This window comes from Symphalangus syndactylus, chromosome 14 (genome assembly GCF_028878055.3).
Source record: "Symphalangus syndactylus isolate Jambi chromosome 14, NHGRI_mSymSyn1-v2.1_pri, whole genome shotgun sequence".
NCBI lineage: Eukaryota > Metazoa > Chordata > Mammalia > Primates > Hylobatidae > Symphalangus > Symphalangus syndactylus.
Genome location: NC_072436.2, coordinates 75,579,839 through 75,716,363, shown reverse-complemented (window position 1 = coordinate 75,716,363; position 136,525 = coordinate 75,579,839). Strand labels below are relative to the sequence as shown.

The 136,525-nt window shown below is 43.8% G+C and overlaps 1 protein-coding gene, 1 long non-coding RNA gene and 1 pseudogene across 4 annotated transcripts; 2 read left to right on the top strand and 1 right to left on the bottom strand.

The window, feature by feature from the left end:
• Positions 1-6,113: 6,113 nt before the first annotated feature.
• On the bottom strand, positions 6,114-6,480 carry LOC134732477 (short transmembrane mitochondrial protein 1-like; annotated as a pseudogene).
• A 21,512-nt stretch (positions 6,481-27,992) lies between these two features.
• Positions 27,993-94,616, top strand: LOC129462195 (protein Jade-3-like). 3 transcript variants are annotated; one of them, XR_008650784.2, is made up of 5 exons: positions 27,993-28,163; positions 58,686-58,742; positions 59,510-59,589; positions 83,619-83,792; positions 83,934-94,616. XR_008650784.2 is itself a non-coding variant. In XM_055241975.2 (4 exons), the coding sequence occupies exons 1-4, from the start codon at positions 49,058-49,060 to the stop codon at positions 80,716-80,718; spliced, it is 282 nt and encodes a 93-aa protein (XP_055097950.2). In that variant the 5' UTR covers positions 48,431-49,057; the 3' UTR covers positions 80,719-81,720. The 3 variants fall into 3 exon arrangements, 1 of the variants encoding a protein (XP_055097950.2); XM_055241975.2 differs by lacking the exons at positions 27,993-28,163; positions 83,619-83,792; positions 83,934-94,616 and adding exons at positions 48,431-49,067; positions 80,584-81,720; XR_010115682.1 differs by lacking the exons at positions 27,993-28,163; positions 58,686-58,742; positions 59,510-59,589 and adding an exon at positions 81,872-82,232.
• Positions 94,617-106,964: 12,348 nt separating this feature from the next.
• On the top strand, positions 106,965-114,326 carry LOC134732479 (uncharacterized). The gene is made up of 2 exons (XR_010115699.1): positions 106,965-111,727; positions 113,697-114,326. It is a non-coding gene; the product is annotated as an uncharacterized lncRNA (long non-coding RNA).
• Positions 114,327-136,525: the final 22,199 nt, after the last annotated feature.

Here is a 136,525-nt window from a genome sequence, read left to right as displayed (position 1 = left end):
GTAATTAGGGTATGATCACTCCTTCGAAACTCATTCTAGAAAATATTTTATCCTTTAAAACTATAACACGAAGAAAGCTAAACTTCATTTGAATTTTCATAATAGAAATCTTCATAATAGAAATTTTCATAATAGAAATGGAGTCATTCACTGTTGACTTCTTTTTTGGTAGATGGGGTAGGGTAATAAGCCTTTAAAATACTTCACCTCTTTCCTTATATATTTTGGTTCTTAGTGGCAAGCTCCAGCAAGATGTTCAGAAATGGCAATTTCTTCCTTTTCTAGTGTTTTAGTGCTTTCCTGGTGAGGGCTGTTTCTCACCTATAAAAACTGTGAGCATAAGTCACACAAATACAGACTATGAGTGCATTTTTATGGGTAAATGTTACTTTCTTCCCCAGCTCAAGTATATGTAAAGAGGTTCTTCTCACTGTATCTGAAGGGACATAAATCATTTAAGTATAGTTGGGTTTGAGTTTTTAAATGCTGTTAAGATATAGCAGTTACTTATCTATCAGGCTCTGTGTTTCTGTGTTAAGTACTTTACATATAGAATCTCATTTAATTTTCTCAGCAACCCTAAGAGAGGTACTATTACTATTGCTTTTTTATTATTCTTATTGAGGAAATTGAAGCTTAGAGAGCTAATTTCCCTTGGTCAAACAGGTGCTAAGCCCAGAGTCTGGATCCAAGGCCAGAGAGGGCAGTTTAACTCCAAAAGCCATGCTCTTAGCCACTACACTATACTGCTTAGCAATAAAAATATTAGCAACCATTTACTGAGCACCTGCTATAAGAGCCAGGCACTGTGCTCACTATTTTGCATATATTAAGTCATTTAACTTTCACATCAAGTGTATGAAGACTACATTACTGGTCCCAATTTGCCAGATGAAGAAATTTACACTTAGGTCAAGTACCTCATTTGTTCAGGGTCACATGTTTGAAAATTGGGAAGAGGGGACCTATTAAAGGATGAGATCAATATGGTTAAGGATGACCTGACAAAAACAAGAAATGGGGAAAGGATTCCCTATTTAATAAATGGTGCTGGGAAAACTGGCTAGCCATATGTAGAAAACTGAAACTGGATCCCTTCCTTACAGCTTATACAAAAATTAATTTAAGACGGATTAAAGACTTACATGTTAGACCTAAAATCATAAAAACCCTAGAAGAAAACCTAGGCATTACCATTCAGGACATAGGCATGGGCAAGGACTTCATGTCTAAAACACCAAAAGCAATGGCAACAAAAGCCAAAATTGACAAGTGGATCTAATTAAACTAAAGAGCTTCTGCACAGCAAAAGAAACTACCATCAGAGTGAACAGGCAACCTACAAAATGGGAGAAAATTTTTGCAACCTACTCATCTGACAAAGGGCTAATATCCAGAATCTACAATGAACTCAAACAAATTTACAAGAAAAAAACAACCCCATCAAAAAGTGGGCAAAGGACATGAACAGACACTTCTCAAAAGAAGACATTTATGCAGCCAAAAAACACATGAAAAAATGTTCATCAATCACTGGCCATCAGAGAAATGCAAATCAAAACCACAATGAGATACCATCTCACACCAGTTAGAATGGCCATCATTAAAAAGTCAGGAAACAACAGGTGCTGGAGAGGATGTGGAGAAATATGAACACTTTTACACTGTTGGTGGGACTGTAAACTAGTTCAACCATTGTGGAAGTCAGTGTGGCAATTCCTCAGGGATCTAGAACTAGAAATACCATTTGACCCAGCCATCCCATTATTGGGTATATACCCAAAGGACTATAAATCCTGCTGCTATAAAGACACATGCACACGTATGTTTATTGCAGCACTATTCACAATAGCAAAGACTTGGAACCAACCCAAATGTCCAACAACGATAGACTAGATTAAGAAAATGTGGCACATACACACCATGGAATACTATGCAGCCATAAAAAATGATGAGTTCATGTCCTTCATAGGGACACGGATGAAACTGGAAATCATCATTCTCAGTAAACTATCGCAAGGACAAAAAACCAAACACCGCATGTTCTCACTCATAGGTGGGAATTGAACAACGAGAACACATGGACACAGGAAGGGGAACATCACACTCTGGGGACTGTTGTGGGGTGGGGGAAGGGGGAAGGGACAGCATTAGGAGATACACCTAATGCTAAATGATGAGTTAATGGGTGCAGCACACCAACATGGCACATGGATACATATGTAACAAACCTGCACATTGTGCACATGTACCCTAAAACTTAAAGTACAATTAAAAAAAAAAAACTTCAAAAAAAAATATATGGTTAAGGATGTATTTGGCCAAAATAGAGTAAAACCCGAACAGAACCTGAATCTTGCCCCAACTACCTGTTTCCAGGCGATCTCAGGGAAATCGATGCCTAGAGTAGGAAATAAAGCAAAGATTCTTCATTATTAGCTGGGGCTTTGGCCCTGACCGCCAGTGTAGAACTGTAAGGACTCATGCTGGCCCATAGCAGTTTTCCTGTGCTAGATTGGCCTGTGGCCTGCAGAGCACACATTCTAGGCTCTGCTCTTCCTCCACTGATGGGACAAGGCCCTGCCTATGAGTGCTAGAGGAGGAGAAAACTGAAAGAAAGATGGTTGTATTGATGCTTGGGAGCCTCTATCTCTAGGCCTGGCTGCTGCAAAGGGAGAGAAAGGGAGAATGAGCAACAGGGCACTTCCAGGCAGAAGATGGAGACAACCACTTACCTCTTTAGTCTTCTTAAAGTTCCTCTTTCTGTGACTGTGGTACAGCCTAGTGCCATGGAATCTTCCCAATCCAGATTAACATTCCTTCTGGGTGGGGGGGTTGGGGGAGAAAAAGAGAAGAGAAACCTGAGCTTCCTTTACCCTAAAGACCAGCATTACCACAGCAAGTAAGTGTCTGAACTGGGATCTAAACCAGTATCTGTGCTCTTAACCACTATTCCAGTGGGAGGGGCATATCAAAATTACATATAACCCTCCAGGCAGTTATAAAGCCTAAACATGGTATTGTGCAAAGCATTAAAGATGGGAGAAAAGATTGAAGATGGGCAAAGAAACAACGTGCAAATAAACATGAAGTCAAAAACAAAAACAGGCCAGGCGTGGTGGCTCACGCCTGTAATCCCAACACTTTGGGAGGCTGAGGCAGGCGGATCACTTCAGGACAGGAGTTCGAGACCTGGCCAACATGGTGAAACCCCATCTCTACTAAAAATAGAAAAATTAGCCAAGCGTGGTGGCACACACCTGTAATCCCAGCTACTGGGGAGGCTAAGGCAGGAGAATCGCTTGAACCTGGGAGGTGGAGGTTGCAGTGAGCTGAGATTGTGCCACTGCCCTCCAGCCTGGGTGGCAGAGCAAGACTCTGTCTCAAAAACAAAAACAAAGCAAAAACCCAAAGATCTATCTCTCTAAGTACTGATCAGGAGAAATCTTACTGTTAGATGACAAAACCAAGATCTGGAACAGTGTACTCACTATGCTACCTTATGTCTTAAGAAAGGGGAGATGTGTGTGTGTGTGTGTGTGTGTGTGTGTGTGTGTGTGTATGCTTAATTTTACATCAAGAACCACTGAAAGGGCTGGGCACAGTGGCTTATGCCTGTAATCCCAGCACTTTCGAAGGCCAAGGCAAATTCCTGAGGTGAGGAGTTCGAGGCCAGCCTGGGCAACATGGTGAAATCCCATCTCTACTAAAAATATAAAAATTAGCCACGTGTGGTGGCAGGCGCCTGTAATTCCAGCTACTCAAGAAGCTGAGGCAGGAGAATTGCTTGAACCCGGGAGGCGGAAGTTGCAGTGAGCTGAGATCATGCCACTGCACTCCAGCCTAGGTGATACAATGTGACTGTCTCAAAACAAACAAACAAACAAACAAACAAACAAAAACCCAAAAAGAACCACTGAAAGGGCAAATAAGAAACGAATACAAGTTGCCTGTAGAAGACAGGGGGGAACAAGGGGAGTGGGGTCAAAAGTGAGAATTAGACTCTTTTTGTTGTACAGACAGGGTCTCACTATGTTGCCCATGGGCTCAAGCAATCCTCCTGCCTCAGCCTCCCAAAGTGCTGAGATTACAGGTGTGAGCCAGTGTGCCCAGCCAAGGAAATGAGACTTTTAAAATGTATACCTTTTACAGTTTTGATTTTTGAACTTCGTAAATATACTATCTGTTTTAAAATAAAAGTTAGGGGTAAAAAACAAAGAATGTGGTAGAGTGAAGGAGAAAAGAATAACTGGAAAAAATCACGGGAATACTTTTCCAAAGATTAGTTGGGTGGTCTTTTTTTACTTGTAGTGGAATGCAGGGAAAGCAAAAAAATTAGTGCTCAGAGATGGCTGGAAAGAGATGGCTTTTGGCTGGATATCATAGACTGGACCTGGAGCCCAGAATAAAAGATGTTTGCTCAGCAACTAAAGTAGCTGATGAAGAACTGCAACTCAATTAAGAGACTGAGATTAATTAAGAGTCACCAAGTCAGTTGGCACAACTTTTATTGTTGTTCATGTGCATTACTCCTTTTTACCTCCTAAGAATGCTATCAGGCCAGATGTGGGGGCTCACGCCTGTAAACCCAGCACTTTGGGAGGCCGAGGCAGGAAGATCGCTTGAGCCCAGAAGTTCTAGATCAGCCTGTGCAACATAGTAGGGCCTTGTCTCTACAAAAACTATGAAAAAATTAGCCAGGTATAGTGGCATGTGCCTACAATCCCAGCTACTGGGAGGCTGACGCAAGAAGACTGCTTGAGCCCAGGAGTTCAAGGCCAGCCTGGGCAACATGGCAAGAGCCTATCTCTACAAAAAATCTAAAAATTAAGCTGGGCGTGGTGGTGTATGTCTCTAGTCCCAGTTACTTGGGATGCTGAAGTGGGAGGATTGCTTGAGCCCAGGAGGTCAAGGCTGTAGTGAGCCATGATCATGCCACTGCACTCCAGCCTGGGTGATAGAACAAGACCTTGTCTCAAAAAAAAAAAAAAAGTTACCAGTGTTAATATCACTTATACTCCAGAAGGGTGCTTCTAAATCTTGTCAGGATCTATAGGTGTGTTTTAAAAATCACATTTTGTTCCCTATAGCTTTTTTTTTTCTTTGAGATGGAGTCTTGCTCTGTCGCCAAGGCTGGAGTGCAGTGGCGAGGTCTCGGTTCACTGCAACCTCCGCCTCCCAGGTTCAAGCAATTCTCCTGCCTCAGCCTCCTAAGTAGCTGGGACTACAGGTGCCCGCCACTACACCCAGCTAATTTTTGTATTTTTAGTAGAGATGGGGTTTCACCATGTTGGCCAGGCTGGTCTCAAACTCCTGACCTCAGGTGATCCACCCGCCTCAGCCTCCCAAAGTGCTGGGATTACAGGTGTGAGCTACTGCTCCCGGCCCCTGTAGCATTTTTTACATCAGTGAAAATCACTCCATTTTTCTTCAAAATTTCTTCCCATTTTGGTTCCTGGGATATTGAATGCAGTTGTCCCCCATCTATGAATTCACTGAGCACTGCTTCTTGGGCCAGGAACTGTGCCAGACTCAGTGTTTTCTACTTCTCTGAGACTTAGTCTTTTTGGCTAGCTTCTCATTTCTTTTTTCCTCTACCCTCCTCCACCTCAGCTGTCATCACAGTACAAGACTCAGTCTTGAGTCCTCTGCTTTTATCCTTATGTTTTTTTTTTGCTTCTAAATATTAATTTTAATTACTTTGAAGTAACCTAACTTAGTATCAAATGTTTAACCATTATAATTGCTAAACTGGAAAATCAGCATTATTTGTATCTGACCAATTATATAATACTCATCAACTTTCTTTTGACAAAAAATACAGGTTGCGTATCCTTTATCTGAAATGCTTGGGACCAGAAGTGTTTTGGATTTTTTTATTTTTTCAGACTGGAATATTTGTATTATACTTCCCAGTTGGGCATCCCTAATCCAAAAATCTGAAATCCAAAATGCTCCAGTGAGCATTTCCTTTGAGCATGACCACTCAAGTTTCAGATCTTGGAACATTTTAGATTTCATATTTTTGGACCAGGGATGTTCAACCTATAGTAGAAATCCTGAAGAGTATGGGAGAGTCTACTAGTTTACTAATTTAGCACCATAATTCCAGTCTTAGAATCTCCCAAGCAGCTGAAAGGAGGATGGGAAGACGCAAAGATGTTGGAAAGTAAGGATAGTTTTTAGCTCCATTTTTGTTCTAAGGCAATGCAGGGTCTAGCAAAGAAGAAAAATCACTGAGGCTGAAGACAAAGCAAAAGTTTTTGGTTCAGGTGGTAAAGGAGGGCCTGAAGAGCAGTGGAATCGGTGTATCCAGAAGGCAGTGCTGGAGTCGACCTCATGAACTAGGGGGTGTCTTCTTGGCACCCAATTCCGTTTTAATTTCTTCAAATGTTTTAGCTAGATTTGGTATGTCATAGTTCTGAGCCACATAATTCCAACCACATTGCCAAAAGTAAGTGCAAGCAGGAATTGGAACATGACGTCGACAACAAGGGCAAGGAGGACAAAGAGGTTTCAACGGGTGGCTGCAGCCCTGTATATTCTTTCCTTCAAGTACATGAACCCTTCTCACCACAGCTTCAACTGTCACTACAGAGCACAGCCATTCATCTGACTGCCATTCCTCAATCTGCCAACTCTCTACCAAATATGCTCACTTGAATAGTTAAATAATCGTTCTCCTCATCTCACCATGTACTAAATTCAACTCATTACATTTCTCTTTCCCAGATGGTTTCCCTGTCCTGGCATTTCCATTTCCATCAATGACATGCAGTTATCTTAGTTATACCATTGACATTTTGGGGTCATTTAACTTGTTCTTTTTTCCACTCTGCTAAGCAGCTGTTAACTAGCCTTGTTGTTGAAATGTTTTTCTTCTCCATCCTCTCCTTTTCATGCCCATCATTATCAACCTAATGACCCCACGGTTACTTACATCAGCCTCCTGATTGGGGTCCTCACTTGGGATCTTTTCATCCTGTACATCCTATACACTGCAGGGTAAAAGAGCATAGTAGTTAAGAGCATAGCCCCTGGGGCTGTTATCACCAGTCTTGTATCATCTTGTGACACTTTCTATTTTGGAACTCTTAAATAATTTAAAAATCTCCCTAGCTAGATTGTCAGCTTTCTGAGTAATCCAAATGATGAGTACCTTCACTTCGAGAAAGGAGAGCACTTTCTTTTTTTTTTTTTCTTTTTGAGATGGAGTTTTGCTCTTGTTGCCCAGGTTGGAGTGCAATGGCGTGATCTCGGCTCACTGCAACCTCTGCCTCCCGGATTCAAGCGATTCTCTTGCCTCGGCCTCCCGAGTAGCTGGGATTACAGGTGCCTGCTACCACGCCTGGCTAATTTTTTTGTATTTTTAGTGGAGATGGGGTTTCACCATGTTGGCCAGGCTGGTCTTGAACTCCAGACCTCAGATAATCCACCTACCTCGGCCTCCCAAAGTGCTGGGATTGCAGGCATGAGCCACTGTGCCCAGCCAGCACTTTCTTAAAGGACAAAAAAATGGCCAGGTACAGTGGCTCACACCTGTACTTGTAATCCCAGCACTTTGGGAGGCCAAGGTGGGAGGATCGCTTGAGCCCAGGAGTTTGAGACCAGCCTGGGCAACATGGCAAGACCCTGTCTCTACATCATGCTACTGCACTCCAGCCTGGGTGACAGAGTGAGGCTCTGTCTCAAAAAACAAAACAAAACAAAAACAAACAAAAAAAACCAGGCAGCAACTACATGCCAGGTACTTTCACAAAATTAACCTTGGCATATCTCACAGTAACTATCACAGGATATCACAGAAGATAAGTCAATAGATATTATGTGTTTAAAGAACTGAGTCCTCTGCTTTAGCCATTTCATCTCCTGACTATTGAATGGGGCATGATCAATGAAAGCTGGTCTTTGCTTATGTTCCTTTCCATACCTGCAATCCCTTTTTCTACTCCCTACCTCGAAGCTTCAAATTTTGCCCATCCTTCAGGACTAGTCCAAGTTCTGTCTCCTCCAGGAAGCCACTGACCCATGATCATTTGGGCTAGTTGTGTCAGAATTGCAAAGAACAAGTGTGGATTTGAGAACCATCAGACCTGAGTTTGACTTATATTCTGCTACATACTACCTGCCTAGATCTTCATCAGCTATGTAATGTCTTTAGTTTCCTCTTCTGCAAAAAGAGAGTGATGCATGCTTTGCAGTTATTTTGAGCATTCTATAAGTAAAAGTACCAGCCCTAGTGTTAGTTCTCTTTCCACTTAATCATATAAAACATTGAAGTATTACTTCTCTTATGTTTTATTTTTTCCAAAATGACACAAAACCCTCTGTGGACAACACCAAGACTTCTATATCTGCCCCATCTTGGCCTTAGGCAGCCAAATACTGCCTGAGGCAGAAACTGGTTGGATGAATGCAAATATGAATATGTTCGAGGAGGTTCTAGTACATTAATGCCACTAAATCAGTAACTTATTGAAATGAGCTGAAACTGTAGGATGGGGGTAGGAGAAAGAAGAGAACCGTTAGCAGGTTGCCAAAAAAGGAATAACATGCTGGCTGTCATGTAACACAAAGGCTTGAGGGAGGCAACCCACAGTGGGTTAGAAAGTGGGTTAGTGAGATAGAAAGGTCCTGGGCTCTTTCTGTCTTCCTTCCTGGCCATCCTAATCATGTAGTTTTTTCTATTTGCTGGTAAGATAGCTCTCATACCTCTTAAGTATTGTGACTGCATTCTAGGCAGAAAGAATAAAGAAAGTGAGTGGCAAAAGGCCAGCTAAGTCTGTCCCCTTTCATCAGGAAAACAATAACTTTCCCAGAAGCCTCATGCAGTAGACTTCTGCTTAGATCTCATTTGGCAGAGCTGGATCACATGTCCATTCTGGCTTCAAGGGAGTCTGAGGAAGTATTTTTACTAGGCACATTGTTTGGTGAAAAATTGAGGTTCTGACAGTAAAGGTGAAAAGAGTGGCTATTGGGTAAGCAACTATCAGTATTTGCCACATGAAGCTTGCAATCTGTTTAGTTTCAAATACACCATAGGGTCCTTTCCGCTCGGAGACCTCTCTTTCTATAGACACGAGAGCTGTTTCTCTTTCTCTTGTCTTCTGTCTATTAAACCTCCACTCCTAAACTCCTCGTGTGTGTCCATGTCCTAAATTTTCCTGTCGCGTGACAACGAACCCCAGGGTATATACCCCAGACAACGTAGTCACTTCATAATGGGGACCTCATCTGAGATACCAAGGTGCAACATTCATCAAAATGATGAATAGACGAGTGGACTCCAACTCTGTCCTTTCATTTCGAGGCTCTTGGCTTCCATTTTAGAACCAAATCAAACCAAATACTGGGCCCCCTTCAGCCATTTAAAAACGATTAGTGTGGCTGCCAGCCTTACAAGACTTGGGGGACAGGCTTACTAGGGAGAACATGGAGAATCTCCCAGCACCCATGGGTTGCTGAGCATATTGGCCATGTTTGAACCAGCTTCCTTTCACGGAAGACTTAGCCATCATGTGGGGCTGGAAGAAGTCCTGAGGCAGCTGAGGATTTCTGACCAGGGCTAGCCCCCAGTGTTATCCAAAGGCTTCTGGACTGGCCCCAGCCTCCAATTGCCTCGATGGGGTGTCGGCAACAGGATCTCCAACTTTCCTATCGTAATTTCCTCCTTTCCTGTCTGTGACTGCCATATCTCTTATCCTCTCGGTATGCAATGTATGGGAAGCTTTACAGTTCAGGGAAGTAATCTTGTTTGGCAAGACCAGGGAATGTCATAGTCCATGTAAACGTCATACCTGATCAAACCAATCTGTGAGCCCTATGTAAATCAGACACCCCTCCTCAAACCTGACTATAAAATCTGGCACATGGGCCGCCTGCTGGTCCTTTCTATTCGGAGACCCCTCTCTCTATATAGAGAGAACTGTTTCTCTTTCTCTTCTCTTCTGCCTATTAAACCTCTGCTCCTAAACAAAACAAAACAAAACAAAAACAAAAACAAAGAAACACCATAAATAGGTGAGAGGAACTCTTCACCTGGCTCAAACTCCAATGCCCCAGGCTGGGGAGCATCCCCTTCCACCACCACCACCATGTGTGGATACCCCCTTACCCTGTTTGAGCTTTGATGCCCACACAAGGTCACTTTAGGAGGATTCTCTCTAAATACTCCTTGGTCTCTGATACCCCATACCTGGCTATCTCCACTGGACAAACTAGGTTCTTGAGTCAAGCACTAAGTAAGGAATATGAAGATTTCATAATTTGTGTGCAGTTTCAGATAAATTCTTTCCAAAGTTAGGAGAAGAAAGAATAAAATATGTAATTGGAATCAGTTGCTACCTAAAAATGTCTTTTTTTAAACCTCACCATGGTACCTGGGGTTAGAAGCAATGCTTTGTTTACTGCTTTTAAAAAGCAACAGAATGGGAATATTGTAGTAAATCTCTGGGGGAATTCCTGTCTTCACACCAAAAATAGTTGTTATTCTCTTAGTTGGTTTGGTTTTATCTCATGGACATTTTGAAGTATATATTTTTTCTTATTTTTTTCCAACTTTTGAGCCGCATACATTTTATAGACTACTATTCATTTTTAATCTCAGTTTCCTTTTTTCTTTTTCACTTTCTCCTTTTCTCTCCTACTCTTTTTTATTTCCCTTCTCTTTTTTCCTACCAATTTTAGTTTTTATCTTTGTGCTGTATTTAATTGCATCATCATAGGCCACATTAAATCATTTCTGGAAGTTCAGTTTTAAATAAATAGATGAATAAAAAATAGCAGTTAAAAAAAGGGAGAGAAAAGATTTAAGAACATTTCCAAAAGTAACCCCAAAATTTCTTCAGGGGGATAAAAAGTGGGATGATTTGGGAGGTCGAGGTGAGAGGATTAGCTGAGACCAGGAGTTTGAGACCAGCTTGGACAAGATGGCGAGATCCTGTCTCTACAAAAAAAAAAAAAAAAAAAATTTAATGAGCTGGGCATAATGGCATGTACCTATAGTCCTAGCTACTTGGGAGGCTGAGGCAGGAGGATCACTTGAGCTCAGGAGTTCAGTAAGCTATGATCACACCACTGCACTCCAGCCTAGGCGACCCTGTCTCAAAAACAAAAACAAAACAGTGGAATGAAATCATTTGGGTAATGTCTCCCAGAAAAGTAAAGTATTCCCAAGAAATTTCTGGAGGATTTAAGGAAAATTATTGATGTTATGATTAAAAAAACAAACAAACTGGTTCTACTATAGAATAATAGACACTGGCAACTCAGAAGGATGGGAGGGTGGTGAGGAATAAGAAATTACTTAATGGGTAGAATGTATATTATTCAGGTGACGGTTATGCTAAAAGCCTGGACGTTACAGCTATGTATTATATCCACGTAACAAAACTGCACTTTTACCCCTTAAATGTACACAAATTTTTTGAAAACTGGCTCTTGCACCTCAACAGACACACAGGATTTATGAATGGACTTGGATAGAGCATAGAAGAAGGCCTGGAGCAGTTTTCATGGGCTTTTGTCTCCTATGGCCCTGGTGCGTCTATCTTCAGGAAGCTAAATAGAGAGGCTTCTGAGAACTCACTTCGATGATGGTTCCCAAGAGGAACAACTCTCTCCTAAGCCACAAATGGGGCAGTTTACTTCTAATATGGAAAATTATGGGTTGGGCATGGTGGCTTATGCTTGTAATCCCAGTACTTTGGGAGGCCAAGGCGGGCAGATCACTTGAGGTCAGGAGTTCAAGACCAGCCTGGCCAACATGGCAAAACCCTGTCTCTACAAAAATTACAAAACTTAGCCAGGCATGGTGGCGTGCACCTGGGAGGTTGAGGCAGGAGAATTGCTTGAACCCAGGAGGCAGAGGTTGCAGTGAGCTGAGATCACACCACCGCACTCTAGTCTGGGCAACAGAGCAAGACTCCATCTAAAAAAAAGAAAGAAAAGAAAGAAAGAAAATTATGGATAGTCTCTGAAGCTAAGTATTCTCTGGAGTCAGACACTTTCTTCATCCCTTTTGAAATTTCTGATGGAGAAAAATCCAATCCAAAGAAAGAATATGAAATCCATGGAAAATTAGTTTTTTTTCTTAAGTGCATATAAGTTATGGATTTATATATAAAAGTAAAGATAGTGATTGTATCAGTCAGGATTCTAACAGAGAAACAGAACCATTAGGAGACACACGTAGATATAGATACAAATATAGATATAGATATAGATATAGATATATAGATACAGATGAACTGGCATCTGTGATTGTGGTGGCTAGCTAGGCAAGCCTGAAATCTGAAATCCTTAGAGCAGGACATCAGAAAGGATAGGCAGGAGTTCTCGAGCACTTGCCAATGCTGCTGTCTACGGGCAGAATTTCTTCTTCAGGAAAGCCTCCATTCTGCTATTAAGGCCTTCAACTGATTGAATCAGGTCTACCAGATTATCTAGGATAATCTTGTTTACATAAAGTCAACTGATTATAGACTTGATTCACATCTACAAAATACCTCTCAGCACCACCTAGATTAGATTTTAATGGAATACCTGGCTTATGTTAGCCAGTTATAAACTAGGGACTATAGCCTAGCTATGTTAACACATAAAACTGACCATTACAGGCCAGGTGCACAGTGGCCATGCCTATAACCCCAGCACTTTGGGAGGCTGAGGTGGGCGGGTCACTTGAGACCAGGAGTTCGAGACCAGCCTGGCCTCAAGGCTGGTGAAACCTCGTCTCTACTAATAATACAAAAATTAGCCAGACATGGTGGTGAGTGCATGTAATCCCAGCTACTCGAGAGGCTGAGGCAGGAGAATCGCTTGAATCCAGCAAGTGGAGGTTGCAGTGGGCAGAGATCACACCACCATACTCCAGCCTAGGAAATAAAGACATTCTCAGATGACAGAAAATTTATAAAATTTTCACTAGCAGACTTACTATTAATGAATAGCTAAAGGAAGTTCTCCAAATGAAAAGGAAATGATAGCAGGAGGAGGGCTGAAACTTCAGAAAGGAAGGAAAACAATGAAATGTGTAAAAAATAAGGATAAATATAAATAGACTATCTTTTTCCTAATGAATTTCTTTCAATTATGTTAAATTGTTGAAGCAAAAATTTTAACACCATCTGATGTGGGCTTAATGTATGTACAAGAAATAGAAATTATATTTTTTAAAGTGGGAGGACAGGCCGGGTGCAGTGGCTCACACCTGTAATCCCAGCCCTTTGGGAGGCCAAGGCAGGCAGATCACTTGAGGCCAGGAGTTTGAGAGCAGCCTGAACAACATGGAGAAACCTCAGCTCTATTAAAAATACAAAAATTAGCCAGGCGTGGTGGTACATGTCTGTAGTCCCAGCTACTTGGGAGGCTGAGGCATGAGAATCGTTTGAATCCAGGAGGCAGAGGTTGCAGTGAGCTCAGGTTGCACCATGCCCTCCAGCCTGGGTGACAGAGCAAGACTATGTCTAAAAAAAAAAAAAAAAAAAGTGGGAGGGTAAGGGATAAAGGAACCTAAAGGAAAATAAAGTTTCTACCCCTTACTAAAAGTGGTAAAATGTTGCTAACAATACACTATAAGTTATATGTGTATATTTTAACACCTAAAAAACAGTAAGAAAACTATACACACTGATATACTCAAAAACATTATAATAAAGTCAAACGGAGTTCTAAAACATATTAAGTAACCCACAATAAGGCCAGAAACAGCAAACAGAGGAATGAGAAATGGAACAGACGAAAAGCAAATAACAAAACATTAGACTTAAGCCCTAAGATACCAATAATTATCTTCTAATTAAATGGTCTAAATACATGAACTAAAAGGCAGACAATCACAAAATGGATTTTTAAAAAATAACCCTCTATATGCTGTCTATATGAAACTACTTCAAATATGATAACATAGGTAGAAAGTGAAAAGAAAAAGATACACTACACAGACATGAATTTATAAAAACAGATAATGGCTATATGTTAATATCAGAAAAGTAGACTTTGGAGCAAATAAAATTACCAAGGACAAAGAGAGATATTACACAATGATAAATGAGTCAATCCACCAAGAAGACAAAGAAATCCTAAACATGTATGTACCAATAAGTAGGGCTTCAAAATACATGAAGTAAAATCTGATAGAACTGAAAGAAGAACAGGTAAATCCATGATTATAGTTGGAGACTTCAATACCCTCCTCTCAGCAATAGAAATACTAGACAGGAAATCAGCAGGATTATAGAACTCAACAATACCATAAAGCAACAGGACTTAATTTATAGGACATTCTACCCAAGAGCATAACTCACATTCTTTTCAAATACCCATGAAACATTCACCAAGATAACCCGTATTCTGCATCATACAAATTTTCAACAAATGTAAAAGAATTGAAACCATGCAGAGTATTGAGAGGTGACAGCATGCTGGCAGTCCTCACAGCCCTCGCTTGCTCTCGGTGCCTCCTCTGCATGGGCTCCCACTTTGGCGGCACTTGAGGAGCGCTCCAGCCCACCGCTGCACTGTGGGAGCCCCTTTCTGGGCTGGCCAAGGCGGGAGCTGGCTCCCTCAGCTTGCAGGGAGGTGTGGAGGGAGAGGCACCAGCGGGAACCGGGACTGCGTGCGGCACTTGCGGGCCAGCTGGAGTTCCCAGTGGGTGTGGGCTTGGTGGGCCCCTCACTCAGAGCAGCGGGCAATGAGGGACTTAGCACCCAGGCCAGCGGCTGTGGAGGGTGTAATGGGTTCCCCAGCAGTGCCAGCCCACTGGCGCTGTGCTCAATTTCTCGCCAGGCCTTAGCTGCCTTCCCGTGGGGCAGGCCTGGGGACTGCAGCCCGCCATGCCTGAGCCTTCCTGTGCCTCTGTGGGCTCCTGTGCAGCCCGAGACTCCCTGACGAGCGCCACCCCCTGCTCCACGGCACCCAGTCCCATCGATCACCCAAGGGCTGAGGAGTGCAAGCGCGTGGCGCAGGACTGGCAGGCAGCTCCACCTGCAGCCCCGGTGCAGGATCCACTGGGTGAAGCCAGCTGGGCTCCTGAGTCTGGTAGAGATGTGGAGAACCTTTATGTCTAGCTCAGGGATTGTAAATACACCAATCGGCACTCTGTATCTAGCTCAAAGTTTGTAAACACACCAATCAGCACCCTGTGTCTAGCTCAGGGTTTGTGAGTGCACCAATCGACACTCTGTATCTAGCTGCTCTGGTGGGGCCTTGGATAACCTTTGTGTCAATACTCTGTATCTAACTGATCTTATGGGGACGTGCAGAACCTTTATGTCTAGCTCAGGGATTGTAAACGCACCAATCAGCGCCCTGTCAAAACAGACCACTCGGCTCTACCAATCAGCAGGATGTGGGTGGGGCCAGATAAGAGAATAAAAGCAGGCTGCCCGAGCCAGCAGTGGCAACCTGCTCGGGTCCCCTTCCACACTGTGGAAGCTTTGTTCTTTCGCTCTTTGCAATAAATCTTGCTACTGCTCACTCTTTGGGTCCACACTGCTTTTACGAGCTGTAACACTCACCGCGAAGGTCTGCAGCTTCACTCCTGAGGCCAGTGAGACCACGAGCCCACTGGGAGGAACAAACAACTCCAGACACGCCACCTTAAGAGCTGTAACACTGCGAAGGTCTGCAGCTTCACTCCTGAGCCAGCGAGACCACGAACCCACCAGAAGGAAAAAACTTGAGTGGCTACGAGAGGCCTTAAGAAAATATACTCCCCTGTCACCCGAATCCCTCGAGGGTCAATTGATTCTAAAAGAAAAGTTTATTACCCAATCAGCCACAGACATAGGAGAAAGCTCCAAAAGCAAGCCCTGGGCCCTGAACAAAATCTAAAGGCATTATTAAACCTGGCAACCTAAGTTTTCTATAATAGGGACCTAGAGGAACAGGCCCAAAAGGAAAAGCAAGATCAGAGAAAGGCCACAGCCTTAGTCATGGCCCTCAGACAAACAAACCTTGGTGGTTCAGAGAGGACAGAAAATGGAGCAGGCCAGTCACCTGGTAGGGCTTGTTATCAGTGTGGTTTACTAGGACACTTTAAAAAAGATTGTCCAATGAGAAACAAGCTGCCCCCTCGTCCATGTCCACTATGCTGAGGCAATCACTGGAAGGTGCACTGCCCCAGAGGACGAAGGTTCCCTGGGTCAGAAGCCCCCAACCAGATGATCCTACAACAGGACTGAGGGTGCCCGGGGCAAGCACCAGCTCATGTCATCACCCTCACTGAGCCCCGGGTATGTTTAACTATTGAGGGCCAGGAAATTGACTTCCTCCTGGACACTGGTGCGGGCTTCTCAGTGTTAACCTCCTGTCCTGGATGACTGTCCTCAAGGTCCGTTACCATCCGAGGAATCGTGGGACAGCCTGTAACCAGGTATTTCTCTCACTTCCTCAGCTGTAATTGGGAGACTTTGCTCTTTTCACATGCCTTTCTTGTTATGCCTGAAAGTCCCACACCCTTATTAGGGAGGGATATATTAGCCAAGGCTGGAGCTATTATCTACATGCATATGGAGAACAAGTTACCCATTTGTTGTCCCCTACTTGAGGAGGGACTCAACCCTGAAGTCTGGGCACTGGAAGGACAATTTGGAGGGGCAAAAAAATGCCCGCCCAGTCCAAATCAGGTTAAAAGATCCCACCACTTTTCCTTATCAAAGGCAATATCCCTTAAGGCCTGAAGCTCATAAAGGATTACAGAATGTTGTTAAACATTTGAAAGCTCAAGGCTTAGTGAGGAAATGCAGCAGTCCCTGCAACACCCCAATTCTAGGAGTACAAAAACCAAACGGTCAGTGGAGACTACTGCAAGATCTCAGACTCATCAATGAGGCAGTAATTCCGTTATATCCAGTTGTACCCAACCCCTATACCGTGCTCTCTCAAATACCAGAGGAAGCAGAGTGGTTCATGGTTCTGGACCTCAAGGATGCCTTCTTCTGTATTCCCCTGCACTCTGATTCCCAGTTCCTCTTTGCTTTTGAGGATCCCACAGACCACACATCCCCACTTACATGGACGGTCTTGCCCCAAGGGTTTAGGGAATAGCCCTCATCTGTTTGGTCAGGCCCTAGCCCAAGATCTAGGCCACTTCTCAAGTCCAGGCACTCTGGTCCTTCAATATGTGGATGATTTACTTTTGGCTACCAGTTTGGAAGCCTCGTGACAGCAGGCTACTCTAGATCTCTTGAACTTTCTAGCTAATCAAGGGTACAAGGTGTCTAGGTCGAAGGCCCAGCTTTGCCTACAGCAGGTTAAATATCTAGGCCTAATCTTAGCTAAAGGGACCAGGGCCCTCAGCAAGGAACGAATACAGCCTATACTGGCTTATCCTCACCCGAAGACATTAAAACAGTTGCGGTGGTTCCTTGGAATTACTGGCTTTTGCTGACGATGGATCCCTGGATACAGCAAGATAGCCAGGCCCCTCTATACTCTAATCAAGGAAACCCAGAGGGCAAATACTCATCTAGTCGAATGGGAACCAGAGGCAGAAACAGCCTTCAAAACCTTAAAGCAGGCCCTAGTACAAGCTCCAGCTTTAAGCCTTCCCACAGGACAGAACTTCTCCTTATACATCACAGAGAGAGCCGGGATAGCTCTTGGAGTCCTTACTCAGACTCGTGGGAGTACCCCACAACCAGTGGCATATCTAAGTAAGGAAACTGATGTAGTAGCAAAAGGTTGACCTCACTGTTTACGGGTAGTTGTGGCAGTGGCCCTCTTAGTGTCAGAGGCTATCAAAATAATACAAGGAAAGGATCTCACTGTCTGGACTACTCATGATGTAAATGGCATACTAGGTGCCAAAGGAAGTTTCTGGCTATCAGACAACCACCTACTTAGATAGCAGGCGCTACTCCTTGAGGGACCGGTGCTTCAAATACGCACATGCGTGGCCCTCAACCCTGCCACTTTTCTCCCAGAAGATGGGGAACCAATCGAGCATGACTGCCAACAAATTATAGTCCAGACTTATGCTGCCCAAGATGATCTCTTAGAAGTCCCCTTAACCAATCCTGACCTTAACCTATATACTGATGGAAGTTCAGTTGTGGAGAATGGGGTATGAAGGGCAGGTTATGCCATAGTTAGTGATGTAACCATACTTGAAAGTAAGCCTCTTCCCCCAGGGACCAGTGCCCAGTTAGCAGAACTAGTGGCACTTACCCGAGCCTTAGAACTGGGAAAGGGAAAAAGAATAAATGTGTATACAGATAGCAAGTATGCTTATCTAATCCTGCATGCCCATGCTACAATATGGAAAGAGAGGGAGTTCCTAACCTCTGGGGGAACCCCCATTAAATACCACAGGGAAGTTATGGAGTTATTGCACATGGTGCAGGAACCCAAAGAGGTGGGAATCTTACACTGAAAAAGCCATCAAAATGGGAAGGAGAGGGGAGAACAGCAGCATAAGCAGCTGGCAGAGGCAGCAGAAAGGAAAGAAAGAGACAGAGAGGAAGAGACAAAGAAGAAGTCAGAGAGAAAGAGGGACAGACACAGAAAGTCAAAGAGAGAGTTAAAAAGAGAGGAAGAGACAAAGAAGAAGTCGAAGAGAGAAAGAGAGAGATGGAAGTAGTAAAGAAAAAAACAGTGTACCCTATTCCTTCAAAAGCCAGGGTAAATTTCTATCTACCCAGCCAAGGCATATTCTACTTCTGTGGATCTTCAACCCATATCTGCTTCTCAAACAGTTTGCAAGAAATGACGAAATCTATCCTTACTTTACAATCCCAAATAGACTCTTTGGCAGCAGTGCCTCTCCAAAACCACCGAGGCCTAGACCTCCTCACTGCTGAGAAAGGAGGACTCTGCACCTTCTTAGGGGAAGAGTGTTGTTTTTACACTAACCAGTTGGAGATAGTACGAGATGCCGCCCAGCGTTTACAGGAAAAGGCTTGTGAAATCAGATGCCTTTCAAATTCTTATACCAACCTCTGGAGTTAGGCAACATGGCTTCTCCCCTTTCTAGGTCCCGTGGCAGCCATCTTGCTGTTACTTGCCTTTAGGCCCTGTATTTTTAACCTTCTTGTCAAATGTGTTTCCTCTAGAATCGAGGCCATCAAGCTACAGATGGTCTTACAAATGGAACTCCAAATGAGTTCAACTAACAACTTCTACTGAGGACCCCTGGACCAACCCGCTGGCACTTCCGCTGGCCTAGAGAGTTCCCCTCTGAAGGACACTATAACTGCAGGGCTCCTTCTTTGCGCCTATCCAGCAGGAAGTAGCTAGAGCAGTCATTGGCCAAATTGCCAACAGCAGTTGGGGTGTCCTGTTTAGAGGGGGGATTGAGAGGTGACAGTGTGCTGGCAGTCCTCACAGCCCTCGCTCGCTCTCAGCGCCTCCTCTGCCTGGGCTCCCACTTTGGCGGCACTTGAGGAGCCCTTCAGCCCACCACTGCACTGTGGGAGCCCCTTTCTGGGCTGGCCAAGGCAGGAGCTGGCTCCCTCAGCTTGCAGGGAGGTGTGGAGGGAGAGGCACAAGCGAGAACCGGGGCTGCGTGAGGTGCTTACGGGCCAGCTGGAGTTCCAGGTGGGCGTGGGCTTGGCAGGCCCCGCACTCAGAGCAGCCGGCCGGCCCTGCCGGCTCCGGGCAATGAGGGACTTAGCACCGGGCCAGCGGCTACGGAGGGTGTAATGGGTCCCCCAGCAGTGCCAGCCCACCGGCGCTGTGCTCAATTTCTCGCTGGGCCTTAGCTGCCTTCCCACGGGGCAGGCCTCGGGACTGCAGCCTGCCATGCCTGAGCCTTCCTGCATCTCCGTGGGCTCCTGTGCAGCCCGAGACTCCCTGACGAGCGCCACCCCCTGCTCCACGGCACCCAGTCCCATCGATCACCCAAGGGCTGAGGAGGGCGAGCGCATGGCGCAGGACTGGCAGGCAGCTCCACCTGCAGCCCAGGTGCGGGGTCCACTGGGTGAAGCCAGCTGGGCTCCTGAGTCTGGTGGAGACGTGGAGAACCTTTATATCTAGCTCAGGGATTGTAAATACACCAATCGGCACTCTGTATCTAGCTCAAGGTTTGTAAACACACCAATCAGCACCCTGCATCTAGCTCAGGGTTTGTGAGTGCACCAATTGACACTCTGTATCTAGCTGCTCTGGTGGGGCCTTGGAGAACCTTTGTGTCAATACTCTGTATCTAACTGATCTTATGGGGACGTGCAGAACCTTTATGTCTAGCTCAGGGATTGTAAATGCACCAATCAGTGCCCTGTCAAAACAGACCACTTGGCTCTACTAATCAGCAGGACGTGGGTGGGGCCAGATAAGAGAATAAAAGCAGGCTGCCCGAGCCAGCAGTGGCAACCCGCTCGGGTCCCCTTCCACAGTGTGGAAGCTTTGTTCTTTCGCTCTTTGCAATAAATCTTGCTACTGCTCACTCTTTGGGTCCACACTGCTTTTATGAGCTGTAACACTCACCGCGAAGGTCTGCAGCTTCACTCCTGAAGCCAGCGAGACCACGAGCCCACCGGGAGGAACGAACAACTCCAGACGCACCGCCTTAAGAGCTGTAACACTCACTGCAAAGGTCTGCAGCTTCACTCCTGAGCCAGCGAGACCACGAACCCACCAGAAGGAAGAAACTCCGAACACATCTGAACATCAGAAGGAACAAACTCCAGACACGCCGCCTTTAAGAACTGTAACACTCACTGCGAGCACCCGCGGCTTCATTCTTTAAGTCAGTGAGACCAAGAACCCACCAATTCTGGACACAGTATGTTCTCTTGAACTCCTAGCTTCAAGCAATCCTCCTGCCTCAGCCTCCCAAAGTGCTGGGATTACAGGCATGAACCACTGTGTTATGGTCTCTGACCATAATGGAGTCAAACTAGAAATCAATAACAAAGTCAGCAGGAAAATCTCCAAATATTTGAAAACTAGACAACACACTTCTCATTAATACATAGGTCAAAAAGGGAGTCTCAAGGGAAATTTTTAAAAAATACAATGAACTGAATGAAAATGAAAATGAAAATATAACATATTACAACTTGTGGAATGGAGCTAAAGCAGTGCTGACAAGAGAATTTATGGCACTAAATCCTTACATTAGAAAAGAGGCTGCCTGTCACTTGCCACTAAAAGAAAAATTTGTAATATATTTTTTAAAAATTTTTAAAAAAGAAGAGGTAAGGTCTTAAATCAATCGGGTAAGCTCCCATCTCAAGAGACTATAAAAAGAAGAGCAAAATTAAAACTTCAAAGCAAGCAGAAGGAAAGAGGCAACAGCAGAAATCAATGAAATTGAAAATAGGAAAACAATAGATAAAATCAATTAAGCAAAACGCTGTTCCTCTGAAAAGATCAGTACACTTGATAAACCTATAGCAAGATTGACTAAGATAAAAAGAGAGAAGGCGTAAGTCAGTATAATCACAAATGAGACAGGGGATCTTACTACAGATCCTGCAGGCATTGAAAGGAAAATAGAGAAATTCTATCAAGAACCCTACATATATAAATTCAACAACTTAGAGGAAATGGACCAATTCCTTGAAACTACAAACTACCAAAACTCAACCAATATGAAATTTATCATCTGAATAGTCTAATAACTATTTTAAAATAGGATTTATAATGTAAAAATTATTGAAAAAAGGCGGCTCCAGGTCCACATGGTTTCACTAGAATATTTTACCCAACATTTAAAGAACACCGATTTTACACAATAGATTCTATAATACCAAAGAGGAGGGAACACTTCTGTGCTAGGGGTCCCCCAAACCATTCCCAGGCTTGATGATTCACTATGAGGACTCAGAATGCAGCAGACAGTCACATTCATGGTGAGAGCACACAGAACAAAATCTTCAAAGGCAAAAGGCACATGGAAGTATAGAAGAAACGAGGTACAAGCTTCCAAGAGTCCTCTCCCAGTGGAGTCATGCAGGATGTACTAATTCCTCCAGCAACAAGTTGTGACAACACATGTGAAATGTTGTCTATCAGGGAAGTTCATTAAAAACTCAGCTCTCAGGACATTTACTGGGGGTGGGTCATATAGGCACCCTCTGCCTAGCGCTTACCAAAACTCCAGACTCCTATAAGGAAAACAAGTGTTCAGCATAAACCACATTGTTCGTACGAACAGTTTAGGCCCAGTGAACAGTCTCATCAGCCCTGGGAATGGTGAGAGCCCTCTTCAAATCTAAGTTCCAAATGCCACCCATGGACCGACCTTGCATGCAGGGCTTTCAAAGGATAGCACTGAGGCCTTTCATGTTAACTCTTTTCTGCACAGCTTGAGAATCGGGAGACTTGAGTTCTAGTCCCAGCACAAATAACATTTGTACAAACAGCTTAGATATAGTTAGCCATTCTTATCAGTTCTGGGAACAATGAGAGCTCTCCTGAAATCCAAGTTCACAGATGCCTGCCAAGGGCCTGTTATGTTAACTCTTTTCTGCACAACTTCCTCAACTCATTTTATGAGGCCAGTATTATCCTAATACCAAAACCAGACAAGGACTGTAGCAAAAATCTCCCCCAAACTACAAACTTTTTTTTTTTTTTGAGGCGGAGTCTCGCTCTGTCACCCAGGCTGGAGTGCAGTGGCGCAATCTCGGCTCACTGCAAGCTCCGCCTCCCGGATTCACGCCATTCTCCTGCCTCAGCCTCTCCGACTAGCTGGGACTACAGGCGCCCGCCACCACGCCCGGCTAATTTTTTGTATTTTTAGTAGAGACGGGGTTTCACCGTGGTCTTGATCTCCTGACCTTGTGATCCACCCGCCTCGGCTCCCAAAGTGCTGGGATTACAAGCGTGAGCCACCGCGCCCGGCCCCAAACTACAGACTTTTATCTCTTATGGGCTTTAACACAAAAATCTGCAACAAAACATTAGCAATATAGAATCCAGCAAGGTATAAAAATAATTATATTATGGCCAAATGGGGTTTATTCCAGCTATGCATGGTTGGTTCAAAAATCAATATTCTATCGATGTAATCTACCATATCCACAGGCTAAAGAAGAAAAATCACATGATCATATAACTTGATGCAGAAAAAGCATTTGACAAAATTCAGCATTCACTCATAATAAAAACTCTCAGCAAACTGTGAATAGAGAGGTACTTTCTCAACTCAATAAAGAGCATCTACAAAAAACTTGCAACTATCATATTTAATGGCGAAAGACAGAATGTTTCCCCTTAAGATAAGGAACAAGGGGAGTATGTCCACTCTCTCCACTCTTATTCAACATTGTACTGAATGTTCTAGCTAGAACAAGACAGCAAGAAAAGGAAATAAAAGGCATACAGTTTGGAAAGGAAGAAATAAAACTGTCCCTATTCACAGATAATATGATTGTCTACATGGAAAATCCCAAACAATCTGCTGAAAAATTCCTAGAACTAGTAAGTGAGTTTAGTAAGGTCAGAGGAAACAAGATCAACACACAAAAATTAATTGCATTTCTATATATTAACAATGACCAATGAATGTGAAGACAAATTAAAAACACAATACCGCTTACAATCGTGACAAAGAAAATGAAATACTTAGGTATATATTTAACAAAATATGCATAGGTTCTGTATGCTGGAAATTCAAAAATGCTGACGAAAGAAGTCAAGGAAGATCTAAATAAATGGAGAGATAGACATATCGTGTTCATGGATTGGAAGATTCAATATACAATAGTAAAGATGTCGATTCTCCTTAAACTGATCTACAGGCTTAACACAATTCCTTTCAAAATCCCAGCAAGGTTTTCGTAGATACAGAATACACTCATTCCAAAATTTATATGGAAAGGCAAATGACCTTGAATGGCTAAAACAATTCTGAAAAAAAAAAATCAGGAAACAACAGGTGCTGGAGAGGATGTGGAGAAATAGGAACACTTTTACACTGTTGGTGGGACTGTAAACTAGTTCAACCATTGTGGAAGTCAGTGTGGCGATTCCTCAGGGATCTAGAACTAGAAATACCATTTGACCCAGCCATCCCATTACTGGGTATATACCCAAAGGACTATAAATCATGCTGCTATAAAGACACACGCACACGTATGTTTATTGCGGCACTATTCACAATAGCAAAGAGTTGGAACCAACCCAAATGTCCAACAACGATAGACTGGATTAAGAAAATGTGGCACATATACACCATGGAATACTATGCAGCCATAAAAAATGATGAGTTCGTGTCCTTTGTAGGGACATGGATGAAACTGGAAAACATCATTCTCAGTAAACTATCGCAAGGACAAAAAACCAAACATCGCATGTTCTCACTCATAGGTGGGAATTGAACAATGAGAACTCATGCACACAGGAAGGGGAACATCACGCTCCGGGGACTGTTGTGGGGTGGGGGGAGGGGGGAGGGACAGCATTAGGAGATACACCTAATGCTAAATGACGAGTTAATGGGTGCAGGAAATCAACATGGCACATGGATACATATGTAACAAACCTGCACATTGTGCACATGTACCCTAAAACCCTAAAGTATAATAAAAAAAAAAAAAAAAAGAACAATAAAGTGGGAGGAAGTGCTCTGCCCAGTGTTAAGGCTTATTATATAGCTATAGTAATCAAGACTGGTATTCACAGAGGTATAGGCACATAGATCGATAGAACACAATAGCGAACCCAGAAACAGCCCCACACAAATATGCCCAATCGATTTTTTCAAAAGTGCAGAAGCAATTCAGTGGAGGAAAAGTAGTCATTTTATTTGAGCCATCAGACAACCATAGACAAAAATATGAACCTCAACCTTAGGTTTAGATCCTATATAAAAAGTAAATGAATCATGCACTTAAATGTAAAATATAAAACTATAACACTTATAGAAGGAAAGATAAGAGAAAATCTTCAGGACCTGGAGCTAGATGAAGATGTCTTAGACATGACACAAAAACATGATACATAAATGCAAAAATTGATAAATTGGACATCATCAAAATTTAAAATTTGGTCTGCAAAATCTCTTAGGATGAAAAGACCAGCTGCAAACTGGGAAAAATATTTGCAGATCACATATCTGACAGAGGACTTGTATCTAGAATATAGTATACAGAATTCTCAAAATTTAACAGTAGGAAACAATCAGATTAGAAAATAGGCAAAAGACTTGAACGGACATTTCGCCAAAGAGGTTTTACAGATGGCAAATAAGCACATGAAAAGATGCTCAACATCATTAGCCATTAAGGAAATGCAATTTAAAACAGCAATGAGATATCACTACACACCTATTAGAATGGCTAAAAGAAAAAGATAGTGACAATACCAAATGCTGACAAAAATGTGGAGAAACTAGATCTCTCATACATTGCTGGTGGTAATATAAAATGGTATAGTCTGGAAAAGTTTGGCATTTTCTTGTAACACTAAATATACACTTACCACCTGACCCAGGAATTGCGCTCCTGAGCATCTGCCACAGAGAAATGAAAACTTATGTTTACACAAAAACTTCTACATTAATGCTCATAGCAGTTCTATTCTTAATGGGCAAACATTGGAAACAACTCAAATGACTTTCAATGCATGAATAAACAAACTGTGGGACATCCATACTACAGAATACTACTAAGTAATAAAAAGCAACAAATCATTGAGACATGCAACAAACTTGGATACATCTCAAGAAAATCATGCTGAGTAAAGAAAAGCTGATTTCAAAAGGTATGATTCCATTTATGCAATATTCTTGAAATGACAAATTTATAGAGATGGAGAACATGTTAGGGGTTGCCAGAAATTAGAGGAGAAAGCAGTGACTGTGACTACAAAGTGTAGCAGGAGGAATCTTTGTGGTGGAGAAAAAGTTGATTGTGGTGATTACACAAATTTTAATGTGTTAAAATTGCACAGAACTATATACACAGACTCAGAATACCAGTGCATGAAAATTGATGAAACCTGGATAAGGTCTGTGGATTGTATTAATGTTAATATCTATATTGTATTATAGTTATCTATTACCATTGGGGGAAACTGGGCGAAGGGTACATGGGACCACTCTACATTTTTTTTTTACAACTTCTGGTGAATCTATAATTATTTTTAAATAAGCATAATAAAGTGAGATAAGTCTGAAGGACTACGAATATTTTAGAACTCACACATTTCCATATTATGGAATATAACTAGATCTTTAACATGGAAAACAGACAAAATATAAAAGAGCCTACATTATTGTTCATCCTAGAAATGTAAACGAAAATAGCCCAGGACAGTAGCTCATGCCTGTAATCCTAGCACTTTGGGAGGCCCAGGCAGGCAGATAGCTTGAACTTAGGAGTTCAAGACCAGCCTGAGCAACATGGTGAAACTCTGTCTCTACCAAATAAATAAATAAATAAGTCGGGCCCTGGTGGCGTGTGCCTGTAGTCCCAGCTACTTGGGAGGCTGAGGTGGGAGAATCACTTCAGCCCTGGAGGTGGAGGTTGCAGTGAGCCAAGAGATCTCGCCACTGCATTCTAGCCTGGGTGACAGGGAGCCAAGAGGTTGCAGTGAGCTGAGATCGAGCCACTGCATTCCAGCTTGGCGACAGAGCGAGACCCTGACTCAAAAAAAAAAAAAGGAAAAGAAAAAAGAATGAGTATGAGTTCATCATAGTTGCATATAGTACATTTCCAAACCCAAAAGAGGTAACCCAAAAAGGTTTGTTGCTTAAACATCTATATTAGAATTCAACGAAAGGATCAGAACCAGTAGGAAATTTTATACACACACACACACACACACACACACACACACACACACGGTGCCCAGCCCGCCAGAAGAACGCGTGGTGGGAATATACGTATATACACTCCCTGTTCATTCATTTCTTCGAAGCTATTGTCTTAGACGATTGTGGTGGTGGCTAAGTAAATCCAAAATCTGTAGGGCATACAGTCAGGAAGGGAAGATCAGGAGCAGGCTGGAACCAATGGGCACCGGCCAAAGGTGTCATCCATAGGGGAAATTCTCTTTCTCTGACGTACTCAGCACCCTCAGCCCTGATTGAAAGGCTCTCCAACTGATTCCGTCAGGCCCACCTAGATTATCCAGGATTATCTCCCTAACTTTAAGCCAACTGATTAGGAGCTTTAATTACATCAGCAAAATACCTCCAGAGCAACACCTGGATTGGCATTCGATCAAATAACTGTAGGCGATAGCCTAACCAGTGGACACATCAAAAAAGCCACACAACATCACAAACCACCTGTGCTGGCAACTGAATAAATGAATTATGTTAATAGCCACCTTGGCTTTATTATTACAGGTAATTCAAGCACAAGCGACATAAATCAATAGCGGCCGCCGAGTTGATGTATGACAGTCCCACTTTGGAACTTCAGAGTTGGAAGGGGCCGTGAAAACCTTATCTGTATTTCAACACAGCCGAGGCATCTGCACCTCGTCCTCTCTAGCGCTCGGCGGGGCTGGGGCGTCTCGGACAGTGGCGTACCCAGCTGGACCGAAGGGGAGCCCACCTCCAACGTGGCGCCGCGGGTGCGGGAGCGGCGAGTGGGCGTCGAGGCGGCGGGTGGCGACGGCGCCCAGCCGGCCAGAAGAACGTGCGGCGGGCAGACGGCTGGGAGCCGCTCCGGTAGGGCGAGTGCGGCCGGCGGTGGGTGGGAGGAGAGGTTGGGGGAGGAAGGAAAGGGAAGAGGCGGAGCGTGGGAGCGCACAGTGTCAGGAATACAATAGTGCTCCGCGCCGCCTCAGCCGCCGCCGCCGCCCAACCGCCTGCCCAGCGCTGAGGCCTGACGGGCCGGGCGGACAAGGGCCAAGGGCGGGAGCTGAGGCGCGGGGGGCGGCCCCGGAGGGGGGCGGGGGCGAGGAGTGGATTAAGGGGCAGGTGCGAGGGAGGGAAGAAAAGAAAGCGAGCGGTTAGGGGGGTGGTTACCACTCCGACCAGACTCACCTGGCACATTGCCGGGCCGCGGCGTGGAGCCGGGCAGGAGCCGCGAGCCAGCTGCGCGAAGGTAGGCGCCGCGGAGGCCGGACCCGGCGCGGGCGAGGTTGGGGGCGTCGCGCCGGCTGGGCGGCGGGAGCGGCGGCCTCTGGGAGTGGAAGCGGGCGGCGCGAAGCGCACAGTCCCGGCCCGGCCTCGCCGCGCTCCGGGTCGCTCCGGTTCCACATCTTGGTCGCCTCCGGCGTCACCAGCGCCTTGGGGCCGAGAGCGTGTGTGGGCTGAGGTAAAGTGCCTGGTGGCCCCTCTGCCCGCCCGGGCAGTGCCTGGTGGCCCGGGCGGGGGGCGGGGGCGGACGCGCCAGCTCCGCTGCAGCTCCCGGCTACACCGGGCAGGAATTGAGCGCCATAACTGTTGCGGCTCTTTCCTCCGGTGCCCCCGCCTGGCTCCCCCTCCTCCGTTCCTGCCCTTTGCCTGGCTTCGGGGCTGACGGAGCCAGACCCGTGGCGGGAGGACCTGCTCTGTCGGCCGCCGGGGGTCGGATGCTCCAGGGATCGAGGGCGCGCCCTGGTTGTTTAGATATTGGGGGGCGGAAAGAACCGAGTGCCTGGAGAGGGGAGAACGGGTGATGCTGGGTGCGGCGAGGCACCCCGGGAAGCCCGGGTGCCCACCCGGCGGGAGCGGGAGCGCGGGCGCCCGGCGGGCCGGCGAACTTTCCCTCCCGCTGGCGGCATTGTTCGAACTGCGGGTCCGTGGCCGTCGAGCGTCGGGCGGTCCCGGGGTGGGAAAATCGTGAGGGCTTTGCTAGTCTTTCAGGGAAATTTTCCCACCGCAAAGTTAACTTTTCTCCAGCTTTCGAGTTCGTCTTATTCCCTCCGCCCCGGGGGCCGTAGTTTGTTTTTTTTGTTTTGTTTTGTTTTTTGTTTGTTTGTTGTTTTTTTAATAACCTTCAATCTTTTTCTCCCGCTTTTCAGAGCAGAGCCAGTGCTTCGGTGGAGTCTAGCTTTAAATTGCACAGGGCAGCCTGCGTTTGTTATTTGTGAGGGGGGGGGGTGGCGGGATCTGGAGTGAGTGACCACAATGGTGGTATGTGGAGTCATGTTTCAAAGTTTTTATCGCTGTGCAGCCCTGGGACATATGTAGCTACTAGGGATTTGGCAAGAAACTTGTTTGGCCGCTTCTCCGACTTTGAGTTGGAAGGAAATCCGTGGCCTCAGATGTGCGCGAGTTGTTTGTGTGTGTGTGCCGTGAGGTGCGTTTATCTATGAAGCTGAGGATGAGATTCCCCCCTCCCGCCGTCTGATTGTGTAAGAAGTCAAAAACGTGTTGAAGGTGATTCCAGTGGTGGCCTGGAGGGAAAGGCGACCTCATTCCCTGTGTTCAGTCTGATAAACTGAAGTGCTGCTCTCTAAACTTGGGAAGTAATGAAAAATAATTTAGGTAAAAACTGGTCGCACAACGTCTTTGCTTAGTTTAAGCAACCCACAATCCACTTTCCCAGACCAGTTCTCCTGTTAAATACTTTCCCTTTAGCCACTTCTTGTCATCCTAGGCTGGGAAGGAGAAAGAGTAGGGCTGAGAGAGGAGTCGGTCTGAACAAAGCATTGTGTTTTTATTTAGTTTAATACTTCCAAAACATCTGTAGACAATGGGAATATGGGTCCCGGCCTTCGTACCCTTTAAGTAGTGTGGTTCTCATGCTTTTGTAGCATCATGTGATTACTCTTCGGCTAAGTGAAAATAGATTTTTTTCTTTTTTGTTTAACCTAGGAGTATTCTACCTCCATAACATATCATTTTCTCTTTCATTTAAAGTGAGCTCTGAGCTTAAATACTTGAACTGTAAAAGGATAATACCCTCTCTTCAAGGATTACCTGAGATCGTTGAGAAGTGTTTCAGTGCCCAGCGTGTATTCAACTCTCAATCGATGTTAGCCACCATCATTGCCACCTTTTCTCCAGTTGCGCTCTTCTTTATGCTTTTGTTTGCTACAGAATGGCTTTTAACCCAACATTGTTGCCTTGCTTTCTGTCCAGTCAATTCTGGAATAGTCAGGGGTGCAAGTCTGACTCTAGAATTCACACTTTCTCTCTCCCCTCTTTGAGTCATGTTGCTTGACCTCGGCAATGCGATGTGAATCTGGTCATAGGTAGAAAAAAGTAGAGAAAGGCTTCCCACTCCTCCCTGAAGTGTTGTGACCCACCTTCAGGCCCGTAGAGGAGATTCCCAGGAGCAGGACAGGTGATGGTGCAGGGCTGGCATCATAGCTAAGAAGTATGGATTGGTGAAAGTTAAAATAAAGAAGAAAGGGCGTTGAAGACTTGTAGGTTTAGTATGGTCCTCTCCTTTAATAATGCTTGTCTTTTCCCTCTCTTGTGTTCCACCAACCATAACAACCCATTTTTCCCCCTAACCTACACAAAGCCATATCTTCTTTCTGCCCACTACTTTGAGGTCTGGCTGGAACTAGGCAAGTATTTTGGAAGAGGTGGGGGAGGTAGGAGGCATCAGGTGTTGGTGAAGACATGGCATTAGGGAGGGCTCTTAGAAGCCTTGATCAGAGTTACAGAGAGCCACTCCAAAAATGAAGTTGAACATTATCATGGGACATAATGCACCTACCTCCTTGTGGAGCTTACACAAAATAGGAGCTGAGAAGACAGGTAATATGCTGTCTTACATTAAGAAAATCTCTCACGGAGGTATGATTTACTACGATCTTGATTTGCCCCACAATATAGGTGAGAAGTGAGTGTTAGGTGACACCTGTCTGGCACTCTCCTAACATGGGGACACTTTAATGGCTCACAAGTTTCTGTTGTTCCAGTTACAGTGGCTGGGAAAGCTGAAGCATTCTGGTTTGTATGGTGGGGAGGATCTAGGATGAATGGGTAGAAGTGATGACAGAATAAACGGGTACTAGCAAGTAAGTGGTCATTACAGACCAAATAACTACCACTTTGAGTCTTCTGTTTTCTGGAATCTTCGTGACTCCCCCATGGTTATTTTTGCCTTTTGCCTTGTTCCTGTAGGTCTTTCCATAGACAATAGCAGCAAAGTTCTTACCATTAGAACTGCCTCTGTGCTTTTCTTGGGAGAAAGTTAAAAAAAAAAAAAAAAAAGAAGAAAAGGGTCCTGGGAAAAACTTGCCCGATTTCATAGCTAGGCTTGTGAAAAGGAAGGTAATAACTCTGAAGGCAGCCGACTGAATAAAGGACCTGTTGTGGGGAAATAGTACTGGGGCTTTGACCAATAGGAAACACCTATGAGTTCATCAATACTTTTCAAGCAGCAAATAATTTAATCTTTGCCAAAACCCAGGAACCATGGCTGTGCCCTGCTACCCAAGGAGCTCCTTTTCCCTTGGTATTGGCTGATGGGCAAGGAAACCCGAGCCTAGAATGTGTTTGTTTTGTTTTGTTTTGAGACACATGACAAGAAAATATGATACCAGCATGGCCAATACACTAGACTTTGTGTGTTGGAATCTTCTGGGACACATTCTTTTTTAGATTTTAAAAACTTATTTTGATAATTACAAACTGTTAGAAGAATAGTACAAAGAACTCACTATATTCCCAATTATTAACGGTTTGCTCTCATTTGCTTTATCACTTGCTCTTTTAGTTTCTCTTTCCAAACCATTTGTTAGTCATCACTGAAATTTATTATTTGTTGTTTCTTTCAAGCCATTTGTTAGTAATCACTGAGAGACTGGTACTTATCAAGGGCATCCTGTCCTGAACAGTGGCTCAGTTGCAGCCACTGGGTATAGCAGAACAGTCGTGGTGAGGCAGGGTCCAGAGGTAGAGCAAAGTCTACCTACAGTTATGAAGCACACAGTTTGTAAACCGTTTAGAATCTCTAGGGCTAGATACAGAAATCATTATCAATTGTAACAGTGGTTAAGATAAACTCCACTTTTCTCGCCATTCTTGTCAAGTTTGTTCTTAACTATTCCAAACTTTAATATTGTTAATGAAAATTCAGTCCACTCCCCAACTTTGCAGCAATAATATATTCTCCAAGATTTTCATTTAATTCATTCAGCAAACATGTATTGAATACCTTCTGTTTGCTAGGGGTATAAGAGGTGAAAGATACCCCCTTAACAGCTGAATTTCCAGTGGAAAGGAATTAAGTCATCTTCTCACAGTCAGGGGAAAGAGTGCTCTGCTGAAGGGGTTCACAGGGAGTGATGGGAGCACCATCCTGGTTAAGGATCTGAGAAGTAGATCTCTGGGAGTCATTTGGGATGGCTGTAACTATGAAGATCTGTCTTCTCTGAGGCCTGCTCTTAGATGACAAGGTTCGTGAGTTAGGGAAGCCTTTGGTGTCATACCTAGCACAGGCTGTGAGGTCAGGCCAACTTGGATTCAAATCCTAGCTCTACCACTTGCTCTTGGCCAGTTATTTAACTTCTCTGTGCCTCAATTTCTTTGTCAAACCATATCTCTGAGGGTGGTAGTGAGAATTGATCGATGCTCTGTAAACATTCATTTCATCTTACTCTACAAAAATGCAATATATGGGGAAATTGCCTGAAAAGTAATAGGTATTAAGGTGGGATCCAAGCCGGGGGCGGGGGGGGCAGTGTGTTTCTATTTTTTCAACAAATAAATATCTAATTGCACTAAGAGCTATGATGGACATTACCATATAGGATAATAACAATAACAGCGGCAATGATTTCTTAAACATTTCCTGTGTGCCAAGTACTGTGCTAAGTGCTTAACTAACAGAGGATCTCTCTCTCTGAGGTGTGAAACTCAGAAAGGTGAAGCAAAGGTAACTTGCCCAAGGTCATGCAGCAAGTATAAGGTAGAATGTCCCTGTGAGGGAGACCAGCATGGTGCCCTGAGCCTTGAGAGTGAGCAGGAATAAGCAAGGTAAAGGTTAGAGAGAAGGGATTGCCAGGCAGGGGTAGCAGCAGGTGTTGTGAGGGCACTGAGGTGGGAGAGAGATGTGGAAAGGATCCCCAGAGGTTTGGCTAGGACTTGGGGTAAGAGGGATGAGGTGTGTAGGGAAAGATTGACAGGGCCTTATGGGACCTCATTAAAGAGCTTGTGTTTTATTCCAAGTACAATGGGAGGTGTTTCTTTTTTTCTCTCTCTCTGTCTAATGGGAGGTCTCTCTCTCTCTCTGTCTCATCCAGAGAAGCATATAGTGAGGCCTAAACAAAAATGGTTTAAGAAAGTCATTTTCCCTTCAGTGTCCCACCTTGCAATCCAATAGAGGCAATGTCTCTGGACCAAATGCGTAGGTCTTAAACAGTTTTTATTGACTGCCATTAACATGGCTAAAAAGAGTTTCTATGATGCTGGAAGAAGCTGGTCCTTCAGAATGCTTCTAGAAGGAGGTTTAATTAGGCTCATATAGCTGATGCTTTTTAGGCTGCATTAAGGGAGCTCTTTCAGCTCTCACTGATCCCTGTCACATGGGGAAAAAGTAGAATTGAGAGAAAACGTAATTCCTGGAAACCTGAGTTGTTGTTCAGTGTTAGAAATGGAACTGTGGAGTATAAGACTTTGGTTTAAATATATCATGATAAAGATACTTCAGTGACTAAATGGAAATTTTTTTATGTTTTTTGTTTTTTGTATCTGTGTGCCATCTGTGATGGCAGACAGCACATTTGTTAGAATCTGGGAAGACTGAAGTATTTTTTCAATACTTATTATATATTTATTTATTCTCATCCAGGTACTGGAAGTTTTTCTGTTTGAAACTATTTCTTATCTACGGAGTAAACTTTCAATGGTCATTTATGTGATATGATCCCCAAACTTTTTCTAGTCTTGGTTCCCCTCTCTGGATGCACTTTCATTGGTCACCATTTATGGTACTCATATTGGAACATGGTTGTCCAGTTGTTGTCCAACTGAGGTAGACATTATGTTTCTGAATTCAGCCCAAGTTTAGTAGCTGCATCACTAAACTGTGGTATTTACTGACGTCAAAAACTGAACTGCTATCATCCTGTATTTGGGAAACAATTTAATTGCAGTGACTTTACATATGTTCTAGTTAAATTTCATCCTGTTTTTGCTTATAATATTAGCTTTTGAATTCTCCTCTTTCCTTTGATGAATGTTATCCCTCTTAGGGTCAGTAACCCTAAATTCATCTATGTTACTCATCAAAGTTTTGATCAAGATAGGGCCAAGGGCATAGCTCTGTGTCCCACCAGAAGACACCTACCTTCAGGATTACCTGCCTGCAGCCTGCATTTTTTTAAATCTATCAGCAGGAAAATCCTGTCAGCTGCCTCCACGTATTACTGTACCTATAAACAATTTTCTCAATAAATGAGTGACTGGAACAGAAAGGAGCCCAAAGTAAGTTGAGTGTGTCATGTTCTTAGAGAGCCTGTGCTGGCTGCTAGTGACTGTTTTCTTTTTCAAGTGCTTATCCAGCCAATGCTTTATTTAATGTGGTTTAGAATCTAGTTTGAAGTGATATTCAAGCTTTTTATTTGCAATAATTATATCTACCCCCCTTGAAAATAAGGGAAATTTTTGTCTCTCTGTAGCCTATTGGGAGATCTGGTTTGAGTTTCTACAAATAAAGTAGTTTTTAGGATAATGCCCAGCCAGGATGCTTGTGCTCTACTTCCCAGCCAGAGCATCTTTTCTCCCTGAACAATAACCAACCCTTTTTATAATTTAAGGAACTGTAAGGACTCCCTAGGCCAGTAGCTTGGGACATCACAAGTTAGGCTTGCTGGTAGTCTTTCTCTTGTTCTTTAGGACCAACTACATGCCTAATTCCAGTTACTATTTTTCTATAAGGATTCTTAGTTATACATCTCAGAGTCCTGACTTAAATTAGCCTAAGTAACAGAAAGAGGGTTTACTGGTAAATGAAGTCCACAGGCTGCTGCCTTTAGGAATGGCAACATCCAGGCTGTTATTGCAGCCCCAAATCTCCTTTTCTCACCTGTGCGTTCCTGTGATTTAGTTTCACTCTCAGGCAGACTGTATCTGTAGCAATGCAGTGCCTCTTTCCCAATACTTCTGTCAAAACACTTGACTGACTTGTTGACCTAGCCTAGGCCATGTGCCTTAGACACAGGAGGTGTGTAGTGTTGGGGAAGGGGAGTGAGCCCTCATTCATTCTTCATTCATATGTTTGATGAGTGCCCAGTATGTACCAGGCACCGTGTTAGGCTCTGAGGTTATCACAGTGAACAACACAGGCATGGTCTCTGCCCTCTTGAAGTGTCGATGTGTAAGGAAACGGACTTTAATGTGCCCACAGTGATAAAGGAGAAGTTACTGGGTGCTGGGAAGCAAATGACATGGGTCCCTACCTACTCGGGGGTAGGGGACAGAAGGCTATCCTGAGGAAATGTTGTTTGGATTGAAACCTGACATGACTAGGAGATAGCCATGTGAAGTAGGATGGGGTGATGATGGGCAGTCCAGAGTAGGGGGTAGGATAGTATTGGAGGTAGAAAGGAACATACTCCAGGCACTGAAAAGAATACAGGATGTTGGGACCACAGAGACTGAAGGGGCAGAGTATCACAGGTAGGACTGGAAAAGTAGGTTGGCACCACCTCTGACAGAGCTGCATGGTTTGCAGGAGATTTAGAAGCCATACAAAGTTTAAAGCAGGGAATCAAAGTGATTAATAGCCCTGGTCCATATGGGTAACTCACTTTCTGAGATACAGCTTAGTCTCATTAATTTACCAAGCTCACTCACCTGGTTGACATTTAAATCTATGGACATCACAATATCTATCGTGTTCAAACTGGGCTCAGGCATTGCCTCTCCCAGGAAGCAGTCCTCATTGCCCCTTCCTTCTTGCCACTGGAAAAGGATGGGTGTTCCTCTATTCCTGTTCCCTTAGTCCCCTCCTCAGAGTACTGTCACAGTTTTGTTTACCCCATCCAGGTCTGGGCAGAATATGTAGGTGCCCAGCCAAGCTAATGATTGGCATCTGTGCAAAAAAAAAAAAAAAAAAAAAAAAAAAAAGTGTTATCATAGCAGACCTGACTTTGAAAAGGCCTGCTTACAAGGTTGACTCTGGGCTGGCAAATAAGAACTTTATTTTGGGGAGGGTTCTTGACCTTCCCAGAATGGGTAAGGGTGGCTCATTGTGTCAGAATTGTTTATACAAGTAATATGGCTTATGCTGAATACCTGCTTTATTTCTTGAAGTCTAAAATTTTGGTCTGTACCAGTCAGAGGGTGCCTATGTGACCAGTCCTCAATAAAAACCCTGGGGCACTGAGTCTCTAGTGGACTTCCCTAGTAGACAACATTTCACGTGTATCATCACAACTTGTTGCTAGGGAAATTGTGTTCTGTGTATGCACTAGGAGAGGACTCTTAGAAGCTTGTGCCTTGTCTCCCCTGCACTGCATCCCATGAGCCTTTTCCCTTTGCTAATTTTGCTTTGTATCCTTTCAGTGTAATAAATCATAGCCATGAGTATGATTATATGCTGAATCCTGTGAGTCTTCCTTGTGAATCACTTATCCTAGGGGTGATCTTGGGAACCCCTTACACAGCACGCTTGCAAAAACCATTATTTGTTCAATGCATATTTGAGAGAGAGGTTCTCTGATGGTGGCAGTGACTCTCCTGTTGAGCAGTCAGATTTCACCCTAAACTCGCACTCTCCACTCTACTAAACCACAGTTCTGCAGGGGCCCAAAAGGGAGTCTGTGAGCACTGGGAAGCAACAGTTTTATATCAAGTATCATAATCAGGTTTGCATTTTGGAAAGAATAAATGCACCAGAAGCAGGAAAATTTGTGAGAGGAGTCTGCTTTATCAAATTAAAACTTACTACAAAGCCATTATAATAAAAATAATATGATAATGGACTAGAAATTTGGTGTGTTATCCAGATTTTCCAAATTCCAGCCTAAGTTCCTTCATCAGATCTTTATTGAGTTCTTTGATGGGCCTGTGAGAGTGAACATGTGAGACTCAGTTCCTCCTTGGCTGTGCTTCTGAGACAGGTCATGCAAAAACAAGCATCATTTATACAGTCTACAACGGAACGCTCTGAACTTGTTTTTAGGTGGTTGTGATGCTATCAGTTGTCAAAGTAGTAATGTGGGGTTCTCAATTCAGAACTTGATAAAAACAGTAAGTGAACAAAGGACTTTTTACCAGTCTCCTGTGAATTGCTGATATTTCAAATCGTTGCATATTAATAGCTTAGGGGTAGTTTTAATTTTTATAGTTTTTCAGTTGGTAAAAATGAAATATTTCTGTTTCCACAATCTGCCACCATTGTTTTGTCTTTCTTTGTGTGTCAGGAGTGGTGTTTCCTAAGGGAAAACTTAATTAGACTGTGCAATAATTTTCTTTGGGAAATAGAGAAAGCTGGTTATGTAAAATACACTGGACGAAAGATCTTATAAAAAACCTTTGAAGGAGGGAAACATCCTGTACTGAGGGAACTGAGGTGGGATGATGGAGTTTTGGTGTCCTTGTTTTGCATTTCTAACAGTAAGCTTGAAAGCACAGGATCTTCTGACCATTGAAGCTGAAATTATGTATGCAGTGTTTCTCATGAAATAACATTTACCATAAAAAAGACTGCATTTATACTTGGGTAATTCTAAAAATTTCTAGGCAGAAAATTCTAAAACCGTTAATGCAAAAAATTCACGAGCTCAAGACCCACACGAGCACACAAAAGCATTACATTGATTACACGTCTGTATATTGGCCATTCCCTGAAATGGTGTCTCAGAAGGATTAAAATTGAGCCTCTGTTCTGAGCATGTGGCTTCGGCTGTGGCCTGGGAGAGTGCCAGTTATTCGAAGCACCTGCGCCTCCTCACAGGGTCTTGTTGTGGCTGCCCAGGAAGATGGAGGAAAACTGCCTCACCACTCTAGTCACATATACAGGGGTGGGAATCCTGCCTCTTAGGCTTCTCCTGCTCTGACTGACAAGAGACCCAGAGATGATAGTCTAGCCATCTGGTTGCAACTCTCGGGCAGAAAAAGCAGAAACTAGAGTAAAATCAAATATATCCTCCCCCAACTGACACCAAGCCCACACTGATAGTAATAATCAGAATACCTTTTTGTCAACAACTTCCTCTTGTGTTAAACAACATTCTGGAATCCTGGTTCACCGTGTACAAATGGTACATGAAAAGAGGGTGCTCAGATCTGATCTAGAAATTTGAGATGTAGGTAGAGAGACCTAATACTCCACTGGGGACCCACAGGCCAATTACCTTAAGTCTGGTAAGTGGAATACAACTCCTAAAGGAAACTAGGTGTTTTGAATTGAGAAAAAAAAAGTATTTATAAGCGAGGCTTTATGTATTTCTTAATATATGTCCTTAAAAGTTCATAGGAATTAAGGCCGGGCGCGGTGGCTCACGCTTGTAATCCCAGCACTTTGGGAGGCCGAGGCAGGCGGATCATGAGGTCAGGAGATCGAGACCACGGTGAAACCCCGTCTCTACTAAAAAATACAAAAAATTAGCCGGGCATGGTGGCGGGCGCCTGTAGTCCCAGCTACTCGGAGAGGCTGAGGCAGGAGAATGGCGTGAACTCGGGAGGCGGAGCTTGCAGTGAGCCGAGATTGCGCCACTGCACTCCAGCCTGGGCGACAGAGCGAGACTCCGTCTCAAAAAAAAAAAAAAAAAGTTCATAGGAATTAAACTTGTCTAGAATATGTGAGGGCTTTGGAGACTAAGAGAAGCAAAGGAAGGAAGCTTTTATTTTTTGCTCATTTTTGTTCATGAGCCAAATCCTGCAGTATTAGATTGAACCATATGAAATTGCTGATACACAAACATTTTGACTTGCAACAATGGCAGTTTCATATGGTTCAACCTAATAAAAACTAATTTTTTTTTTTTTTGGACAAAGAGTCTTGCCCTGTCTCCCAGGCTGAAGTGCACTGGCTCAGTCTCCACTCACTGCAAGCTCCGCCTCCCAGGCTCAAACGATTCTCCCACCTAAGCCTCCTGAGTGGCTGGGATTATGCGTGCCTGCCGCCACGCCCAGCTAATTTTTGTATTTTTAGTAGAGACGGGGTTTCACCATGTTGGCCAGGCTGGTCTCGAACTCCTGACATTGTGGTCCACCCGCCTCGGCCTCCCAAAGTGCTGGGATTACAGGGGTGCTCTGATGTGTTACTCTGACATTCCAGTTAAATAGTTAACCACTGGTTGCAGGTGCCACGCTTATCTCTGGACAGGGGAGGTACCTTATGGCTGCCTTGGCATCAGACAGGATTAGAAACTTCCAGATAGAGTGACATTTGCTACTTGTATGGCTGCTGTTATGTACTTCTTTTGGGTCAAGTGCTTGACCCATATGTGATCTTGGCATTAGCTACAGTGCCTTCCTCTGTGGATCCCAGCAGTAATGCCTGCTTTGGAAAATTAGTACCCAAAGTGATTTAGTGTAGTAGGACTGAGGTATGTGATGAAATTTCCACTCTACAGTTAATCATTAAAAGCTGTGTTTCAAATTCTGTCAGTTAACTATTGCTGTATAACGACCACTTCAAAAGTTAGTGGCTTAAAATAGTAATTACTTAGTTCATTTTGTGGGTCAGTCATTTGGGTTGAGTTCAGCTGAGCAGTTCTGCTGTTCTCAGCTGGTCTCCCCTTATGCCTGTGGTCAACTACAGGTCAGCAGGGAGCTCTGCTTTTGAAGTCCAATGGCTGTCAACTGGGGCAGTGGTAGGAGGTAGGAGCACAGAGCTATGCATCTCTCATCCTGCAGCAGGCTAGCCCAGACTTGTTCTCATGGTAGCTGGTCAGGTTTCTAAGAGTGAGTAGAAGCATCAAGGCCTCTTGAGGACTAGGCTCTGAACTGGCACACCATCACCTCATACTGTACTCGATTGCCCTAAGCAAGCCACAAAGCCAGTCCGGATTCAAGGAGCATCCATAAGGAAAGGGCATGGATAAAGAATTGGGGCCATTTTTGCTATCTATCACACAGATACAAATTACTCTTTTTTAAGGCACCAGTCTACTCCTATAACATTTAAAAACGCATGTGTTCTATGTGTTTGGAATTAAAGACTGACCAGAAGCAAATAGGAAAGTATTAAAATTGTTCACATGTCATGACCCTGATGATGGTCCTCTTGTGAAGCTAAATTGTTTTGAAGCTTGGATGCTCTGAGGCCTGGATGTGTATCACATTTTAAATCAGTCATTAATCCTGGATCCTTGCAATAAAATGATGTGAAACCCATAAATGAAGGTTTAAAACACAGCTGCAAATTTTTTTTTATTCTCTTCTCCTCAGGAGGTAGGATCTATGTCTCCTTCCACTTAAATCTGGGTGAGCTTGTGACTACTTCAATACAATAGAGTATGAGACTTCTGAGGCTAAATCATAAAAGGCAATTCAGATTCTGCCTTGTTCATTGGAACACTCATACTAGGACTCCTGAGCTGCCATGTAAGAAGTTTGACTATTGAGAAGCCACCTATGCCAGAGAGGCCTTAGGTAGGCACTCTAGAGGTAGTCTCTGCTAAGCCCAGCTATCCCAGTCAAAGATGCCAGATGAGTGAAGACGTCTCCAGATGATCCAGCTGTTTGAATCTTTCCAACTGAGGTCCCATACATTGTGGAGTAGAAAAAAGTCATCACTGCTGTGCCTATCTGAATTCCTGACCCACAAAATTCATGAAGTGATAAAGTGGTGGTGGTTTTATGCCACTAAATTTTGCAGTTGTTTGTTGCACAACAATCAGTAACTGGAACAGCATAAGTGAATGGTCATGGGTGTGTTCCAATAGAAGTTTATAGACACTGAAATATGAATTTCACATAATTTTTATGTGTCACAAAATATTTTTTAAATTGTTTTCAACCACTTAAAAATGTAAAAACCATTCTTAAACTCCAGGCCATACTAAAAATAAGCAGTATGCTAGATTTGGCCCATGGGCTGTAGTTTGCTGACCCCGATCTAAAAGGTTGTGTAATAGTCATAAAATTTAAACTTGAGGGCTTCTGGTCAAGATGGCTCTGATTTCATACTTTATTTTATTTTATTTTATTTTTCAGATTTTTTTTATTATACTTTAGGTTTTAGGGTACGTGTGCACAATGTGCAGGTTTGTTACATATGTATCCATGTGCCATGTTGGTTTGCTGCACCCATTAACTCGTCATTTAGCATTAGGTATATATCCTAATGCTGTCCCTCCCCCCTCCCCCTGATTTCATACTTTAAACTCATATCTCCTTTCTTTAAAAGTGATAATAAAGTAAAAAATTAGACATATCTGCAGTCAAGAAAGTATAAATCTCTGGACCAGAAACAGATCAGACAATAAGTGAGGATTATTAGTTACAGGCCTATAGTTATGAACATTCCGGACTCTTAGGTCCAGAAAAAGGTAGAGATGACTGGGAATTGTATTTCTGTAGATAATGGGATGAAAACATTCAGTGAATGGAGGAAATGATCCCTGACTGTGAAGTCAGAGATTGCCCATGAACAGAGACAGTAAAAAGATGTTGCTTCTGTTCATAGTGGCAGGCGGGAGAGCAGAGAGAGACTTAGGACCAGGGACAAATGTATTATTGGCTCACTGTCTAAATCTGGAAGATTTTCAAAGAGATAAAGGAAGAATAACATCCATTACAAAATTTTTAAAGTCCAGTCCATACCTGGTAGGAACTCATTCTCAGAGATTTGATAATATTAGTGGTTAAAAATACTTTAAGTTAGTGATGGTACTATACACGGGCCACTCTGAGAGCATACCGCTGTTGATTGTCAAAGTGTGGGTGAGTCATAGTAGGGGAGGCATCCTAGAAGAGATTTACTGTGCCTTATAAGGATAAGGCTCGTGTTTGCTGAGCCTTATAAGAATTAGTTTATATGTTTTAAAAGTGAGGAAGCAAGAAGAGGACCCTCCTGGGAGAAGGGATGGTATAAAGCCTAGAGGTAGGAACTGCAGAGGTTCAGCGTTGTTTGAGCATAAAACTGGGGCAGAATGTGGTGAGGGTTAAAGCTGCAGAAGTAGACATGGCTTGATTGTGGAGGGCTATGTTGGCCTTGATGAGGACCTTAATAAAGATCCTAGGAGCAAAGGGCAGCCATTGAAATCTCTCGGCCATGGAGGCACATGATCCAATTTGTGTTTTAGATAGATCTCTGGCAGTTGGGTGGAGGGTAAGTTTGGGGAAGACAAGATTAGGACTTTTAAAGCCAGTTAGGAAACTGCTCTTGCATTCTAGGTTTGAGGAAATAGATAGGTCCTAGACTAAGAAAATGACAGCTGAGATGGGAAAGGAACATTGATTTGGAAGATTATTTCAGAGGTTAACTGACAAGGCTTAATAATTGATTGGATGTTCCAGGGTAAGATATAGGAAAGAGTTCAGAGATTTTTCTAGATTTTGTGATGGCATAGAGGAAGGTGCCAGCTGAGACCAGTTAGAAGGGAGGAATAACTAGTGGAAAAGAGAACATAGTTTCCTCAATATTGATCGTCTTCCAGGTTGATGTATCTGGTTGTCAGGACTTTTTTCTTTTTGTTGATGTATCTTTTCTATTCTTTCTTCCTTCCTTCTTTGCTTTGCTTTTCCCTCCTACCTTCCTGTCTCCTTCGCCTTTCCTTTCTATCTCCAGCTCTGGACCAGAGGACCTTGTTTTGGGAGCCATAAGCATGCGGGTAGGGCACTTCAGGGAACCACCATCACCTACAAGATGGTTAGAGGAAGAAAAAAAGTATGTTAGCAACACAGCGAACTTGAAAAAAGCTTCTGGAAGCCAAAGGAGTAGTTTCAAGGACAGAGTGATCAGCGTGTCAAATGCAGCATACAGATACTTAAAGATGAGGGTTGGGAAGTATGCACACTTTTCCAAGAATTCTGGTGAGATAGAAGCAATTAAGGAGAGATTGAGAGTAAGGAAGGAGTTACAGACTGTAAACTACTTTTTGAGGAGTTTGCAAGAGAAGGCAAAGAAAAAGTGGATATTAGCTAGAGAAAAATGAAGTAGGATCAAGAGATGGTTTAGGAATAAAGGTAGAGAGATTGGAACCTGTTAACAGGAAGAAATCCAGTATAAAGGCAGAATTTGGAAGTTAAAAGGCAGCTTTTTTCTGTTCATAGAAAATCATCCATATGTTTAGAGCTGTCTAGACATTAGAATGAATTGCTTGTTAGATAGTGAGCTCCTGGTCACTGGAGTAGTCAAGCAGAGCTTAGCTGTTTTCTGGTCAACTGTGTAGAAAGATACATTGGTGAGTGCCTTCAGGAGTTTTAGCCTGTGTTCAATTCCTAACAGTTTTCCCAAAGTTACTTTAAGCATTATAAGTTAATGAGTTATTCTGTGGATCTGCCTTGCCTGGCAGCTCTCTAGAGATTTGTGGAATCACTAGACCAAGTTAATTTATTTGCCTTTGATCTTGAAGGATGAAATTAAACTGCAGATTTTCAGATAACAAAATATTGAGGCTTAGGGTCCAGGAAAGTTTCATCACATTGAACAATCAATCATGCTCTAGGCTCACAGGTATTTTTTTGACAAGATGGTCACTTTCCACACACAGCAACAAAGAGTCTTTGTTTCAAAATTTTGAGTTTAATTTTTTATCCGTCCATTTTTGTAAGACAGTGTTAACTCAGAATAATTAAAATAGGGCTGAGATAATAGGAGAAATGAATAGAAAGGAAAAACCTGCTTTCTTCTGTGTTTCATATTCCTATCCGGATGTTTTTGGTTTTCTAGGGCCAAGGGGAGGTAATTAGGTTCCATCCATGACTTAGATCTTTTAGTGATCTGTTTCCTTAGCATTTAAAACAATTCAGGGGTAACTTGTTGTTTTGTCTCAAATGACTCAGGTACTATCTGTATCCAAATCTGGCTTCCTGGGTACCTGGCGGGTACTGGAACATGAACAGCAAAAATGACTGAACTCAACTAATTCTCAGAAAGCCATATTTTAGTCAGTGCTTTCCAGCTTTCTCACTCATAATTGCTTTTACAGAACTAACAAGTGTTGTAACTAACTGATTAGCCTTTTATTTCTTCTCAAGTTACACATTTTAAATTCTGTTAACCTTTCAGAATGCTAATAAGTAGTGAAATGACTAAAATCCATGCAGGGAGACTAGAAAATGCAAGGACTGAGAAAACAGCTCCCTGCTCCCAAAGCAAAACCAGGAATACCAGGTGTGGTGAATATTTATCTTTTGAGGAAAAATAGATATACTTCCTTGTTACAAAGTGACTTGCTTTCTTCTGGGCCCACAGATAGGGGGTCAGCCTCCCAATTACCCCCAGGCTTGTAAGTTTTACCCGTTTCTTAGCCTGTTTGTTTCCTTGCTCTGGAAGAGTACAGTAAGTGAAAATCTCACAAAATGATAGGTTGATTCTTTCTCTTTCTGAAGTTAATACTGTCCAGATATGTAGGAACATTAATAAACTGCTCTTTTTATCATATACTTGCTTTTTTAATAGTTAATTTTTAAATTTTGAGTTAATTTTTTATTTTGAGTTAAGAGATTGTGAGATAATAAATTTAGACAGGAGTTGCAAAAATAGTGCAGAGAGCAAACTTCCCATTCCAGACAGGATGGAGTAGACACATTTCAGTCTATTCCAATTCAAAGTAATGATACAGTGAGTTTAAAGGTAAATGGAAGATTAACCAGGCACAGTAGTGCACACCTGTAGTCCTAGCTACCTGGGAGGCTGAGGCAGGAGGATTGCTTGAGCCCAGGAATTGGAGGTTATGGTGAGCTACGATTGTGCCACTGCACTCCAGCCTGGGTGACAGAGCAAGACCGTATCTCCAAATAAAAAGTAAATGGATGGAAAAAAATATCATGCAAACACCAATCAAAAGAAAACTGGAGTGGCTAGCTATACTAATATCAGATAATTAGATATCACAGCAAAGAAAATTACCGGGGACTAAAAGAATGATACAAAGGGTCGATCCACCAAGAAGGCATAGCAATTTTAAATGTGTATGCACCACATAACAAGAGCTTCAAAGAACACAAAGCAAAACCCAACAGACCTGAATTGAGAAATAGACAAACCCAAACCCACAATTATGCTTGAGAATGTTAATACCCCTCTTTTCAGTAATCGATAGAACCAGTAGGCAGAAAATCAGCAAAGATGTAGGAGCACCACCAATCAACCAGATTTAATTGACATTTATAGAATGCTTCACCCAACAACAGCGTAATATACTTACTTTTCAAGTGCACAAGCGACATTCACCAAGATCGACTACATCCTAGGTCATAAAACAAACCTCAACAAATGGAAAAGAAGTGAAATCATATAGAGTATATTCTCAGACCATAATAGAATCAAAGTAGAAATCAAAAACAGAAAGACGGCTGGGCGTGGTGGATCATGCCTCTAATCCTAGCACTTTGGGAGGCCAAGGCGGACAGATCACTTGAGGTCAGGAGTTCGAGACCAGCCTGGCCAACATGGTGAAACCCCCTCTCTACTAAAAATACAAAAATCAGCTGGACATGGGGGCACATGCCTGTAATCCCAGCTGCTCAGGAGGCTGAGGCACGAGAATTGCTTTAACCCAGGAGGCGGAGGTTGTAGTGAGCCGAGATCGTGCCACTGCACTCCAGCCTGGGCAACAGAGCGAGACTCTGTCTCAAAAAAGGAAAAAAACAAAACAAAACAGAAAGACTACAAGAAGTTCTCCAAACACTTGGAAACTAAGCATCACACTTCTCATCAGTACAGTGGCTTGAATGCCTGAATGTAGATGAAAATATAGCGTATCAAAACTCGTGGCAGGGCGCAGTGGCTCACGCCTGTAATCGCAGCACTTTGGGAGGCCGAGGTGGACAGATCACCTGAGGTCAGGAGTTCAAGACCAGCCTGGCCAACATGGTGAAACCCTGTCTCTACTTAAAATACAAAAATTAGGTGGATGTGGTGGCAGGCACCTGTAATTCCAGCTACTCAGGAGGCTGAGATACAATAATTGCTCGAACCCGGGAGGCAGAGGTTGCAGTGAGCCAAGATCGCTCCACTGCACTCCAGCCTGGGTGACAAGAGCGAAACTCCATCTCAAAAAGAAAAACTTGTGGGGCGTAACTTAAATGAGTGCTAAGAAGGAAATTTAGAGCACTGAATGCTTATATGAGGAAAAGATGAAAGGCCTCAAAAGAATAACCTAAGCTCCCACTTTAACTAGAAAAAGAAGAGCAAGATAAACCCAAAGTAAGTGAAGGAAGGAAATAATAAAAGAACAAAAGTCAGTGTAATCAAAAACAGAAAAACAGAAAAAGCAATCCATCTAAAAACTGGTTCTTCCAAGAGAGAGATTCTGACTTAATTGGTAATGGGTGCAATTTGGACATTGGGATTTTTGTAAGTTCTGCATATGATTCCCATGTGTAATGGGGGTTGAGAACCTCTGCTGGGGAGGCCAAATACATTTTTTTGGGATTTAACATGTATTGGCATTTATCTGCGAGACCCTTTGATTTCTCCCCAGAGAAATTTGTTGCCATTTCATTTTCCCTCATTTTTTGTTGCCTTCAAAGTCAGTACTGACTTGTATGTTAACTTCCATGTCTGACTGCTCCTTTGCCGTGGGCATTGATCTGACCAGAGGTGAGGGTTTAACAGCAACCCTCCCTCTTTCATGTCACATCCACACCCTATTTGATTGATCTTGGGATTAACTCAAACCCCCCTCTAATTGGTTTGTCACACATCATTGGTTAACGGTTTTAGGCTGTGATCACCCAAGCCACAGTGTTTGGTGCACCTGGTCCTGTGACCCTGGCTCTGTGGGAGCCAAAGGACTTGGTTTCTCAGTTTTTTCCTTGTCTGTCCTCTTTCTGGTGGCCAGTACAGTGCCTGCCCTCTATTAGCACAGTATTAAAAGTTGGTGTGCAGTGGATTTGAACTTGCTTAGTAAGTTTGGGGTCATTTCTGTGTGTTTAACCTTATATGTGAGGTTTACATGCCTGTCGTTGTTAGGAAAACCTGGGATAAAGGTTGTTTTTCCTTCTAATAAATTGGGATGATTACTTTAAGTCACATGGATGTTATTGTAAATGTATAATGGGTACATGTGGGTAAAAATTTCGGTGTGGAAACAACTCACAGCAGCAGATAAAACAATGGAAATCATTGTTTTTAAAAATTGTTTGAGTTTCTATCTGGAGAAAGAATTGTGTATTTCATAGTAAAAGCATCTCTTACTGATTTACTTTACTCTTAAGAGGTCTTATCTGCAAATGGTATTTTATCTTAAAGGGACTTATGTTTTGTACATGTATATATCTTTTTATTCTTAAGATACCAAGTTGACTTATCTGGGTAGTTGAAATTTTTTTTTTGAAACAGAGTTTCACTATTGTCGCCTAGGCTGGAGTGCAATGGCGCAATCTCAGCTCACTGCAACCTCCGCCTCCTGGGTTCAAGCAATTCTCCAGCCTCAGCCTCCCGAGTAGCTGGGATTACAGGCGCCTGCCACCATGCCCAGCTAATTTTTGTATTTTTAGTAGAGACGGGGTTTCACTATGTTGGCCAGGCTGGTCTGAAACTCCTGACCTCGAGTGATCCGCCTGCCTCGGCCTCCCAAAGTGCTGGGATTACAGGCGTGGGCCTCCGTGCCCAGCTGAAATTTTTGAATATATGTACATAAATTAAGAAAATGTTCTGCAAATTTTTTAAAAGTTATTGGAACTGGGGGCCTTTTCTTCAAAAGACATATAAAGCAGGCCGGGCACAGTGGCTCACACCTGTAATCCCAGCACTTTGGGAGGCCGAACTGGGTGGATCACCTGAGGTCAGGAGTTCGAGACCAGCCTGACCAACATGACAAAACCCCATCTCTATTAAAAATACAAAATTAACCGGGTATGGTGGTGCATGCCTGCAATCCCAGCTACGAGGGAGGCTGAGGCAGGACAATCGCTTGAACCAGGGAGGCGGAGGTTGCAGTGAGCCAAGACTGCGCCATTGCACTCCAGCCTGGGCAACAAGAGCGAAACTCCATCTCAGAAAACAAAACAAAACAAAGAAATAGTTTGGGCCGGGTGCAGTGGCTCACGCCTGTAATCCCAGCACTTTGGGAGGCCGAGGCGGGCGGATCATTTGAGGTCAGGAGTTCGAGACCAGCCTGACCAACATGGTGAAACCCCGTCTCTACTAAAAATACAAAAAAAATAGCTGGGCGTGGTGGCACATGCCTGTAGTCCCAGTCCTCGGGAGGCTGAGACAGGAGAGTTGCTTGAACCTGGGAGGCGGAGGTTACGGTGAGCCAAGATCGTGCCACTGTACTCCAGCTTGGGCGACAGAGTGAGACTCTGTCTCAAAAAAAAAAAAAAAGAAAATAGTTTGGGAGGTTCTTTGACCACATGGGCAGGAATTCACCCTTTGGGATATAAGAAACATGCTGCTCTGGTCTGACCAGTGGCTTAACTGAATGTCTGTCTCTGATAATGGCCCTGAATATTTTCCTGAAAGCCTAAGGGAGCTAGACTTTCAGATGTTTCTTTCCTTAAGGATTACTTCCAAATACCATCATGGATTTATTATCTCTGATTTTTATCTCAGTCCTTCTTGAACTTGTTTACATTTTCATTTTGTTTCACTTCTTAAACTGATGAGTTCTCTAAGTTAGTTCCCTAAGCATGGCCAAAAGTCCTGTTTTCCTTTTGATAAAATTGCCTTTAGGTTTCAGGGAATACCCCTTTGTTATTTAATCTATAATTGGGTGAATAAAATCAAGCTGGTCATTTCTACACTCTTCTTAATAGCTCATTGATTTCTGTTTCATCCCTTTAGAGCAAGATTTCTCAACCTTGGCACTGTTGACATTTTGAGCCAGATAAGTCTGCACATTGTAAGGGACTATTTCTGTGCCTTGTAGGATTTTTAACGGCATCCCTCCTGACCTCTACCCCTAGATGCCAGTAACATCAATTATTGTGATAACCGATAAATGTCTCCAGATATTGCCAAATGTCTCCTGGGGGGCAAAATTGTCTTCAGTTGAGAATCACTGCTTAGATCTTTGGCTTTTCCAAAATGCAAAGTCTGTGCGACTGTCTTTATGACACAGAGATGTCTCTGTTTAATTGATTATATTGCACTTTTCTGGATTTCTTTCAGCTCTGGTTAATGTCCATCTTGAATGACAGCGATGGCCACTTTTATAGTTTCAATGTTTCAAGTCAGCTTAATCATTTGGGAGTCACATGGGAACAGGTTTCTTGAAATCTTAGAAAAGTATTTTTTCCGGTTGTAAATGTCCTGTATGTTTACTCTAAAAATGTGGGGAATGGAAAAATTCAGAAAGAATGTTTTTATCAACCAGAAATCTGTCACTTCAGTGCAACTAATGTTAGTAAATTGGTTTATGGTTTTTACTTTCTATATATTTTATTTCATACATGTATAGTAATTTCACTATAAAACCAATTTTTATACATTTTAAAACATCTTAGCATAAATGTTTCCCTGTATGCCATGTTTAAATGACTGGATGAAATACCATAATATTAATGTACCTTAATTATTCCTCTTTTGTGTTATAGGTCGGTTTCATTATTTTTATTATGAAGTTTTAATGGACATTTTGGTTCATAAATCATTTTCCGTGTTTCAAATTATTTTTCTTTCTTTCTTTTCTTTTTTTTTTTGGGGGGGGGACAGAGTCTTGCCCTGTCACCCAGGCTGGCGTGCAGTGGCATGAGCTCAGCTCACTGCAACCTCTGCCTCCCGGGTTCAAGCGATTCTCATGCCTCAGCCTCCTGAGTGGCTGGGATTACAGGCACCCACCACCACACCCAGCTAATTTTTGTATTTTTAGTAGAGACGTGGTTTCACCATGTTGGCCAGGCTGGTCTCGAAGTGATCTGATCCTGGCCTCAAGTGATCTGCCCACCTCGACCTTCCAAAGTTCTGGGATTATAGGCGTGAACCACTGCGCCCAGCCAGTATTAATTTTCAAGGACGAATGTTAGAAATAGAATTCCTAGGTCAAACGGTGTGAATATGTTTAAAGTAGAGCATTCGACTATTTTTTAAACTGCTACATGGATCTGCAGAGGGCAGTGAATAGGGGCCCCTTGCACTGACCATGCATTTCCAAAGTATGTCTCATGGGTATATAGTAGGAAAGGAAAGGGCTATGTTTGAGCTAATCACTTTTCCTTTCCTTGGCCTGCATGTTCTTCCATGGGAATATTAATGGGGAGTCAAGTAGCCACCAAACCACAGGCTTAGGTTCCAGTCCCAAATAATCCCAGTTGGGTTGACTTCCAGACAGTCCTCCTTTAAAAGGGTATTTTACCCAAGGAAGACATTTACTCCAGAAATTTGTATTTTGCCTGGTTTGCAGTCACTGTTAAATCACTGTGCTGTTAATCATTGTACTTGAGACAATAGTAGGAATAAGATCTGAAAACTGCCATCAAATTACTGTTCTCAGTGGTGCAAGGTGAGGTCTAGTGTACGTTTCGTTTCTGCCAAAATGAAGGTAAGAAAGAAAAGAATGCCTTTATAAAGTCTGTGCTCCAATTTGAGGACTAGAAAATAAACAGCTGAATAATATAACCAAGTGTAAGACATCGAGACACATCACACAGTTACTCCAGGATTACACTATACTGATTTATAGTTTTGCTTAACAAAACATTTTATTCTAAGGTAATTTTTTTCATGGTACAAATAAATTATTTACTTGTTTTCTTTTATGCTCCTTATTCCTCTTTTCTTCCAAGAAGTTACTTTGACAATCACAGACCTTATTGGGCCTCTTTCCCTTCTAGTTCTTAAATGAATATTCGTGACAGGGACATCACAGAAAACAATTGTTTGCCTTATGCTTTCAGGTGTTATCAAGCATCATGCTCAGCCCTTGGGCTGCTGTGACTTTGAGATCTGCCTGGTCAACTAAAGAGGGCTAGTCCTTCTATGGGGCTTTTCTTTCTTAAAAAATTTTTTTTGACATACAAAAAGCTGTACAGTTAATATATACAACTAGATGAGTTTGGCTGGGTGTGGTGGCTCATGCCTGTAATCTCATCACTTTGGGAGGCCAAGGTGGGTGAATCACTTGAGGTCAGGAGTTCGAGACCAGCCTGGCCAACATGGTGAAACTCCGTCTCTACTAAAAATACAAAAAGTAGCCAGGTGTGGCAGAGCATGCTTGTAATTCCAGCTACTCAGGGGCTGAGGCAAGAGAATCGCCTGAATCCAGGAGGCAGAGGTTGCAGTGAGCTGAGATTGCACCATTGCACTCTAGCCTGGGTGACGGAGTGAGACTCTGTCTCAAAAACAACAACAACTACTAAATGAGTTTGGAGATAAGTATATACCTGTGAAACTATCATCACAATCTATGCCATAAACCTATCTATCACCTCCAAAAGTTTCCCTTTGCTCTATTATTCTGTCATGGTAAGAGCACAATATAAAGGCCTATCCTGTTAGCAAACTTTTAGGTATACAATATAGTATTGTTAACTATAGCACTCTGCTGTACAAAAGATCTCTAGGACTTACCTTAAGTAGTACATTCTTAAAATTACCACTTAATAAGGATTCACATGTTAAGTAGAAGCAGAACCTGAGACAGTATTCAAATGTACATGATTTATTGAGGAATGTTCTCAGGAGAAACCTGTAAGGGGAAGAGGGTAACAGGGTAAGGAAGAAGGAGCCAGTTAGGGTCTTAAGAAAATCTAGCCATAGCCTGTTTGAGGTGATGGCAGAACAATTATTGACTGCAGGCTGCCTCTGGGAGGGAGACTGGAAGAGTGTAATCCCCAGTTCTTGGGAAGAGAGGGGTCATTGTGAGCCATTAGCAGCCAACAGGAAGTAGCTGGAAAATGGGTACAGTATGCTAGCTAGGTAAACAGGATTGGGTGGGGGCAGCACAGTGTGTTATTCCTTTGCCTGTTTATTTTGTGCAGGATACTGTGCTAAGAGCTAGGGGTAAAAAATGAATGTGACACAGTCTCTGCTTTCAAGATGCTTGTGGTCTAGTGACAACAGCGCTGACCATGTAAAGCAGCAGTGTCCAATCTTTTGGCTTCCCTAGGTCACATTGGAAGAAGAATTCTCTTGGGTCACACATAAAATACACTAACACCTAACGATAGCTGATGAGCTTTAAAGAATCACAAAAAAAATCTCAATGTTTAAAGAAAGTATATGAATGTGTGTTTGGCGGCATTCACAGCCATCGTGTGCCACATGCAGGCTGCGGGTTGGACAAGCTTGATGTAAAGAATATTGATGGTGCAAGTGAGGTGCTTCTTTGCATGTACTTGGATACTTGGATAGAAAGCAAAGGAGTGAATAATTGTGAGGGAGGGACATCTGGGAAGCTTCATCGAGGACGTCCAATGAATGAATAGAACCAGGGTTGGGGAAAATGGGCTGGTGAAGGAAAACATGGGGAGGAATTGTAGGTAGAAGGAAGAGCCCTGTGCAAAGGCTGGCAAGCAAGTATGAAACAAGACGAATGTGTTCCTGGAATCACATGGGGCATAGTATATGCAAAATAATTGGAGTGGGGTGGGGGGAACAGCAGTTGATGAGGCCTGAGAGACTGGGAGCCAGAACTGGGCCTCGCAAGCCATGCTGAGGAGATTGGGCTTAGAAGGGGCACCATTCTTGCTGTCATCCCTCCAGCCTGTCCTCTGGCTTCTGGATCAACTTGGAGTGCTCATTGTCAATGCACCTGACTGCCCCCTGGTGGCCATGTTGCTCTAAGCATGTCGCTTTAATGCTTCTGAGCCCCAATTTCCTTATCTGTAAAATGGCTGCTGCTGATATGTTGTTGGGCTTAGAAATAATAAATAGAGATATAAAGATTTACCATCATTGAATCATTCTGCTGATATTTATTGTTTTCTGTCATTTTCCTACAATAATTAAAACAGTAGTATGTCACAGAAATGGACAGACAAATCACTGGACTTTAAACAGCCCGTACCCAAAAATTAACTTGCTGTGTTTTCTTTTCTAAAAGTCATTGGTGACTCATTTTCTTATTTCCCAGGACTGGTGTTACTCGTATTAGATAATCTGTTTCCTAGGCTTTTTACTGATAATACAAGATTTTTTGTTTCCATCTATAATAAAAAATAGTTGTTACTGTAATTGTTTTAAAAACGCCAAATTTTGCCCATTCTTTAAAATCTCTCTCTGTCAAGAACAGTTTGATAACTCTCTTACTTAAAGGACAGAATATTATAGAAAATGGAGAAACTGTTTTATCCAAAGTACACATACCCAAAACTTCAGATAAGAGGAGTATCCATCTCACAAGAAGTCTTAGGTCTTCTGAAACTCTCAAGGGAAGTGAGGAGAGAGGGTCCATGGTCAGTTGGCTTTCTTCACTGAGATTTTTAGAGAATAAAAATGTTTTTTATATGACATTTGTTGCCCTTGATCCCATCATGAGTCATCCATATGGAGGTTATATTCAGTATATTCAGTGGGAACATAAACTTTCATTTCTCTGGGATAAATGCCCAGGAGTACAATTGCTGAGTCATAGTTGCATATTTAATTTTTAAAGAAATGACCAAAATATTTTCTAGAATAGCTATACTATTTTACATTCCCTCAAGCAATGTACGAGTGATATAGTTTCTCTACACTTTCTCCATGATTTGGTATTTTCACTGTTTTTTTATTTCAGCTATTGTAATAATAAGTATGTAATAATATCTTGTGGTTTTAATTGGCATTTCCCCAATGGCTGGTGATACTGAATGTCTTTTCACGGGCTTATTTGTCATTTGCGTTCCTCTTTGATAAAATGTCTGCTGATTTTTTTTTTTTTTTTTTTTGAGACAGAGTCTCGCTGTCACCCAGGCCGGAGTACAGTGGTGCAATCTGGGCTCACTGCAACCTCCGCCTCCCAGATTCAAGCAATTCTCATGCCTCAGCCTCCCGAGTAGCTGGGATTACAGGTGCATGCCACCACACCCAGCTGATTTTTGAATTTTTAGTAGAGACGGGGTTTCACCATGTTGGCCAGGCTGTTCTCGAACTCCTGACCTCAAATGATCCGTCCGCCTTAGCCTCCCAAAGTGCTGGGATTACAGTTGCAAGCCACCACGCCCAGCCAATCTGTTGATTTTTAATTAGGTCATTTGTTTCCTTACTGTTGAATTTTGAGAGTTCCTTACGCATTCTGGAATATAAGTTCATTGTCAGATATGTGTTTTATAATAAATATCACATGTATAATATTTCTAAGAAATGACCAAAATATTTTCTAGAATAGCTATTCCTTTTTACATTCCCACCAGCAATGTGTGAGTGATAGTTTCTTCACATCTTCTCCAGCATTTGATATTACGCACGTGTGTAATATGTGTAAATATTTCGTCCCATTCTGTTGCTTGCTTTTGCGTCTTGTTAACAGGGTCTTTCTCAGAGCAGAAGTTTTTTTAAAAATATAAGTAGATAGTTTATTTGGGCCAAGTTTGAAGACCACAACCCAGCAGCATAGATTCAAGTTGTCCTGGATATGCCTTCTGAGAGCAAAAGTCTTTAATTTTGATGAAAACACATTTTTCTTTGCCAATCATGCTTTAGGTATCAAGTCCGAGAACTCTTTGCTTAACCCTAGTTCCTGAAGACTTTCTCTTATGCTTTCTGTAAATATTTTATAATTTTACATTTTTCATTTAAGTCTGTGATCCATTTTGAGTTACATTTTGTGTATTAGGTTGTGGTAGGCAGAAATGTCCATGTCCTAATCTCTGCAGCCTATGAATATGTTAAGATTGCTATTTAGCTGACTATAAAATAAGGACATTATCCTGGATTATCTGGGTGGGTCCAATGTAATTACATGGGTTCTTAAAAGTGGAAGAGGGAGGCAGAACAGAAGGGTCAAAGAATGAGATGTGATGACAGAAACAGGATCAGAGAGATGCAGTGTTGCTTGCCTTGAAGATGGAAGAAGACAGCCAAGATCAAGGGAGTAAGAGTGTCCTCTAAAAGCTGTAATAGGCAAGGAAATGAGTTCTCCCCTGTAGCCTCTAGAAAGGAACGCAGCCCTGATGACATCTTGATTTTAGCTCTGTGAGACCTGTGTCAAAATCCTGACCCACTGAACTATAAGATAGTAAATTTATGTAGTTTTAAGCCACTGAGTTTGTGATAATTTGTTACTGTAACATTAGAAAACTAATAAATAGATGTTTTAGAAAAGCTTCTGTTAAAATAGGATTTTATACGTTTGGGTATACTATGTATCTGAACAATTTTTATATGTGCAACATCCCCATGATATCAGATAAATGAAGTGCTACTCTAAGTAGATCTGTGCATTCAGTGGGGAATAGTTAGAAAATGTATTACTTTTATTTCTGCTTAAATTTCTACATCATTGTGACTTTAAATTCCCCACTACTACTTTTTAATAGGAAGTGTCTTGTTGTTACTGTTCATTTTGTTTGCTTTTCAGAAGGGATTTGAATGAAATTTTGCACCAGAGAGCCAAATGTAGCCCCAAAAATTTATGTGATGGGAGGCTCTTTTTAAAAAATATTCAATTGACTTTAACTGTAGGACAAACAGAACCTTAGTTAATGGTCCTGATTCTTGTACTAATTTTATTAGTTTTTTAAATGACAGCTTTGAGACATAATTTGTATACCATGCAGCTTACCCACTTAAAGTATACAATTCAGTTATTTTAATATATTCACAGATATGTGCAACCAATCACCAAAGGACACAATATGTTTCCACACTGTCTTCTAATTTTAATTGTTTCTGAGAAGTTAGCTGTTAATTTTATTGGGTTTCTCTTGTAAGTGATGAGTTGTTTTTTTTCCCTTGCTGCTTTCAAAATTTTCTCTTTGTCTTTGGCTTTCAGTAATTTTACTATGAGGAATCTCTTTCTGGATCTCTTTGCATTTATCCTACTTGGAGTTCTTTGAGTTTCCTGAATATGTAAATTAATGTTTTTCAGTAAATTTGGGGAGTTTTTCTAATATTTTTTCTCCTCCTTTCTTGTTCACTTTTCCTTTTGGTACTCCCATTATGTAAATGTTGATGAACTTAATGGTGTTCTACATTTCTCTGAGACTGTTTATTCTTCTTTTTTCCATCTGTTCTTCAACTTGCCTGATCACTGTTGACCCACTTCAAGTTTATTAATTCTTTTTTCTGCCTGTTCAATCTACTGTTGAAGCCCTTCAGTGAATTTTTCATTTCAATTGTGCTTTCATCATCAGAATTTCTATTCGGTTATTTTTTATACTTCCTATTTCTTTATTGATAGTCTCTGTTTTGTAAAATATTGTCATCATACCTTCCTTTACTTCTTTAATCATGGCTTTCTTTAGTTCTTCGAACATATTTATATGACTAATTTGAAGGTTTTGCCTGTTAAATCTGACATGTGGTTGTATGGGTCATACTTTGCTGTTTCTTTGCATATCTCTTAAGTTTTTGTTGGAAACTGGGCATTTTGGATAATATATTGTAACAATTGTGGGTACTACCCTTCCACCAGGGTTCTTTATTATTATTTGCTTGTTTACTGCTTTAGTAACTGGCTGGATTATTTTACTGAAGTCTATTTCCTCAACCCCCATTCTCACCCTGCAGTATGAAGCCTCTAATGTTTCTCTTCGTGGAGGTACAAGCTTGTATATGCCCACAGTCACCCTGGGATGACAGTGGTTTTGGTGAGGCTCTCCTTGGCTGTCTCTTTACTTGACCACACCATGCTGTTATGGTCTACTAATTGTTGACTGGTTGCTCTTGTTTTGTTTTTGTTTTTGTTTTTTTGAGATGGAGTTTCACTCTTGTCGCCCAGGCTGGAGTGCAATGGCGCAATCTCAGCTCACTGCAACCTCCACCTCCCAGGTTCAAGCAATTCTCCTGACTCAGCCTCTGGAGTAGCTGAGATTACAGGCGCCTGCCACCATTCCCAGCTGCACTGTTGTTTTAATCATGTCCTGGAACATAAATTGCTCCACAAACTGATCCAATCAAATTACGGCTCCTTTGAAGATAGTTCCTGAGATCAGTGTTTGAGATTTCTTCTGACCCCAAGAGGCTCTTTCCCTGCTGTCTCTTTCCCTGGTTCTCTCTGGCATATTAGGCAGCCTAGGCTTGAACTGCTGTACAGTCAGTTGCAAATGAAGTCAGTTTCATTGCAGGAGAATTGAAGCCCCCATTCTATGCCCTGCCTCTCTCCCTGGGAAAAATCTTTGAGCCACAGCTCTGGCGCAGTGGATGGAGACAAGTGGTGAGCTTCCCTCTGAGTGTCAGCCCCAGGTCTCCCAGGTTTGCCTCTTCTGGTATAGAACCCCCACCCCACAAGGTAACGCCAGAGCAATCAAGGCTCTGGTATTCTTGGTGGCACAACACCCAAGGCATAGCCTCCATCCCATGAGTTGGGGGCTAGGTGGAAGAAGGGAGCCCCCACCTCTCAGCCACATTCTCCTGGAATGTAGCCTCAGCAAAAATAGCTGGGAACAGGATAAGAGATGCCGACATCCTGTTCTTCCCAGGAAGAAAGGAGCTTGGAGCTGGGGTAGAAGGAACCCTGTGTTCTTGGCTACTCTACTCTGGCATGAGATCTGTGCTGGGAGGGAAGATGGAGGAAGTGGTTCTAGATCCAAATACTGCAGACTTTGACTTTACTTTATGAATTTTAGTAGATTTTCTTGAATAAGTACTTCTTCATTTGCTGTATGCCCTTACAACCATTTCCAGAGACTTTAAATGGTTGTTGTTTTTTTTTAATTGAAATAACTTTCACCAGTTTTGCTGGGAAGAGGGTCGTCCATGGAGCTGCTCACACTGTTATGCCAGAAGTGGAACTCTATAAGCTGTTTAATATACAATTTTGTTGCTACTATTCTTAATTGCTCAGAGTGGCCTTGTACTTGGATTTCTACTTCCTCAGTAGATTGTAAATAGCTTGAAGGCAGTAGCCCTGACCTTTATTCATTATGGAATCATGATAGCCCCTGGTAGCATGTTGTATGTTGTGGCACATAAAAGAATGTCAGTCACTGACTGTATTGCTGTCTTTTCAAGTTTACGTTTTCAGCACTTCCTTTGTGACTTAAAGTGCTTAACTGTGTCTTCCTTTTTTCTTATACTCCAGTGCTAGTGTGTTCCCAGAAGGGTGATGCTTCTTTTTTATCTGTCATTGGCCATACTCAGGGAAGTACACTTGAACCGTTAAAAGTTTTAGTCCAAAGCATTTTTATTTACTCTTCACAATATAGGAGCTTTCTTTAACATTCCTTGTAGTGTATATATAATTATGACTCTAGGCTACTTATTTGGGATATGGGGACAGGAAGAGAGTGAGAGAAGGATAAAGGGCAGGCAGAAAATCAGTGTGGTCATGTTCTTAAAGGTGGATGTGCCTCACTTGTTCTTTCTTCAGCCAACTATGTCTCATGCTTTTCAACCTTGGCTCTTGATGGCCCTGCCCTCATGACTGATTTTTTCTTTTCTGTTCGTCTCTTATTGGGGATCACTGGCTGGTTATGGCCCCATGGGTGCCCCACCCTTTGTTTTGGTGGACAGTGGCCATGTGGCCACATCTCAGGCTCCAGTTAGTGCTGTACCACTCATCTGTGGCTTGGGCTTCCTCCTAAGGCTAATGTGGCCTTTCTTAGTCTTTGACATGCTTTGTATTGAAAGATTTGGCAGTACTCTTCTATCATTATTCTAAGTCATTTGAGAATATTCTTAACAAAAATCATTCAGTTTGTATGATTTGCTTGCTGCTATTTCTGGGATCCGTGGGACAGTGTTGACTGCCCTCTGGGATGGGTGTGTGTGAACTGTTTTATTCAGTGTTTTTCTTTTTCCCAGGATGCTCCAGGATGAAACGCCATAGGCCTGTCAGCAGCAGTGACAGTTCAGACGAGAGTGAGTAGAACCGGCTGGCAGCTGGTAACCTTTCTATCTATATCCCTTGGCAATTTTTCCTTTCATTTGAGGATAAGCCATTTCATGCTTTTTTCAATGGTTAAAAAATGTTTCTGAGAAGAAAATTCAGGGCACCATTTTCTTATTTAAATTTCATTATAGATAAATTAGAAGAATTGGTTGTGTGTGGCATATAACTTTTCACTTTTCATTTACCTAAACAACAAAAGCCAAATTTAGTAATGCTTTAACAGAGCTTCTCTAGAAAGAAGAAAAGTACAAGAGCATAAATTGTAGGCCCTGATTCTAATTGTAGCTTAGGTACTAAGTGTTTGACTGTGAGTCAATCATCATTTGTAAAAGGCAGTAACCTTATTAGCAATAGCCTTTGGGGAAGTGCTGAAGGATACACAGATTACTTGCTCCACATTTGTAGTTTTTCCAGTTGTTTTTGGAGATACTTTTTCTTCAAGTGGAATATGAATTGTGTTATTGCAGAACATTATGATGTGTGATTATACCAAATCAGATAATCTCATCCTTAGCATTGTTGAAGCTTTTGCACTGTGGGAGATCATCTATAAATGTCACTAAACTCCGTTATGAGGCACTCTTCAGTGCAGTTTGACTGTTTTCTTCAGTGGTATGAGCTCTCTGGTTTCTCCATCATATTTTTCATATTCTCTTGGATGACATTTAGTTTTATGACATTTAGTTATATTAGTAGGTAATGTGTTTCAGTATTTTTTTCTAATTATCTTTTACAGGTCCTTCCACTTCCTTTACTTCTGGCTCAATGTATAGGATCAAGTCAAAAATTCCAAATGAACACAAGAAACCTGCTGAGGTGAGATCATATTCTCAATTTTTAGACTTAAGCTATAGTTTGGATGCTTGTCTCCCAAAACCTCATGTTGAAATTATATCCCAGTGTTGGAGGTGCAGGCCTAATGGGAGATGTTTGGATCATGGGAATATATCCCTCATAAATAGATTAATGCCCTCCCAGTGCAGCGGGGTAAGTGAGTTTTTCACTCCGTTAGTTCCCTTCAGAGCTGGTTGTTAAAAAGAGTCTGGCACCTCCTCCCATTCTCTCTTGTTTCTTCTCTGGCCATGTGATCTCCACATATGCTAGCTCTCCTTTGCCTTCCACCATGAGTAGAAGCAGCCTGAGGCCCTTACCAGCTGCCCAGTCTTGAACCTTCCAGCCAGCAGAACTGTAAGCTAAATAAACCTCTTTTCTTTATAAATACTTAGGCTCAGGTATTCCTTTATAGCAATACTAAATAAACTAAGACAACTTTTAAAAAGATAAATGGCTGCCTCCTAACTATATACCAACAATACCCAGAATCTGAAGATGTGAAGAATAAAGAGTGTGTCAGTGGGTAGGCTTGTTTTCTGATGAAGTTATTTGTTTTCCAAGAAAGATTTCATTTTCTGTCTCCTTTAGGAGAACAATAATCTTCACACTGTGATTTCATTTTGTGATTTCAATCATCTTCACACTGTGATAACACGTAGTGCCTGGCTTTAGAATATTCCTCCCCTAACCAGGAAGTCAAAGAGAGCCAGACTAGGGGAATTGGGAAGGACCTAGAGATCTCCTGGCCTATGATTGGGAAAAGCTAAGTTAGCAGGTGAGGAGAGATAGTACAGAAAGGGATAGGTGAGTAGGTTGTAGATGGACTACATTAAAGATCATATGGGTCATGGTCTGTGAAGCTGTGATGGGTCCTTACAGCCTTTGGATCACTGCTGGCCCAGAAAGAATAGGTCAGTCCTTATCAGGCTGGTCATCTTTTCCAGCAAAGTGCCAGGGTTCCCCTTGGACTTGATAATGGTTTAGTGGATCCTATAGACTTTCCTTTGTGATAATTAAATGATAAAAAGACCTTGTATATCTTCACTTTTACTGTGAGTAGACTTCCTTAGCTGTAAAGGAACAGAGAATATATTAGTTATGTATTGCTGCATTACAAATTATCACAAAATTCGTGTCTTAAAGCAGCACACACTTATATCTCAGTTTCTGTGGGTCAGTAATCTGGGCATGATGTGACTAGATTCTTTGTTCAGGATCTTTCAAGGCTGAAATCGCTGGAAAATGGGATGTGTTCTCATCTGGAGGCTTGCCTAGGGAAGAATTTGCCACCAAGCTCATGTTGTAGGCAGAATTTGTCTCCTTGGAGCTGAAGGACTGAGGTTTCTGTTTTCCTTCTTGCTTTTGGCAGAGAGTGCTCTCAGTTTCTAAAGACCACTTGTAGTTCTTGCCACATGGCCTTTTCCATAGATCCTCTCACAACATGGCAGCCTTATTCAGTGCCAGCAAGGAGAGTCTTTCCCTCCGGTCAGCTAAGATGTGGTGTTACATAACATAATATAATCATGGGAGTGGCATCCCCATCACATTTGCTATATAATGTGACCTAATCAAAGGAATGACATCCCATCATGTTTGCCATATTCTGTTGTTTAGAAGCAAGTCACAGGTCCCACTGCCTTAATAGAAAGGGAGTGACTCTTTGTGGGTTACTTTTGGGTGTGTCCACCAGAGAGCATTTCTCTCTTCCTTGGAAGTCACTTTTCATTTGTTTCTTTTGCCAGAGATTTTTCTGGGCACAATAGAATGTAAGAGTTTATTTATATATGTCCATGTCATACAGAAAGACTTAGGGAATATAATACACATAAACAGGAGTGGAAGAAATTTCCCATCTGTCTAGAGGAGACTTTGACTACAGAATGGTGAGAAAGAAACCTCACTACTTACCCTTTTAGGAGGACAGCTGGTTCTAGGACATAAGGCAATTCAAGGGCTTTGGGTTTTGAGGCCTACTGCCTCCCAGGCAGTGGTAATAGTAGTCTTTTTGTTGCAAGGGATAGGGGACCTGGGCTGCTGAAAGCAAATTATTTTCGTTTATATTTAATATTCTGTTATAAAAAGGAAAACCTGGTGATATTGTAGGACAAAACTAGCCTTTGCATTAGAAGAGCTTGATCCCATGTTCTGCTTTGCTGGCTTATTTCATCTCTCTGAAATAATTTGTCAGCATAACATGGACATTATCATACCTATCTCTCATAGCTACCATTTATTGAAGTTTTGTGTGTCAAAAGCTTTACATTAGTTTGTTTCCCAAATTTAAACAATTATGAGACTCTCCTTGGATTCCTGTTTAATGATTCCAGACTTACCCCACCCTGTGACACTACTGAATTAGTATTTCCAAGAAAAGTGCCTGGGATCTGGATTTTAAAAAGTGACTCAGGTGATTTTTATAATCAAGCACATCGGGGAAGTAATATACTCTTGTTCTATTCCTCCAGTAACACTATAAAGTAGGTACTTTCTGGTTGTTCGTTTGTTTGTTTTGCAGGTGATGAGGCTCAGAGAAGTTACTTGCCCAGGGTCATTTAAAAAAAAGCAGAACTGACATTCAAGTTTTTATTCATCCTGAATCTTGTTTTATTAACCAGTATGCATTGGACATATTATGTAGGGTACAATAACTATATAGTAAACATTTGTTGAAACTTTGGCAGTTAAGAAATATGGGACAGCACCAGTGTTTTCTCATGAGTAGTTATGATCAAAGTTTCCATAATGAAGTGAGAGCAAAACTCAAGAATAGAGAAAACAAACCTGGAATTGAACAGGGGCTGGGAACCCAGGCAGCAAGGAGAATATGGTAGGAACCCTTGGTAAAAGAAGAGAAGTAAAAGTTAAGTGGGAATTGGCAAAGGTGACAAGCACACACTACTCACAGGTGAGTCTGAAGGCAGCCTTTGAGGAATCAGATGGAACCAATGTGAATTCTTTCTTCCTATTTGGCCCCTGAAACTGAAACAGTATTGCCATTGGCTGCTTTTTATTTATTTATTTATTTTGAGACGGAGTCTCGCTCTGTCGCTCAGGCTAGAGTGCAGTGGTGTGCTCTCAGTTCACTGCAACCTCCGCCTCCCAGCTTCAAGCGATTTTCCTGCCTCAGCCTCCCGAGTAGCTGGGAGTACAGGTGCCTGCCACCACGCCTGGCTAATTTTTGTATTTCTAGTAGAGACAGGGTTTCACCATCTTGATCAGGCTGTTCTTGAACTCCTGACCTCGTGATCCACCCACCTTGGCCTCCCAAAGTGCTGAGATTACAGACATGAGCCACTGCGCCCGGCTGCCATTGGCTGCTTTTTTCAAAGCGTCAGTTTATGCCCTATTTCTGATAGCAGACTATCACTTTTCTCTCAATTTCTGATTTTCCTGGCCCTACTTGCTGCACCTGTTTGCTTCAAACAATTGTTTTAAGGTTCACTTAAGAACTATGACATATTTGTATGCTTCTTTATTTCTGATGTTCCCATTTTTCTTTTTTGTTCATTTGTTTCTGTTTGAAGAATTTCCTTTAGCTGTTATTTTAGGATAGGTCTGCTGGTGATAAATTCGCTTAGTTTTCCTTCATCTGAGGATGTCTTGATTTCTCCTTCATTCCTGAAGGATATTTTCACTTGATACAGAATTCTGGTTTCACAGTACTTTTCTTTCAGCACTTGAAAAATGTCGTGCTACTTCCTTCTGGCCTCCATGGTTTCTGATGAGAAATCTGCCCCCATTCAAATAGGTTGTTCTCCTCTAGGTAGTCATTTCTTTCCCAGTTGTTTTTGAGATTTTTCTTTGTTTTTAGTTTTTAAAAGTTAGATTATGATGTACCTGGGCGTGGATTTCTTTTGGCTTATCCTCTTCGGGCTTTAGTCAGCTTCTTGAATCTGTAGATTTATATCTTCCACTAAGTTTGGGAAATTTCCAGCCATTATTTCTTCAAATATTTTTCAACTCCACCTTCTTTTTCCCCTCCTTTTGGGGTTTCAGTTGCATGAATGGTAGATCTTTTGTTATTTTCCCACAGGCCCCTCAGGCACTTCTCTTTTTTTTTTTTTCAGTGTATATTCTGTTGAACAGATTGAATAATTTCTCTTGTTCATTGGTTCCGTCTTCTGTTTGTTAATTCCATTCATTGGTTGAGCCTATCTTATGAGTTTGTTATTTCAGTAATTGCATTATTCCATTCTAAAATTTCCATTTGGTTACTCTTTATATATATATATTCCATTTCTTCACTGAGACTTTCTGTTTTTTGTTTCAAAAGTGTTTGTAATTTCTTTTTGAAACATTTTTATCATAGACGTTTTAAAATCCTTGTCAGATAATTCTAACATCTGTGGATCTCAGTGTTGATGCCTGTTAATTGTCTTTTCTCATTCCCAGTTCTTAGTATGATGAGTGATTTTCAGTTGTATCCTGGACTTTTTTAGTATTATGTCATTAGACACTGAGTCTTATTTAAATCTTCTGTTTTAGTAGTCCTCTGCTATAACCAGGCCAGTGGGGAAGAGGGGTCCTGACTCTCTACTACCTGTTATAGAATTCCTAAGCTCCCCATCCTAGCTCTTTCACTCTCTGGGAAGCAGGGCTGGGGAGTCTACTGCTTCATAGAGGTGGAAATTCCCACCACCTTGTTGCCCCACTGATGATGGAGGGTATGGTGGTAGTGAAGGTATCACCTTATTGATCAGTGATGGTGACAGCCCAGGCTCCCTACCCAGTCTGCCAACATCACATTGAGGAGGAGAGATGCCTCATTATTGCTGGGAGAGAGTGAACATCAGGACCTCTCAGGTGGTGTACATTGACACCCCAATAATCACCCTTTTTTAAAAACCATTTTTAACATCTTTTCTTGAAATACAATTCTTGTAGCATACAATTCACCCATTTTAAGTGTATAATTCAGTGGGTTTTAGTATGTTCAGAGTTGTGTAACCATTACAGTCATAATTTAGAACATTTTCATCACCTCAGAAAGAAACCCCTTACCCATTAGCAGTTATTCCCCAATCTCCCTACCTGCAACCCCTGGCAACCACTAATTTACCTTCCTTCTCTATGGATTTGCCTATTCTAGACATTTCATATGAATGGAATCATACAATACGTGCCCTTTGTGTATGGCTTCTTTCACTGAACATAGTGTTTTCACCCCTCATGTTGTAGCATGTATTAGTTCGTTCCTTCCTTCCTTCCTGCCTGCCTTCCCTCCCTCCCTCCCTCCCTCCCTCCCCCCTTTCTTTCTTTCTTTTGACACAGTTTCACTTTTGTTGCCCAGGCTGGAGTGCAGTGGCGCAATCTCAGCTCACTGCAACCTCCGCCTCCTACGTTCAAGCGATTCTCCTGTCTCAGCCTCCTGAGTAGCTGGGATTACAGGCATGCACCACCACACCTGGCTAATTTTGTATTTTTAGTAGAGACAGAGTTTCTCCATGTTGGTCAGGCTGGTCTTGAACTCCCGACCTCAGGTGATCCGCCCGCCTCGGTCTCCCAAAGTGCTGGGATTACAGGTGTGAGTCACCGCACCTGGCCACTTCATTTCTTTTTATGACTGAATGATACTACATTTTATCAGTACACCACATTTTGTTTATCCATTCATCAGTTGGTGGACATTTGGGTTGTTTCCACTTTTGGGGTATTATGAGTAATTCTGCTATGAACATTCAGGTACAAGTTTTTATGTTGACGTACGTTTTCAGTTGTCTTGACTATACACATAGGAGTGGAATTGGTGGGTCATATAGTAACTCTACTTAACCATTTAACTATTTAAAGAACTACGAGGCTGTTTTCCAAAGGGGCTCATCATTTTTCAGTCACACCAGCAATATATGAGAGTGTTTGAAATTTGTTATTGCTGTAACAGAGACTTCAAATTCTTCTAGTGACGCTGTTTTTGTCTCTCCTCTTGGCTCAAGGTCTCTTTGTGCTTGTCCTCATAGGAATTTTGTCTCTTGCAGCTCTCCCAAGCTGTTAGCCAGTGTTATTATCCCTGGAGGCTTTAGTGTAGTAGAGGGTATGGGGGAGGGGCAGGATTCGCTAATCTTCTCATTAACTCTTTCTTAGTCTTTAGGGTGCCTAGGGGTCCTGTTTCTGAGGGTGGAAGTGGTGGTAGGGAAGGTAGTCTTCAGGTAGAGACTTTTTGCCCCTGCCCCCTATTCCCTCATTGGCCTGTAGCAGGTATCTTCTGATGTTCTCAGCCTTTGTCCTTGAGGTTCTCTCTCCTGTAGGTTACCTTTTTGCCCCTTAGGTAACACAGGGAGGCTGAGGCTGGATGCTTTTCCCTTCTCCCGGCAGTAATGAAACTACACCATTGCCCTCACTTGATACCCTTCCCCTGCAGATGAAGTCTTTTGTTTGGTAAGGGAACCAGGGCACTAAGCACCAAGTACCCAGACAGCACCACTCTGGTGCTTTCTCCAGGTACCGCCCCTGCCCCAGCCCTGCCCCCGCCCCAGCTTCCCTGTGTGAGCCTAATTGGGTTCCTGAAGAAAAAGCTTGCAAGCGGGTGGGCCCTCCCCCAATAACTACAGCCCCCAGGAACTTCATGTTCTCTTATCAGTCCCCACGCAGCATCCAGCGATTCAAAATTTCTAGTTTAATGTTCCTGCTGTGGCTTCTGCCACAGGTAACCAAATGCTCTGCCCTGTGTCTCCCTGCAGGCACCTGTGTCTCTGAATTGGCTATTTGTGCTGTGATTCATTTCTTTGATGGGTTCTTGAAAATTTGTTACTTTGCTGCCTGTCCTGTCATTTGCTTCTTATAAAAATGGGAGGTTGTTTTGTTTTGTTTTTTGTTTTCTGACTACAGGTCTGAGACAAAACCAGAATTCTTGAGCCTTATGATTTTACTGGAAATTAGTCACTGACATGCAATATAAATTATCCCTTTTGCAGAGGATTAATTGGCTGCATTAAAAGATACATATTTTTCTTTGATATTTAGTGTATCAGTGACATTCTTGTGCAAATCTCCCTCTAATTTATCCTGTAGAGAAGAGTTTCCTAGGGATATGTGAATCGCCTGTATGGTTCAGGGGCTTTGTGTACCTTCTGGAAATTGTATACAGGTTTTTAAGGGTATGTTCTTTGTTAATTTTTTTTTCTGAGATGGTAGCCTTATCTGATTCTTAAAAGGGCCCATACTCGTAAAGTTGTTGTTGTTGTTTTTAATCCCTAGAAAAAGTACCTAGTAACTGGCTGGGCGCCGTGGCTCATGCCTATAATCCCAGCGCTTTGGGAGACTATTAAAAAGTCTTCCATTCTTTATCAAAAGCTAGGATATTTTTGACTACTAGTCTGGTGTGTAAAACATATCAACCTATCTTAAAACATTGACTGCATATCATCTATAGGCCTGGAGTCCCATTATTATCCAAGACTTTCAAGCAACAGAATGAAAGCTCATATATTTTAATTCAATGGAGAGCACTACATACTCTCTAGTAAAGCCTGTTTACATCATTGTATCTATATTTCTAACAAGCTTAATTACTTGGTTTTCTGACCTACAGCAGATAAAAAGCACTGAGCTACAAGTGCATACTTATTACACAAAAAGGGACATTGAGGGAAGGGAGAATAATTTGCAAAGCAGCCTTCAAATGTTATTTCTTGTACTAAAATTGCTGAGATCTCTAAATCAGACTTTGTTGCTCCCCGTTCTCCATTACACCTCTGTTTGATATGGGGGAAAGGGAATAATCCAACTTAAGCAACCCAAAGGTACATTGCTTTATGGTAATTGATGTTGCAGTTGGTTAGCCCATAGCCATCAAAACGTTCTGTTTATTCTTTATAAGAAACCTGAGAGTTATTTTAAACTATTTGAAAAATATTTCCATGGGTTTTAAAGTTTTAAATTTAGAAATTGCATAAGCTTTTTGATTCATTGAAAAAAATCAATGTGGGATGCAATGTCTTGACAAAACAAGAACAGAGTTTTTAAGGGTTTTAGGCGCAGTGTTCTTTGCTAAGTTTTCTCTGCTATTGATTTTCTGGATAACCTGACAACTTTTCTGCCTAAAGATTGTATAATTATAATTAATTCCTTTTGCTTAAATATAATTACCAGTTTGTGGCTGTTTTATGCTTTTGGGGTGACATGTTAGTTTGTGGTCAGTTATGTATAGCTTCAGATTTCGGTGACTGAATCAAAATTGATCAATCTCTCTGCTTTATTCACATGGACCAGACGGTGTTACTCTTTGTGTCATACAGGAAGTTAATGTTTTGACTTCTTCTATGAAAAATGTCACACAAATGTTCAGAGGAGCTATGCTTTAAAAAACTGCCAACTGAGAGATGTTAATGAGAGCAATAAAAGCCAGAGTTGTCTGCAAAGGGCATTTTCATTTTGTGGCTCTGGTAGGTTAAGCTTGATGTTCTAATTGAAGTCACAGTGAGGCCTCCTTTGTTTCTGCAAGCATCTGACAGGCCAGATGTGCACACAGTGTTGGGCTTGGCATAGCTTCTGGACTGTATGTTAGCCAGTGAATCCCCTCTTTGACCGTAAATGAACAGTTATCTGGTAAGTACAAAGCCTTGTTTCAGGAACTTTTGGGAAAACTACCAGTGCATATAAAATAGACACACTATTAAGAACTTGTGAAACTTCTCAACTTCATTACCTAGGAAGGTCAGGGTCAGCATCTAGATCCCTCCTTCATTATCTTTAATTTAGCAACAAGTGGCTGTGTTTTATTTTGTGACGTTTCTACATTGCCTTGTGGCCTTTGGAACGTTGGTTAAAGTTCTTGATGGGGCTTGCTTGGGAACTGTGTCTTTGGGAGCCAAACCATGCACATTTTAACTGAGCTGTGAACTCATATCTCTCTTACCCCATCAACAATTACTTTGTGGACTATAGAGAAGAACTCAGTTATATACTTGTTTCTGATTTTAGAAGGAATGCTATGGTGATGATAATAAAATAACACCATCTAGCATTTATTTAGAAATTACTGTGAGCTCCATACTGTGCTAAGTCCTTTATACAAGTTCACCCATTTAATCTTTACAACAACCCCTATGAGGTGAGTGTTATTATCCCCATTTTATAGATAAGTTGAGACGCAGAATTTGGATAACTTGCTGAAAGCTACTCAGTAGTGAAACCAGTATACCAATCCAGGTGGTCTGTCCCAGACCCATATTCCTTTAAGATTTTTTTTTTTTTTTGAAATGGAGTCTCGCTCTGTCGCCCAGGCTGGAGTGCAGTGGTGTGATCTCAGCTCACTGCAAGCTCCGCCTCCTGGGTTCACGCCATTCTCCTGCCTCAGTCTTCCTAGTAGCTGGGACTACAGGCACCCGCCACCCGGCTAATTTTTTGTATTTTTAGTAGAGATGTGGTTTCGCCATGTTAACCAGGATGGTCTCGATCTCCTGACCTCGTGATCCACCTGCCTTGGCCTCCCAACGTGCTGGGATTACAGGTGTGAGCCACCGCGCCTGGCCTAAGATTTTTTAATTATATAAAATATTTGCCTGCTTCAGACTTCAAACTGTAAAACAAAATATATTGAGAGATCCAGCTAGATTCGGCTCAACTATTTTGGTAACTTTTCTGTAAGTCTCTCTCCCCTCCCCGTTTTCTCCTCGCTCTGCAGAGTTAACCTTTTTTGTTAAGTTTTTGCTTTATTCTTTTATTGTTTCTTTATGAAAATATATACAAATATATATGTATGTGTGTGCCACTGTCTGTATATAAAATTCTCACTAATCGGGATTTGCTATAGTTATTTTGTTTTCAGTTCAAAAACTTTAAAAATGCCTTTTCTTATCAAAAGTAGGTTAATGAGACCAGTCTGGTAAATGTGTTTTATATCACTTTGCAGATATCTTCTGCCTGAGTACTGAACTGACATTCCCATCCACTCAGCATTTTATGTTGTGTCTCATGCTTGAGATGTTTGACTTCTATAGCAAGATAAGGCAGCCTCTCACACTCTGCCTTAAGTACAAATGCTTCTCTAGAAAACTTAGATCTGATGCTCTTTAATCTGGCTAGCTTGTAAAATTGAAATCAGGCTTATCATATGCCTGTTTTTCTCTAAATGGGAAGGGAAAATTATAATAGTCATTGGATTCAGTTTTCACTTGCTTAAGAAAAACAGGTATGAATTGGTTGGTGGTTTCCCAGACTTCACCTTCGTGGAGGTTTGAGTATTTCTTTTTTTTTTTTTTTTTTGAGACAGAGTCTTGCTCTGTCGCCCAGGCTGGAGTGCAGTGACACGATCTCGGCTCACTGCAGCCTCCTCCTCCCGGGTTCAAGCAGTTCTCCTGCCTCAGCCTCCCAAGTAGCTGGGACTACAGGCATGTGCCGCCACACCTGGCTAATTTTTGTATTTTTAGTAGAGACGAGGTTTCACCATGTTGGCCAGGATGGTCTTGATCTCCTGACCTCGTGATCCACCCGCCTGGGACTCCCAAAGTGCCGGGATTACAGGCGTGAGCCACCGCGCCCGGCCTGGTTTGAGTATTTCTGAAGCCATAGACAAGGACCACATTTCATTGGCCTCTGCTTTTATATACCTTTGTCTGTAGTCTTCAAGTTACTCTTCTGTTTGGTAAACGTGTATTAGTTTCCTAGGGCTATAATAAATTAACACAAACGAGGTAGCTTAAAACAGTAGGAATTTATTCTTTCACAGTATGAAGGCCAAAAGTAAAAAATCAGCCAGTCTGTGCTCCCTCCATAGGTTTTAAGGGTGATTCGTTCTTTGCCTCTTCCAGCTTTTGGTGGATGTCAGCATTGATTGATTTGTGGATCAATGAATCACTCTAATCTCTGCCTCCATGATCACACTACCTCCTCCTCTTCCATCTCAAATCTCCCTCCACCTTTCTCTTGTAAGGACACTTGTCAATGGACTTAGAGCCCACTTGGATATTCCAGAATGATATCTTCGTCTGAAGATTCTTAACTTAATTACATCTGCAAAGACCCTTTTTCCAATAAGGTAATATCCATAGTTTCTGGGAACTAGGATGTGGACATATCTTTTTGGAGGCCACCATTCAATCCACTGCAATATGTTTTCAGGTTAGGAAACTATATAGAGCAGATTTCATAAGCAGTTATGTCAAGTATGAAGGTACGGCTTATGCTTTGTAATTAGATCATTTGTCATTATTCATTATTAGTCAAGCCCGAAGCATGATTTTGTAATCAATTGATATATTTTATAACTTTGTTGCTCCCCCTTCTCCATTACATCTCTGTTCGATATGGGGGAAAGAGAATAATCCAACTTAAGCAACCCAAAGGTACATTGCTTTATGGTAATTGATGTTGCAGTTGGTGTTAGCCCGTAGCCATCAAAACGTTCTGTTTATTCTTTATAAGAAACCTGAGAGTTATTTTAAACTATTTGAAAAATATTTCCATGGGTTTTAAAGTTTTAAATTTAGAAATTGCATAAGCTTTTTGATTCATTGAAAAAAATCAATGTGGGATGCAATGTATTGACAAAACAAGAACAGAGTTTTTAAGGGTTTTAGGCACAGTGTTCTTTGCTAAGTTTTCTCTGGAGTTGTGCAGTGCACAGTTTGCACAGCTGAGCTGGCAGAGTGTGCTTTATGGTTTTAAGAAAAACAGGCACTTTCACATATATGGTAGTAATTATCATAACAACCATTACTACCATTTGTTTGGCATATAGGATATACCAGTGTATATTATACAGTATACAATCCACATTATGTTTACTCTTCACAACAAAATAATAGCTGCTGCAAAATGGGGCTTTTTTTTTTTTTTTTTGAGACGGAGTCTCTCTCTGTCACCCAGGCTGGAGTGCAGTGGCGCAATCTCGGCTCACTGCAAACTCCGCCTCCCAGGTTCATGCCATTCTCCTGTCTCAGCCTCCTGAGTAGCTGGGACTACAGGCACCCGCCACCACACCCAGCTAATTTTTTGTATTTTTAGTAGAGACGGGGTTTCACTATGTTAGCCAGGATGTTCTCGATCTCCTGACCTCGTGATCCGCCCACCTGAGCCTCCCAAAGTGCTGGGATTACAGGCGTGAGCCACCGTGCCCGGCCCCAAAATGGGGCTTTTATCACCTGCTTTCAAATGAAGAAATTGAGGCTCAGCTTCCTGCCCAGTGATAAGCAGCTGGGATTTGAATCCAGTCCCATCTGTCTCCTCAAGCAATGCTCCTTTTCATTTTTCTCTTTTGGATCCAATCACTGATTTTACAGATGAGCAAACTCCAGCTCAGAGAGATAGCATGGCTCATCCTGAGGCTCACAGGGCCTCCTTCTTTATTTCACAGAACTTCTAGGGATCTGATATATCTGTAAGAGTGTGGCCTTACAAGGAGACTCTCAGGGAGAGACATAATAATATTGAATACACACACCAAAAAGACACAGCAGCAGCTCTTTTTGGCATCTGTATAAGTCAGCATTCTCCAGAGAAACAGAACCAATAGGAGATATATATAATAAAAGTAATACATATATTTATTATGAAGAATTGGCTCATGAGATCATGGAGGCTGAGATGTCCCATGATCCACCATCTGCAAGTTGCAGACCCAGGAAAGCCAGTAATGTAATTGCCTCTGAGTTCAAAGGCCTGAGAACCAGGAGAGCCTATAGTGTGTCTTGGTCTGAGGACAGGAAGAGACCCATGTCCCAGCTCAATAAGTCAAGCAGGAAAAAAAAAAGAAAGAAAGAAAAAAGGAAGCAGATTCTCCTTTCCTCCACCTTTTGTTCTGTTTAGGCTCTCAACAGATTGGATAAGGCCCACCCACACTGGTGAGGGCAACTTTACTGAGCCCACTGATTCAAATGCTAATCTCATCCGGAAACATCCTCAAAGACACACCCTTAGCCTAATACCCAGGGACCCCTGATCCAGTCAAGTTGACACAAAATCAAACTTCTCGGCATCTTTCTGTTCTGTTTGCTTCGTGTGCAGTTCTCTGGGCATCTTGGGGGACGTGGTGTGGGGGGGTTGCCGATCGTGAGAGAAGGGATCCTTGTATATATTACCCACGGGCACGTGCTTTGGTTTTGTAGCCTGGATTAATAGTAAGGAAAGAGATTAAATGTGACGTGGGCTCAATGCAAGTCTGGCAAGTAAAATTGAAATTCTGGAGCCTAATAGTTGTGTGTTTTCAAAAATGAATGCTTACTGATTCTTTTCTGATTGAAGATAATATATGCTCATGTAGAAAATTCACATGATACTGCAAAGTATAAAGAAAAAGTAGAGCCAGACGCGGTGGCTCAAGCCTGTAAGTCCAGCACTTTGGAAGGCCGAGGCGGGTGGATCACGAGGTCAGGAGTTCAAGACCAGCCTGGGCAACATGGCAAAACCCCATCTCTACTAAAAATACAAAAATTAGCCAGGCATGGTGGCAGGTACCTCTAATCCCACCTACTCAGGAGGCTGAGGCAGGAGAATCGCTTGAACCCGGGAGGCGGAGGCTGCAGTGAGCCAAGATTGTGCCACTGCACTCTAGCCTGGGTGACAAGAGCAAGACTCTGTCTCAAAAAAAAAAAAAAGAAAAAAGAAAAGATAAAAATTTGTTACCCAAAGAGACTAACGGGTTTTTAAAAAAATTATTATTTTAAAGCAGACAGAGGGAAATCATACATTTATTTGCTCCCTGCAGCCATCCTGTTGGGGCTGAGGTTTCTGGCATTTTTAATCCTTCTCAGGAAGTAAGCAAGAGGACAGGAAAGATGCATTGCCTAACAAGGAGAATGGCCTGTAAAACCCAAATCCAGTGCTGTTCTTAGTCAAAACCACCCTTTTTCTGTAGTCTTCAGTTCAAAGGCAGTCTCTTCTCTCTTAGTTCACTATTAAAAGTGGTTCACAGACTTGAAAAACAATTTCTCCATTTTGTTGCTGGTCAATAAATGCTTTGAGTTGAAATGGAATGAAATAGATGATATAGCACAAACCCATTGTGTTAGATTTTATTAAATCAGATCTAAATGAGGAATTAAGGCAAACACATGGGTAGGTCAGACAAACCTGGCTGTCCTCCCACTGCTGGTTTGAATTTGGGCAAAAGTTCCACCTATGCCCAAATGGAAGTTGGCACCAAATACAAGTCGTCACTAAATTTTCCAAAGGGTAAATCCTCCTGTGATGTTTTGGTCAACTTGAGCACATAAAACTTTAGGTGATATAGATGAAATTGTGATAAGCTTATTACATGTATAAGTTTAGTTATATGTATATGTTTAATACCATTTTTATAATATAATGAATTAATTTATAATTGCTGCTTTTTCCCACTCTCACTTTTTTTTTTTTTTTTTGGAAACAGAGTCTTGCTCTGTCACCCAGGCTGGAGTGCAGTGGCACAATCTCAGCTCACTGCAACCTCTGCCTCCTGGGTTCAAGCGATTCTCCTACCTCAGTCTCCCAAGTAGCTGGGATTACAGGCTCATGCCATGTCACCTGGCTAATTTTTGTATTTTTTTAGTAGAGGCAGGGTTTCACCATGTTGGCCAGGCTGGTCTCGAACTCCTGACCTCAGGTGATCTGCCCACCATGGCCTCCCAAACTGTTGGGATTACAGGCGTGAGCCACTGTGCCCAGTCTCTCATATTTCTTTAAACAAATCTATTCAAACTTTTCCTGTGCCCCTTGGTCATCAGTATTCTTGTTATCATTAGAGCCATTTTGAAGGCATTCTCACTTCCATCTGGACTGCTGGAGATTGTCTCAGACTCTGTATAGGATGCTGTCACTGGAAATTTTCTTCCAAACCACTAAGTGCCCATTTGCACAGCATTAGTCAGCTTGTGTTTTCACTGGTCTCACCACCATAACCACTCACTATACTGCTTTTTAAAGTCATCATAAAAGGCTTGTTTACAGCAACTTCCAGCATTGCAAATGTGAAGTCACACTTCCAGGAATAACTAACGAATCTGTGTTCATGCTCACCTCCTTTTATACTGAGTCAATGATCTCCCTAAGCATCCCAAACTACATTAACTGAAGTGATTATAGGCTACTGTCTTCCCAAACTGTACCATAGTTGCTAAATATGAAGTAATTTAGTGAACATTAGTGTAACATGAGATACATTGCAAGGACTCAAAGCTAAAGTACTCCTTTCTTTCTTGATCAAGACTTTCTTGGGAAAAAGCCTTGCCTTATTGGCAGACTCATATAGTGGTTAACATCTTTAGATGTTCCATGCCCAGGTATAAAATGTGGATCATAACTATTATAATGAACTGTGGGCTTCTTGAGGGCAGGACGCATCTAATTTATTCATCCTTGTCCTCTGTGCCCAGTACAGTGACTAGCTCATAACAAATGACAATATACCTTTGTTGGAGAAGCAAATGAGTCTAAAAGCATGACTTTGTTTGCAAGGCACGTGTCCACTTCTGTCTGCAAGGCTGTCCTGACACTGGGCCCTTCTCCCAGGTTCTGGCATGGGAAGTGCAGATCTCAGCCCAAACCAAACAATTCTTTTTCAGGTGCTTTCACACCCATAACTGTACTCCAGGGCTTGGACTAGTGCTCCACAAACAAACAGCTATTAAATGGATAGACAGAGGAACTCCTTAAGCCTATTTGATTTCAAAATTCACCTAAATTTGAATGTATTCTGACAAGATGCTGATTTTGGATGCTGCTTCCTCCATTTCATTTGGGCACAGCTCCTGTCATTTCCCAGTTAAGGTCTGCACTATGTGAGGCAGAGCAGCAGTTTGCTCTGGAAGGCTGGGCCTGGAGTTGGTTGGGGGTACCTAGGGCAGAGGAATGCTGGGGCTCAGAGCCACACCAGAGCAGGGGAGGGCCCACACATTGTTAAGACATGTCCGAGAATAAGGACTAGTAGCCACAAGCGGGTTTGAGTGGAAAAGCCAAAATAGCTGGCACCGTGTACTGTGCCTGTGGTCCCAGCTACTCAGGAGGCTGAGGCAGGAGGGTCCCTTGAGCCTAGGAGGTTGAGGCTGCAGTGAACTATGATTGCTCCGCTGCACTCCCGCCCCAGTGACAGAGCGAGACCCTATTAAAAAAAAAAAAAAAAAAAAAAGCCAAAAGAGTGTAGCAGTTACGTGGATGCATCAGAACCCAGGTAGAGAGAAATCATAACGAAACTTTCTTTAATAACCAGACAGGACACAGCCCGAAAACCAAAGTTGAATATTTATTCACTGAAATGGCTATCATTCCACCATTCTACTTACCAAAGGGACTTAACCACGAATCCTTACATGTATGTGAATGTTTATATGAGACAGAGAGAGATGTGTGTGTGTGTAATCATGGGTATGGGGGCTTCCTGCCCTTGAGGGGCTGAAAAACTGGGGATCAGAGGAGGAGAAAACAAACCTTTGTGGAGCACCAGTCATGCCAGGCATGAGAGAGCTCTGGCCCTGCTGCCACTCTGCCTAGATTTGAACCCCAGCTGCCCTGCTCACCAGCTGGCATGCCTTAGCCAAGTTCTTAACACCTCTGTTCTTAGAGTCCTACTTTAAAATGTGCATGATACTAGTGCCTACCTCATGGAGTTGTTCTGCAGACTGTGTGTGTTAACACACGCTGTGTGCACTAGAGAGCCACAAAAGCTTTGTTTTTCCTCTTGTCAAATAGTGGTCTGTTTCCCTTTTCCTTGAGACTGGGCTGTCCCTGTTGCTGGTTTTGACCACATCAAAGGAAGAATAATGACTCCCCGAAGATGTCCATGTCCTAGTCCCCAGAACCTGTGACTATATTATGTCACATAGCAAAGAAGAATGAAGGTTGCAGGTGGAATTAAGGTTGTTAATCTGTTGACCTTGAGGTGGAGGAGAGGATCTTGAATTATCCAGGTGGGCCCAATGGAACCACAAGGGTCTTCAAATGTGGAAGAGGGAGGCAGGACAGAGTCTGAGTCCAGTGACACAAGATGAGAAAGACTTGACTGGCCATTGCCAGCTTTGAAGATGAAAGGGGACCAAGCCATGCAATGCAGGTGGCTTCAAGAAAACAGAAAAGGCAAGAAAAAGGATTCTTCTGTAGACCCCCCCCGCCAAAAAATGCAGCCATGCCAACACCTTGATTTCTGCCCAGTGAGGCCCATTTTAGACTTCTGATCTCCCAACCTGTAGAATAATACATTTGTGGGTTTTGTTTGTTTGTTTTGAGATGGAGTCTTGCTTTGTTGCCCAGGCTGGAGTACAATGGCACAGTCTCAGCTCACTGCAACCTCTACCTCCTGGGTTCAAGCAATTCTCGTGTCTCGGGCTCCCAGGTAGCTGAGACTACAGGCATGCACCCCCACTCCTGGCTAATTTTTGTATTTTTAGTAGAGATGAGGTTTCATCATGTTTCTGGTAATTTGCTGCAGTTAGTTGCTGTAGGAAACTAACACAGACGAATAGAATGGGATAGAGTTAGGATGTGTAATGTCTAAGGCCAGGCCTTAAGAGATCAGAGGCTTCCAATTCCATCCTCTTGGAATTCAGCTGTCACGTGAGAAGTCCAACTACGGTGAGTCACCATGCCCTGAGGAAGCCCAAGCTAGCCACATGGAGGAGCACTGAACTGCCAGACATATGAGTGATGCCTTGGTCTTTCCAGCCTAGCCACCAGCTAAATGCAGCTGAGTAAATGTCAGCTGATGCATGGGCACAGAACTACTGAACTGAGCCTGCCTGGATTCCTAACCAGTAGAACTGTGAGCAAATAAAATGGTGGTTAGTTTTGGTTTTGGTTTTGTTCCTCTGACAAAAATGCCATTCGGGGAAAAAAAAAAAAAAAAAGGTTGTTTTAAGTCACTGTATTTCACGATTGTTTTAAAAAATTATTTTAAATAACTTTTCATAGATAACAGGGTCTTGCTATGTTGCCCAGGCTGGTTGTGCAAACTCCTGGCCTTAAGCGATCCCCACTGCCTTGGCCTCCCAAAGCATTGGGATTACAAGCATGAGCCATGGCATCTGGTCTTAGGATTGTTTTATGCTGTGATAGATACCCTATAAAGCACTTAGAATGATACTTGCCATAAAATAAGCATTCAATAAATGTTGGTGTGATGGCTAATATTAGGTGTCAACTTGATTGTGATACAGGAGTTAAGAAGAAATTATTTAGGCAGATAGGGTATGGAAGTCCTCGGTAAGGTTTTCCTTTTAATGAAAGCAGCCCCAAATTACAAACAGCAGCCTGTAAAATCAAGCTGCAGACATAGATGCCACCAATGGCGGCTCCATCTTCCCTTCTCTTTGTCAGCCATGCATACAGTAAGGAGCAGACAAGATGGTGCTGGTCTACTGGAAAGCCCATTTGCATAGTAAGATTAGGGTGGGGTGGCCAGCCTTCCCTGGGCCCTATGTAAATGTCATACCTGATCGAACCCATCTGTGAGCTCTATGTAAATCAGATACCGCCTCCTCAAGCCTGACTATAAAATCCAGCACATCCTCCACCTGCCAATCTTTTCCTCTCAGAAGTCCATTCTCTCTCACTAGAGAGAGAGCTGTTTTCCTCTCCCTTTCTTTCTCTTTCTTTTGCCTATTAAACTCCACTTCTAAACTCCTTGTGTGTGTCTGTGTCCTAAATTTTCCTGGCATGAGATGACGAACCCTGGGTATTTACCCCAGACAACATAACGACTTAAGTTGAATTGAAGGATGCTTAGATAGCTGATAAAGTATTGTTTCTGGGTGTGTGTCTGTGAGGGTGTTGCCAGAGGAGACTGACATTTGAATAGGTAGACTGAGAGAGGAAGACCCACCCTCAACGTGTGAGCACCATCCAGTTGGCTGCCAGCATGGCTAGAACAAAGCAGGTAGAAGAAGGTGGGATAAGCTGGCTTGCTGAGTCTTCTAGCTTTCATCTTTCTGCCTTGCTGGATGCTTCCTTCTGTTCATTCTGCCCTTTGGACATCAGCCTCCAGGTTCTTCAGCCTTTGGACTCTTAGACTTACACCAGTAGTTTGCCCGGGGCCCTCAGGCCTTCAGCCATAGACTGAAGGCTACGCTGTCAGCTTCCCTGGTTTTGAGACTTTAGGACTAAACTGAACCCTACTGGCTTCTTTCTTCCCCAGCTTGCAGATGGCCAATTGTGGGACTTTGCCTTTCGATCATGTGAGCCAATTCTCCCTAGTAAACTCTCTTTCATATATACATATATCCTATTAGTTCTGTCCCTCTGGAGAACCCTAATACAGTTGGTTATACTAGTTTAGTTGTATATACAGTCATGTGACAAAAAATGACATTTCTGTCAACAATGAACTGCATATATGGTGGTCCTATAAAATTATGATGGAGCTGAAAAATTTCTATCTCCTAATGACATCATAGCCACTGTAATGTCACAGCCATCAAAATTTGACAGCATATATTACCTTTTCTTTGTTTTGATATACTAAAACTTACTGGGCACAGTGCCACATGCCTGTAGTCCTAGCGACAGGGGCTGCTGTAGTGTGTGATGATCACACCTGTAAGTAGTCCAGCCTGGGCAACATAGAGAAACTACGTCTCTTAAAAAAAAAAAAAAAAAAAATCCATGAAAATATTCATAATAAAGAATTTTTTTTTTTTTTTTTTTTTTTTTTTTTTTGAGACAGAGTCTTGCTCTGTCACCCAGGCTGGAGTGCAGTGGCGCAATCTCGGCTCACTGCAAGCTCTGCCTCCTGGGTTCACGCCATTCTCCTGCCTCAGCCTCTCCGAGTAGCTGGGACTACAGGTGCCCGCCACCACGCCCAGCTAATTTTTTGTATTTTTAGTAGAGATGGGGTTTCACTGTGGTCTCGATCTCTTGACCTTGTGATCCGCCCGCCTCGGCCTCCCAAAGTGCTGGGATTACAAGCGTGAGCCACCGTGCCCGGCCAGTAAAGAATTATTTTAAAGAGTCAACCAAGAGTCCCTGTATTCGTTTCCTAGGGCTGCCATGACAAATCATCACAAACCAGGGGCTTAAAACAACAGAAATTTATTCTCTCACAGTTCAAGAGGCTAGAAGTCCAAAAGTGAGGTGCTGGCAGGACATGTTCCCTTCCTTGCCTCTTCCTGGCCTCTGGGTTCCCAGAAATCCTTAGCATTCCTTGGTTTGTAGATGCATCTCTCCAATCTCTCCTTCCATTGCTGTGTTACTCTTTCCTGTGTGTGTTTGCGTGTGTGTCTCATTTTCCCTCTCATTTCTCTTAAAAGGACACCAGTCATTGGATTTAGGGCCCACCCTAATCCAGTATGACCTCATCTTAATTAATTACAAAGGCTCTATTTGCAAATAAGATCATATTCTGAGGTTCTGGGTGCACTTGAATTTTTTGGGAGTTGGGGGACATTATTCAACCCAATACAGTCCCTCCGTTTCATACTAGAAAACTAGAGATATCATTAGGCAGACTATGCACAAATGATAGCTTCAGGCAAAAACTTGGAGAATGAAGAGTTTAAACCTTCAGGGGCCAGGTGTGGTGGCTTGTACCTGTAATCCTAGCACTTTGGGAGGCTGAGGCAGGTGATCGCTTTGAGCTCAGGAGTTTGAGACTAGACTGGGCAACATGGTGAAACCCCCTCTCTACTAAAAATATAAAAATTTGCCAGGCATGGTGGTGTACATCCATAATCCCAGATACTTTGGAGGCTGAAGCAGGAGAATTGCTTTATCCTGGGAGGCAGAGGTTGCAGTGAGCCAGGATCACGCCACTGCACTCCAGCCTAGGTGACAAAGCGAGACCCTGTCTCAAATAAATAAATAAACAAATAAACAAACCTTGAGGGGAAAACGTTGAGAAGACCTCAGGTAGAAGTTAAGACTTAACCTTACCCTCCATGTAGACATTTAATATGGTTTGACGTGTGCCCCTCCAAAATTCATGCTGAAAGTTAGTCCCCACTGTGGTGGTATTAAGAGGTGGGGCCTTTGGGGAAGTAACCAAGTCTTGAGGGCTCTGCCCTTATGAATGAATTAATGGCTTCTTAAAAGAGGCTTCGGAAGCAGTTTGCCCCTCTCACTCTTCCACTCTTCTGCTAGATGAGGATGCAGCAAGAAGGCCCTCATCAGACACCAGATGCTGGTGCCTTGATCTTGGACTTCCCAGCCTCCAGAACTGTGAGAAAGAATTTCTTGTTCTTTTCAAATTACCCATTCTCAGGTATTTTATTATAGCAACACAAATGGACTAAGACAATGTTTCATAAACCTCTGACAGTTTTGGAACTATGAAAGAGTGTTATTGAATGCTATTGCTCTAGTTGACAATGAAGGGGAGCATTGCTTACCTTGAATAAAACACTCAAGCCATTTTAGAAGCTCACATGATGAGACATCATTTTCTATCCACTGGTGTTCTTGTCAGTGCCTTTTGTGATGTGCTACTGTTCTGAGGAGCCCCTTACCTGGAGGTGGGGGAGCCCCTGGATACCATGAGACTAGGGCAATGAAGGGGTCTGCAGAGACTAGAAAAATGCTCAGGCTGGAATAGCCAAGTCAGGAGCGCAGGGCAAGTCAGAGGACGAGAAATAGAGCAGTGACAGCTAATCTAGTCACTGGTAATAAGAATTGGGACCACTGTGTCCAGACCACCTCACACAATAATTAGAGTGCATTTATAGAGTGCTGCTTTGGGAGGTTGAGGCATGAGGATCGTTTGAGGCCAGGAGTTCGTGATCAGCTTGGGCAACACAGTGAATCCTCATCTCTATAAAAAACTAAAAAATTAGCCAGGAGTGGTGGTGAGCGCCTGCAGTCCCAGCTACTCAAGAGGCTAAGGAAAGAGGATCACTTGAGCCTAGGAGTTTGAGGCTGCAGTGAGCCGTGATCGCGCCACTGCACTCCACTCTTGGCGACAGAGTGAGACCTTATCTCTAAAAATGTATATAAATAATAAACAAGAAATAAACATATAGAGTGCTTACTATGACTAAATATTTATTCCTTTAACTTTTATTACAACTCTGTGAGGGGATTGCTATTTTTGCCATCTCTGAGGCCCAGAGAAGGTATAGTTGTCAGTTCCCAGAGGTGCTCCTGTGATTGTTACCTCCTGATATTTACACCCCTGTGTGCTTCCCTTCTCTGTTGAATCAGGGCTGCCCTTGGTCCCTGATACGTGCCTATGGAGGACATCCTTCTGCAACTCAGGCTTGGCACCCCTTTGCACAAGCTGGTGACATGTACCCCTTCACTGTAGGTAACAGATACAGAGATGCTCCTACCTCCTGCTGAGGTCCTGAACCAGCCATGCCTGCCCCTTCTGGCCCGTCCTCTGGGGGCTGAAGAAGGACAGGCATGATTCTGCTAGTGAAGGAGAAAGGTGAGGAGATTGCCCTAGCCCCCAAATATATCTGTTCCTGCTGTCAGGCAATCCAAAAGCCTTAAGGAGACAAAGCCTTTTGTTCTGTAATTATGGCAGACATGAAATGTAAAGGGCAAATACCACTGGAAGAAAGAAGTAGACACTGTCTTGAACTCACAGTAAATTATTCTGAGAACTGAGTTCAGAGCAGGGCTGGGGGTGATGGTGAGGGGTGAGAAGAATCCACAGAAGGAGGAAAGGGCAGGCAGAAAGGGAAGGCTTGGTTCAACCAAAACAAACACTGTTTCTTCCAACTAGTCCTGTTTGGAAGAGCTTTTGGGGTCCATCTTCCGAAATCTCCAGATTGTGGCAAGGACAATGCTGAGTAAGTAGCTGCCTGAAGGACAGGGGTGGGTGAAAGTTATTGGATTCATTTACCGGATACCAATTTGCCAGAAAAGGAAGTGGGGGTGTCAGGGACATTATTTCCACTTCCTGGTTACATGTTCAAACATGGAACAACTGAGTTCTAACCGGATGAGGGAATAAAATAGGCAACCACTCCAGGCGGCACCACACCCAACACATTTCAGAAAGGAGTGAGAACTAGTAGTGTTTTTAAGAGCCTCTAGAGAGCAGTGCCTAGTTGCCACCTTAAATAAAGGACACCAATGGTACCTCTAAGAATATATATACTTAAAAACCAACTACAAAAGGTTGGACACAACCTCTTTGCTTTTGAATAAAATTAAATAAGTTGCGATCCATTCAGACAGTGGAATACTAGGTAACTACTAAAGAAATCTGGCTGCTTTCTATGTGTTGGTATGGAATGATCACCAAGATAAATGTGAAAAATAAACACAGGCAGAACAGTCTGGGTAATATGCTACATAGCGTTTAAAACATTTTACCACAAGGTGCAGTGGCTCACACCTGTAATCCTAACATTTTGAGAGGCCGAGGCAGGCCAATTGCTTGAGCCCAGGAGTTTGAGACCAGCCTGGGCAACATAGCGAAACCCCATCTCTACAAAAAAAATACAAAAACTAGCCAGGAATGGTGGTGCACATCTGCGGTCCCAGCTACTCAGGAGGCTGAGGTGGGAGGATGGCTTGAGCCCAGGAGCTTGAGGCTACAGTGAGCTGTGATTGCACGACTGCACTGCAGCATGGGAGGCAGAGCAAGACCCTGTCTCAAAAAACAAAAAACATTTTACTACATCTGTGCAATATAATAGCATATGCATATTCTAGCAGGTGCATAGAATGTCTCTAGAAGAAAACACACGAATGTATTTTATATGTGTTCTATGTGTGAGAGCTATAAAAAATAATAAGGACTGGGTTACAAGTCAGGATTGTCCATGTGAGGGTATGGAATGCCGGGGGCTGGGGTGCAGCCAATATTCTGTTTCTTGACCTGGGTGCTGATCACACGATATGTTCAGTTTATGAAAGCTTATGCAACTGTATTATGACTTGTGTGCTTTTCTATGTTACACTTCCATTACAATTTTCCAAAAATAAAATAAAATTGAATTAAAAAAGCATAACTCCAGCATCAGGCAGTCCAAGAGATTCTCAATCCCTTTCTCAGCAGGATTAGTCCTGACTATTACTCACACACCCAATTCAGGACAGGGGATGAAAGAGGCTTACGTTTCAATGTTCTCCAGTCTGGCCTCATTTACTCTTCCTTCACACTGACCTCAGCCTCTTGTTTATCAATTGCTTCAGGTCTTTTTTTTTTTTTTTTTTTTCCAAAACAGGTTAAGCCACAGTTGTTCATCTGTTCAACAAAGTCTGCCCGTTGTCCGATCTGCAGCTTTCCGGGGCTGGGGTGTTGAAGAGAACCTGCTGGCTGTGAAACAAAAGGAAAGTTGTTTCATTTCATGCCGGTACTTTTCAGTGTGAGCAAGCACATTTCTTGTCTTTTAAAAAAGGTAAAGCTTAATTCTTCTACCCTTTAAATTGAGGAGAAAGAAAAAAATACAATTTTCTTGATATTTTTCCTAAGGGGTAACAGATTGCCCCAGAAAGAAAAATCAAATACTCTCCGATCCCATTTTCAAAATTGATTCTAGGCATTCTCTTGGAGGATGTTGAATTTTTGCCCAGTGAGTTCGGAGCAGCAACCAAGATTCACACACATCTGGAATACAGAGCACCCTAGAGAAGAAGCAGGAAGGAACCTGGAATATACTGAAGGCCTACTGTGTGCCGGGCACTACTATGCTAGGCACTTCCATCATTATTGCATTCATATCATGATAACTTTATAAGTAGATACCGTTATTTTGCTCATCTTGCGGAAGAAAACAAAACCTCAGAGTGGTTCCGTATCTCACCTGAGGTTCTATGCTATACATATCCCAACACAGAGTGGCTGAAAACAACACTTTACTATGGTTGCTTGTGATCCTAGGGTTGACAGAGCTCCATTGGGTGATTCTCACGTGGGTTCTCTCATGCAGTTGCAGTTAGATGTCAGCTGTGGCTGTAGTCTTCTGAAGACTCTACTGAGCTGGATGGCCAAGCACAGTAGAGCGAAATTTTATTGAACAAGTGCTGACCTGGGGCTGTCACCTGGGCTGTCATCTAGAGCACCTGCCTACACATAGCCTCCCCACAGGAAGTTTGTGTTCCCAGAGGGATGTCCCAAGAACAAGCATTCTAAGAGAGCCAGCCAGAAGCTACAAGTCGTCTTCTGCCCTAGCATCACTTCTGCTGTATCCTATTGGTCAAAGTGAACCAGAGGCCTAACCCAGATTAAAGGAGGGGTGAATAGACTTCACCTTTTTTTTTTTTTTTTCGGAGACAGAGTTTCACTCTTGTTGCCCAGGCTGGAGTGCAATGGCGTGATCTCGGCTCACCACAACCTCTGCCTCCCGGGTTCAAGCGATTTTTTTTTTCCAGACTTCATCTTTTAATGGGAGAAGGCATAGAAAAGAGTTTGCTGCCTTCTTTAGCCTACTACATCTACAAAGTGGTGAAGCCAAGATTTGAATCCAGGTTAGCCTGACTCCTTCCTTTAGAGACACCTCCAGGCTTCATTATGAACCTGCCTAACCACTGAAAAATGGCCATTATTGATTCTGGTGTTTGCAAAGGAAATAAGTGGCAATATCAACAACACTTAGATACCTCTTAATAAAGAGGCCAGTGCAGGCTGCACCAAGCTCCATTGAGAAGGTCTGAATCTTCCCACTACCCACTGGAAGCTGTTGTCTTTTTCAACAAAAAGTGAGGATCTGGAAATGCCTGCAAGACTTCTGAGGTGCCAGGCATCCCTCCTTCCACCATAAGATGATGGGCCCTAGCCCATCATCTAGGAGATACTTGAGCCTATCCCCTAGATATCTAGGTTAGGAGTTCTCTGGAAGCTCTGTGATAAGTGTCATCTGGAATCCCGAGCAAAGTTCTGTGAGCTTCAAGAATAACTTTTTACCAGGTTTCTTTTAAAAATGAGAGCCCTAGCCATGTTCCCCAAAACCCATCCCCGGCTACTGCCCCTGTGGTAACCCACTCTTCTCCAGAGGCTCATGTGCGTGCTTGTGTTGGGGTCAGCCCTGATACTGGGTCCCATGCTGCTCCAAATCTTTCTGCTGTGCTGTCTGGCACTATGAGACTAAGGTAAGAATGCACTTCACTGGATATAAGAAAGGCCCACTCGCCCTGGGCCTTGAGTGAGATTCTGTCAAGGCAGGTCAGTGAATGAGCATTCTATGAAAAGTTGAGTTATTCTCCCGAGAGGGACTAGAGAAGGTATAGAAGGTATTTCCTATTTTATTTTTTTAGCATCCCTTGCAGCTGAAGGGGAGCAGAATATACTGCCCGAAAATATGCCACTTTGTTGTATGGGTTATTTTGAGTTGAATGCCATTGAGAATCAACAGATGCACAAAGACTTCTCAAAGCTTTCTTTATCTAAGAGCAGAAACTTCTGAGAAATGGGAGTTTCCATCAGTCCTTTCAGGGGAGTTTTATGGCCATGAAGAAGATGGCAAGTCAGCACTGAGATGAGCCTGCACACACAAACTTTACTAAAAACCCTTATTGGCCATTGGCTTCCCCATATATTCACCTTCCCACAATTAACCACCCCTGGAAGCTCAAAACGCTTTTCCTTTGTCTTGCCACTTCTCCACAAATACATTGCCCTTTGTTTGGATAGTAGATAAGGCTTGTGGTCTGACCACCTTTCTAGAGTTTTCATTTCATTTCTGAGAGGTCTTCTCTAGGCATATCAAATGAACATTTTTCTCCTGTTCACCTGTCAGCTTATTTTGCAGGGTCCCAGTCACTGAACCTAAGAGGGTAGAGGAAAAAGGTTTTCTTTCTTCCCCAACACAACTTTGATTCATACCTCAAACGTTTAATTGGCACCTGGTCTGAGGCAGGCACTGCCTTAAACTTCTCATTCTAAGTACCCCTTTCATGGCCTCACTACCTTCTCTCCTTTGAGATGCTCCCAGACCCCACCTTAGGACATAAAGCCTCCTGCTTCCCCAGTGCCCACACAGGCCCCAGCACCCGGTCAGTGCCCAGCAAGTATTCATTCAATAGAACTCAGCCAGGCATGATGCATCATGCCTGTAATCCCAGCACTTTGGGAGGCCAAGGTGGGCGGATCACTTGAGGTCAGGAGTTTGAGACCAGGCTGGCCAACATGGCAAAACCCTGTCTCTACTAAAAATACAAAAATTAGCCGAACGTGGTGGCATGTGCTTGTAGTCTCAGCTACTCTGGAGGCTGAGGCACAAGGATTGCTTGAACTCAGGAGGTGGTGGTTGCAGAGAGCTGAGATTTTACCACTGCATTCCAGCCTGAGTGACAGAGTTTCTGTCTCAAAGAAAAAGAAACTTAAATTTTAGGGAAAGATTCAAAAGTTGAGGGGAGGAAATGCTGCAAACTGGAGAGTTAAAAGCGAATTATTCTTTAGACAGGGGCCTCAAAATCACCTCAATCAATATTACTGAATAATTAAGCAAACTTTACATTCACACTCTTGGCAAACAAAAGGATTTTTCTAATAAGCTAATCATTAGAAGAGATTGCAAGAGGAAGTTTAACTTAATTAAGAGGATAGTTCACAAACCTGTTGTTTTATCCATTTCCAAATAATAGGCTTACTTACAAATTTCAAGTGTGCCTTAGGAATTTATTAAAGAAGTCTAAAACTTGTCATTAGGCAAGATTTTGTATCAGTAAGTTTATGTTCACCCTTAAACAGTGAATACCTTTTAAGTACCCCAATCCTAACTTTTTGCCAATTCAAAATAACCTTAACTTTTTCCACACATAGTACGTTGAGAAGTGTCCTTGCAAAGCATCTTAAGAATGTAGCTTAGTGTCTTCTTTTGTCAAACAGAGATAGTAGCTAGGTGTGGTGGCATGCACCTGTTGTCCCACCTACAGTGGAGGCTGAGGCAGGAGGATCACTTGAGCCTAGGTGTTCTGGGCTGCAGTGAGCTGTGACCATCAGGTGTTTGCACTAAATTTAGCATCAATATAGTGATCTCCCAGGAGCAGGGAACCACCAGGTTGCCTAAGGAGAGGTGAACCAACCCAGGTCAGAAATGGAGCAGGTCAAAGTTCCAGGGCTGATCAGTAGTGGGATGGTGCCTGTGGATAACCACTGCACTTCAGCCTGGGCAACATAGTGAGACCCTCTTTTGTGTATGTGTGTGTGACAGGGTCTTGCTCTGTCTGCCAGGCTGGAGTGCAGTGGCACAATATCGGCTCACGGCAACCTCTGCCTCCTGGCTCAAGCGATTCTCCTGCCTCAGCTTCCTGAGTAGCTGGGATTACAGGCGTGTGCCACCATGCCCAGCTAATTTTTGTATTTTTAGTAGAGATGGGGTTTCACCATGTTGGCCAGGCTGGTCTCGAACTCCTAACCTCAGGTAATCCTCCCACCTCAGCTTCCCAAAGTGCTGGGATTACAGGCGCGAGCCACTGCACCTGGCCAATGTGACCCTCTTAAAAAACAGAAATATTAATGGCACCTCTATTGTAGGATGGTCACCGAGAATTCAGTGAGATTGTGACAGGGAAAATATTTTGGGAAATTTTTAAAGCTTTTTTTTTTTTTTAAACACTCTGTATTTATGTCCTATATCTGTTGGCCTTCTCCCATTTCGTCTGTAGTCTTTTACTGCCTTGCAGCATTCATTGCCTCAGGACAAATGACATGACAGAAAAGCAGCACAACAGTTTAGGAGCCGTCAGAAGAAAGCCTTTTGAACTGCAAAGTTTAAGTCTGGGCCTGGTGCAGTGGCTCAGGCCTGTAATCCCAGCACTTTGGGAGGCTGAGGCTGGCAGATCACCTGAGGTCAGGAGTCTGAAATCAGCCTGGCCAACATGGCGAAACTCCATCTCTACTAAAAATACAAAATTTAACTGGGCTTGGTGGCAGGATCTGTAGTCCCAGCTACTTGGAGGCCGAGGCAAGAGGATGGCTTGAACCTGGGAGGTGGAGTTTGCAGTGAGTCGAGATTGTGCCACTGCATTCCAGCCCGGGTGACAGAGCAAGACTATCTCAGAAAAAAAAAAAAAAAAAAAAGTCTAAGTCTGAAATAATTGAAGGTGTCAAGTTTGTGCCCTAAATATTGGAACTGGAAAAACAAAGAGATTGCCCTGTCTCCAGGAATATGGGATTATCAGGACTATGGAAGGGAGGAAAGAAGCAAAGGGAGGCAGAAAGTTGGCAGAGTCCCTGAGAGTGGGGCCTGCACCTTGCTCCTTGCCCAGGGACTTGATCTGGAGTCCCTGATGTGCAATGATGAGTGACAGGAAAGCAGAGAGGACTGGTGCCTCCTGTCTCCAGGGCAGAGGAATTGTTTGCAAAATGTGCTCAGACAGAGAGGCTCTAGGTCAGAACCAGGTGCTGGAAACAGTGGCTTGCTGCCTGTGAACTACGAAGTGGTTTTGAGGTAGCAAAGAGAGTGATGGGTTTTAGATATGGAGTAAAGGAGGACCATCAGGCAGAAGCCTGCAAGAATGTCAGCCCTCACACTGCAACATAATGACAGGTGCCACTGTGGATAGATGAGCAAACGCAACAGCAAGTCCTAGCTACCGCCCATCACCTGGGAACTTAGACAAAACTTGGGATAGGGCAGGGACCCAAATCAATGAAATAAGGATGCTGCCACCTAGGAGAATGGACATTCAAAATAGAAATTAAAGTCATTTATAGAAAAAGTAAATACAATTGCATCATTGCTCAATTCTACACTTCTCATCCAGACCTTGAGATTTGCTCTTACTCTGAGATAATGCATGTAGGTGCTTGATATATAACATATGCTCAGTAAATGCTAGCTACTATTAATATTATTGTTACCTTTGATCCCAGGACAAGACCCTGAAGAAAGTCTTTGCACTCTTTAAAGAAAGTTCCATTACTTTCTTTTAGAGAATCAAGGAAGGAAAGGGGGGTCATTTTATTCCTCCCAAAGGACACTCAGGTTTGTCACATGAACAGTCATGGTGGGAAAATGGGTAATCAACAACCAGAGAGGACATCTGTGGAGCGTCTTTATGACTGATAGAGTAAGTTCCCTATGTCCCAGTTTGTTGTGGGAAGTTAGGTGGAGCCATGTGACTAATTCTAGCCCATGCAATGGAACAGAAGTCAAATATGCTATTTTCCTGCACACTAAAACTTCTCTCCAACCAAAAACAAAGTACCCTGAGGGCCCAGCAGACAGGCAGAACCATGAGAGAGGAGGAGCCTGGGTTTCTGAGAAGCTCCCTGGAGAAGAGCCCCTTGGAGGCAGCCAACTAGGACACAGGTTGGGCTGTTCCTAAGTTAGAAATAAGCTTTTCTTGGGTTAAGCCATTAAAACGTTGGGGCTGTTTGACACAGCAGTCTATCCTGATACACACTATACAAATACTAGAGTATGTTCAGTGAGTTCCTGTCAACAGGATTGTGGGTTCCCCACCCCCATACCCCTCTCCCACCCCTGCCACCACACTTCATCCTTCACAGCAGTCTCCTCGGAAGCCAGAGAGTGAGTGGGTACGACTGTACCTTATTTGCCTGGTAAATGTTCTTCCAGATTTAGACATTAACAAGAGTGAGCATAAGTTGGTTTCATTTTTAGGAACTTGAAAATCCTAGATTTGAGAGCATTTTTAGAAATAAAGGCACATTTGTAGTCCTTTGGCCCAACCATTAAAACAAGCAAGGAGAAAACCGAACCCTTGACAGGGACTGGTGTAAGGCCACAGAGCTGGATAGTACTGACGCCAAAACCAGGACCCACTTCTTCAGAGCTGCCTTCAATGTGCCTCTAGGTACTTTCAAATGTCCAGCATAGCATCACATTGACAAACTTCAAGATTGGACCAAAGTGGACTAAAATTCTGGCTCCACCTCTTACCAGGTGGACCATTTTAGGATTAGCATTTAACTTCTTTGAGGGTCAGTTTCCTTATCTGTAAAATGGAAATAATAATAGTAAGAGTACTTTCCTCCTAGTGTTGTCATGGCAACTAAACAGCTCCATGAATTTAAAGTGCATAGCACAAGGGCCAGGCATGGTAGTTCACGCCTATAATCCCAGTGTATTGGGAGGCCAAGGTGAGAGAATCTCTTGAGGTTAGGAGTTCAAGATCAGTCTGGGCAACATAGTAAGAGCCTGTCTCTACAAAAAAATTTTTTTTTAATTTGGGACATGATGGCACATGCCCTGTAGCCTTAGCTACTCAGGAGGCTGAAGCAACAAGATGGCTTGACCCAGGATGTCAAGGCTACAGTGAGCTATGATCAGACCACTACACTCTAGTCTGAGTGACAGAGTGAGACCCTGTCTTTAACAAAATCAAATTAGATTAAAAAGTTCTTGGCACACATCTGACTCTAATAAAGTCTTAGTATGTTAGTTTCTGCTATTACTTAAAATAATACCAAAGTTGTATGAAAATAATGGGGCAATCTTAACAGAACCACATCACACACAGCTTCAGGATTATTTCCTCTGGGAACAGAATTATGCATTCCCTGCTCATGCTTTATTTGGGGCACTGGTTCCTTATCCTATAGGTAGGCCTGACTCCCTCTACCAGATGGCAAACTTCCTGTGGCCTTTCTGTATCCTTCAGGGCATAGGAGTGTGACTTGCACTAAAGCTTGTTGGGGGCCGGAGCCTAGCATGGGGAAGATGATTGCAAACAGGCATGGGAGTCCCTAACACCCTATTCTTGGCTAGGGTCCCCATTCCTACCTCCTGCTTCAGAGCTCCAGCTCCTGCTTTGATGAAGAGAAGGCAGCCACTCCTGGCTGTGTAACTGAATGACCGTTATTAAATATGTTGGGGCTTAGAAAGTGATATCCTAAAATACGGTGCTTTGACATGCTGGACTGAAGCAGCCTCAAGGTCTCTCTTTTTTTTTTTTTTTTTTTTTGAGACGGAGTTTCACTCTTGTTACCCAGGCTGGAGTGCAATGACGCGATCTCGGCTCACCGCAATATCCAGTGCCCGGGTTCAAGTGATTTGCCTGCCTCAGCCTCCCGAGTAGCTGGGATTAGAGGCATGCGCCACCACGCCCGGCTACTTTTGTATTTTCAGTAGGACGGGGTTTCTCCATGTTGGTCAGGCTGGTCTCAAACTCCCGACCTCAGGTGATCCGCCCGCCTTGGCCTCCCGAAGTGCTGGGATTACAGGCGTGAGCCACCATGCCCCGCAAGGTCTCTCTGACCTCCCCGCCACTCCCTGCCTAGTACTGTTTCTCAATTCTCTGTCTCTTCCAAAGCACAGGATAAATTGTTCTCCCAAGATCCCTTATCTGCCTAAAGTTCAGACTCACCAAAGAAGACAACAATGACCTCTAGTCCCTTTCCCAAGTTTTCATTAACTGAACTCATATTGCAGGAAGAAAGACTGACGTCTGTCAACACACCTAGACAGACTTTTGTCACAAACCTGCTCTGCAGGCTCAACAGACTTTGTCCCAGGCCATTGTATGCTCTCCAAGTCCATTTATTTTCCCCTAAAAATTATTTACTGTCCTTTGAATTGCCACATTTCTCCCATCTCCCTTCTCCTGTGAAGAAGGGTGTATAAGCATCTGTACGTTGTTGGATTATTGAGTAATTATTCTTCAATTCCCCCGAGCTGTATACCTAAAAATAAAAATTTGTATACCTTTTCTCCTATTAATCTGCTTTGGTCAGTTGATTTTCAGCAAGCCTTTAGAGGGCGAAGGGGAAAGTTTTCTCTTCACCCCTTGATATGGTTTGGATGTTTTGTCCCCTCCAAATCTCATGTTGAATGTGATCCCTAGTGTTTGGAGGTGGGCCTAATGGGTCCACCCACTAGTCATGGAGGTGGATCCCTCATGAATGGCTTGGTGCTGTCCTCAGGATAATGAGTGAGTTCTCACTCTTGAGTTCACATGAGATCTGGTTGCTTAAAGAAGGGTGTCACCTCCCTGCTCCCCACTCCTGGCCTTGCTCCTGCTCTTACCGTGTGACATGCTGGCTCCCCCTTCACTTTCCACCATGATTGGAAACTTCCTGAGTCCCTCACCAGAAGCTGAGCAATGTTGGTGTCATGCTTCTTGTACAGCCTGCACAACTTTGAGCCAATTAAACCTCTTTTCTTTACAAATAACCCAGTCTCAGACATTCCTTTATAGCAACACGAGAACGGATTAACACACCCCTACCCTAGAGAAGACTTTGACCTTGAGGAGGTCTAGAGAAGGTAGTAGCCACAGAAATGCGTGGCCACCAACAAGCAAACCTAATTTCTAGGCTCTCGCTATCAATCCATTCAGTCCTCAAGGCAAGAACTTCTATGAAAACCAGAAGACTGGAAAACCTTGCTAATTCTAGCTACTTGTTCTAGGGGTTACAATTCCCATTTGGGTACACGTATCTCTAGAAGCCAGGCTTGCTCTCAGAACCTTGACCACTTCATACCACACCCCCAGGGGACGGGGAGCTTGGGAGCATGAAATTCAGATTAAACTGGCTATAGCTCTGGAAAAGGGAGAGATTGGAAACTACTCCTCTAAGAATCAGTTTCTCTATTCGTTGATTGATTAGCATTTGAGGATTATCCAGGAATCAGAATATTCCAAGGCTGCTTCTGCCAGTTAGCAGTAAAACTTCAAATTTCCTTGGCCTAGGCTCCTGCTTGCATAACCCTGAACTTTGACCTCCCACTTTCATTTTAGGAGGCCTCAGTGGTGCACCATGAGCTCACAGATGACTTGGCCATGGAAGCCAAGGCAAGCATTGGCATGTCCATTTCTACCAGTCTGTGAGGAAGCCGAGGTCCCAGTCCAGGGCATCAACCCAGGGATCCTGGGCTGCCAGCCTTAGAGATGACAACTGTGCAGCCATCATCCCTGGGACCCTCACTACTCAGCGAGCCATGTTGTGTACCCCTTTAGGGGGTGCAATGAACATCTCCCTAGCCCACATGGCACAGTGACCCTTTTGTACCCAAGCAGCCTCTGCCAATGCCACTCTGCACAGTTCAGGTTCAGATACCAGGCCAGAGCCTGTCACAGGGTAGACCCATGAATGTAGCAGGGTGCAAAACTGATATTTTTTAGCTAAAGAAGCATGAAGTTAAAGGCTGCCAGCACCTCCCAGGACTTGGTTGAAACAGGAAGTCATCTTGGAGCATTTTTTTTTTTTTTTTTAGAAATGAGGTCTTGCTGTATCGCCCAGCTTGAACTTGAACTTTTGGGCTCAAGGGTTCCTCCCACTTCAGCCTCCCCAGTAGCTGGGACTACAGACGTGCTATCACCTCACCTGGCAAGATTTTTTACTACCTCACCTGGCAAGATTTTCTTTATTCTATGACAATACCTTCAGTGGCCCCTTCTAGTCATGTAAATGTGAAGGCTAAAAGGTGCTCCCTGCCCTGGGAAAAGGGTGCAGCACCATCTTCTGTAGAAGACAAAGGCCTGTCTACCATCCTTGATATGCAGAGTTGGTTTCAAGCAAAGAGGGGGCCAATTTACAAAGACGCACAGGATCTTCTAGGGCTTGGGCATGCTGATGTGGCTGATAAGAAAGGATGACAGGAGTTCACCTCCAGGGAGGCAGTGCCTGACCATGGCCTGGGATCAGTCAGAAACGCTGAGAGATTGCCTGGTTCTGCCACTTTGAGTCTTCCGCAGCTACCCTGCAAAGAAGCCTGGCTTTGAGAATAGTGATAGGGCATGAACCCACAGAACAGAGGACCTTGTGAAAACAACCAGTTCAAAATCTGAGATGTTAAAACTTTATTTTAAGCCTAAAGAATATGATTATGGGGCCTGAGACGTGATAGGTGGCTGAAACCTAGGCAGCTGTAACCTGTGTTTCTCTAATCACAGATAAGCCTTCTTCCTTACCTACATTATTTTGTAAAATGTTATGAATGACTAAAGGGCACCAGGGAAAATCCTTTCCCTCTTACTGTTTGTCTTCATTATAGATAAACTTTCTTCTTACCTCTCTCACACAGAGACTTCATGGTGATCACGTTATCTAAAACGGATTGTTAAAGCTATTTTAAATCGGAAAGGACATGAAAACAAGCCCTAAGGGAAGGAAAAAAACTAACAAATTGTCGTAACTCATAAACCATTCTTGTATAGAAAATGTTGTAATCCTGTTAAATTTCTTTGTTTCCTTCCTATATAAGCAAGATTTGAACTTTATAACTTAGGTGCACTGACCCCATTTCTCTGGAGTCTGTGTTATCTGAATGACTATTCTCAGCCTTTCACGTGAATAAATGCTTTAAACTGGCTTCTGATCCCTCAGTTATTTCAGGTTGTCAGTCTCTTTTGCATGTTAGAATAAGCAGGGGAGCACTGGAAAAATATGAATGCTGCAGCACCTGAGCAGCTCTTTGCACACCAGTGTTCACAGCAGCATTATCCACAATACCAAAAGGTGGAAATAACCTAAATGTCCACCAAGGGATGAACAGATGAACAAAATGCGATACATGCAGGTAACGGAACATTATTCAGCCTTAGTGAGGAAGGAGAGTGTGACGCATGCTACAACATGGAGGAATCTTGAAGACATTATGCTAAGCGAAATAAGCCTGACACAAGGACAAATACTATATGATTCCACTTATATGAGATGCCTAGAATAGTCAAATTCATAGAGACTCAGGTAGAATGGTGGTTGCCAGGGGCTGGGGGATGGGGGAATGGAAAGTTATTGTTTAATAGGTACATAGTTTAAGTTTGGGATGATGAAAATGATCTGTGGATGGATGGTGGTGATGGTTGTACAACAGTGTGAATATACTTAATGTACAACAGTGTGAATATACTTAATATGAATATACAAATAATTGTACACTTAAGATGATTACAATGGTAAATTTTGTGTTATGTATATTTTAACCACACACGTGCACACACACAGTATCAGGGAGGTAATATAGGGCTTTTCTTGTGTTGGGTACAGCTGAGGCCTCTAATTTAGAAGGGAAGTGAGAAGAACATCCCCCTTTTAAAAGAAAGGTTCTGGACCTTCTGAGCAGGACTTGTTAAATTTACTTTTTTTTTTAAAAAAGAGTTCTACCTTTCTGAACCCATCACTCAGTCACCTTCCAGCGATTCATTCTAAATGCTAACAGTGTAAATACTAGGGTGAGAGTTGTCCTGGAGTCCTGGGCATTTCCCTCCCAATCAAGCCTAGTCAGGGGACCCAAGAGATGGACCCAGAGTGCTTGATACAGGTTTCCTGCAGTTAGGAAGACTGGGAAAGTCTAAAGAAGAGGTGTCGGCTGTCCTGCTTTTGATCTAGTGGGCCCTGATACTTTTGAAGGGGATCAGAATGTGCCACCCCAAAATATGCCACTTTGGCATAAGGATTATTTTGAGCTGAAGGCAAACGAGAAGAAGCAGGTACAAGAAAAGCCTTCCCCCTATTTGCCTAAAAGCTGGATATAATTTGTGAAGGTGTTTCCTCTTCTGCTGTCTACCAGAAAAGACAGAAGTTAATCAACAGAGACCATTTTAGATGCTCATCAGCCCAGAGAAGGCACTGGAGGAATCTGCACAGCAAACCTTGCTCACTAGCCCTTATCTTCCATTGGATCCTCCATATCTTTGCCCTCCCACAATTTGCAGCCCTAGAAATTCAACGTTATTTTCCTTTGTCTTGTCACTTCTCTAAAAATTTATTGTTCTTTTGTTAAGATGCTATATAAACCCAGGTTCCCCCACCCCTTTGGGTTACTCATCTCTGAGCACTCCATTGTGTAAGCAGGATGCACATGCTAATAAACTTCTGTTTATTTTTCTCTTTTTAATATGTCTTCTGTTAGTCAACTTTACAGGGTTTCAGAGAACCTAAGCCAGATAAAAGAAAAACACATTTTTCCTCCTCGACACCACCACCCCAAAATGACTACCCTCATATATGAACATAGTTATATACATGTAACATATATTTTATATAGATATATTAATATATGCATACATATATGTATTGCATGTACACATGTATATGTGTGTATATATATGTATTGCATGCACACGTGTATGTGTATGTATATATATACTATATATACGTGTATATACACGTTTATATACACGTATATATATACGTGTATATATATATACACACACACACGCACATATACACACACATACTGCAGAAGGCCAGAAAGGAGCCCTTAGAGAGACTGGAAGTGATCCACATCTTGATCTAGGTGGTAATTACCTAGACAGATACATATGCAAAAACTTATCAGGCTATATACTTAAGATTTGTATATTCTGCTGCATCTAAGTTATATCTCAATTTAAAAGTACCAATGGTCAGGCTTACTTTCAGAGACAGGATTTAAATGGTCTGGGACGGACCTCAGGCATCATGATTTCTAAAGATCCCCAGTTATATTAATAGCACATAGCCAGGGTTGAGAAACAGTAGGAGCCTCACAATATATCTTGTAGTGGCTGGCTAGTGACTGGTCTATGCCTGGCCTCTGAAAACAAGACTGGCTTGCTTCTGTGGACTGAATAACTCTGGAGATTATAGGGCAATTTGTAGGGTGGGGGAAAGAACCCTATGTCCTTCCAAGACCTCTCTCCCTACTACCCCTACACAATTCAACTGAGAAAATCTACCCTGCAGACCACACCAAAAGTTGGAGGATTCAGCCTCCAATACCTCTCCTGGCCAGGGAATCACTGTGTGGTAAGCTGGGGAGCCAAAGGTTTACCACTGCAGGAATTTGACTGCAGGAAATCAGGCCCACAGCTTCAACCTGGCATCTGGACACGTGGACTATTCACCCAGGGGTGAAAGGAAGGTGGTACACAGCAAGGCAGGTAGGTGGTGGGAGGACACAAACATTTCCAATGACCCTGGAGAAGTACCACTGAGATGATCTTGGCCGGGAAGCTCCGGGTAAATGCAGTGTAAAAGCTTTGTGACTATGGTCTGGGGAGCTGTTGGAATGAGTATTTATGGTGGTATTTTTCATGGAACTGGCTAGAAAGCTTCAGAAATGAAAGATTTTTTTGGCACCATAAGCCTTGTGCCAACCAGCATATATCTAAATTAAGTAGAGAAGCAGACAGGCTCTGAGTTACTGGACACTAATTCATGCCTCGGCACGAAAATTTGAGCTGCTCAGAATGAGTTCTTGCAATTAGATATTTTAAAACAACTAATGCATACCAACGAAGAAAGAAGAAAAAACGGAGTGATACCTACTCAAGTCACTGTTTAATGGCAGAGAGGCTGTAGAAATTGTCGCAGAGCCACCCATGGTAGAGTCCCCTTTCCCTTTCTGGGAGGTCACAGCCATCCTAAACCACTTCTAGTTTTCTGAACTCCCCAGAGTCTCCTAAACAGCCAATATACAGTTGACACAGCACCAACACCACCCTCAAATCATCCACTCTCCACTTCAGACCCCAAATGCAAAAGCAAGAACCTCTTTCGTCCCTCTCAGACGTCCTCTTTTTCACTTTATGGTCAACTCTGCCCTTCTAGTATCCCCCACCTCAGCACGATTCTAGCAGTTTCTCTTCTCTCATTATTATTGCTGTCTTTCTCCTTTCTTCTTTGCCTTTTTTTCTTTTTCTTCTCGATTTCAGTCCTTAATTCTAGTCATTGCTGTGCCACTGCCACGGTTTTTGCATATCCTAATATTAATTTTTTTACATCCAATGATTTTTTTCCCTCTTGGGTCTCCTTTAAAAAGCTAAGCAAAATTATTTTAAAAAGAAACTTTTTATCAATAGAAAACCAATATATCTTGCTATAAATAGGAGGAAATTATAAAACAGTAAACTAAACACAAAACAGAGCAGCGGCATTAAATTCTAACTGGATACTGTTGCTGACCACAGGCTCTGAGCCCCAGGCCTCCTCATCCTTGGTTAAGAGGGGGAAAGGAAAAGTTAAGAGAGGTGTTGAAGACAGAGCAGCACCAAACTGAGGCTTTCTCTGTCACATAATCAGAAGTGCCAAGGGCATGGCCTCATCAATCTCTGCTTAATGCTGTGTCCTTAGATCATTTTCTATAGCTCAGGAAATAATGGTGCGAAGACTACTCTAGTGTATTCTTGTTATAGTTTGGATGTTTTTCCCCAAGACCTCATGTTGAAATGTGATCCTCTATGTTGGAGGGGAGGCCTAATGGGAGGTGTTTGGGTCACAGAGGTGGATTCCTTATGAATGGCTTGTTGTCGTCCTCACAGTAATGAGTGAGTTCTTGTTCTATTAGTTCCCATGAGCTGGTTGTTAAAGAGGACCTAGCATCTCCCCCTCTCTCTTATTTTCTTTCTTGCCATGAGATCTGCACATGCCAGCTCCTCTTTGCCTTTGGCCATGAGTGGTAGCAGCCTGAGGCCATCAGCAGAAGCCAAGCAAATGCCAGCACCATGCTTCTTGTACAACCTGCAGAACCATGAGCCAAATAAACCTCTTTTCTTTATAAATGACCTAGCCTCAGATATTCCTTTACAGCAATACAAATGGACTAAGACAATTCTCTTTACCTTACCCTTTGTTTTCTCTCCCTCATTGCTTCCCTGCTTCCTTGTTTCCCTGTTTGCCCCTCATTTATTCCTACTTCCTTCTCCCTTTTCCCCCTTTTTTAATGTAGTAGGTAAATACTTCTGTTATCTTCAATGGACTAATTACCATAAGGAAAAAAAAAAAGAGAAGAAAATTCAAACCTGGGAAAGATGACCCTTCAAACCTGGGAAAGATGACCCAAAGAGACATCTAGCTAGGCTATACTATGCCCAGGTAAGCCTGGCTTCTAAGGGCTGGCCATTTATCTGCTTCTAAGCCAGCTTCCTGCTCTCAGAGGGGATAGGACTTATTCTCTGACATTGTTTTTGGATACTGTGTCGAGGGGAACACCAGTCCATTGCATGGGGCTGGGGGACCCAGGTCACCCTGTACCAACCCTATCTGCCATCTTTACACACACTGTCTCCCCAGAAAAACTCAGCCAAGAGCAGCTCATGTGGATATGGAAACAAATCCATCTAGCACCTATTCACTGCACCACACAGAGGGATGGCTGGGCTTAGTAGACAGGTGTGACATTGTTAAAAGGTAAAATTATGACTTCCATAAATATATTTTTAAAAGAACACATGTTAAGGAATTTATGTTGCTCAAATAATACGAAGAAACCAGATAGGTGTTATAATTGGTTCAAAGGAAAAAAACAACACAAATTTATATGGAGTAAAGAAATGTTGAGATGAATTGCAAATGAAGACAAAGTGGGTTTTTTTTCCTGCCAAGTGAGTGGGAGTGAGAAAAAGTCAAATCTCTACCAGACAGAACAGAATTTATGTATGTATGGATTACCTACAATTTATGGATGTGCAAAATAGCTTAAAGACAATGAACAAGGGGCCTGGCATGTGGCTCACACATACAATCCCAGCGCTTTGGGAGGCCAAGTTGGGAAGATCACTTGAGGCCAGGAGTTCAAGACCAGCCTGGGCAACATAGCAAGACCCTGTCTTTTAAATAAAAAAACAAAAATATAATAAAAGACAATGGGCCGGGTGTGGTGGCTCATGCCTGTAATCCCAGCACTTTGGGAGGCTCCTGCAGGAGGATCACTTGAGCACAGGAGTTCAAAAACCAGCCTGGGCAAGACAGGGAGACCCTATACTACAAAATTTTTTTTTGTAGAGATAGGGTCTTTTGTAGAGACCCTATCTCTACAAAAAATACAAAAATTAGCTAGGCATAGTGGTGTGCACCTATAGTCCTAGCTACTCAGGAGGCTGAGGTGGGGGCATCACTGAGCCTGAGAGGTAGAGACTGCAGTGAACGGGGCTAGAATATCATAACCCTGAGGGGTGCGCTATAAATGATTTGTAGTTTCCCACTGAAACAATAAATTTTTTCTACGTAAGGTTTTTAACCCAAGGGATACACTATTCATTTGATTAATGTTTCCCCAGTACCAGCTCCTTTGGTCATAAGCCACACTGCCTCTCCACCAGACCTCTACCTGGCCTAAGGTTAGGAGAGGATGCGCATTTGACAATCGGTGTAAGGTGTTGGGGATTTGGGTTCCAGGTGTGACTCATGATTAACCAACAATAGGAACAGTGTGCCTAGGTCAAATCACCCAGCCTCTAGGTCTCTTCATTTGAGTGAGGGACTTGGGTGCTCTCTGACGTTTCTCTAGCTTTAAAGCTCTAGAATTCAAGGGAATAAGAAACATGTTTGTAAATCTTAAACTAGCCCAAGGATTTGTACCAAGTGGGTGTAAACCCACAGGTCTGACTGGGTCAGGCCCCACCAGGTCAGCCACTGTCCTGAGGTAAATAGCAAATGAGAGAATATCTTTAGGATTTTCCTTTGTTTGTTTGGCATTCTTTTTTTTGATGGAGTCTCACTCTGTCACCCAGGCTGGAATGCAGTGGCACGATCTCGGCTCACTGCAACCTCCACCTCCCAGGTTCAAGCAATTCTCCCTGCCTCAGCCTCCCGAGTAGCTGGGACTACATGTGACCACCACCATGCCCGGCTAATTTTTGTATTTTTAGTGCAGGTGGGGTTTCACCATGTTGGCCAGGCTGGTCTGGAACTCCTGACCTCAGATGATCCGCCCACCTCGGCCTCCCAAAGTGCTGAGATTTACCGCACCTGGCCTTGTTTTGCATTCTTACCGTCCCCCAGCCCCGTAACAGTTTAAGGTTCCAGAGCAACCCCGCTGCTGTGATTAACTGACTGAGAAAATCCCTTTCCCCTTGTTGTGCTGTTTTCCAGGAAGCACATGGCTGCAGAAGCGATGAACTCTTTGTGCCCTCTCTTCCTGCTCCAGGGTTCCATGTGTCTGTGACTCTAAGCCTGGTGTGTGGACCGGGAAACATTCAAACAAGGCTAAGAGAAGCTGTCAGTCCAGCTCGGGCTACACACTGAGTGAGCCATGCACCACCCAGGAATTTCCAGGGCACGTGCCATGTAAGGGGCACACCCAACAGAGTCCAATGGGGTTCCCCACTGGGCCTCCCACTGAGTTGCTTAGCCTGGCCCGGAAAAGGGTGAGTCACCCTGGGGGTGGGGCTCTCCAGGGTAGAGGCCAAAGGAGTGACTACCATGACAATTCTCTGGAAGGCCTGAGGCGGCGGTGGACAGCCCCGGCGACAGTGGGCCCTCCCCGCAGAACTTTGGTTCCAATCCCTCTCCACCCAGCTCAGAAGTCTTCTGGCCCCAGAAGGAGGAGCAGGAGGCGCCAAAAAAAGAGAGGAAAAAGAATTCCTTTTCCAGTCATTTCAGTCCTAAATTTTCCCTGAGACTGCCAGAAAAGATGCTAATGAAAGACCAATTGTGTGGCCAGAGTGTTTTCTTCGGACATCTGCCCAGGGAACTGGAGAATACCCAGTTCAGAAGCGAGGTCACTAGCCCCATCTTATGGCAACACCTTTTGCTCGCTACTGACCCCTACTGGGGAAGTGGAGACAAGCGGCTGAGGGCTGGGAAGCAGCTGTCTACTGGGTTCTTAAATCCAACATCTCCTGTTGGAGGATGAGTCCTGCCTAAACCTTAGGCCACAGATGCAGAGGATCAAACCTTGGGAATTCCATTTCCTTCAAGGGACCCCAAAACCTTTCGCACTGGACTTCTCTTTTGCTTAACTCCCCTTAATGTTGTGTCCTATGGGAAATGAGGAGCCTTTAAAGCCAGCTTGTCCAACCTACCGCCCACGGGCCGCCTGTGGCCCAGGATGCTTTGAATGCAGCCCAACATAAAACATTATGAGATTTTTTTTTTTTTTGCATTTTTTTTTCTCATCAACTATCGTTCGTGTTAGTGTATTTTATGTGTGGCCCAAGACAATTTTTCTTCCAGTGTGGCCCAGGGAAGCCAAAAATTGGACACCCCTGCTTGAAGGCCTTTAGGAGAATGAAATGAACATGTAAGTTACATGTTAGCAGCAGAACAAAGGGAGGATTAGATTAGCAGAACAAAGGGATTGATTATTTCTTGATATCCTACTAGGTACTGTCTCCAGCAGAAAGACCAGTTAGGAGGCTGTGACAATAACCCAACAGAAACATCTGGAGGGACTAACAGAGGGCAAGCGGATGGAGGGAAGAGGATGTCTGTGGGGTGGGGAATATTTGGGAAGGACCTCAACTGGCCTTGGTGATGGGTTGAATGGGGTAGGGCTATAGAGAAAGCAGAGTCTAGCACCACCTTTCCTGTCTACACCCTTCTCTCCCCTGCAAGGTTGGTTTTTGCTAACATCCTTCCAGCAAAATGAGATTTTAAGCAGACAAACAGGTATGGAACATGAATTTTGGTTTGAATATGGTTTGAGATGGGGTCATTGTTGTGGCTGAGGAGGACTTTGGCATCAGTCTGTCCAAAGCTAGGCTTGGCCACCACCAGGATGTGAGACCTTACACAGATGCTTTGTCAGCTTCAGTTTCATCACCTATAAAGAGAGAATACGACACCTACTTCATGGCTTTTAAAACTTTTTTGTTTTTTAGATTCAAATGATATAAATTGTTTAGTGTCTGGCTGTTTAGGAAATACAAGCTTTAAAAAAAAAGATGAGTAATAGGCAACTGAATGCCATAAACATACCTGCATTAATTGTTACTATGAGCCAGGCACTGCCTACACACTGTACATAATCTCATGTAATCTTCTCAGCAGCTCCATAAGGTAAGCACATGATGATCTCCAGTTTATAAGTGAAGAAACTGAAGCACAGAAAACTTAAGACACCTGACCAAAGGCACAAAGCTAATAAGTGGCTGAGCCAGGACTCAAACCTAGATATGTCTGACTCCAAAACTGTGGATCTTAACAATCACACTGATGTCTTTACAGCAAATACAGGTCAAAGCATAGAAGAATAGTCTTGGCTAGAGCTATAAATTCAGGAGTTGTCAAGATTTGATAATATGGTACAACAAAAGTAACTTGGGGGAAAAAAAAAGATTTGCTCATAGTTGAAACCATAGTTATCAATTAAAAACTTCCAGGATATGTGTACAGTTGAGAAAGAGAGAGGGAGGAGTGGCAACTAAAGGACCCCAAATCTCTACTTCTTGGGACTGTATTTGACACTCCAGCCAGCAGCTTCTGAATTTCACACCTGACAAAACCAGGGGTTCTGGATGTTCTCACAGCAACCCGGATTTACACTCAAGAAGGGGCCTTCTGGGTGGCCAACTGGATCCTGGGTGCTTTTCCATGGGCGGTGTTTATACCAAAGGCCTGCTCACAGCCTGGATCTGCTGCGCCCTGGGCCCGCCCTCCTCCCCTCCCTGCCCCACCCCTTCTCTTCCTGCCCTTCTCCTTCCTGCTGCACCAAGGTGGAGCCCAGCTGCCTCCCCACCCAGCCCTCTGTGACTCAGTGGAAGCCAGTGGCCACTTCCCCCTCCCACCCACCCACACTCACATTCCAACGGCCAGCTCACTTGCTTCTTAGCACTCAAACTGCACCCACCAGGCCTCTGACTAAATAGTCATCTCTTTACGGGACAATTTATGACCAGGGCCAGCCCAGTATGGGAAGAGGTCATGTGTATCTTACCCTCTGAGCACACTCCTTTTGCTCCACAGCTAATGACTGACCTCTGTGGATCTTTCCTTCTGGCCCCTGGCTGACCTGGGGCATTTTATTTAGGAGAACTAGAGTCTTAGCCTTTAGTGTTGTACCTAACACAGTGCTGACTCAATGCATCTTTGAATAAAAGAGGTTTAAAAAAAAATTACTGGCCAGGTGCTGTGGCTCGTGCCTGTAATCCCAGCACTTTGGGAGGCTGAGGCAGGCGGATCACCTGAGGTCAGGAGTTCAAGACCAGCCTGGCCAACATGGAGAAACCCCATCTCTAATAAAAGTACAAAAAGATTAGCTGGGCATGGTGGCGGGCACCTTTAATCCCAGCTACTTGGGAGGCTGAGGCAGGAGAATTGCTTGAACGTGAGGAGCAGAGGTTGCAGTGAGCTGAGATCATGCCACTGCATTCTAGCCTGGGTGACAGAGCAGGTCTCCATCTCCAAAAAAAAAAAAAATTACAAATAAATAGAGAGTAATTCCCCAGGACCTGACAGATCCTACTATTTTGGTAAGGACTCATTTAGGCCACACCTGGGAAGTTGGGTGGTTTAAAGTGGAGTTAGTGACACATGGGTTGAAGCCCCAGCTCTGCCGCTCTAAGATCTCAAGCACATTTTATGACCCACCTAAGCCTCCATTCCTCACCTGTGTACTGGGGATGATATTGTGTATTTCATCAATTCTAGGATGTGCAGCTTTTTGCATCTTAATCTCTCTGAAATTGGGCTATGTCTTACAGTTGATATGGGGGTAGGAGATTGTGTATTCCCACTCCTAGATCGACTGTAGTGCCTCTACAAGTGCCCTGCCAGAGAAGCCCACACTCCACCTCCAAGCCATATGACTTGTCCTGGCCAATGGACTGTGAAGCAAGCAACATCTATCACATCTGGGCTGCAGCTTTCAAAGGCAACTGTCGTTCAGCTCATGCTCTTTTTCATCCACCTCAGCAGCCAGCAAAGTTCCAGATGGAGACTGTTTCGAGGCTCTTTCGTGGGCCCAGTCCCACAGTAAAGAGAAGGTGGAGCTGAGCTGCAGCGGGTGGGCATTGAAAGAACAGAAGCATAAACCTTTCTTCTTTAGCCATTGAGATTGGGGTTCTGTGTTTTGACAGCACACTCTAGCATATCCTGACTGGTATTGCATGCTCCAGTTAATTGACAGATTCCTTTTTCTTTCTTAGTACACAGTGGCGTAACTCACAATTGTTGGTATTATTGAGTCAATGAAACACAGTAGTGCCTCTCACAGACTAATGTAGGTAAATCACTAAGCACAATGTCTGGCCCACAGTAAGTGTTCCATTCATGTTAGCCATTGTTCTATTTCTAGCCCTATGCATGTAGCCAATGTTTAATACATGCTTGGAGGATGATACTGATGACACATGAGATCGGAACCCCCCTTAGATCCCTTGTGGCATGAGAAAGAGTATTGTAAAAAGACAAAATTACAACAAATTTAGTTTAAGATCTCAACCAGCTTTGTTGCAATTCTAGAATTGGGCAACACTTCGTTCCATAAACATATATTATATATATTATATAAACATATATAATATATAAATATATAAACATATATATTATATATAATATAAATATATAATATATAAACATATATATTATATATAATATAAATATATAATATATAAACATATATATTATATATAATATAAATATATAATATATAAACATATATATTATATATAATATAAATATATAATATATAAACATATATATTATATATAATATAAATATATAATATATAAACATATATATTATATATAATATAAATATATAATATATAAACATATATATTTATATATAATATAAATATATAATATATAAACATATATATTTATATATAATATAAATATATAATATATAAACATATATATTTATATATAATATAAATATATAATATATAAACATATATATTTATATATAATATAAATATATAATATATAAACATATATAATATATAATATATAAACATATATAATATATAATATATAAACATATATTATATATTTTATATATAATATAAATATATTAATATAAACATATATATAATATATAAACATATAAATAATATATAAACATATATAAATATATATAAACATATAAAAATATATAAACATGTTATATATAAATAATATATAAACATATATAATACATAAACATATTCCATATATAAATATATAAACATATATAATATATAAACTTATATATTATGAATATATAAACTTATATATTAAATATAATATAGAAACTTATGTATTATATAATATATAAACTTATATAAATATATAAACTTATATATTATATATAATATAGAAACTATATATAATATATAAACTTATATTATTTATATATGTTTCTATATTATATATATGTTTATATATTATACAATATATGTTTATATATGATACAATATATGTTTATATATGATACAATATATGTTTATATATGTTTATATATTATATATATAATATACGTTTATTATATATTATATATAAACGTATATTATATATATAATATATAAGTTCATATATATATAACCTGCAACTCCATGTGATGTAATGACTGGAGCTTCAGCAGCCATCTTGGATCATGAGGTGACCTTGAGGATAGAAGCTGCATACCCAGATAGTGATCAAGGGGCCACCGTACCAGTCCTGGACTGCTCGCCTCTTATATGAGAAAGAAAAAAATTTATATTTATATACATATAAAAAATATAATATGTAAGTTATATTTATATATTATAGTTAATATAATATTTAAGTTTATATATTATGTATGTTTATATATTATATATATAAAAATTTATATTTATATATAAAAAATATAATATGTAAGTTATATTATATATTATACTTAATATATTTACATATATTATACTTATATATAAAATATATATTATACTTAATATAACATTTGTTTATATATTACATATAAGTTTATATTATATAATATATAAACTTATATGTAATATGTAAGTTATATTATATATAATATATAATATATATCAGGAATATATAAGCTTATATATTATATATATTATATAAACATATATATAAAATATATAAACTTATACATAATATATAAACTTAAATATTATATTAACTATAATATATAAATACATATAACTTACATATTATATTTTTGATATATATATAAATATAAATTTTTTTCTTTCTCATATAAGAGGCGAGCAGTCCAGGACTGGTACGGTGGCCCCTTGATCACTATCTGGGTATGCAGCTTCTATCCTCAAGGTCACCTCATGATCCAAGATGGCTGCTGAAACTCCAGTCATTACATCACATGGAGTTGCAGGCTGGAAGGAGGAAAGAAAGACAAAAGCTCCTCCAACTCCCTGCTGTCATCTCCCATGAAGCAGCCTTATTAGGAATCCCACAGAACACTTGCACTTATCTCATTGCTAGAACCTAGTCACATAGGTTGTGCACACTTAGCTGTAAGAAAGTCTGAGAAATGAAGGGGTTTTTTTTTTAGCAAGACACATTGTCACCCAGAATATAATCAGGGTCCTTCCACCAAAACAAAGAATGGAGAATGGGTATTGAGGGATGCTCAGAGTCTAAGCCAGAGTTGGGAGGAAATAAAGGACACTTCCAGTTAGGTTTTAATGCTTTCTTTTTCTATAAGAAGGCTATGTCACTTTGGAAATTTAAAACATAAGTAAAAGAACCATTTTGGAAAAAATAAGAGAAATTCTGGAAAAGAGAGATTAGCGCTTACCCTATAGGAATAATTTCCGAAAGTGGAATTTCAGGCATCAGAGGCATGGTGTTTTAGACGAGGGAGTAGAAACCCTGCCAGAGCCCTCAAGTCAATGCACACAAACACATGGGACTAGGGCACACTGCCTATGGGGTAACCCTACTCCACAAAGAGCAGTTAAAAAAAAAAAAGCCTATCCAGGTGGAGAGAGTTCTGTAGGTGTGGATATTCATGCATTCCTATGCTTGAAGCCAAATATTTGTTTTAATACATGCTAGTTTTGGCCAGGTGCAGTGGCAGATTACATGCCCGTAATCTCAGCACTTTGGGAGGCCGAGGCAGGAGGATTGCTTGAGCTCAGGAATGCAAGACCAGCCTGGGCAACATAGGGAGACCTCATCTCTACAAAAAAATTAAAAAATTAGCCGGGTATGGTGGCACACACCTGTAGTCCCAGCTACTTGGGAGGCTGAGGTGGGAGGATCATTTGGGCCCAGGAGGTCGAGGCTGCAGTGAGCCATGATTCCACCACTGCACTCCAGCTTGGGTAACAGAGTGAGACCCTGTCTTAAAAAAAAAAAAAAAAACCCAAACAAAAACAAACAAAAAAAAGCATGCTAATCTCCATGTCTGTCTACCCTTTTCTTCTCCACTTCACAATGTCACTCACAGAGGGGAAACATGAAGTTTGCCATCCACTCAAATACAGTTCTCTCTTTCTCCTCACCACAATCACTCCCTAAGCAACTACCTGAGAACTCTTTCAAAAATGCAAGGCAAGCATATTCCTCCACTGTTTAAACCCTTCTCAGATTCCCTGACCAAAGCAGGCAAACTCCCTCTTCATGAGGCCCCTTCCCTAATTTCCAGTCCTGCTTTCTGTCAGCTCCTCTGTGTCTTCCTCCTCCCCAGATAGAGCCTCCAAGAAGCTTCTGCTCTCTGGGATGCCCTGCCCTCCATTGTCTACCTAGCAAACTCCTACTTTCCCTTCAATGGCCCACTCAAAGGCACCTCCTCTGTGAACACTTCCTTGATTGCCTACAGGCAGGGACCTTTTTTTTTCTTTCTTTTGTGTTCCTGTGACACTTCATGACCATCTCTGCCAGCAGGTCTATGTTTTCCATTAGAGCATGAACTCTTCCAGAGTAGAAATGAGGCTTTATTTTTGTCTGTGCCTCAATGCCAAGCACAGAGCCTGGCATGAACTAGGTGCCCAGTGTAAGGCAGTTATAAGGCAATAGAGCATAGTGGTTAAGAGCATAAACTCTGATGCTACCCCACCTGACTTCGAGGTCAGGCTCTGCCACCTACTTAACAGCTATGTGCCTCAGTTTCCCCACTTGTAAAATGGGGATAAAGATACTTCCTACCCCATAAGTTTCTGTTGAAGACTCAATGAAGGAATATATGCAAAGGGTTCGTCACTCATTACATGAAAGCCATCATCTTTATTACTTCTGAATACAATGCTAGTGCAGCAGAAGGGGCACCAGGAACCCCGCCCCTCACCAGCTCAAGGGCTTTGGTTAGACAAGACTACCTCTCTGACAGATGTAGGTTGATATTATTCTAAAATATGTTGTGCATTTCATCTTCCTGGAGAAACTCAGGGAAGTTACAAAATACTATCTCTTTGCTTGAAGGATCTTGCATAATTCCTTGGCCCTAGTCCATTTGTAGGGAGCACATTTAGTAACCCAAACAGAGTGTTAGAAAAGGCTTGCCTGGAAAGGGTTAACCACAGAGCTTTAGAAGGAGTTGGGCTCTGGGGAAAGAGAGATTTCTAGGGATGGTGGAAGATGAGGCCTCCCTGCCCTCTGGGACCCTGGGAGGCGTCACCATGGTGATGCAGAGTGTAGGTCCGCTTTGCATGTATTTGGGGCTTTTTGTTTCTTCTGTTCTGGTGAGGGTCAGTTGAACTAGATTATGGAGAAATGAGATACAGAGAAAGGGAAATGCTTTCTCCAGCCAGGGTAGTATGGGAAGTTATTGGAAAAGCAAGGACTAGAACTTATTAGTTAACTTATTAATTAACCAATATTTATGGAGCCCACTCTATGCCAGGCCCAATTCTAGGTACGGAGGACTTGGCAGAGAGCACGGCAGACAGTGTCTCTGGTCTAATGGGGACAGCAGGCAGGAATCAAGGAAGCAAATAAATATGTGCCATATTTCACTGACCCTAAGATGTCCCTCCCTTTTTTCACATTTTAAAATCTCTGAAATCAAGGTGGATGCATCTTACAATCAGTGATATGTCTTGAGAGCATTTTCTTCTCTCATAGTGATATGTAAAATAATGCTATACCTTACAACTGATGGCATCTGAGATTTAATAAGATATAGTAATATGATTCAAGTGATGGCATTCTCACCTCCTTAACACTGATTTATTTTCCATCCAAGTGACTTACAGTAGAAACTCCTGCCTGAAATGGACAACTCCTCTGACTGATCTATTTCTAGGACTTCTTTAGAAATTCATGGTTCTTTCAGTTATATTTCTGTGAATCCACTTTTTTTTGGAACCAACAAAGACCCTTCCTGTATCAGTAAGGAATTTATTTGGCTACAAATAGGAGAAAACCAGAACCATAATGATTGACACTGATTTGCATGACCCTGGGACTGGCGCAGCTGCTCATCAGGCATCCAGGCTGCTTCTTTCATTTTACTCTACCATCCTCAGCACAGGACTTTAGTCCTCATGGTCACAAGATGGCTGCTGTACTTCCTGGTCTCACATCCATGTTCCAGGCAGGAGGAGGGAGGAAGGACAAAAGGCATGCCAGTCCCCCCACTCCTTTTTTAAAAATCAGGAAAACAAGCTTTGCCAGAAGCATCACTAGGCTGAACTTGCCTATTTCTCACAGTCCGTGTGGTGTCACACGCTCACCTCTAGCTAGAAGATGCCTGTGGAAAAGAGGGTTGTGTGAATGAAGATGAGAAGCCAACGGTGTCTGCTCTGCTGAAGAAATAGAACAATGGAGTTCTCATGAGTGCATTGCGTGTGTGATGGCATTTGTAGTGCAATCAGAGGGAGGAGGGGATGCCATTCCTATTCTTGACAGGAAATCACTACACAGATTTGCCTCACCTGAAAATGTGGCAGAAGCCAGTCAGCAACGTCGTGACAGAGCCTGGACTTCTTCGTGCTTGTCTCCACATATCCAGCCACCTTGAGGAAGAGGATGATCCCACAGGCGCCAGCCATGTTACTAGCCACTTTCTAACTTCCAAATAAGAGGGAAAGGAACATTCCAGACCAGGGGAGCCCACCCCCAACTCTTGGAAGAGAGCTTCAATTTTTCCCAGAGACTCTGAAATGACTCCATCAAGGAGTCGAGTAGCTCATAAGGGACCAAAGCTGCTACGCCAGAAGATGGAGACAGTCTCAACCAGATGCTCATGTCCTGAGGGCAGGACGCAAGCCCTGGGCTGAGGCCCAGTGAGGATCTCACATTAAGGGGAGGGAGGAGGAGGGCTGGGTCAGGGAGGGACCCTTTGAGGGGTTGGCTGTTGGGGGAGCAAGTGCCTTCATTAACAAAGGTGTTGGTGTTTGGCAATCTTCTTTACCTGCTGATGGTCTTCTTTTCCCATCTATCTTTGCATCCTAGGCTTGTCAACTAACACATCAATATAATTCCTTTTGGAAGTGGCTGAAAAACTGCAAACACAGAACTTATTGGTAGCTACAGTGGTAGATTGTAAAAATGGCCACAATCCTTCACTGCGTCTATATGTTTACCCCTAAGCTAAATGACTCTGTGCCCCTCTTCCATCAAGAGGAACAGACTACCTCTCTGCTCCTTTGATTGGGGCTGCCCTAGGGACTCACTGTGGCCAGTAGAATGCAGCGGACCTTGTTTGTACGGTTCTGAAGCTCTTGCCTACTTCTCTCTCTGGAAACTTGTGTGAACAAGCCCGAGCTAGCCTGCTGGAGAATGAGAAACACAGAGAAGCTGCCCCAGCTGAGGCTGTCCTAGTCCAGCCAGGCCCCAGCCCACCAGGCAGCTGGCCTCTGAGCATGGGCAAGCTGGCAGAAATATGCCGGACTGCAGAATCGTAAGCTAAAGGATGGTTGTTTTGAGCCACTAAGTTTAGGGAAGATTTGTTAAACAGGAAGAGCTAACTGATAGACTTACTGTGTGCTGGACACTGGCTAGGAACTTATGTAATAGCCATTTCTTTTAGCTATATTTTTACCTGTCAGTGTGCAGAGTGTGTGTTCAGGGGAGAAATAGCTTGGTCTGCTTCTGCTTGTGCTCCCATTCTGGCTGAATTTCTGTGTACTCAATTGCTCTAAAGAGCTTTCAGACTCCAACAAAAGGACCAGAATGTTCTGTGATAATCCCTGAACATTCCTCAGTCTCTAGTCCCTTAAACGTGTGTGGGATTAGGGAGGTGGTGGTCTGGTTGGAATCCATCCAACTTTTCAGCCTGCAGAGATTCAATCTGGGGAGGTATCTTGCTGTTTTTAAGCATATGTAGGTTCCTAGATATCAGGAACCAAGGGACAATCCTTTAGTGCCACTCACCAGGCAGTCCTAGTACACTGAGGGAGGGAAGGCAAGACACGAGATGCTTTCTCTGTAGTATGAAATGGGGGAGTCTGTGGAAGGTGGTCGCTTAAAGCCCTGGGCAGAATGACAGTCACCAAAGCAGTGACCATGATAAGTGCCAACCTGGGGCAACCTCACGCCAAGGAAGAAGGTGTGACCTTAGGCTGGTGGCACTACCTACCTGGATAGCTGCACTCCAGTGTGGAGAGCCTTAAACTGGATTTTACTGTGGGCTGCAGACACAGTTTGCCATAACCCTTGGTGTAACAGACACTTAAAGTCAAGGTGCCTGCCAAAAGATAATAACTTTAAATGTAAAATTACAAATCATGAAGGGTAACATGATACAAATGGCAATAGAAGCATTGGCAGTATTTTACTTTGGTTTCATTTTTGCTTGTCTTTCACTGCCAGCCTTGTCTAAAGTTGCTGCTGAGGGCACCTCATTCACACACCATTTACCCTTCAGCTATGGCACTGACATTGTCCTCTCAAGGAGCATGAGAGTGAAGGCCAACGACACCCTCCCACACAAATTATGGTTATTTCTCAGAAATCCTGATTTAACTTTTTCAACATGGGTTTCTTCATTTACCCTTTGGGAAGTGCATGGAAATGTTCAATTTCCTTTGGGAACTGAAGTCAATATTAGCCGTTAATCCAAAAAGCATCCTTCATGAAACGCTTAAGGAAGGCTTGTAAGAAACCAGTTGACTGAATTTGTTTACTACCTATGGGCTTTGGCTAGAGGAGGGAAGACTAGTCAACACTTGGGCCTTAAAAAATCTGAACCCAAGTGTCATGTCCTTTCTTCCCAAGGGACATAGGAAAATTGGAAAGTGGTCTTTTCTCAACTACTTCCCTTTATAGCTGTTGAGAGGTAGATGGTGCTGAATATCCATTTTGCTGCAGCAAAATCAAAAAAGAAAGGAGCAAACAACAAAAAATATAGTTTTTTTTTTTTTTTTTTTTTTTTTGAGACAGAGATTCGCTCTGGTCACCCAGGCTGGAGTGCAGTGGTGCGATCTCTGCTCACTGCAACCTCCGCCTCCTGGTTTCAAGTGGTTCTCCTGCCTCAGCCTCCCGAGTAGCTGGGACTACAGGCACCTGCCACCACACCTGGCTATTTTGGTATTTTTAGTAGGCACAGGGTTTCACCATATTGGCCAGGCTGGTCTCGAACTCCTGACCTAAAGTGATCTGCCCACCTTGGCCTCCCTATATGCTGGGATTACAGGCTTGAGCCACTGCGGCTGGCTGAAAAAATACAGAAGTGTTAAAACACTCTTGACATGTTTTATATCAAACTACTTACAGGGAAGGAGCTCAGATCGGTTAACCATTCCGTCGCTGAGAGAAGCCCCTACCCAAAGACAGTTAATGTCTCCAAGGGCGATGAAGGATTCCAGAGTCTTTAGGTGGAAAACTTGGGGCTACGTGGGTCTCATTTCATCTTCCCTTTTTTTTTTTAGCTCCCCCGTGGCTACCTATTTGCAAGCAGCTCTGTGCTCCTAATGACAAGGAAAACCCAGAGGCTTAAAATAGAACTCATTTCCCAGGATCTCAGGTACTCAGAGGAGAGAGGGGTGGGGACTTCTTGGACACAAGCTCACTTTAGCTGATGAAACACAGGGAAGTGGTGTGTCCTTCACACTACAAGGAAGGAAACTTGTTTTGCTGGGAAATACTGCAGAGGTTTTTGCCTCATTTTCATGGGAAGGGCTGAAGCTTCCACCCTCTGGCAACATGGGCCAGACCCAAATGAACTTGTGGCTGAGACCAGCTTTTCCTAATGTAAGTGCTCAGTTGGCCAGGCATGATGGCTCATACCTGTAATCCCAGCACTTTGGGAGTCTGAGGTGGGTGGATCACCTGAGGTCAGGAATTTGAGACCAGCCTGGCCAACATCGTGAAACCCTGTCTCTACTAAAAATACAAAAATTAGCATGGTGGCAGGTGCCTGTAATTCCAGCTACTCAGGAGGCGGAGACAGGAGAATTGCTTGAACCCGGGAGGTGGAGGTTGCAGTGAGCCGAGACAGTGCCACTGCACTGCAGCCTGGGCAACAGAGCAAGACGCCATCTCAAAAAAAAAAAAGAAAAGAAAGTGCTCAGTCAATTCCCAGCTATGAGAACTGTGTTAGATCTATAGCCCCATAACTCTCATTTTGATGTGTTACCTGAGCACTTGAGGTCATCTGTGAGCAAAGTTTGCCAGCCCAGGCATCTCCTCCCGAGACCGTTGGCTTCTGAAGCACACTTCACTTGGTGTGAAACTTCTCATTTTGAAGGAAGCTTTGTAATGTGGCCTGATGATCCTTAGTCCATCATGTTATACACAACCCAGGAGCAAGGTGGTCCTAGCTATTAACACTAGGTGTGTGTTCACAGCCAGACGTAGTGGTGCACACCTGTAATCCCAGCTACTTAGGAAGCTGAAGTGAGAGGATCACTGGAGCCCATGAGTTTGAGTCCTGGGTAACATAGTGAGACTCTCTCTCTAAAAAACCCCACTACCCACGCCCCTCCCCTCCCCACCACACCCCACTGCCAACACACACAATCCCCACTGTTCACAGCACAGCACAGAACATCTCCTTCCTTAGCTTCTTTGCTCGGGGATGCTGACCCAAGAAAATAATAACATCAAGGATTATGGATTAGTTCTTTATTGCTGTGCAATAAATCACCCCCAAATGAAGCCACTTAATACTAAACCACTTACTACCTCACGCAGTTTCTGTGGGTCAGAAATTCAGGAATAACTTAGTTTGACAGTTCTGGCTCAGGGTCTCTTATGAGGTTGCAGACATCTGAAAGTTTGACTGGGGCTGGAAAATTTGCTTCCAAGAAGCTTCTCACATGACTGGCAAGTTGGTGCTGGCTATTGGCAGGAGGCTTCAGCTTCTAGGGTATGTGAAGGTATTACTTTAAAAATTTAAAATTTATATTACACTCATAGGTATGCACTAGAGGGATCTAAAATTCCCCCTACCTTTGTAATGTTGTCTATTCTCCTGAATGTCCCCACCTGCTTCCTCTGGGTACCTGTATATCTCCACTGAGACACGTGTCCATGCTCCCCAGGGTCAGGTGCCTCGGTTTCTAGTGCCTGCAACCCTATGTCTTTGCCCATCTCTTCTTCCCCCATTGCTCATGACCTGGCCCAGCATGACACACACAAAAGGCACTCAACATGAAGAGAATTGAATAGAACCAGTCTCCACCATAGTGCGTTCCACAGAGAGGATGTAACCCTGACCTTGAAGAGAACTGTGCTCAGAGTGAGCAAAAACATGGATTTCACTTGTCCTAGTTTGATCTCCCCAAAATGAACTAATAACCTCAGGGGTGTAGAGAGTGATAGGCGGTGGGGATGAAGAAATAGGAGCAGAAACCCCAACCATTTCTAAGCTGGGTCAGGGCTTTCACTGCACCTGGAAGGCCCTGACCCAGCTTAGGAAAGGGGGAGCCTCCCCCAGGCAGAGCAGACATAGCTGAAAGTGGCTGACCACCCTCAAATGCAGCCCTGAGTTCTGACCTGCAGGTCACCAGAATGGAGAAATCCCTGGCAGGGCTGTGAGAGGCACAGAATGAAACAAAACCTTTCACTTAAAAATTTTTGACAATGTGCTCTTTTCCACCCAGCTACTCCCTAGAGGTTCATCTCTGCACAGGCAAGAAGGGAGGAGGAAGAAAAAGAGGAAGGAGAGGAGCATTTCCTCCCACAGACTGGGTTGCCAAATAACTGCTCTAAGATGCCTCTTCTCCCTGGGTCTTCTGGACAATACGGCCCTGCTACTTGTTCAGAAAACACCACCTTCTCATATGCCACTCACTCCCACTAGAGAAAGTGCTTCCTCCCTGCTCTGCTTCCCATATCTTGAGGTTTCACACTCTCTCTGGGCAGAGCACTTTCTTCACTGCTCCCCGCTTTGGCCATGCTGCTTCCTCTTTGTTTGTTTTGAGGCAGACTCTTGCTCTGTCACCTGGGCTGGAGTGCAATGATGCGATCATGGCTCACTGCAGCCTCGACCTCCGAGGCTCAAGAAATCCTCCTGCCTCAGCCACCTGAGTAGTTGGGACTACAAGTGCACACCACCATGCCTGGCTGTTTTTTATTTTTGGTAGAGACAGGGTCTCACTATATTGCCCTGGCTGGTCTTGAATTCCTAGGCTTGGGCATTCCTCCTGCCTCGGCCTCCCAAAGTGTTAGGATTACAGATGAGAGCCACCATGCCTGGCTGGTTCCTCTTTCAAGGCCTGAGTAAGTCTGGACTCCTTTGTTTGCCCAGAACAGAACCACGCTGTGCTCTAGCTTACACTAGAAAAGGAAGGTATGGACACAGGAGTTACCAAATGATCCAGGAATTCCACATCTAGGTCTATACCCAAAAAAATTGAAAACAAGTAGTGAAATTCTTGTACATGAATGTTGATAGTGGCATTATTCATAATAGCCAAAGGTAGAAACAACCCAAATGCTCACCAGCTAATGAATAGGTAAACAAAAGGTGGTGTATCTATGCAGTGGAATAGTATTCAGCCCCAAGAAATAATGGTGTACTTAAACATTCTACAATGTTAACGAAACCTGAAAACATTATGTGAAGTGAAAGAATCCAGACACAAAAGGTCACATATTGTATGATTCCATTTATATGAAACTTTCAGTCTTGGTAAAGCCATCTTCCAGAAGTACAGCCACAGAGACAGAAAGCCAACTAGTGTTTGCCAGGAGTTGATGGGAGAGGGAAAGAGAAAGTGATTGCTTAATGAGTATGGTGTTTCCTTTTGGGATGATGAAAAGATCTTCAACTGGATAGAGGTGCTGGTTGCACAGACTTGTGAATGTAAGTGCCACTGAACTGCACACTTTAAAATGGTTAATGATTAATTTTGTGTTATGTGAATAAAAAGAAAAAAATCCAACTGGGTGCAGTGGCTCATGCCTGTAATCCCAGCACTTTGGGAGGCCCAGGAGGGCAGATAACTTGAGGTCAGGAGTTCAAGACTAGTTTGACCAACAAGGTGAAACCCCATCTCTACTAAAATAAAAAAATTAGCTGGGTGTGGTGGCAGGTGCCTGTAATCCCAGATATTCGGGACGCTGAGGCAGGAGAATTACTTGAACCCAGGAGGTGGAGGTTGCAGTGAGCCAAGATCGCACCACTGCACTCCAGCCTTGGTGACAGAGTGATACTCCATCTCAAAAAAAAAAAAAAGAAAAAAATCCAATGCTTTTTTTTTTTTTCTTTTGAGACAAGGTCTCACTATGTTGCCCAGGCTGGGCTCAAGCAATTCTCCCACCTCAGCCACTCTCTCCCCAAAACTCCACTTCCCACCCCCAGTCACAGAAACTGCTGAAATGCACCCCAATGCCTGGCTCTTTTTTCTTTTTTCAATACGTAAGAAATAAAATCAAATGCAAATTTGGCAGGGGGGAAGAAGTATACAGGCTCTCATGTAACTGCAAAGTCTAGTATGAATCCTGCTGACTTCAGACACAGCTGTATCCTGAGGTTCAGCAATGTTGTCAGGGTTTTGTCTCCATCCCAGCAGCCCTTGTGTGTGGGAGGAGAGGGACACTGCCAGTTCTGGTGTCACATGAGGCTGAGTAAAGAAGAGAGGAAGCTGCTTCCTGGAATGGGTCATGTGGACTTGCAGATACAGACACATCCTTGGTCCAATCACCAAGGACTCCAGGGTATGGAGTCTTCTGACTGATCTGGCTCAAGCTATGTGGTCACCCCCATGGTTAGCCCACACTGGAGGTAAGAGGCAAAGTGTGAGGTCAACACCACCCAAACCTTATGGACTGAATGGTCTCTATGGAATGAGGAAAGGTGATTGCCAGGCAGAGGAAAGAATGCTGGGTAGCAAAATGAATCCTCCATAGGGCCTTCGCTGGCCTTTCTTGCCCTCCATCCAGGAAGAACCTCCCTTCTTTCCCTACCATGTGCAAAGGCTCCACTCTATCCCAAGTATCTCTGCCCACTTGGACCTCCCTGGGCAGCACAACTACACTCAGGAGCAGAAACCCAACCCTGGAGGTCATTGTGTTAATTTTGCTCTCCAGAGAGCAACTTGGCACCGCACTGAATTCTGATGTTCTTATTATCCTTTAACTCTGCATGGATGCTTTTAGGAATATGTTCTAAAGAAAAATTCAGCAAGATGCAAAGATGTATGCACATAAGGATGACCTTAGGTAATCGTTTATCAACTTGGAAACAACATAAGTGGGCATCAACAGGGGAGGGGTTGGCCAGGTGCAGTGGCTCACACCTATAACCCCAAAACTTTGGGAGGCTGAAATGGGAGGATTGTTTGAGCTAGGAGTTTGAGGCCAGACTGGACAACATAGTGAAACACCATCTCTACAAAAATTTAAAAATAGCCAGATGTGGCCGGCCATGGTGGCTCATGCCTGTAATCCCAGCACTTTGGGAGGCCGAGGCAGACAGATCACCTGAGGTCAGGAGTTCGAGACCAGCTTGGCCAACATGGTGAAACACCCTCTCTACTAAAAATACAAAAATTAGCTGGACATGGTGGCATGCACCTGTAATCCCAGCTATTCTGGAGGCTGAGGCAGGAGAATTTCTTGAACCTGAAAGATGGAGGTTGCAGTAAGCTGCGATCACGCCATTGAACTCCAGCCTGGGTGACAGAGCGAGACTCCATCTCAACAAAAAAAAAAGCAAGATATGGTGGTGTGCACCTGTAGTCACAGCTATTTAGGAGGCTGAGGTGGGAGGACTGTTTGAGTACAGGAGTTTGAGGCTACACCACTGCACTCTAGCCTAGGAAACAGAGTGAGACTTTATCTAAAAACAAACAAACAACAACAATGACAAAAATCGGTAAGTGGGGGTTAAATAAATTATGATGAAGATAAATGAAGGCCAACCATGCAGCTGTTTCAAAGGATAATTCATTTCTGCATTTATTGACCATGAGACTTAATTGTTTTTTTTAAAAAAAAAGATCATATAAGTACCAAATATATCCTCATTAGTATAGTGGTGAATTAAAAATTTTTTTGAAAGGCCAGGGGGTGGCTCATGCCCGTAATCCCAGCACTTTGGGAGGCCAAAGTGGGTGGATCACATGGGGTCAGGAGTTTGAGACCAGCTTGACCAACATGGTGAAACCCCGTCTCTACTAAAAATAGAAAAATTAGCTGGGCTTGGTGGCATGGGCCTGTAGTCCCAGCTACTTGGCAGGTTGAGGCAGAAGAATCACTTGAACCCAGGAGGCGGGGGTTGCAGTGAGCTGAGATCGAGCCACTGCACTCCAGCCTAGGCAACAGAGCGAGACTCTGTGTCAAAAATAAATTAATTTAAAATTTAAATTTAAAAATGTTTTATAAGTAAAAGTAAATATAGTATGACCCCATCTTTTAAAAACATAATTCTTGTAAATCAGAGGGGAGACCATAGGGTTCAATCTCTCTATAGACTTAATGCACAGTTTAGTGCTCAAAATTAATACAAAATAAATTCCATTATTTGATCACATATTTGGAAGAACACTAAAAGGACTCTGGGTCATAGTCGTGTTAGCTCATTTCAGAAGCCCCTTCCTCCACACCTGATTATCTAGAGAGCCTCAAATGTGCTAATCTCTGAAAACTCTGTTGAATTCCCTTTCATAAGGCTTTTCCCTGTCTGGACGTCTTCCTTAGCCCATTCCATTCCTTCATTGTGCAGATCAGCTTAGCTCCTCTCAGCAAGTAATAATTGTTCCTCTCCCTGGAAGAGAGAAGTGACGGAAACCAAATAGACAAATTCAGGATTTTCTTCAGTAGGCAGGGGCAGGAAGAATGCTGAGAGCATGACCATGTTAACAATTTTATCTCACATAAAAACATATGTCTGTATGCACAGAAAATAGTATGGGAAAAATATACAAAAATGCTATCAGGGCTATCTCACTGGTGGTGTGGTGACAGGTGATTTTTGTTCCCATCTTTATATTTTTTTGTCTGAATTTCTTTTTATAGAGCATGTTCTACTTTTATATTCAGAGTTTTTTTTTAAGTCATCGTACTTCAGCATATTTCTTTTTATTCTTTTTTTCTCAAGATCTAGCAAAGGATAAAGAGAATTCAGTTGCAAAATCCAATCCTCAACACAAGATGATTTATCTTTTTTTCTTTAATTTTAGAACTTTAAAAAAGTAACCCCCTTCCACACATACCAGCATGAATAAAAGACTATTCCTTTGTAGGTTTATGAATTTCACTCATAAAATGCTACTGTGCAAATTCATTTAAAATAAAGTAGCCTGAGCACGTGGTTAAGGACTGAGTTTGCTCCAGGGGCCAAGGTCAGTCCCTTCACAGTAGGAACAGCTTTTCTGCAGTTTCCCTGCAAACTCCCCTTCCTCACAGGGAAGCTGGCCCCGGCACCATGCAGCCTGGCCACTGAGGTGTTGGTGACCCCACGCTGCCGCACTAGAGTTTCCATAACACCCTCGTGTGAGCCTCCAGTGGCCGGAGTGGCCTTGGCTGTGGTTGTGAAGACAGTGTGGGCCCCTGGTCTGCAGACTTGCGGTGCGAAAACTCTGTGGTCTGAGCAGGGTAAAAATCACTCTGCTGCCTGCTTTCCTCTTCCTGCTGGGTTCCTCCCAAGCTGCTCTCCCACCTCCCCTGGGACCTCTCTGGCCAGCTCAGCTTTTGTGTTTGGGCCAGGCGGGAAGAAGCACTTGGCCCGACTCCTTGCTTGTCAGAAGTCCAGCATTACCAGGGGTCTCGCCTGGTTTCAAGTATTTCCCGGTGCCTTTCCTCGCTCTGTAGTCAAGTTTCTAGCCAGGATTTCTTGGCTCTGGGAAAGACTGAATGCTTGTCTGAGCCTTCTGGGCCTGTTTCATTTGCAGCTGCCTGGCCCTACACTGGGTGAGTCTCAGCCCTCCCCGGGGCAGCCTGTCCCCTCCTGCTTGTCCAGCAGAGGAGGTCCTTTGTGTCGCTGTCTTGGTGCTGGGGTGGAAGTGCGGCTTCTAATTTTCGTCCCCAGCCCCGTGTCCTGGGTTTACTTCGGCTCCCCCCCAGCATCAGGGGCGGCACTCCCTTCTGAGAACAAGCAATTCCTGCCTGTTTGTGAGACCAAGCAGACAAGAATGCCAATCGCCAGCAGCCCCAGCCCCTAACTGTTTCTAAGGCAGACTAGGACCTGTTCAGAACCTGGCACTTTCCTGCTAGAAATTTCCAGCTGCTCTCATCTTTCCTGTAGGGCTTGGCAAGGCCATAAAGGTCTGGAACCAAAATAATTCTTAAGAACATCAGGCCTGGGCCGGTGGGCCCCTCTCCCTCTGTCCGCTCAGGGACTCCCCAGTCACTTCCTGCTGTTGGATTCATCCAGGGTGAGGACCTGAGGGGGCTGCCAGGCCCTGAAGTCCAAGCTCAGGGAAGCGAGAGCAGTTTACCTCTGTGACATTGTTGGTGTGAGCCAAGGCTGCGGGTTCCAGGAGCCAACTTGGGATTCTGTTCAGGACATGAACACAGAAGTGAAGAACTCAGGGAACTTCATATGTCCCCATGACCATAGGTGACCTGTGTCCTGCCATCATGGGGGGTGAGGGGAGGCTATGAATGTTAACATAATGCAGACTGACAAATACATCCTCTTTTCTCTTCCTTCCTCTTTGAGACCAGAATGTATTTTCTGAGCTCTCCTTTGCTTTTCTTTTGGGTACCATGACCCAAGGTACAGATAAATACATCAGTATTTGTGGCCTGTAGAAGGTCACTCAAGAATGTGCATTTATAACCATTTGGGGAGAAAATCGGCATTACAGTGAGTGTTTCCTCTGGTACACTTGTTACACTCTAGCGAGTATCGTGTACGCGAGATGAAACAGGCAGCTGAAAGGTGTCCCGCCTGTGTACCTTCCTGCTGGCCCAGCATCTATTTCCAGCCTCCTCTCCCAGGGTTGCTGAAACCCAGAGCTGATTTCTACATTGGAAGTGAGGAGCTGCAGGAAACGCCTCGTGCCGGGGACATGGAGGAAAGCCAAGTGCCCTTGTTAGGCTCCTCCTCTGGAGCTAGGGAGTTCCCTGGATGGTGGCAGGAGGAGCTGCGGTTCTGCAGCTGCTGCGGGCGGGGCAGCTGCTGGCGGCCACTGTGTCTTGGGTTTGACCTTGACCCCTGGGCAACACAGGGAGACTTTCGAACCCTTCACCCTTGCATCACTCCACTCAGAGGTGCGCAGGGCCCAGCCCCAGCTACAGATGAGAAGACTGAGGCTCGGAGGCTCTCGGACCGCCCAACGTCTCTGGGCAGGTCAAACGGTGGAGAGGGGCCAGAGCCAAGTGTCTTGGCTCCCGGGCTGGGAGAGGCCCCGGCGTGGCCCTCTGGAGGCCGCCATCTGCAACTGCCCGGGCGCCCTGGGGCGGCAGCCAGGCCTCCCGGGCTCGAGGCAGGGGGCAGAGGTGTCCCGGCGGGGCCGGGGCCGGGACACGCAGAGGGCGGCGAGCAGGGGCTGGGAACGGGAGCCGGTTTGTGCTCGCGCGTCTGCAGGCCCTTTGCCTCGGGTGCCCCTGATCCAGCCCAGCGGGGGCGGCGCCGAGAGGGGCCCACGGCCCAGACGGAGGCTTGGGCTGCGTCCATTGGCGGCCGCAGCCCCGGGGCGGGAGGGGGAGCGGCCCGGCGTCGGGTTACCGGGAACCTGCATGGCAGCTGGCCCGGGAGGCAGCCGCGGGGTGAGGGTGCGTTCTTGGATTCCTGGCCGCGAAGGGAAACCAGACCGCAGTTGTATCCAACGCAGTCAACAAACATGATGTGTCAAGTGCTGTACTGCACTTGAGCAGGTGCAAAATGGTAGAGCTGGGGTTCCTGCCCAAAAGTTCCTCTAATTGAGGAAGTAAGAAATCCACACAGAAGAAGAACGCTGAAGATACCGGGAAGGAGAGAATAAACCCCGAGAACCACGACCAGCCGAATTTAGAGGGGTTCCTGGAAAGGGAAGTCTGTTTTTCCCCAAGGTCATCTGGAAAGCTTCCACAACAGGGCCAGGTGAGGGTGTCCGACCTGCCACCTCCCTCCAGGGCCTGCCGCCTGCCCCAGCCGCCCCCACTCACCACAGCACACATTCCCGACCCCACACTGCTGAGCACCCAGCAGCCAACCCTGCCTCCACCCTGCCTGCGCTGCCCAATCTTACCCCAGGCCTCTACTCTCAAGCTCCTCCAAAACTAGAACCCTCACTTTCTTCTTCCAGAAGCCCACCTGCCCCCAGGACGCTGCTGCCCTATAGCCCTCTCCAGTAGAGGGTCTTTTCTCCCTCCAGCCACCCAGCTCGGGGCCTGAAGATGTCCTCCGCATTCATCACTGAATCTAAACAGTTTCTCCTTCCTCTTTCAAAAGCCCAGCCTCTTAGGGCAGCAAAACTACTAGATGTGATACTATAATGGTGGATAAATGTCATAATACATTTGTTCAAACCTACAGAATGTACAACAGCAAAAGTAATGTAAAGTAAGAATAAAGCATTCACATCAATGTAAACTATGGACTTGGGGTGATAACAATGTGTCACTTAGGTTCGTCAATTGTAACAAATACTGGTGGGGAATGTTGATAGTGGGGGACACTGCTCTCAGGAGGGTGGATATATAGAACCCTGGATTTTCCACTCAATTTTGCTGTGAATCTGAAACTACTCTAAAAAGTATTAAAAATTAAAAATATTTAATTTAAAAAGCCACCAATCACCCCTCCTAGTTAATGTCATCTGTCACCCTCCTAGTCACTTCCCCCAACCCTTGATTATTTTAGTATCAGGCTCTTTCTCCTCTCATATCATCATTTTTGGTGACTTCAGCATCTATGCTGATGACCCACCCAACACTCCGATCTCTAAGACTGTTAATATCCTTAGCCCTAGCAGAATATTCTTCCTGCCCTGCCTCAGCCTCCTGGTCATATCCTAGATCTTGGAACCATGAATGTCTACACCATCTCTAAACTCTCAGATCCAGAGATCCCTTCACCTATCAGTCCTCCAGGTCACTTACTTTAGTTCTTGGACTCAGCAATTTTCCCAACTCAGACCTCTATTCCATGACTCTCCTGTTTTCTCATGACATCTCTCCCCTCAGGCCTTCGTTCTCAGCCAGCTGAGAACTGAAACTCCACGCTCCAGCACACAAAATCTCCCTGGCAAACACTCCTACATTTCTTGCTCTGGTCTCTCTCCATTGTATTCACTGGGCGAAAACCCAGCTGTGGTTAAATCAAACTGTTTACTTCACACCTGCACCTGAGCAACTGAACACCACTAAAGAAAATCGGCCAGCTACTCTGAATGGACTCAATTCAAATTTCTGGCCATAAATTTCAAACAGGCATTTGAATTGTTGGACAATCCTACTACGGTTACTTAGAAAATTCCTTTTCCCTCTCCACAGTGCAATAATTTCACACTTTCTCCTCTCTCTGCATACTCTCAACTCCCCTTCCTCTTTCATTCTTACTGTAACCTCAGACTATCCTTCATAGAGAAAGTAGGTACGATCTGTTGCCGGATCTTCCTACCTCCCTCCAAAGCCACCAGAATGCCTATAGCTCTGCATTCTCTCCACCCGCCATCCATGGCCAAGCCCTCCATCTGTGCCCTGGGCCCCATCCCCTTTTGCCAGCACAATTATCCGCTTTCTGTTATGTTCATCAATTTCTTCCTTCCTACCAGAGCCTTTCCATGGAAGTTAAACAGGACTTAAAAAGCTCTAAAGCCTTAGCCTCATATCCCCTTCTTGCTATTATACCATTTTTCTGCCCCTCTTTAGAGTGACTGTTCCTGAAAGAGTTGTCTACACACTGACATCTCCACCTCCACACTTCTCATTCTCATTTCCACCCACTCCAACTGGGCTTTTAGCCCTAGCTGTCTGTTTTAATAGCTCTTATCAAGGATGCCAATGACTGACATTTTAAGGTCACATTGGTGGCCAGTTCACCGTCCTCTATTCATCTGGCCTGTCAGTGGCACTGAACGTGTTTGACCACTCTCTCTGTGGAAGACTGAATTATGGGTCCTATTTCTTGTCCTGCCTCACTCTATCCCTCCCCTTCAATTCGACTTTGCTGTCCCTCCCGCTAGAAGTAGACTATACTGTACTTTCTTGCCCCTTGACTTTGGGTGTGGCTGCATGACCTCTTTTGGCCAATGGAATGTAGGAGGAAGTGACATGGTGCCAGTTCCAAATCTAGGCCTGTAGAGGCATTTTATGTTTCCACCTGCTTTTTTGTGCCTATTATCACCACGGGAGAAAAATGTGCCCTAGCTGGCCTGCAGGTACAAGAAGAGTGAGGGACATGTATGCAGAGCAGGCTCAGCCCAATGGCGGCTTAGAGCCACCCAGCCAACATCAGCCTCATCCAGCCAACCTCCAGCTGACCCACAGCTATGTGAGTCAAATAAATACTTACTGTTATGCCATTGAGATTTCTGTGGTTGTTTGTTACCTAGCAATAGCAGACTGATACATCCTCTTTCTCAAAATACTTCCTTTACTGAGTTCCTTGTCATCACCATCTTCTGGTTTTCCTCCAATTTCATGGGCTGTCTTCCTCAGTCTGCTCTGCTGGGTTTTCGCCTACCAGATCTCTGAAGGTTGGAGTGGCACCAGTCTCAGCCATCTGCTACCTACTTACTTGACTCTCTCCCTAAGTGGAATTACTCTGGCCTACTACTTTGAAACTACCTACATGCTGGTTCTCAAATTTAAATCTGAACTCCAGACTCAAAGCTGTCTACACATATTTACCTGATGTCTGATAGGTCTTGGCATGGCCCAAACACAATTACACATCCACCTCCTACCCCCAACATAGGCACCGATCTACCCAGTTAGTCCTGGGTCAGATTATCAATAAGCCTTATCTACTCCCACCTCCAAAACTGACCCAGAAACCAGTATCACATCTCACCATCTCCATAGCCACAACTCTGGTTTTTAAAAATCTCCTCCTGCCAGGACTTTTGCAAAGTATCTTAACTGTTTTCTTCACTCCCCACCTTTTAACCCTCCAAAGGCTTCCCACTGCAACAAAATAAAACCCACACTTCTTACCTTGATCCATGAGGACTCAGCTACCTCTGTTCCCAAGGCCCCTCTATTCTTCTTGCTCACATTGCTCCAACCACGTTGGCCTTCACAGTGTTTCTTAAGCATAAGGAGCACATTTCTGCCGCAAGGCTTTTGTTTTTACTTGCCCTTCTGCTTGCAGCACTCTTCCCCAGATCGCCACATGGCTGCCTCCTTTCCACCCACAAGGTCTCGAATGCCACCTCCTCAAAGAGACCTTCCCTGGCTAAATAAAACAGCACCCATCAACCCACCACACACACGGACGCACCCACATGCACACACACACACCCCTCTACCACAATACTCTAGTTTAGCTTCCTTTTTTTGTTATTTAAAATTTTCTTTTGTAGAGGCAAAAGAAGACACTTGCTGCCCAGGCTGGTTTTGAGCTCCTGGCCTCAAGTGATCCTCTTGCCTTGGCCTCCCAAAGTCCTGGGATTACAGGCGTGAGCCATGAGTCTACTCTGTTTCTCCCATTAAAATATAAAATCCTTAAGAGGAGGTATTTGTCTTAGTCTCGGATGTATTACCAGGGCCTAGAACATGTCTTGCACATAGTGGACTTTCAATAAATGCTTATTGATTGACTGACTGATGCTATAACTGAATAGAGAAGGGATACAATTGGCTAGATTGTGAACATGGGAATGAATGTCCCAGGAAGGCAACTGCAGAAAGGCTGGAGAATTCAAGATACAGTATATCCAAGGGGTTATGAGGGGCCAGGCTGGCTACAGGAGAGAATTCATGGGGAATGAGGGAAGAAACTTCTGCATGGTGGAAAGACTTAAATGCCATCACTCCCAGTCATTGGAGATCGTGGGTGCCCCTGAGGGTTACAGATCAAGGACGTGATATGTTGAAAGCACAGGTTTTAGGATGATTAATAGGGTTGAAAGGTATGTATTTCTGAGTGTCCTTAACTATGTGTCTTCCCGTGGGATCCCAGAATTTTAGAAGACAAAGATATCTAGAAGAATCTGAGAGCCCAGGGGAGCCAGAGAGATTGGTCCCCTTGGATTCCAGATGCAAGAAAAAGTCATTACCCAACCTTTCAGGGACCAATACTGAGTTCCCGGTTTAGGAAGGTCTCCCTGTGTAATTAAGGATTTGCCAAGCGCACAGCCGGCATTCGTACACATGTGTTAACGAGCTGGTGCCCCAGTGTCCCTGGGCTCCCTTATACCCTCCCCCGACACACACACACACACACACACACACACACACACAATTGCTTTCATGTACCCAGTGGCTGAACACAAGCTTCCCCATACCCCCACCCCACAGATGCATCTCTAACCCAGCTACTTGCCTTCCCAGCCCCCTCCACCCAATTCTATTGTCAGGGCTGAACAAAAGGCCCAAGGCATCCTGGGTTAAAGGATTTTTAACTCTGCCAATCCCAGGAGGCTCCAACATGAAGCAGCTTCCTGCTGGAGGAAAGTGACTAAGACATCTCCCCAGGCGACAGGGGATTTTTTTTTTTTTAATCTGGTCTGAAAAACAGAACCTAGCCGTCAATCAGACACTCCTCCCCCCAGGACCCCACCCCGGAGACCTCCCAGCAGTCGAATGGGCCTTGAGGTCTCTTTCCTGATGACTTCTATTTGCAGGTGTCAGGCTTGTTGGTTCCCACATCCCCCCGACCCCCATCAGACCGGTCTCTGGCTCTCCTCTCCTCCCGCACCTTCCCCACCTTGCCCTGTGCCCAGTGGCTGCCCCCGGCGCACGGACAGTGCCCCCTCCACCTCTCTGCTCCCCGGGGGTGCCGGCAGCGCCCGGGCAAGGCCAGAAGCCCAGACTAGGCCCCCTCCGCGGGGCGCGCCAGGTTCTGTGCAGCGTCGTCCTTCCCCTCCTCGGGCACCGGCCCTGAACCTGCCCGGCCAGAAAGCGAACCCGTTTTCAGGAGGAGCACCTGCGGGCGTGCTGGCTCCACGCGCGGCTTTCGGGGCGGCCGGGTTCGGGCGTGCGCGTTTCCAGGCGCCTCTGTCCCCAGCGGGAGGAGCAGCTGCGGAGGAGCCCTGCCGGCGGCTCACCCCACGCCCAGAGGGTTCAGGAACTAAACCTGCATCTGGTGTCAAAACCCATTTTTGCCCACCCTGGCACTGACGTTAAGCATGCATCTTTTTTCCCTAAAGTTTTTTTCCGTAGAAGAGATACTGCGTAAATTAGAAACATGTTTGAGAAAGGAGTGAGCGGCGAACGCTGGCATCTAAACAACACAAAAGTGCCCACGCCAGGCCACACGCCCAGGATGCCGCGGCCTCGGCGGCGCCGCAGCGCCCCCTGGCGGCCGCGCGAGCCCCACCCCCCACCCCCAACCGAGCCGCCCCCGGCCGCGTCCCCTCACCTCCCACGCTCCTGAGCCGGGAGCAGCCGGGAGCAGCCGGGAGGGCCAGGGAGAGCCCTGCTCCCTCAAGTCAGAGCAACAGTGGGACACTTTGGGAGGAAGGGAATGAAAGGAGTCCAACGCCAACGTCCTGGGGGATGCTTTCTGTGGTTTCGTGGCTGGCACCGAAGTCAAGAACCTAGGGAAGGAGCCAACATAAAAGAAAACCCTTGTTCCATTTTCAACGAATGCCTGAAATTATACCAATCAAACATCATCCCTTCACCTGCAGGCTTTGATTCCTTTTAAAATGCAAATGCCCCAAGGAAGGGGAACCCTTAAAACAAGGGCAGATGGCTACATCAAGAAATCACCAATGTCACCAAAGAGACATGATTACACCATGATATGTACATACTATATGGTAATGGCGTTTAATAAGCGGCGTGTAATCTTTTTTTATTCCTGTTGTTGGTTGTCGAGGCATCCTTTTGTACTCTGACAAGCAGTGTTTCTTCAGGATGCCCCGCCCGCAGTGGCCAGATCCTCTAGTTCAGTTGCTCCAAGTTTTCCTACACTTTGCATCCTAAACCTTTCTGCAATCCTTCTACTTCCCATTCTCACAATCCTGCTTGAGTGGAGGTTCACAGCCTCTTATCGCTAGTCCCAATCACTGCAGTAGCCCAGTGGGAGTATCTGGATCCCTTCCATAGCACACAGGGTCCTGGGGAAGTTCAAGGGAGTGTCTCAAGTCCTTTCTGCACAACACGCAACACCACTGAATCTGTCAAGAGGCGGCTGCCTTGTGCTGGCGGTGGGGTGGGGGGACTCTCTTCCCAAAGTCAGCAGACAACCCCTGCTTTCGGCTTCCCATCATCTATCTGGAATTTCTCTCCTCTTGCCACTCCTCCATCTGGCAGAAGCCAGAAGTAGGGGTGCTGGGTTTCCGAAGGACCTAGGCAGGGTCTCTCCCGCTTCTCCCCTTTGTCCTCTGAATCCGTATTTTTCCTGCTTCATAGGGTTTCTATTTAGCCATACTGTCCGGTGGGAATGCCTCCAACTCCAGAGCTTCCTCCTCTTTCAAGTGTCTCCTGCTGTATCAGTTATCTATTGCTACAAAATGAGCCACCCAGTGGCTTACACTCAGTAGCTTAAAACAATAAACATTTATTTGCTCATGACTCTGTGGGTCGGCTGGGCGGTTCTTCTGGCTTGGCTCTGCTGGGCTCACTGTGTTTGTGGTGAGCTGGCAGGTCACCGGATGGTTTAAGATGGCCTCTCTCACACATCTGGTGGTTGGCAGGCTGTCAGCTGGGGTGAAAGGGTGACCTGGCCACGTGTCTCTCATCTAGCACACTAGCCTACCCCGGGCTTCTTCCAATGGCAGTAGGCTTCCAAGGATGGGAAGAGCAAAAGCTACAAGACTTCTTGAGCCCCAGGCTTGGAACGGACGCACCTTCCCTTCCACCACATTCTCTTCATCAAAGTAAGTGTTGTCAAACACAAGGGGTGGGCAAATGGACTTCACTTGAAATGGAAAGAGCTGCAAAGTACTGCAGCCATGTGTGCAGTCTACCACACTTGCTGTCTTCTTTCTTGGGGCACGTCATCAATGAAGCCAAATGCACTTAAAAATATGACATCCTTCAGACACACCAAACACAGGCCGTCTAGCGCAGTGCTTAAGTGCACAAGCTCAGTAGTCAAAGTGCCTGGGTTCGAATCCTGGCTCCGCATTTACCAGCATCTGACCCCATAAAAATTATCTTACCTCTCTGTGCCTCAGTTGCCTACTCTGTAAAACTGGGAGTAGCTGTAAATATTAGATAAATTATATCATGCTTAGGCAGTGCCTCGCACATAGTAAGCAGCCAATAAATGTCAGCTATTGTGCCCAGGAGGTGATGGCTGGCTACCCACCAGGAGTGCTGCAGCCCCGGCACCATCTTCCACAGTAGCCTCAAAGCCCCACTCACCACTGCTGACACCAGCAGCCTCACACTGCCAGCTCTCCGGGCAGGGGCAGGGCTCCTTTGAGGTACCAGTGAAATGGTCCTGTCAGTTTTTACCAGTTCCTTCATCAAAGCTTGCCTATCACTTGAGCCCAGGAGTTTGACACCAGCCTGGGCAACATGGTGGAACCCGGTCTCTACAAAAAATGCAAAAAAAAAATTAGCTGGGCATTGTGGCGTGTCCGTATAGTCCCAGCTACTGGGGAGGCTGAGGTGGGAGGATCACTTGTGCCCAGGAGGTTGAGGCTGCAATGAGTGGTGATTGCACTACTGCACTCCAGCCTGGGCAACAGAGCAAGACCCCGTCTCAAAAAAAGAAAGCGTGCCTGTCTAGAGCTGGGACAGGTCAGCTGTCACACAAAGAGCTCTGAAGTCACACAGACCCCAGGATTGCTTCTGGCTCTTCTTCCTGAAGAATTTAGACAATCGAATTAATTCTCAGAGCTTCAGTTTCCTTGTCTGTAAAATGGGCATGACAGCAGTGCCTGGCACAGAGCCGATGAAGTGTAACATGAAGAATTAAAGAGCCTGGGCCTGAAAGCTGAGGGCTCTCAAAGGACTCTTGTGGTATCTGAAGCTGCCCGTCCTACAGGGGAAACTGCTGTGGATGAATCCTTACTCCCCACAATGGCCTGCGTCACTCATACAGCCCTCCGCCCCTGGTCCAGCAAGATGGGCCAACATCCTAGGGAACAAGCTAAGCTCTCTCTGCAGTTGCTAGTTTGATAACTGTTACCCCCACTATGCTTCTGGGGCCTGTACCTTTATTTTCAACCTAGTACCTCTAATAGTTAGCCCAGGGCTTGACATGGTAGATACCCAATAAATGTTGACTAAAGAGAGACTGAATAAATGAATGAGGACTTCATTCTGATAGTTTCCCTTTTCCTTGGGTTAGACCAGCTTCTTCTGGTTGGTCTCCAAACCAAGAAAACCCACAGAAATGAGGGAAGGAGGAAGGGAAGCTGCACCTAAGGACTCAGAGTGGGGCTGTGCTCTTCAGCCTTGCTGCCACTGCAGCCCTGGGGGGCCAGGGCCACCCCCAGAGATTCGGCTGTAATTAGCATGGGAGCTGGGAGATAGCCCTGATGGGTGTGCTTTCATCATTTTCACTGGGTCTCCCCGAATCAAGTCTTCCAAAACTGACAGCAGAGAACTCCAGATTCCACTGATGGTCCCCAGGTAGTTCAGACCACAGATGATGGAGCTGAGCAGGGATTTAAAGAAACAGACAAACCCAACTTCATCCTGAGTGTGTGAGAGTGTATGTGTGTGTGTGTGTATAGACACAAGTGAAAAAACACACACACACACATCATGATTTGATGCTTAACGCAATTCATGAAATGAGTTACCACTCACTCCCTTCGTATGTGGGGGTGAAAGCTGAGGCAGCAGCAGAGGGGGAGGGCCGCGGGCTGCATGCGGATCTCAGGGGCTGTTTCCCAGGGAGCCAGGGCTCCAGGAGTCCTGCTAGGAAACTCTGTGAGCCGCTCAGGCTGGTGGCCATCCAAACCAATGGCTGGAGGTGGACGGTGGAGGTGGAGAGCAAAGAGCGGCTCCTTGTGGGAAGATGAGACTAAAATATCCTCTATGAAATCAGGGGGAGAAGGTGGGGCAGGGCTCTGTGTAAGGAAATCTGAGTGAGCTCCTAAGTCTACTTTTTTTTTTCCTGGTGCACGTTTAGCTGAGCTCTTTTGAAAGATGGATGTGTATCTGTCCACAAGCACATACCCCCAAGACCAAATCAGAAGGATGGTAGAAAAGTGGGGAGAAGGCAAGTGGGTGAATGCGGGCATGACCAATGCTCAGGCTAGGGCCCAGGCAGGATTTGAGAATAAAGGGATCTTCTTGGAGTACACAGTCCTGGGACTGGGGAGGAAGGCTGTCACCTTCATCAGAGGGGACTTGGAACTCCTGGATTTAAATTTTGGCTCCCAGGAGGGCGTCTGGTTTTTTAGGGGATAAAGGAGGGAAGGCTAAGATTATGCTGATTCTGAGTTGGGCCCTAAAGTCACTTTGTAACACACAGACTGCAACACATAGAGTAACACACCGGACTGTGACACACACACGGCAACACACAGTGTGACACAGGGACCGTGCCACACCACAGACTATGACACACGCACCACAACACAGGGACTGTGGCACACCACGGACTGTGACACACATACCACAACACAGGGATTGTTACATGCCACAGACCGTGACACACACACCATGACACAGGGACTGTGACATACCACGACACAGGGACTGTGACACACCACGACACAGGGACTGTGACACACCATGGACTGTGACACACACCGCAACACGTGGAGTGTAACTCTTTGGTAAATTTTTTTTGATACAAGGTCTCCCTCTGTCACCCAGGCTGGAGTGCAGTGATGCAATCATGGCTCACTGCAGCCTCTGCCTCCCAGTGTCAAGCGATTCTCCTACCTCAGTCTCCCAAGTAGCTGGGACTATAGACATGCGCCACCATGCTGGGTGAATTTTTTAATTTTTTATAGAGATGGGCATCTTATCGTGTTGCTCAGGCTGCTCTCGAACTCTGAGCTCAAGCAGTCCTCCCACCTCGACCTCCCAAAGTGCTGGGATTACAGGTGTGAGCCTCCACCCCCAGCCGAGTGTCACTCATGGGCAACACAAGGACTGTGGCACCCAGACTGTGACACATGGAGTGTGACACACAGACTGCAGTAACCCTGGAGGCAAACTGTGGTCCTAGTCCCCTTACAGTAGAATTAACTGGGATATTGGTTGAAAACCTGTTCCTGAGGCTATCCTAGATCTACCCAATTTAGATATTGGGCCTCTAAGGATTGGGCCTGAGAAATTCACATTTTACTTTATTTTTTAGAAACGGGGGTCTTGCTATGTTGACAAGGCTATACTTGAACTCTTGTGCTCAAGCGTTCCTCCTATCTCAGCCTCCCAAGTAACTGGGACTACAGGCGTGCACCACCATACAGGCTGGAATTCAAAATTTTAAATACATGCTCCAGGTGATTTCAAGGGCCTAAGGATGGAGGGCCTTTGTTGAGTTTGTAAACAGGGTTAGAGAAGGCCGGTGGCTCCCAAGCCTGGTGGTACCAGAATTGCTGGGAGTGTTAAAAACCAGGCTACCCTCCTGGTTGATCTGAGGTGGGACCAGGGATCAGTATACTTAGGAAGTTCCTCAGATGATTACAATAATCCCTTTGGTTTGGTACCCTGGGAGGAAAATAACTGGGAAGAAATTTGCATGATCTGTTACTCAATGCTCCCACATTGCCTTCAGATGGGACATTCCGCACAGCCCTCCCAACCCCACCAGGACAGGCCTAGGGGTACAGAGATGTTGGGGCCATTGTTCTGAAAAATATAATTTTTTTTTTGAGATGGGATCTTGCTCTGTCACCCAGGCTGGAGTGCAATGGTGTGATCACCGCTTACTGCAGCCTTGAACTCCTGGGCTCAAGTGGTCCTCCCACCTCAGCCTCCCGAGTAACAGGGACTATACATGCATGCCACCATACTAGTTTAATTGTTTTTCGTTTTTTTGGTAAGAGATGGGGTTTCACTATGTTGCCCCGGCTGGTCTCGAACTCCTGGGCTCAAGCAATCCTCCCTTGAACTCCTGGGCTCAAGCGATCCTCCCTCGTCGACCTCCCAAAGTGCTGGGATTACAGGCGTGAGCCACCGTGCCCAGCCTGTCTTGAAATATTTTTGAATTGATAAGAACCCTATGGTTTCAAAGTCAGCAGAGTACCTGAATCAGAAAAACAAGATTCTCCTCCCAGCAAGTCAACCTTTTCCTATGCCTCTGGCCATTCTTCTATCAGCTGCAGTTCAGGACAGCAAGCAGTGACAAGTCAGCTGCAATACAGCCCTACCACTCACAGGCTGGGAATAGACATGAAGCATGTGCGTGTCTACACCAGCGGAGGCCCTGCTTTCTAGCATCCCTGGCTGTGGACATCACATCTTTGCCTATGGTTGAACTTCAGGTAAACTGGTGCTCAGTGCTCAGCCCTCAGCCCTCACCAAAGGCAACCTTCCTTTTACAAAAAGCAATTCGATCCTCATCCCAAAATAACACTGTATGGCATTTAGACTCTACTTAATATCAAAATGGGCAGGGGGTCTGCAGGGCCAAAACTACTTTCATATGAGATGTTATTTGCCCATTTCGCCCTGTTCTCTCTTGAGTGTACAAAACTGCGTGCTCTGGGAAAACTCAGTCTGATATCACAGCAGACTGAATACAAAAGCAGATATGAGACTCCATCTGTCTTTTATTAAGCTAGACACTTTTTAAAATCGCAGAAATATAAAAGAGGGCCAAACTTCTTTTTGTTTTGGAAAATATAGGTATTTTTCTAAATGAGAAATGTTATGTTAACATGTAGCAGGTTTATTATGGTAATAAATAAATAAATTTTTTAAATTCTCCATTTTGTTTTTTTGGTTGTTGTTGTTGTTCTTCTTGAGACGGAGTCTCGCTCTGTCGCCCAGGCTGGAGTGCAATGGCCCAATCTTGGCTCACAGCAACCTCCGCCTCCCACGTTCAAGCGATTCTCTTGCCTCGGCCTCCCGAATAGCTGGGACTACAGGCACGTGCCACCACACCCGACTAATTGTTGTATTTTTAGTAGAGATGGGGTTTTGCCATGTTGGCCAGGCTGGTCTCGAACTCTGACCTCAGGTAATCCACCCACCTTGGCTTCCCAAAGTGCTGGGATGATAGGCATGAACCACTACACCCAGCCGTTGGTTTCTATTTGATTTTACACTTTTTAAACTTTTTTTTTTTTTTTTTTGAGACAGGGGTCTCTGCTGTGTTACCCAGGCTGACCTCGAACTCCTGGGCTCAAGCATCCTCCTGTCTCAGCCTCCCAAGTAGCTGAGATTGTAGGCATGGGCCACCGTGACTGCTTCGGTTTTTTATTTTATTTTATTTTTTTATTTTTGAGACAGAGTCTCGCTCTGTTGCCCAGGCTGGAGTGCAGTGGCCTGATCTCGGCTCACTGCAACCTCTGCCTCCCAAGTTCAAGTGATTCTTCTGCCTCAGCCACCCAAGTAGCTGGGACTATAGGCATGCGACACCACGCCTGGCTAATTTTTGTATTTTTAGTAGAAATGGGTTTTCACCATATTGGCCAGGTTGGTCTCAAACTCCTGATCTGCCCGCCTCGGCCTCCCAAAGTGCTGGGATTACAGGCTTGAGCTACCACGCCTGGCCAATTTTGTTTTGTTTTGAGAGACAGAGAGTCTCGCTCTGTCACCCAGGCTGGAGTGCAGTGGCGCGATTTCGGCTCTCTGCAACCTCTGCCTGCCAGATTCAAGCCATTTTCCTGCCTCAGCCTCCCAAGTAGCTGGGACCACAGGCGCCCACCACCAGGGCGGCTAATTTTTAAAATTTTTAGTAGAGATGGGGTTTCCCCATATTGGCCAGGCCGGTTCAGTTTTAATCTAAAAACTGGTAACTATTGAGAGGTACAACCCACATAAACAAACTAAAAGCTCTTCGAGGTCTTCAGTAACATTTAAGAGTATAAAGGTGCCCCGAGACCAAGAAGTCTGAGCAGGGCTGCCTCACTTCCCCTCCTCCCAGAGTGAGAACGTAACCATTTGACTCTTCAAAGAGCAAACCTCAGAACGAGGCTCATGGGCAGTTGGGAAAGCAAGGCGACAAAAACATAATAACTGCACTTAAGGAGCTGCTGGTTATGTAGGAGCTAGCGACAGGTCAGCAGCCGCCCATAACATACCTGTCATTGCCAGGCCACCCCTGCTTCTCTCCCGCCGCAGCCCTAGGTTCCCGAAATTCCGGCCCCCGCGCACCCCCTGGTGGCCGCCCCTCGCCGGTGCAGTC

Coding starts and splice junctions, on each gene's coding strand:
- LOC129462195 (XM_055241975.2), top strand. Junction 58,743..59,509: donor CAGTGACAGTTCAGACGAGA/GTGAGTAGAACC, acceptor TATCTTTTACAG/GTCCTTCCACTTCCTTTACT. Junction 59,590..80,583: donor AACACAAGAAACCTGCTGAG/GTGAGATCATAT, acceptor CTCTTCTGCTAG/ATGAGGATGCAGCAAGAAGG.